The 144179-nt window shown below is 35.6% G+C and overlaps 1 protein-coding gene across 4 annotated transcripts; it reads right to left on the minus strand.

The window, feature by feature from the left end:
• Nucleotides 1-42665: 42665 nt before the first annotated feature.
• On the minus strand, nucleotides 42666-110997 carry IBTK (inhibitor of Bruton tyrosine kinase). Of its 4 annotated transcripts, none has more exons than XM_069489212.1 (29): nucleotides 110814-110997; nucleotides 104352-105041; nucleotides 100057-100153; nucleotides 98514-98638; nucleotides 94738-94848; nucleotides 93350-93520; nucleotides 91816-91933; nucleotides 91549-91729; nucleotides 89458-89581; nucleotides 87467-87644; nucleotides 85778-85952; nucleotides 84015-84617; nucleotides 83029-83115; nucleotides 82098-82180; nucleotides 81972-82009; nucleotides 81404-81500; nucleotides 76593-76694; nucleotides 74408-74525; nucleotides 72400-72460; nucleotides 71704-71825; nucleotides 69968-70080; nucleotides 65926-66029; nucleotides 64356-64519; nucleotides 62329-62421; nucleotides 61618-61758; nucleotides 55257-55406; nucleotides 46567-46638; nucleotides 45618-45750; nucleotides 42666-44476 (listed from the first exon to the last, which is right to left on the minus strand). In XM_069489212.1, the coding sequence occupies exons 2-29, from the start codon at nucleotides 104670-104672 to the stop codon at nucleotides 44330-44332; spliced, it is 4029 nt and encodes a 1342-aa protein (XP_069345313.1). In that variant the 5' UTR covers nucleotides 104673-105041; nucleotides 110814-110997; the 3' UTR covers nucleotides 42666-44329. The 4 variants fall into 4 exon arrangements, with proteins under 4 accessions (XP_069345313.1, XP_069345311.1, XP_069345312.1 ...); XM_069489210.1 differs by having other exon boundaries at nucleotides 65926-66074; XM_069489211.1 differs by having other exon boundaries at nucleotides 85778-85955; nucleotides 110814-110953.
• Between the last annotated feature and the right edge of the window lie 33182 nt (nucleotides 110998-144179).

The raw sequence follows: 144179 nt of genomic DNA on the forward strand, positions 1-144179 counted from the left end.
AGAAGGAGAAATTCTTAGAGGAACCAGGGTGGCGGAGTCAGAATTGAGCATTGGATGTGATTTTCTCCTATTAATGGAGCTCAAGCTTCTTTTTCACCACGGCTTGGTGGCTGCCCGAGGTAGCTCAGAGCTAAGAGCTGATGGTGTTCATCTCCATCTAGGCTGCGCTGTCAGTGTGACAAAACTGGAGTCACTGAGAAAATTTCACTGCAGCCTCCACTGACAGGAGACTCAAAGCAGTGTTCTGTCCTGCTTTACGAATCTGCTGTTTCCTCATGGCTTAACACAAATGTGTTTTAGTAAAACAGAAAATCAAATCTTTGTAAAATAATGAAACTACATGGCAGCACTTGATACTGCTCTATCACACTACACTTTGAGAATTTCAAACATGAGCTGAGTAATTATCCCTTATGGGAAAGGGGGCATGATTTGAAATGGTGATATTGCCTGGTCATTTAATTGATAAAGTCATGATATAAAAAGAAATGGCAAAATGCAGGAGAAAATTGAGTTGCAGAATATCCCAGGGGGTTGAAGAATAAAAGGGGGAAGGGTTCTGGGCTCTCTGTTGTTTTTCTTCCACATCCACAAGGGAGCATATTACTCTCATTGTGGCTACGCAGTGCCCATTCTCCCCTCTTTCTTACTAATAGAAACTTAATGTTGTTTAGGGGAAGCAGTGTGTCCAGACTAACTACACACACACACACACACACACACACACACACAATATTTTTTGACTTCCCTTGTAACTCCAGATGTCCATGTGACACAGTTGCAATCAATGAGATATAAGTTGTGCTTGGTAGCTGGGTTCCTGGGGAAGCTTGTTTAAAGGGAGGATATGTGGCTGGTCTGTGCCTCTTTCCCTTCGTCTTTTCCCCTCTTTATTAAAGATCCATGTTCAGAGACAGAGGAGCCATCTGACAATCATGAGGAAGAGTAAAGGGCGGCAGGGCAGAGACGGAGCTCCTGTACCAGCCCTGGCCTGCTGCCTCTGGGCTTCTTTTCTGATAAGAAAAACAAAGCCCTATGTGTTTCAGCCAGTGTTGCTCTGATCACTGGAGCCAAACACAATCTCTAACTAACACAATCATCTCTGTGAGGAACCTGAGGTTCCGCTCAACTGACCAAAGTCACACAGCTGATATGTAGCAGAGCCATGATTCACACTGTACCCATTAGGTGTGAGTTTACCCAACCCCTCCTCCCCATTCCCACCTGCTTGATTTCCACTGAGTTTTATTTCCGTATGTGCATATAAGTGTTGATCTATTAGTTCTAGTTTAATAGTGAGTACATGTGGTGTTTGTTTTTCCATTCTTGTGATACTTCATTTAGAAGAATGGTTTCCAATTCCATCCAGGTTGTTACAAAAGGCATTAATACCCCTTTTACAGCTGAGTAATATTCCATGGTATATGCATACCACATTTTATTAAGCCACTCATGTATTGATGGGCATTTGGGTTAATTCCATGTCTTTGCAATTGTGAATTGTGCTACAATAAACATTCTAGTACAAGTGTCTTTTTTATAAAATGATTTTTTTTCCTTTGGGTAAATTCCCAATAGTGGGATTGCTGGATCAAATGGTAAGTCTACTTTTAGTTCTTTGAGGTATCTCCATACTACTTTCCATAGAGGTTGTACTAATTTGCAGTCCCACCAATAGTGTGTAAGTGTTCCTTTCTCTCCGCATCCACACCAGCATCTGTTGCTTGGGGACTTTTTGATAAAAGCCATTTTCACTGGAGTTACGTGATATTTCACTGTGGTTTTGATTTGCATTTCCCTGATGATTAGAGATGTTGACCATTTTCTCATATATTTTTTGGCCATTAATCTATCCTCTTTTGGAAAACTTCTGTTCACATCTTTTGCCCACTTTTTAATGAAGTTGTTTGATTTTTTTTTCTTGATGTTTTGCTTGAGTTCTTTATAGATTCTGGTTATTTAGCCCTTTATTGGATGTATAGCATGCAAATATTTTTGCCCATTCTGTAGGTTGTCTGTTTGCTCTATTGATTGTTTCCTTGGCTGTGCAGAACCTTTTTAATTTGATCAGATCCCATTTACCCATTTATTTATTTTTGTTGTTGCTGTGTTTGCCTTTGGGATATTCTTCATAAATTCTTTGCCTAGACTAGTATCTATAAGACTTTTTCAACATTTTCTTCTAGAATTCTTATAGTTTTGTGCCTTAGGTTTAAGTCTGTTATCCATTGTGAATTTTTATGAGTGGTGAGAGGTGCAAAACTTTTTAATGCATTAAATATTTTCAAGATGATTTTTGAGGTGACATACAGTGAAAAATGGAGATACAATGAAACCATGAAACCAAAATAAAAATGAGATATTTTTTTAAATTACTGAATAATGAAGCTGGTAGGAGATATTAGTACCAGACAACCTAAACTGAGGAAACCTATGGCAGCTGAGTGCAAAACTGAATTTGAACTTTCTGGCAGGAAAAGCAAAAAACAAAAACAAGAATGTGGTGTGTTGCATTGAGCTCACTGTTAATAAATGCAATTCATAGTTTTCCAAGAGTTTGGTTTGAAAGCATTTATTAAATGTCAATTACATAGTAAGCTATTTTTAAGCTGCATGCAGAATCATAAGCCTGGGAATTTTGTTCAATGCAGAGGGGCCCTGGGCTCTACTAGTGACGTTAAATGGACACCACAGTTGTTGAGAACTACTGTACTAGGATGTGGAGATACAAAGAGGAATAGGACACAGAACCTGTTTTCTAGGAATTTCTAATCCCAAAGGAGGGAGATGAAAAAACTAAGCTGTATTGGTTGCAAACTATGTAATGGGCATGTTTATGTTATCAAACCTTACTAAATTCTCACCACACCCCTCAAGAGTAGGTGTTGTTAATAGTCCTATTTTACAAATAGGAAAACTAAAATCTTGAGAGGTTGATTGCATGGCCAGTGACACAAAGCTATTGATGGAGTCTAAAATTAATCTCAGAACCATTTGATGCTGTAACTCACACTCTTTCCATGTGAAGGTTTCCAAATATAAGAATAGCAATTAAACCCTTTCCTTAAACATCGAAAGAAGCATAATCCACAAAACATATGAGAGTAGAACTACTCCGACTGAAGTGGGGAGTCCACACTCTTGTCCTAATTTCTTCTCCCAAAGCCCCCTTCTATGAGGGGCAGGTCCTCAGAGACCACAGCTTGAAGGCCCTAGGGATGCTGGAAGCATAGTTTGGAGCCAGGGTGCCCAGTGATATCGCTCTCCAAACTCAGACTTGCCCGGCACCCGGAGCTGAGGTGATGGCTTGTGGATGGTCACAGTAGGGAGGGTTATAGATAATGTGGTGGGTTCCTCTTCAGCATCAGTTGAATCAACAGTATAGACTCCTTCTTTCTCACATGGCCATTCTTTCACTGATACACCTAAAAGCCAAGGACACACAGCTAAATTGTAAATCTTTGAAAGCATTAATTTGGAAAACTCAAGTTATATAATTTTCAGATAATCCAAAAGGGAGAAAGGTAAGTGCATGATTAGCATGTTCTGTTTAGAATTTGTGTTAATTTTTTTGTCCCAATTTATGTTTATTGGTCATTGACATAAACAAACATAACCTATACAAAAAATATCCCAAATCACTTATCACTTTGAAACAGTAAACTTGACGGACATTATCGCCTAGGACCCCTCCCCCCCTTCCTCTGCCTGGACCTGCAACAGCTTCCCTTTTCTTAGATTTCAACTTAGGTTCAACATCCATGAGTAGTATATCCAGAGGTAAACTGTCTGATAGAACAAAATATCGAATCTTATTTTCTCGAATACTCAGCATTTCTAGCTGCATAGGTTCTCTGTTCTTCAAGGTCATTTTCACAGCTTTAAGATGCGTATTCATGCTGACATCCACAGCTGTGATTGTTCCAGGGACTTATGTTCCATTCTTCAATTCAGTGGTTACAGTTTAATGACTCAATTGCATCAAAAATCTCACGAGCTTCACCCTAGCAGCGCCATCACCCTGAGGGTCTGTCTGATAGCGAACAGAATCCAATAACCAAGTATTAACCAACTGGAAGTATGAATAGCCAAAGAAAACCAGAATCTGTATTAATTTTTGGTGAGTACGGATGTTTTCAGGACATAGAAAGTGAAAGTGTCGATATTGGAAATACCAAGAGGATGCAGAAGAAGGTATCCTATGGTTGACTTAATGCAGTTCTGCATGTTAAAGATTCTAGGATTGTAGAAAAGCAGTGTTGACATTTTGGAGTAAAAACCAGAAAATCTGATTTGTCTTCTAGCTATATCACAGTTTCAAATGCTTGAGCATGCTGCAATAGGTTTTCCAGACTTCTGAGACATCATATGTGGAAAGGATGAATGAGGCCTGGAGATTTTGAGGCTAGGAGTTAACAGTTATGTCCCTCCACCACCAAAGACTCTTGGAGCACATTTTGTTTACCGATGGATTAGTGTATTCCAGATACATGAGGTTCTTCTACTCAGATCCTGGGTCTTGTATGATGCTATGAACTTCACAGAAGAAAGAAATCATAATCCAATTCCCTTATTTTAAACATTCTCTTGGGGATTCACATAGTCCTGGACAGAAATTGGGAGTTTAAAAAGCCTGCACATGGTGGCACTCTTCTTAATCTCACTCTGATAGAGGAAGAATAGCTTTAATCAAGTGTGTCCAGCCACACAAACCAAAATAACAGCAAGTCCCTGACTACTATTGGATTCCAGTCTGTGGCACTGTCAGGAGGGCAATCGCAGAAACCCCCGCCTATTTGCTGCTTGTGAAGAACAACCAATTACACAGGGATTGTGTTTGTCACAGACCATAGCCTTTAGTTCTGAGATCCTCTGGTGGTTTAGCTTATGAATCTCCAAAATTACTAAAAATGGCCATTTTTTAATATGGGGACTCTTAGTCTTTTTACACATTAGGTACCTCTGTTAGGAGAAGTGCCTGGTATGATGATGTAGTAGGAGGAATGCTCGAGTGTGAGACCTGAGATAGAGACTACCTAGGGAGCTATTGCAGCTGTTCAAAGAAAAATAATAAGGAATTTAATTAGGGCCATGAAATAAAAACAAGGGTGAGAAAGAGAGATAAAATAGAGATACTAGTGAATTTGGCATAAGAAAGGATCTTGATGGAGAGGAATTCTTAAGAATCCCTGGAACTCTAATACCTATACCATTGCAATAAATTATCAAAATTCAACAGAATAAAATGTTCTAAGGACAAATATATTTGTACTACTATCTATACATTTATGAATAACTAGAATTTTCAATGATAGGGAAATAGGTAAGTAAACTGTAGTGAGAATGAAGAATAACATTTAATGATCCTACTACGTGCCTGAAGTTGGGAAAACAAAACCTGTGTCATAGATCCCTTTCTGAGTTCCTGGACTGTCTCACCTCTCTACTATTGTTGAAGCCGAGCTTGCTGGGCCAGGCAGCATTTCCAGGAATCTGGGAAGGCTGTGAGTGTGAGGCATGATCCCAAAGGCTGGTCCAGAGCATCCAACCCCAAGCACCACTCCAGGGCGGCCAGGCATCAAGAGAGGCAGGGCTTGAGGATGTCAGGTTGACTAAGCTCAGGGGGAGAGTAGGAGGCACACCCTGAAGATAGGCCCTGGGGGGCTTTCATAGCGTACAGGAAAGAGTCCTGGATTTGAAGTCAAAAGACCAGAGTAACTTTACTAGCTGTATGATCTCAGGAAAATCATTTAAACTGAGCCTTTCTTTTCTCTTCTATAAAATTAAATTAATGGTGCCTTTACCATCTTTCAGAATTGTAACAACTGTGAGATACTAAAAATAAAAATAAAAATATTTAAATCTCTATGAAAATCCATAAATATCTATAAAACAATATATAAGATAATATTAAAATAATGCACTGAAGCCTTTTCTTGCCTATTACAGAGACTCCTAAACAGCACGGATAGGTCCTAGGTCACTATAATGTTCAGATTCTTCTCTTTCTCTTCTACGTTCAAAGCCTTACTGAAATATTTCACAATCCTCAAACTCAAAATGCCAAAACCTACCTTTAAGTCAGTCCCTTCTCCTATTTTCTCTTTCTTAATGAATCATATCACCATCTACCTAGTGTCACAAACCAGAAACTTGGGAGTCGTTTGGCTTCCCTCCCCAATTTACTGCTTAATTCTGTTGTTGCAAGTACTATTTGTGTCTCTCCCCATCATTACTGCCTTACCTCACTCATATCTTGCATCTTCTGACTGGTCTTCTTACCTCTGTCTAGCCCTCTCCCAGTATCCTGCCCTTGCTGTTGCAAGTAAGAGTTGTTGAAGGTTTAAGTCCAATCATGACACTCTCCTAAAATTCTTCAGTGGCTTGCCATGGTTCCCAGTACACACCCAATCCCTTCAGCAAAGCCCACTGAGCCCTTCATGGTGGTCCCTGCTCTCCTTCCCAGAGTCCTGTTCACTTATCTCTCCCTCTGCTCCAAAATCCAGACATACTGACCTGCAGTTCCGAAAAAGTGCCATCTCCTCATCTCTGGGTGTTGTCAGTGCTCTTCTGGGAATAACATTGCTATTTAGCTTACTCTCACAGGTCTTCAAGGCTCAGTTTAAATACCACATCTTCCAGCAAACCACCTCACGGCTCTCCAGTACACGCATAGACATGCACACACACACACACACACACACACACACACACACACAGGCCTTCATCTCCATGGCCATAGTCTTCCACCACACTTCCCATATTGTAGCTATTTCTTCTCTATCTGCTTTCTTCACCAGATGAGCTCCTTGAGGGCAAGTACTGAGACTTTCATTGTTTTCTGTCCAACAACTTATTCTGTGCCTGGCATAAAGGAGGGTTACTTCTGCCCCTGACCAGATGTTGAGTTGAGGAGACCCATCAGAAGGAATCTTCTTTTGGATGCCTGCCTAGACGGGAGAAGGGTCTCTTTAACTAGGCATGAACTTGAGGTCAGCCAGCAGATGGATAAAAAGAGTTCAACAGTTTAATCATAAGCCCTCTCTTATATTATGGCATTTTAAAGGAAAGTTAACCATCTGGTTATCCTTCAGATTCAAGCCTGAAGGGTAGCCACAGCAAGCAGAGGAGGGTTCCTTTTATTAGGCTAAAGGCCAAAAGAGAAGTCAATGGGAGAGTTTGTTCCCATGGCCCAGAGCTGAGCTGGCCCTTCAGGTAAGAGTGAAAAGTCTAAGGGAGTCAGAAGGTCCAAAGAGAGACCAAACCCTGTGGGGTCAGGCCCTTAACCCCTGCACTATCACAAGGAATAAAACCTTCTCCCAGATCTGCCAGGTGACAAAATACCTTTGCCCTTTGGGGTAACCCAATACCTTTGTTCTTGCCCTGGTGGGTAGGGGCAGAGGAAGAGAAGAGAAGCATCAAACACCTCCCTAAAAAGCCACTCCTTGTTTAACAAATGATAGAAACCTGCCTGACCATTATTCCTTCCTCAAAAACAATTATTATACACTCCTCATTGAAATAGTGATTGAAATAGAGTTGATATCTTGCTATGCTCAGGCGCTACATAGAAATCCTGGAAAATGTGCTCTGTCTACATGAGAGCTTGCTGTCTAAAAAGTCATCTCTACCCCACTGGTTGTTCTCTGCCCACCCTTTGACTCACATGTTCTTTGCCCACGTGAGTATCCTGGTATCAGAAGCAGCACAAAGATTCTGTAGAAAGTCAATGCCCTTTCTCCAATTTTACCTTAACAGAATGAGTAGATAACTTGCTTAGATGCAGCAAGAGATAAGCAGTGAGAGAAATTTGCTGAATTTTCTGGGCTGCAGCATGTGTTTCTTTTTCTTCATTATATTCTGAGCAGACAGAGAAATGGAGACAACACACCAATGCACACACACCCTTCAGTGAGCAAGTGCCACCCTTGCCATTCTCCTGGCTGCCAAAGATGAAACTAATGTTATCTGCAATCTGGTTTCCTATCAATATTTTAGCAGATTTTCAGCAGGCTGAAAATCTATAGCTCCATCAGTATTTCTGGCTTTCTTGGCTGTGGGCTTTATCCATCTTCATCTTAAAGAGGTGGTTCAGGGGAAGAAGGAAAAACGAAAAGAGGTAAAGATGCTCATATTACTTATTAAAAATAATCAGTTTTAAAACATTTTCATTTACAATAATTTGCTTGGGAAACACCCAAATCAGCTCCAATTATATTAAGGGATTAGGAAAGGAATCAAGGGTGATGAAAATGTGAGAATGTCGGCGATTTCTTTCTTTCTTTTTGTGTATATAAATATATAGATTTCTGCAATGAGCATATGTTTAGAATTGCCAGATTTGGCAAACAAAAATAGAGGATGTCCAGTTAAATTGGAATATCAGATAAACAATGAATATTTTTAAGTGTAAGGGGCATACGTATATCAAAAAGTTATTTATTTTTTATCTGATATTTAAATTTAACTGGACATCCTCTATTTTATTTGGCAGTCCTGTATGTATTAATTGTGATAATAAATATTTAAAAGGAAAAAAGGAATTAATAACATACAACACATACAAAATGCTAGCAGTGTCTCTCTCCAGATAATGGAATTTCTGCTTTTATTTTCATGAAACTTTCTGAAATTTCCAAATTTCTCGCCATAATTTTTATAATCAGAAATAAAGTGCAAATGCAATTTTAAAAAAGAATCTGTGTCTCGTCAGGCTACTATTTAGATAAGTTGTATCCACATAAAACCCATATATTTAGAAGATGTCTTCCTAGACGGTGGGCAGGACAAACCGGGCATGAGGATCTATAATTGTCATTCACAAACAAGCTGGAGAGGTAGTGTTTGATTTTACCCAGGAATTTGAGATGTGAAGGAACTTTTCTCTTATTAAGAAAAAACATACATATCCACCATGGAGCATTCCTGCAAATAAAGTACTGGAGCAGGGCACAGAAGGGAGCAGGAATTATCATTCAAAAGTGAAAAGGAGAATAGAAAGATTTTGAGTTTTTTAAATAACCAAAGCATGCAAATAAGAAAAAGTAAGAATTCAAATTCCTAATATATGAGTCATCAATTCTTGCATTTGAACTTGCTCTTTTTCTTAGTTTTTGCACATCCTTTTATTTTATTTTTTTAGTTTCAAATTTTATTTCCCTTTTATGTTTCTTTTTTATTTCAGAATATTACAGGGGGTACAAATGTTTTAGTTACATGAATTGCTTTTGTACAGTTTGAGTCAAAATTTTAAGTGTGTCCATCACCCAGGTAGTGTGCACTGTACCTGTTAGGTGTGAATTTACCCACCTTCCTCCCCCCCTCCCACCTGCTTGATTTATGAAGTCAAGAGATTTCCAGTTGCTGTCCTATGTTAGTGGTCAGTAAAGAAACAAAACAAAAATTTCATGTCCACAGGCAATGATCTTCCAGCTTTAATATTACAGACCAGAAAGCCATTGAGACTTTGCAAGTAAGCTTTTCAGAATCATGAATAATGAGTAAAATTGCTTTGTTAGTAATAAAAACCCAAAGTTAATTTTTTCATGACTTAACAAATAGCATCAAATAACTTTCATTAATACTCCACTGAAGTCACAATCAGACACCATATTTGTTTTGATTTATATTCATTTTTAAATTATTTTCACTTCATGGAATGAGTTGTTGAAATTTCTTGGTCTCTGTGGTTTTATAAATCACCTTAGGAAATGCTTCCTCACGAATTTGTTGGGATTCTTAGTAAGTTTACGTGATTAGCAACGATTAAATGTTATTAGGAACTTAACATGATAAATATTAAATATCCATTGTGGTAATTATTGGCTCTTATTCAGAGTCATTTTTGCAATGAGAGATACTGTGAAAGGTCTCTGGAGGAAAACAAAAATGTCAAAGACAAGCCTGCCTTTTAATACTAGCCTTGAGCTTGAACTTCAGGTCTTCACTGAACAGTTCCCCAAACCCACTTGGGTCCCCTAGTAGGAGGTCATGCATGGAGCAGAGCTTAGCAGAGAGTCCACAGGCAGCCTTGCAAGGGTTTTGTTTTGCTGTGGGCGGCTTCTTTGTTTACTTTGCTTTTTATTTTTTCTGCAGTCTAGGTTCACTATCCCAAGATAGGGCTTAACTGTGCACCATGCAGTGCAAATGAGAAGGAGGACACTCGCCGCCTGTGAATTTTCTTAGATGATGAGAAACTCACCTATGTTTCAAGGGTACAAGAGAAACAGCACTGTCTTATTAATAATGTAACAGTATGGCACTACTCCTGCTCCTCGCACTTCGAAAACCTTGTCTTTCTAAAGTTCAGAGTGCTAACCAAGGAGCCTGTTTACTCCTAGGTGCTGCAAACGGTGGAATTGCTCGGGCAGGTAGCATTGTCAGCAAGGAAACCAGCCAGCCAAAAGTGAAAGAAAGACAGAGATTATTTAATGACCTTTCAAAGGGGGTGATATGAACAAGAAACAGGAGCAAGCCATAAGAAAATATGAATTGAGCCTAACCATCCCTCAGAACTCACCCCACATCTTAAGCCAAGTTTGCCAGGGCTAAGTCAATTTAAGGAAACTGATTATCATAGTTCTTTCATTCAAAAAACAACTTATCACTTAGATCCAACCAGGAAGAATTAGGAGAAAATACTTTGAAAAGGAGATATTTCAAAATCTTTGTTCTTTGGGTCATATGACACCCACACATATTCTTTTTCAGTAGATGATTTTTTTTTTTTTTTTTTTTGAGACAGAGTCCCACTCTCTTGCCTGGGCTAGAGTGCCGTGGCATCAGCCTAGCTCACAGCAACCTCAAACTCCTGGACTCAAGCGATCCTCCTGCCTCAGCCTCCTGAGTAGCTGGGACTACAGGCATGTGCCACTATGCCAGGCTAATTTTTTGTATATATTTTTTTAGTTGTCCAGCTAATTTCTATTTTTTTTTTTAGTAGAGATGGGGTTTCACTCTTGCTCAGGCTGGTCTTGAACTCCTGAGCTCAAACGATCCACCCGCCTCAGCCTCCCAGAGAGCTAGGATTACAGGCATGAGCCACCACACCTGGCTGACACCCACTCATATTCTAATAATACCTTGAGAAGAACATGGTCAGAGAGGGCAGATGTCAGAGGAGGCAGAGGAAGAAACTTACTGAAACCCTGGATTCAGGTGCACAGCCAGTGCAGTTGGGCTGCCCCTCAACTCCCTATCCTACTTCCCTCTTCCTGCATATTCTAAGCAGGAGTCAAATCCAAGGTCACGATGTTCTGAGTTGTTCAGAATAAGGAATCCAGCTTATGTATTGCTTTCTTGAAAGGTGTTTTCAGGAAAACTTCTTCCCTTTTCAGCATTACTCACTTCCAGGATCCTGATATGTGACTCTGATTTATACTGATCACGAAATCAGAACCAGCTGAGAATCATGACATACAAAAACAATAAACTCCTGGGGGAAACTTGAGAAACAGGCAGTTTCCAAGAAGTTGTAGAATCAAAGCCCATTTTTAAGACATCCTGGAGACCCCAGAATAGATTTTCCCCCAGAAATATGTTATATCAGGCTACCACAGCCAACGGTGCTCATTACATAGTCGAAATAATGCTCCATAACAATATTCCAGGACCTCATCATCTTTGCTTCCGAGAAAACACATCACAAGTTTCAACAGTGTCAGGAACACAAACCTTCTCACTTTCCCCAGTTCAGTGGCAAGAGTTTCCCCCACCTACCACCTCCAACCCACTGAGACACAGGGGGACTCCTCTCAGTGTGCAGCAAACGCTGGAATGACAGGTGTGGAGGGCCCTGGATTCTGCAAGGCACGTAGTATCTTCAGGGTGGGGCTTGACTAAGGAGAAGCCTCCAGCAAAGGAGGAGGAGTACAAGAGACCCTCCAGATGTGAGGATTATAGAGACAGACCCCAGCGAAGAGGAGCAAACTGGGATTCTTCAGAAGTTGTCCCCATTGGGTCTGGTGGAGACAGGAAGAGGGCTTAGGTGGGGGTGGAAGGAGTGGAAGGAGCCAGGTGGGAAAGGGAAGGAGAGCCAGATGTGGAAGAGAGGTTTCAAGGACCGTTACTTCAGCAGGGCCTCCTTTGGAAGCCCAGGGAGGAAAGTACTCACAACTCACACCTAGGCCTCATACACTGCCTCGAACCCTGCTCTGAAGACCACATACATCCTAGACCTTCCTCAGCTTGGTGGGACATCCTGTCTCAGATACAGTCAGCATTTACCCTTTGGCTCAAGGACCAGAGTGGCTGGTGAGAGATGCTTCTACTTTTGAAGTTGACTAGATCCTGGTCAATTTGTAAGAACATATTCTAAAGCCAAACCCTTATGTCTCTGTGGCCAGGACAATGCAAGGATTTCTCCATTTCCCCCCCCCCCCCCCCCCAATTACTAAAGTCTCAGTGTGTGCTAAACTTACAATGTTCTGGGAGGAACAAGAATAAATCCTACTGGTGGTGGGGTGGAATTTTTGGTGACAACACACTTAATACAAGGTGATAAATATTATAGGAGCAGATGGAATCAAATGCTTTTGGACAGAGAGGAGGGAGGGTGGGACTCCTTCCATTCACAGGAAAAGGAGACCTAAAGCAGTGGTGAGCTGATCTGAAGCCTCTCGGGCAGCCATCGTGAGTGCAAACAAATACAGCACATTGGGGGTAGCACGGAAGTGTGTCCAGCTTGTCCTGTAGCCATCACAATCAAAGTAATCACAACTCCCCATTCGATTTGGATTCTTTGCCAACTAATTTAAACAAACTCACCCAGATGCCCATTCACTCTGCCTCTGAGCCGCGCAGTTCTCCCTCCGTCTCCCACCGGCCGGTCCGCAGCCAACATCATTCTCGGATCTCCGAGTGAGAGGAAGCCTGCTCTAGAGAGTGAGCAGGGGGCGGAGATGGGTGAGCCCTATCGGGCTGCGTCCTGACAACCCCACCTGCTCACCCTCCTTTTCTGATTGACCCTGATTTTACCACTTAGCTGGTGTGTGAATTGGGCAGATTATTTAACCTCTTTGTGGTTCAACTTCCTCATGTTTAAAATAGGGATGTACCAACCTGGCAGATTTATTATGAGGGCTAAACTATAAACTATAGAATACACAGAAACACATAGCACACTGCCTGGCAAAAAAGGGAAAAAAAAAAAAAAAAACGAGCACTGAATAAATGCAAACTGCTAATTCCATTTGCCCCTCCTCCCTAGGAGATGCCCCCGGGGAAAGAAACATGAGGGCCAATTTACTGTGATTCCCAGCTCCTCTGTCCCTCACAGCCCATTTTCCAGGGCCAGCAGTCGCCTCCTCTTTGGACCCCAGAGAGACATGCTGTTTATGAAATGACCAAGCAGGACTGGGTCCGCAAGCACTGAGATCCTGACCCCGGGAGAACTCTCCCTTGGACTGGGAGTCTCTAGGATGTTTAACCCATTTATTGCTACACGCTGCCACCTCAAGGCGATGCCCCTTGCAGGTTGCCATGCCCACTGGCCGAGCCTGAGGCATGGCTTTCTGTTCTGTGTCCCGGCCGGCAGGGCTGGCATTTCACCCCTCACCGTTTAACAAATGCAGCGAGGGGTGGGCTGGCACGGCCCAGGCTGTCTCTTGGCCAGACGCTGCCTCTGATGTCACTGCTGGAAAACTCTGCTCTGCCATGTCTAAATCCACACAGAAGTGGATGAAGCTGTTGGGATGGAGCAAGATGTGAAGATACTAGTTTGTGGAATATTTTCCCCTCTCCTTTCCCCACTTTCAAGCTGGCCTGATGGACTCAGGGGCGGCAGGTGGTGGCTCTGAGTGTGTTTTGGAGGATGGAGAAAGGGAGAGCTTGTATCATAGCAGCCCGCAAGTCTCTCTGGAGTTTGCTTTCTAAAAGTCTAAACTTTTAAGAAAACATACAGGGGTTTTGAATGAGGTGTAAGGAAGACGGTATGAAGCCAGGAGAAACAAAAGATGCACAGGCTTCCCTTTCCCTTTCTGACTTCCTTAAATTGGAAACAGAAACCTCAGGCAGGAGGAGAAGAAAAGAAAGAGGGAACAACGACTTTGTTGCCTATACAGGAATTAGTTTTCTATTGCTGCATACCAAATTACTACCAATTTAGCAGCTTAAAATACCATTTATTAGCTCCCAGTACTATAGATTCAGCATGTTCTATAGTTCTGTAGTTCACAGTTCTGTGGATCTATTTCTATGCGTCAGTGTGGCTGGGTTCTCTGTGCAGAGTATCACGAGGCTGAGATCAAGGTGTGAGCCAGGCTGAGTTCTTGTCTGCAGATGCTGGGGAGAAATCCGCTTCTAAGCTCATTCAGGTTGGCAGGACTCAGTCTCTGGAGGTTGCTGGACTGAGGCCACATTCCCTTGCTGGCTGTCAGGCCAGGGGTGCTCTCAGCTCCGAGAGGCCAAGGGCATTCCTTGCCAAATGGCCCATTCCACCTGTAAGCCAGCCACAGTGTGTTGAGTCCTTATGCTTTGAATTTCTGACTTGCTCTTCTGCAACCAATAGGAGACAACTTTCTGCTTTTAAAGGCTCATGTAATTAAGTCAGGCTCACCTGAGTAATCTCTCTAATTTAAGGTCTACTGATTTAGGACTTCAATTACACCTGCAAAATCCCTTCACAGTAGTAGCAAGATTATTGTTTGTTGGATAAGTGGGGGAAAAGTATGTGAGACCAGAAATCTTGAAGGCCATCATAGAGTTTTGCCTACTACAGTTCCAGAGCAAGGACCTGAGCCCTGCTTCTTGGCAGCACCCTCAAAGCCAAGGAAGGAATGGCTGGGTGATGTGCCCTAGGTCACAGGATCATACGGAGTCATGCATATGTTCCTGTATGCCCCAGGTCTGCATGAAACTAGCATGACAGTGTCAAGCTCCCAGTCCTGAAACCACCATGTGGAACTGGGCAATGGACATCTGAGCAGTGACCAGTGTGGACATCTGAATAGTAACCAGTAACCAGCAGTAATCATACTCCTAAAACTTGGTACTATGTCAAGGCTTAGAAATGCAGTCTGAAATTGAGTTATAGAAATTAATCACAGTGACATTTCTTGCACATCCAAGATAATAGAGAGAAGAGACCTTAGTATCTCCAACGCTAACTGCAGTACCTGTGTATTTCTTCATTTTTGAAAGAATGAGTGAATGAATAAATAAATAAAATAACAAAGGAATTGAAACTAGTATTAAAATTTGAAAAAGTTCACAAAAGCCACCATCTTCTTGAATCAATCTCTCTTTCAGGTAAAAGAAAAAAGTGGATTAAGACAGCTCTTAACGAAATGTGTTCAGTGAAAAGTTCCTGATTTAATCATGATAACTGGGGATATGGTAGATTCACAGTGTAAACAGTTCTGCAGGATGTTTTTACATCTTTTAAAATGCCACTGTACACTATTCTTTGAGTGGGATGCCATATGAAGCCTTTCCAAAATGTATTTGACTCAAAGGACCCCTTTTTCTAGGAATGTACCGGTAGGATGAGTTGAGTAATGCTGCGGTAATAAAATCACACACACACAAAAAAATTCTCAGCAGTTTATAACAACAATGCTTTATTTCTTATTCACTTTGCATGGCAGCTGCTAGTTGGCTATAGTTCTGTTCAGCATTTCTTCATTCTTGGATCAAGACTAAACAATCAATTCCCATCTCACTATTGCCATTCTCATGGAGGAGGAAAAGGAAAATGATAGAACCATGCAATGGTCTTAAAGCTTTTGCTGGAAGTGGCACCTAGCAGTCTGTGTGCCATTTCATTGGCTAAAGCAACTTGCAGGCCGGGCATGGTGGCTCACTCCTGTAATCCTAGCACTCTGGGAGGCCAAGGCGGGAGGACTGCTCGAGGTCAGGAGTTTGAGACCAGCCTGAGCAAGAGCGAGACCCCGTCTCTACTAAAAAATAGAAAGAAATTAACCAGACAAAAATAGAAAGAAATTAGCCAGGCATGGTGGTGCATGCCTATAGTTCCAGCTACTTGGGAGGCTGAGGCAGAAGGACTGCTTGAGCCCAAGAGTTTGAGGTTGCTGTGAGCTAGGCTAACGCCACAGCACTCTAGCCTGGGCAACAGAGCAAGACTCTGTCTCAAAAAAGAAAAAAAAAAAAAAAGAAAAAGAAATAAATAAAGCAACTTGCATGGCCAAGCCAGATGTAAATAGAGTGAAGATATATAAACCTCCCACAGAGAGCATTCAGAGGATCCAATTCTAGGAACACACCTTGAAACCCCACATTAGGGGCACAGAAGATGAAAATCTCTCTGGCTTGGGGCACCCTATGTTCCCCAGGGTTGAGGAAGGAGTGAGAACCACAGGGCAGTGCAAAATTACACCACGTACAAATCTTGGATTTCATCCCAAATCTGCTACACTTCCAATTTATGCTTTTCTTTCAATTTGAGAAACACAGTAAATAAAATAAAGATTGTATAATTATCCAAAATTTCACTTCTTTAGCTTAATATGCCTAAATAACCTTTAAAAAAAGAAAAACATTAAATCTTCCTTTATCTTCTGCCTAGAAGTTCTGATTGTCGGACATATCCAAGAGACAATAGAAACCTGCCTGCTTCTCACAGGAGAGAATAGGGTGTGTTTGGTTTTCTTTACGCTGTTTTGGGAAGCAGCTGCATGCGTGTGAGTTCACGTAAGCCGGCGATGCCCTGCTCTCTTCACAGCACTGGGCTCATCGTTCCTGACAGGGCTATGCACACTTCCCCACTTGGCCCTGCCAAAGTGTCACCGCAGATAGGTCTGGATGACTTGATGAGAAGCAAACGGTTTTGTCCAAATAACTACTTGACTCTGGGCTATCTCTGAACCAATAACAAAGCTGGAGAAAGGCTTCAAAATCCCAGTGATAGAGCATGGCATTCTCTTACTGGGAAAAAAAAAAGAAGAAGATTCAAGAGAAAAGGCCCAAATGCAAGGTTAATAATTGGGACATTCCCCCCCCCCCCACTTCTTGTCCTCCCCAACTGTATTTGTGCATACTGGGCAGGGGACAGAGGAAACTTACTCCGATTAAGAAAAACAAAATAAAAATAATGGGTATGCTAACTACTGATTGGCTAATTACTGATCCTAAACTTCACTGTCCTGGCTGCAATCTGAAAGCACATCAAACTTTTTACTAGTAATCCTAAAAATAACTTCAACCCATCAAGTCCAAATCAAATATTTCTGGAGTAAGGATCATTCAGTGAGCTCAGCTTCTTTAAAAAGTACCTTTATATTTGTGAGCTGAGGCTACTGACACATTCACTGCAATAAGAGAATCACTTTCAAAATCAGCTTTAAAAATCTGATTACAGCTACCTACCACTGTCCCCACCATTAAAAATGTTATGTTATACATTTATATAATACACATATATTTAATATACACATATATAACATATACAGTTATATAAGTTAAACTAAGATATATTTGGATCTTAAATTGTATATAATATATAAATTTTATATATAACATATATAATCATATACAACATATATAATCCTTATATACATTAATATATATAATTTTAAATCCAAATAACTACGCACTGATAGCTAGAGAGACCATGATTGAAATTTATTTGAACAAAACGTCTTTAAGGTAGTGTTAACTGATATTCTTTCAAAAACCCAGGAACTGGCCCAGTGACTATGTTTTATGAATGTGTGGTTTTACTCTCTCCTGGGCCATGTGTGTTAAACAACATAACTAATAAGTCTTATATTTTCATCTCTGCCCAAAGCTGCTTTGGTTCATGAACAATGGGATTGACCTGGATTTGACTTTACCTGAATAAAACTAATCCTTGTTCTCAGCCATGTGTTATCAGGATTTAAAACCAAATCTGCAGGTAGGTGTGATGGGCATGCTGGCTCTTCAGAAATGCACAGCTAAAGAGGATGCATACCAAAGAAGTCATATTTCAAGTCTCTTAAGTGGCTTCATGCAAAACAAGTTATTCTGTGCTGCCTAAAATGAGCTCAAACCCAGCAGAGTATTCATAAAACAACAACCCACACTCTTTCCTCCTCCACATGGTTTTCATAAAAGTCTAATTAACTTAAATTATTTTGTTAGTTAAAGCCCGTAATGGGGTTGTAATAGGAACCTCCCACTAACTTATAACTAAAAGTCATAGCTAATCATCTTGAAATATCACGCAGTTTCTCCAACTGATGCTTATTATAAAACCATCCGGAAAAATGAAATATGATATTTTATTCTTTATTAGGCTATTAAGAATATACTTTTTACTTATAACTTTGGATAAGTATAACAAAACATTTTTCCCACTTTTAACAAAGTTCTTCCAGCCGAAGAGCTAGAGGAAATGTAAGGAAAGAGGCTAAGCTAGTGTTCACAATGGCCATAAACGTGCGCTAACTTAGCTGCAGCATGTAGGGACTCTGTGTTCGAAAGAGATTCATATAAATGTCGTTGGCTTGTAAATATGTTAGGTGGAAAATTTTAAATTTCTCTTTTATTAAAACCAGCTTTAATAGAATCTGAATATGGTTTCTTAAACCTTAAACTGATAGCAAAAGAAATAGCTGCCATCCATCACCCTTCCAATCCCATTTAGGGACAGCAAAACTTCCAAAAAATTATAAGGCAGATCTTTATTTAGAGTTTGATAAACAAAAAATCTACTATAAAGAGTTTTGCGACTCCAAGAACATAAAAGGTCATTTTCCAAGAGCCTGATGAAGAAAATTTCTGTCCTGCAGAGGAGTAATGATTTAAAGGAATAACGTTTTCATCACACTCTTTTCCTAGGAAAGATCTAGGCAGATGGCACTTATTCATACTCAACTAAAAAAATAAATCAGAGACTTCTACGTCTTATTGTCACAAATTCACTGATCTACTCATGTTCTGTGTTCTTTCCTTTGACAAGGGAAGTGTCTCCATCCCCATAAAGTGTATCCCTTTATTCTCTGGAAACCGTCCCCTTGTACCTTTATAGGTACATTACGTTTGCAACTATTTCTTCTTTCCTACATCCCCTTTTTATTCTTCTCTGCTGGATCATTCTATCAGTGCTGCATATGTTATAATATATATATATATATATATATATATATATATATATATTAGTTTGTGTTGTCCATTCTCAAAAAACAAAATAGCAATAGGAAGGAAAGCAAACAACCCTAGATCCCACAGTAGCCTGGATACCTGACTCACTGGTATGTTCCGCATCATAGAAAAACTTCCGGAACGTGTATCTACTCACAGTCTTCACTTCCTAACCCTGTTTCATCCTCAGCCTACTCCTATCAGTCTTTCAGCCTGCCCTCCACTGACTGCTCTGACAGGGTCACTGACAAGCTGTACGTTGCATTTCCAAGGCCATCTGTCTGCTATCATGCTGCCCATGCCCCCGGCAACTGTCAAAGAAGGGGCTACTCCTTCCTTCCTGAAGCACTTTCCTCTTTGGGAGTCAATGACTCCATACTTTCCTCGTTTTCCTTCTATGTCTCTGCCATTTTCTTCTCCCTCTTTGTGTGCTTCTCTTCCTTGGCCTGATCTCTAAGGTTAGAATGCCTCAGGATTCAATCTTCCTTCTCCAGATTTTCTCTTTGGGTTATCTCATCCAATCCCATGGCTTCAAATACTATTTATGTGCTAATGACCCAGGAGTCATCAGTTAGGACTTTCATACTGCAAATAATGAAAACTCACACACTGTCTTAAATAACAAATGGGGTTTATTGGCTCACATAACTGAAAAGTTCAGAACCAAGGAAGTCCTGAAGTCTCACTGATGTCATCAGAGGATCAGTTTCCTTCTAACTCTCTGTCCTGGCTTTCATTTTATTACTTCATCCTGAACGTAATGTCCCTCGCATTGACAAAGTAGCTGCAGCAGTTCCAGACTTCACATCCACAAATCATGCCATCCAAAATGACAGAGACTGATTTATGGTGGCTTTCTCAGTGTTCTCAGAAGGGAAGGAAACATTCTTTTTTAGAGGATCCCAGAAAACAAGATTCTGCATGTCCCATTTGCCTGAATTTTTTGTAGACCTACTACTTATCCAATTCCTTTGGATAAAGTAATGCTGTGTGCAGAGTGGCTTAAATTCAGGTTACTTGAATCAATGACTATGATGGGGGACAAGAAGTATTATTCTGATTGAGATAAAACAATCAATATCCACACTAGACTCCATGTGAGGAATCAATTCCCTTTAAATAATATGGGTGCCATGCAATGGTGGTGGGAAAGAAGGGATAGTGGAGAGGTAACCACCATACTTATATATAATTTACAAAATTATGCCTTATTCCTTTTATCTCCTATGAGATCCAGACTTAAGTATCCAACTACCCACAGTCATTTTTCACATAACAATGTTTTAGTCAACAACAGACTACATATAGGACAGTGGTCCTATACGATTATAATATGGTATTTTTACTGTACCTTTTCTATGTTTAGATATACAAATATTTACAATTGTATCACAATTGCTTACAGAATTCAGTACAGTAACATGTACAAGTTTGTAGTCTGAGAACAATAGGTTATACCCTATAGCCTGGGCGTGTAGTGCACTATACCAATGAGGTTTGTGTAAGTATTCTCTATGATGTTGGCACAGTGACAAAATCACCTAATGATACATATCTCAGAATGTATTCCCACCATTAAGTGATGCATGACTATATTGGCATCTCCATGTGGCACAACCAAGCTAGAACTCTCTCTTACTCCTGTCTTCCCCTACTAAATCTAGTTTCTCTTCCAATATCCCCTTATCAGTAAGTGGTATCACTATTATCTTGCAAAGGCCAGAATTTAGAGATTACCTTTGACTTTTTGCTTTTCCTTACCCCATAATCTAATCCATCAACGAGTTCTATCGGTTCCACCCTCCAATTATATGTTAAACTATTCATTTCTCTGTCAGCCTCCATTATCACCCCCTAGGTCCAAGCCATCATTATCTCTTGTCTAAACAACTGCAATCACGATCATCTTCCTGATTCCTTTCTTGCCCTCCTATAATCCATTCTCTACACAACCTCCAGAGTGGTCTTTTTAAAACCCCAGATCATGTCATTTCCCTGCTTAAGTCTGGCTTCTTAGCTCCTTTAGATGAAAAACCTAACTCCTGACATGAAGGCTCTATACTACCTGGCTTATGTCCACCTCTCCATTATCATCTCATACCACTTCCCCCTTATTCTCTATATTCCAGACACAGAGTATTTTTCCCATCCTATGCATGATCAGTTTGGACTCACTGTTGAATTCTTGTTATTCCCAATTGCCCAGTCTGTGACCATCACTTCAGTCACTCATTATATTCTCCAGGCCCTTGACTATTCTCTGATCCACAAGTATATCAGCTGTTCCACCCACACTTCATTCCTGTCCATCCCGGATAAAAGTACACAACCATGCAAATTAGAGTCATCGTCAGATGTGATCTTTGGCCTTGACTATGCCCAACATACCATTTGACAGTTGTATTACCTGTCTCTGGGCAGATCTCCCCACCCCACATCCCTTCACCATTGTCATCAATCCTCTGTTCATCTCTCTTGCTTTTCAAACCAGAGACAAAATAAAAGCTTCCTTAGTCTAGTGCCCATGTAAACACAAAATAAAGTGTTTGTCCATCCACTTTTAATTCTTTCCATAATATCTCACAGAAAGAAGCCTTTTAGTTTGGATGATTTCTGCTTTCAGTACCAGAATGCTAAATTAAATGTGGTTTAAATAGCAAAGACGTATAAACTCACATAACAAGAAGACTGAAGTTTAAGGATGATGCAGTAGCTGATGTCATCGGGGCCTCTTTCCATTTTTCCACTCTACAGTCCTCACTGTGTTGGCCTTCATCTCCAGGCATCATGCTCTCACTCAAACATAGTCCTTGTCAAAGGGAAAACCCTCCCAGGGTCCATGGCCAGGATTAGATCACAGGCAATGTCATTGGTAAATGTTTAACAGTCTGCTCTCCATGAAAATGCAAATAACCCTCAATTATTTATGTCCAGATAAATAATTTTCTTTTTCTTTTAGTTCCAGACCTATTATTATATACACAATTGTCCTGTATATATTTACACATTGGTATCTTCCAAGCATCTCCAAATTATATAATCCATTATCGTTCCTCCAAAGCTACTGCCGTTGTATTGCTGGTGTTCATGACTGACATATCCAGACTAGATTATTGGCAGCCATAATATTAATACATTCTTCCATTGCCTCTACCCTCTCTCCAATGAAAACTTGGTATTGTAAATCTCCCTCCTAAATACCTCCCAAATCCTTATTCACTTCCTGGGCCCACATTCAAGAATCATGACCTCTTTCCATATATTCAGTATCTCTGAATGTTCTCTGTATCTCTAGATCCTCCCGCTCTTTAATATATCCTCCCCAATTTTTGTGGAGGACCCTTTTTATTATACATTTTGGCTCAAAATTATTTAGTTACTATAGTTGTCCAACAAGTGAAATTTATTCTGCTCTGATTTACACATGGACCTTCATTATCTGGACTCTAACAACTTGTCCACGCTCATCTTCTGTCTTCCCTTCCACCTCTCACCACTCTGACTTTACTCTCTCACCATATTAAACTATTTGTGCAGAACAGGCACATCATTCTCTCTCATGCCTCCATTCATTTCCACATTCTGTTATCTCTCTTTCAAATGTACTTTCCTCACTTATGTAACAAGAAAACTTTTCATCCTTAAAGTCTCAGTAAGCATCTTTGCCACTGTGAAGTCTTCTCTGAATACCTCAGAGAATAGGGATTTCTCCTGTACTCTGACCATACTTCACATATATCTTCATAAGAGAAATGTCTCACTGTGTTGTAATTCTTGGTTTGTAAACTTCTTTAGTATAGGAACAGCTTCATCTTGTTACACCCTATGGCTAGAAGAGTGCCTGGCACACACTAAGTGTTAAGTGCTTATTGAATAGCAAAATGAATGAATGTATTAATATTGAATCTCTAGGATAATAATTGGTGCTATTCTAAGGACAGTAGAGAGTGGTTTAGCAAAGTACTGCTATAATGAGTCCCAGATCAAGAACGCCTATCCCATAAAGATCAAATAACTCTACTCATCTCAGAGCCAGCCAGCCATCAGCATTTTGCCAACAATATGGTAAGATAGGTATAAATGTCTCTAGTACTCATACAATAAGCTATTGATAAACCACATAGTCTATTGATAAGTGGTCATTATTATGTACAATGGACAGCACATAACAACATATATTTTGAGAATAAAATCAGGTATCAGATGTGACAAAGACTTATAGAAACTAGTTAAGTCATTTCCTCTCCTCCATTCTAGGTTGAACTTAGGACAATTATGTTAGAATGTGTTTCTCTTATTCTTAATCCTTTATGTATCCATGCAAATTTCCAGTACAAAATTTCCATATTCTAGGTGTTTAGCTCATGATCCTGAAAGAACTGCAGATTCTCCATTACTGTGTCTTGGTTTTTGTAACAAAACATCAATCAGAGAACAGATTTGGAAAGAAATATTATTGATTCTGTTTGGTATGTTTTTCTGGAGATGCAAGGGTAAGATTGGTCTAGATGGCCATTGGATATAAGTCTTGAGCTTAAATTTATCAGTTTCTACTGCTATCTATAGTAAATGATGTCACTGAAAAAGTTCACAAATAGCTGGGTTTGGGTGAGATTTTGTCCCTATCATGCAGACTTTTTTCTCTTTCCTTGCATCCTAAAAAGAATTTCAGGCTAATCTTTCTAACTATAATCAAAATCCTTTTGTGTATAAACATTAATAATAACACAAAAAAGTTTTAATAATTGCCTATAAAGTGATGAATAGACTTTTTATGCAATTTTTCTCAAGAAGTACACATCAAAAATCATATAGTTATTAAATTCAGTCCTAACTAAACACAAAAATTGTGTTAAAATTATTTTGAACTCAGAAAGAATGGAAGTATGCATGTATTGACAGAATGAATAAAGAACAAGTGTTGAATCCTGGGCATTTTTGTGGAAACTAGGTTAATTTTGTAAAGCTGCATCAATTCATTCTTTTTTTTTATACTTCACATTTTTTTCTTTTTACTTTATCATTAGGAATCCTTTGAAATATTTTGGATTCCTCAGAAATGGGATAATTGAACAGTCATGTTATTTAAAACTTATTGATTGCTAATCTACTCGGTGAAAAGTGAATAGGATGACGAGCTACCATTTTGACTTGCTTTGCCTGGGACAGGATCATCTTAGAAAAGAGTCTCCATGTCTATTAGAGTTGAATTAAAATTAAATAGATGAAACGTGTTTTGAATTCTTAAGAGAGTTTTTTTAAATTACAGACACTTTGAAATAAATGAAATCTTAACAAAATTTTATTACAGTCCACTCTACACAAAGAAATAAGAAAAAAAAAAAAATAGCTCTGATCCTTCATCTTGTCTCTGCTCTGAATTCCCCCAAGGCTGAGAAAGAGTGATAAAATCTTCTCTTCTTTCTGACAGAACTATCCAAGATAAATATCCTACCATGGCAAAAGGAGGTACCATAGGATTTGTGCTCTGAGGTTTCCTTGCTAAGGGTAGAAGAGGGATTCAAGGGAAAAATTTGAAGAGAGGTAAGGAGAGAGAAGGAAGGCATTCCTCTAGAAGCTCATAAACTTACAGATGGAACCCCATAAACCCTACCACAACACATGGGGAAAAACTGCTCTGCCCAAAGTTATACAATATCCTCTCCTTTCTTCCCTGTGACGGAGAGATCTCACATATAATACTGTTTACTGGTGACAGTGCAAGGATGTGGGGTTAGAAAACAAGAGTGTACTAGATATCGCAATGTGCCTGAGTCCCGAGGCCTCATAGCTCCACACTCTGATGGTAGTTTCTTATTTTGTTTTCAAAAGAGAAGAGACAATTAAGATTATACCATTAAAACACTCACTGATTTAACCCTCTATGATGGACAGACAAGAGGTAGCAGTGGAAACAGAGAGAAAGGGACATCTTTGGGATATATTTTGGAAGTAGATTGACATATCTTGTGGTTGAAGGAATAGCAAATAAAAAAAGAACCAAGAATTACCCTGAGGTAATTTGATGGTGGATGCTACTGACTGGGACAGAGAAAAATGGTTAAGAAATAGGTTTGAAGGTAAGGAATGGAAATCAATAGTTTTGATTTGACCATGTTAACTTTGCAAAGTCTTTAGCAGTCCTCATAAATGCAGACCTCATAGGTTCCAGTGCTGCACTTAGGCTGATGTATTTCTCATCTCAGTAGAATGACGGCCACATTTACCCTGTCTCCTAAAGGGAAAGCCTAAGTGTAATTCCAGATCAGGCCTTCTCCTTCCTGCCAGCCATTCTCCTCCAATCAGTTCAAGCTTTCTACATTTCACCAATGTTATTACACCTACATTTTCATACCCAACCCACTTCTTCAATCCAATTCCCACTACTCTGTGACCCCGCCAATCATTGGGACCAAAAGAGTATGGTTGTGTAGCTGCTTCTGGGCGGTACCCATCACAGCACAAGACACAGCCCAAAAGATGATAAAGATTTGATGATCTGAAGTATGGTAGAATTGTTTAAGTTTCTTTTAAGTGTTTCTTTTTTGTATCCTTCCCCACACCCTAGTACCAGCATTATTATCTGCATACTCAATAATTATTAGGTGGTATATGCTTCACTGACAATTTCCTTGAACAGGGAAATGAGGAGGTGACAATAGATAATGTTGCCAAGGGCCCAGAAAATGTGTGGTTGCCCAGAGCTTCAGCTAAGACATCAAAACTAGTTCCAAAGCCTAAAAAATCTCAGGATTACCCAGTGAAGCCCAGTGTTTCCAGCCCAGTTTTATCTCATTTCTCCCTCTCAACATTATCATCATTCTATCTAGTACAGCATGGTATTCAGAGCAATTTCCTGTTCCAAGGACCATCAAAATGGATCTCCAGTGAATGCCAAAGTTCTATTATATGTATAATCAGCGTCCCTTACAGAATGAAAAGAGAAGAGGTGAGTATAAGTGATTAGAAACTGTTTAAATGTCTTCAGAAAAGGCTCTTGGGATAAAAGTGTCTCCATTGGTATTGACAAGGCAAATGAGACAGAGGGCATGGCAGAAAGGAAGACAGCAGTTACTCTAGTTAGAGGAAGTTCCTTGAGTTGAGGCAAAGCCAGTCAGCTTAGAAGCAGCCCATGATGAGGTGAGCACCAAGAGAAGAGGACACTTCTACAAAGCTGGTGTGGGCATTCCATGGTGGTCAACAGAGTCCATGGGCAGGAATTTGAATTTCGTGCCTGAGGTAACTAAGAAATTCTCAGTGCAAATTTGTCCAATTATAATTAACCCTATTGGGCCAGCCAGGGTCAGAAACACACTTCCATTCTCTTTTCCAGACCTCTTCTCCATATGAAGTTAATTTGTGTTGCACAACCCAGTCTTCTGGCTTAGACAGAAACATTTCGTTTTTTAGAAATTACCAAAAATATTTATAGCTTGACTAAGCTAATTTAAAACACACAACAAAAGCATGCCATGGCCTATGCTCTCTGGGCTGCAGCTGGAGGAATGGCTGTACATCTCCAAGCCCATGAAGACTTCAGGAACACTCTATTAAAAGCAACACTCTCCATTCATCAGGACTGTTGTGTAGATTACATAGGACTGCTTTTTTCATTAGGTAACTGTCTAGCATGGAGATGCAATTGTTTCCTGTCACGTTTCTTTAGAACCTAAACTTTCGAGGCATTTGGGCCTTGAGCAAGATCCTGAGCTCATCTCAGGATGAGGTATTTTGTATTCTGACCCAGTAAAATATTTTATAATCTGTTTCCTAATCCAGGAAAAGCTGAATCTTACCCTTGTATAAACCTAAAATTTGCCCTGAAAAACAAATGTGATTAAATAAAACAACTGGGAAAAGATTTCCTTTGTTCTACTGAGAAGATTCAACATTTTCCCCTGGGCCACAGCCAGCTTCGCCATCAAGAATTATAGCCAAGGTATGAAGGTGGCCATGCTCACCCCTGTGCACCTGAAACCAACACCACCATTTCTGTATCTTTTCCTAGCCCTTCAGTAGAAGCAGTGTTATTAGTATTAGCAGTATTACTAGATTCTTAATATCTAAGAGACACACAGAAATGTCCTCAAATCTCCAGAGAATATTAAGTTTATCAATTCCAGCTATACCAGACAAACTCTTATTTTTCTGATTTAACTAGTAATGTGTCTTCTGGAAAAACTATTTTGTCATAAATTAGAAAGTGCATAAAGGAGAAATCAAAATTTTTTTGCTCCAAAATGTACATGGAAAAAAGGTAAATGGAAGAGAGGAGGGAAAGGGAGACCCTTAAGAAATGGGAGCAACCACTAGTCACCTTTGTTCTGAAAACTTCTTCAAGCAGATGTTGATTTCACATTCTGCATTTGATATTGACAATGTGTCTCCTGATGAAAGGAAAGGGAACAAAATTACGAAGTCCAACACTGTCATCCCCAGAAAGCAATATGGGAAGCACCCTCTTAAAATAAGTGTCTGAGAAGCCTATGTAGTTTCACCCACACAATGACAATTTCCTTGTCATCCTCCTATTGTTCAACCACACTAAACTCCAGTAAAGCAAGTCTGGGATTCCAGCAAAGTGCAATGTTGTGATCCGTGACATTTAACAGAGGAGGAAGGGCCCTCTTCAGAAATGAGCCACTGGGCTGAGACTGGGCAGAAAATAGCCTTAAATGAGTCACACAATGTAAGACGGCACAAAAGATGATTCACCAGGTCTAAAGGAAAATAAATAGGAGTGAATGGCTGGTGTACCCAGGGAAACTCAATCCCAGTGGGCAGCATTTATTGGTCTGCAACACACTGAGCCCCGTCACCAAGCTGAGGGGATGAGGAGACGGTGCTGGAAGTGCTGTCACGGGGGGGGGGGGGGGGGGGGGGTGGTGAGGAGGCAGCTCCTTTTGCGGAGGTAGCACTGCAGTGGCTGCTTGTTTTCAGTGAAGGATCTTTGTGGCAGAGGGATACATCTGCACTAAATGCTCTGAAGTGTATGATGTGAAATGATTTATCCAGAAGGCTGCACAGCTGGCATCAGATAAAACATTTGGAATCATTTTAGCTGTACGTTACCTAGAGGCAGTAGTTATTCCCTCTCCGATGCTAAATTTAAACCATTCCTGTCATTTCAGACTCTCTAATGAAATCTGTTTCTCATAGGAAGTCTCTGCCTTGGAAATAGCATATGATCCCCTTGCAAAATGGAAGAGAATTTGAAGCATATAAATCACCTGTTCTCCCACCTCCCTCTCCCCATACATACACACACATATGCACACACACACACACACACACACACCTCTCTGCTAAGAAAAAAATTTCAGAGCAGGAGAAGGAATGCATGGAAGTGATAAAGACGTGCACTTCCCAAGACGAGAAAGGGGAGGGTTGCGGGGGCTGGTGTCTGCCAACAGCTCACAAGCAGCAGTGCTGACTGCAGACTGACTCATGCAAAAGCCCCAGAGGCATCGGTTTCCTCAGTCGCCCTTTAGAAGAGAAAACGTGATATTATAAATGTTCCCACAGAATCACGGTTTTACCAGATCCAAGGAAACCACACGCTTACCCCGCTGCTCACCATGCTGGAGTGTAAATAAGCTGATGCACCAGACATAGCTAAAAACCTAACAGAAAACATTCAACACACACACACACACACACACACACACACAGGATTCAAGATCCAATGGGAAAGTATACATAGTCTGACTGAGTGTATCCTCCTCTCTGCTTGAATATTAAAGTATGTTTTAAAATCTTTCAATATTTCTTGATATAATTTAAAAGCAAAATCAATATTGTGATATTACTATCCTTATCTCAACAATAGATTCCAAAACTATTTCAAGAAATTAAAAACCAAGTTTAAGCAGAACCCAGGAAGAATTCTAGTTGGAAGTCCAAACACAAATGCTCTTTGCTATTGGTAAATAGGGCCATTGCTCACATTGATTATGTTACTGAAAGTTCAGTACTTGTCTCTGAGGCTGAATCAGTGAGAACGAAGAACAAGGACAAGTGGTTTGAGGAAAAGGAAAGAGAAGTTTATTAATTTTTCAGCAAATGAGGAAGGCAGCAGATGAGTATCTTGAAAAACTGCTGTCCTGCCTTTAAGCAGAAATACAGGGCTTTTTAAAGGGGAGTTTCAGAGATTGGGTTTGGGTGCCAGCAACCAGCATCACATGTCATGGCTTTGGGCTATTGTTCTTTAACTATAGTTGGTGGTTTGGGTCAACCTTATCTCCAGTGAAGATGATCTTGTGACCTGCAGACAGTTCCACTGAGCCATCTCCTGTGGTTTAAGATACTAGAAAACAAAGAACAAAGAACATTTTTCTGTACCTTTCATTATTGGCCTTGGGCAGGAATGCAGGTTTCAAAGAGACAACTTGTAATACATTTTACCCTTTTTCAGACTTTTACCTCTTTTACATATTCCCCACTGTTAATTTTACCCTTCCACATCTATAGGAGAAGGGGAAACACAGTCATTGCGATACTTCCTGCTGAATTGGGTCGATGTTTTAGATGGAAGGTTTGTACCTATTTATGCCATTGCTCTTTCTGGTTTGAGTGTAATCAATTTGCCAATCATCGAAAGGGTGGGTCTGCACATGTTGGGTTCCCTGTGCAGCAGATCAGCTTTCTGCTTTTGGATTGTTTCAAGGACATAAAGGGCAGCTCTAAGTTATTTGTTGGATAGTTTGTTACCAACAGGGTCCCCTTAAATGAGATCCCACCAAATCCATGAAGACATTACACCCATAATGTGTGCATTCATGTAGATGCCTCATAAGGGGCCAAACCAAGGCTTCAGGTAGAAGAATGAGTCCATGAGAATTCCGTCTCCCCTTAGCTATGTCATCCCAAGTGTCAAAGCCCCAGCCTTTAGCTCTCTTTTTATCCTCATCAGTGTAGTGGGGTTTATATTGATCTAATCAGTGGTCCCCAACCTTTTTGGCACCAGGGACCGATTTCATGGAAGACAATTTTTCCACAGACCAGGGGTGGAGAGGATGGTTTGGGGATGATTCAAGCACATTACATGTATTGTGCACTTGATTTCTGTTATTATTACATTATAACATATAATGAAATAATTATACAACTCACCATAATGCAGAATCAGTGGGAGCCCTGAATTTGTTTTCCTGCAACTAGATGGTCCTGTCTGGGGGTAATGGGAGACAGTGACACCCAAAGTGTGCTGCTTATATCTGGTCCTCTCTGAGGAAGGTGGCAGATTAGCATCTCAAAAAACTGCCATCCCACCAGAAACACAGGGTTTTTTAAAGGGGTGTTTTCAGAGGTTGGGCTCTGGTGTGAGCAACCAGTGTCACAAGTCATGGCTTTGGGCTATTGTCATTTAAATGTAGTTGGTGGTTTTTGTCAACCCTATCTCCAGTGAAGATGATCTCATGATCTGCAAACAATTCTGTTGAGCCATCCCTGTGGTTTAAGATACTAGAAAACAAAGAAAAAAGAACATTTTTTGCCCTGTTGATTACTGGCCTTCGGCAGGAATGCAGGTTTTAATTCCCAAAAAGGATAGGGAGTTTCAAAGAGACAATTCATAATACATTTTGCCCTTTTTCATATCTTTATGTCTGTTACAATTATAATTCACAGTTACAAGACCACCATGTCTTGTAACCTCAGGGCCAAATATAAAACTAGGCATAACTCTTAAGAATATTCTTTTTCTAAAAAAAAAATATTTTCAGATCTCTTCTATTGACATAAAAAATAGTTTTGATTTTTCTCAGAGCAGTTTATAATACTAGCTGCCTCCAGAGGGTTTCCAGTGCTAGAGGTTTTAAGGCTGAGCTGTGCTTTCTACAGAGGGATCAGAGTAACTTAAAGTCCATCTGCGATGTGTGAGAGGGACTATGAGCTATTCGTTACGGCCTGGGGCCAGGGCCAGGTCCTTCTTTTCTAAGAATAGCCTATTTTAAAATAGAAAATGAAAAGTAATCAGAGAAGCTCAAAGAGTTTTGCATTTTTTAAGAAACTAACTTTGATGGCAATCCACTGAGATAAGGAACAGGTGCAAACAAGATTAGTATTTGAAGACAGCAGCACTACACAGGGAAGGGACCTGATCGCAGCACGGTATGCCCACGAGCACACTGCGTACAACTGAACACCTTTGTCCTGATAGCCAGTCCACGTGCCAAAAGCCTAGGTTTCTGCTGAAGCATCACTTCATGCTGTTACTCGACACACCTATTCAATATGTGAAACTAAATTCAGAATCATCTTCCTATTAAACTAGTGTATAAAATATCTGCTAATTGAAATCCTGGCCTTTATAGCCACTGCTGTCATTGTTAAAGTACAGTCATTGTGATATTTGCTACCATAGAATTATGTTCTAATGTAAACACCTGTATGAAATAAATGTCAAATTTAAAAGTCATAAGTTCAATTGAATAAGTGCATTTCTCACTAAAACTGTTACTCACAATTGCTTTAGGTTTTGTTATTCCAAGTGTCTAGTTTAACCGAGAGCGCACATTTAAATAATATCCCACACCAATCCAAGATTTTCAAGCAGTAGTCAGTAGCCAATGAAAATAGGCCTCCCTTTGGTGTGGAAAAATTGACTGTCAAATTGATTTTTATCTCTAGAAATGATATTAGGTGCTAGGAAAGCATCTGGGCTGCTCTGTAAATGTATGTGTCCTCTCCCAATAGATGTTTTTTGTGAGCAGAGCTTTCTGGTAACAGAAATAATATAATTAGCTCAGCTCTTTTGTATGTGAGGTGGAGGTTACCTTATATATTTAGTTTCCAATTGGGAGAAGAAACAGCTGAGAATAATAGGACTGCATCAAGGTGATTATGAAGACCAGAATGAATTCTTAAGCTTTTTTGGGCTCTGGTAACAGTGACAGAAGAACACTACTCCTATTCTCTCCCTGGTCTTACTTAGGAATTATCTCCTTCCCCTCCCTCCTCGTCATAGAATAAGTAAGGAGGATATGGATGACAAAAGTTTGGACACATTTCCTTCTGTAGACATGCACCTCACTGACACGCATTCAGTGCCAAGAGTGCGTACCCAGTACCTGACATTTCTAACATTCAAATGGGAATAGGAGTTTGAGTGACAGCTGTGTGGGGGCGGGCATAAAGAGCATGGAGCTGGGCAACTACAGGGCTATGGATATAGTTCTATATAAAAAATTCTTCTCAAGGAAGGAGTGGAAAGGAAGGGACTCTGAATAAGACAATCAGCATTTATCCACATGACCATTCACAATTACTGGAAACACTAAGTCAAGCTACTGGTCTGTAGTATCCTGGGGTGCAAGGAGGGACTAAAAACAAAAGTAAGTCACCTTTTTACTATCTTGGGAAGTTAGCAAGAGAGCTACTAGGTCAGGAAAAAAATTTAGGCCCCAATACTTCAATGTATTGGCATTGATTTGGGGGGTTACATTGAGATTATTTTAAAAGCTCTTCTTTCTTGTTCAAAGAAAAAGTAAGAATAGCATTTATAAAGCATATTGCCATTCATTAAATCCCCGTTCCCCAAAGAAATAGAATGACTCCAGTCAACATTTATTGTTTGATTCCATCTGAGTATAATCTTAACATTTCTTAGTAAATCAGTGTTTTAGTTCTATAAAAAGAAGTACAGATAATCCTCAACTCATGATGGGGTTACATCCTGATAAATATTGTAAGTTGAAAGTGCATTTAATATACTTAACCTACTGAACATCATAGCTTAGCCTAACCTACCTTAAAGGTGCTCAGAACACTTACATTAGCTTACAGTTTAACAAAACCATCTGGCAACACAATACACTGTAGAGTGTCATATGTTTAAGTCTCAGGATGGCTGATCAGGAGCTGAGGCTCCCTGCTGCTGCCCAGCATCCCACAGGAGAACATATCTCTAGCCCAGGAAAATATTAAAATTCAAAGTTCAATGTACAGTTTCTGCTGAATGTGTGTCATTTTTGCACCATCAGAAAGCTTGAAAAATTGTAAGTCAAATCATTATAAGTTGGCGATTTCTGTATAGTACTTTGTAGTCATTTCTTAATTGAAAACGTGTTTATGAGATGCAATGGTTAAAAAAAAAAGAGGTAAAAACGTAGGATTTCTTGGGAAAAATAAAGTGCCTATTTTCTCTCTGTGCTTTAACCTTTGCCTGATTTCCATTGTGTGCATTCACTAACCCTTTACCATAACATCTTTTGTGAGCTAGGGTCTGAACCAGTTCTAGAGATCTTGAGAGTCTGTACATTTTATCTGCCTCTGAAGCCTACATTGTAGGATTTGGTAATAAGTCATACTGACCAACATAGGATTTACTGGTTCAGATTCCCCCTTCTGAGAGTACTTGCTGCCAAAACTCCTTGAGTCTGCCTAATCCCAATATAAAAATATTGAAATAATTTTAAAATCAAACAAAAATCCCAGAACTGAGAAACATATTTGCTGAACTGAAAAATTCATTTGAGGTTCTCAATAGCAGAATGGATTAAGCAGAGGAAAGAATCAGTGAGCTCAAAGATAGGATATTGGAAAATACAATGTTAGAGAAGAAAAGAAAATGAAAAAGAATGCCGAATAACTACAAGATATAGAAAATTATCTTAAATAACAAATTTAAATATTATTGATGTTCAACAGAAAGCTGAGCATGAGCCAGAGGTGGGAAGTTTATTCAAAGAAGTAATAACAGAAAACTTTCCAAAACTTGAGAAAGATATAAATATCCAGGTACAAGAAGTTCAGATCATCAAACAGAATAAATATAAATAAAATTATCCCAAGGTATATAATAATCAAACTCTCAAAGGTCAAGGACAGAGATGGTCCTAAAAGCAGTAAGAGAAAGGAAGCAAATAACATATAAAGGAATTCCAATTCCTCTAGCAATAGACTTCTCAGTAGAAACTATACAGGCCAGGAAGGAGTGGGACAACATTTTCAAAGTGCTGAAGGAACAAAAAAAAATGCTGCCATCCAAGAATACTGTATCTTGCAAAGCTATCCTTCAACTGTGAAGGAGAAAGAGATGATGTCTTTCTCAGACAAATGAAAGTTGAGAGAATTAACCACACCAGACCTATCTTACAAGAAATGCTAAAGGGAGCTCTTCAATCTGAAAGAAAAGAACCCACTAATGTGAAAAAAATAAATATTTGGAGGTATAAAACCCACTGGTAAAAGTATACAAACTCAGGATATTCTAATATAGTAATTGTTGTATGCAGTCCATTCATACTCTAGTATGAAGACTAAAAGACAAATATATCAAAAACAATAATAGCTACAGCAACAGATAGGTAATAAAAAATACTTAAATTGACACAACAAAAACCCAAAATGTTACCAGGATGTAACTAAAGAGTAGAGGCTTTTAAAAATATTTTTTTCTGCTGTCTACCCTTTTCTTTGTGATCAAAGATATGTTTTCATCTGTTTAAAATAACTTTTTATATCTATAAGATTTTTTTTATAAATTTCATGATAAACACAAAGCAAAAATTTTTGATAGACTAAAAATAAACAGTAACAAATTAAAACACATTACCAGAGAAAAATCACTTAACCACAAGGTAAGACAAAATGAAAGAAAAAAGGGAGTTACAAAACAACCAGAAGACAAGTAAAAAATGGCAGCAGTAAGTCCTTACCTGTCAACAATATTAAATGTAAATAGACTAAATTCTCCAATTAAAAGACAGAGTGGCTGAATGGATAAAGAAATAAGACTAAACTATATGTTGCCTACAAGAAACCCACTTTACCAATAAAGACACATAGACTAAAAGTGAAAGGAGGGAAAATGGTATTCCATGCAAATGGAAACTGAAAAAGCAGAAGTAGCTATATGTATCTCAGATAAAATAGACTACAAGTCCAACACTGTAAAAGGAGACAAAGAAGGTCGGTCACTATATAATAATAAAGGGGTCAATCCAGCAAGAGGATTTAACAATTATAAATATCTATGCACCCAACGAAGGAGGACCCAAGTATATAAACTAAACATTAACAGATCTAAAGGAAGAAACAGACTGCAATATAGTAATATTAGGAGAATTCAATACCCTAGTTGCAGTAGTGGACAGATTATCCAGATAGAAAATCAAAAAGAGACATCTAAACTACACACTAGATCAAATGGGCCTAACTGACATTTATAGAACATTTCACTCAATTGCTGCAGAATACACATTTTTCTCATCAGCACATGGAACATTCTCTAGGACAGACTATAATTTAGGCCACAAAACAAGAATCAACAAATTCAAAAAATTTGAAATAACATCAAACATCTTTTCTGACCACAATGAATTGAAACTAGGAATCAGTAACAAGAGGAACATTGGAATCTACACAAATGCATGGAAATTTAACAACATGCTCCTGAATGATCAATGGGTCATGGAAAAAATTAAGGAGGAAATTTAAAAATTTCTTGAAACAGAAGAAAATAGAAATAAAATATACCAAAATTTATGGGATACAGAAAAAACAGTGCTAAGAGGGAAACTGATAGCAATACATATCTACATCAATAAAGGAGAAAGACTTTAAATTACCAACCTAATGATGGACCTCAAGGAATTAGAAAAGCAAAACGAAACCAACCCAAATTTAATAGAAAGAAAGAAATAATAAAGATCAGAGTAGAAATTAATGAAATTCAGACTAAAAAAAATACAAAGATCAACAAAACAAAAAGTTGATTTGCTGAAAAGGTAAACAAAATCAACAAGCCTTTCATTATACTACGAAAGTAAGAGAAAAGACCCAAATAAAAAAAAAATCAGAAATGAAAAAGGAGACAAAACAATTGATACCACAGAAATACATGCATCATTAGAGACTATTATAAACACCTATACACCAACATATTGGAAAACTTAGAAGAAACAGATAAATTCCTAGGCACATAAAACTTACCAAGATTGAATCTTGAAGAAATAAAAAAAACTTGAACAAGCCAATAACAATAACAAAGGAATAATAAAAAGTCTCCCATCAAAGAAAAGTCCAGGATCTTATACCTTCACCTCAATCCTACCAAGCATTTAAGAAAGAATACCAATTCTACTCAAACTCTTCAAAAAACTGAAGAGGAAGAAATGCTTCCAAACTCATTCTACAAGGCCAGCATCACCCTTACACCAAAACCCGACAAGGGCAAAACAAAAAAAGAAAACTATAGGCCAATCAACATCCCTATGAAAATAGATGAAGAAATCCTCAACAAAATACTACTAAATTCAATTCAACAACATATTAAAAAGATCATTCACCATGATGAAGTATTTATCCCAGGGATACAAGAATAGTTCAACATATACAAATTAGTAAATGTGATACATAAAATTAACATAATTAAGAATAAAAACCATATGATTAGTTTGATAGATGTCCAAAAAGCATTCAATAAAACTCAACATCCCTTTATGATAAAATCCTCAACAAACTGAGTATAGAAGAAACTTCATCTCCTTTGCTGGTGGGAATAGAGATGTGGGAACTTAGGCATCTAACAACTACTTTAACATAGACTATCAAGTAAAAACCCTGTTTCTGACCCCCTGCCTTATATGACACCTGGTGGCTCTGATTTCTGAATCTTTCTGGGGTTCTGTGAGGCCAGATCTGCTCCTTTCTCCTTAGTACTCCTATTACATTCTGTGGGCGCCTGCCTTGACTTTACGAAGTGATTTTCATTCATCCATACACATTCTGTCTTATACTCTGGTTCAATCTTAAAGACATTTTCTACTTTGATCAAAGGTAAAGCTGTATTTGCTTCTTGTCTTTCTGTTGTTTTGAGGTGATTTTCAAGAGGAGGCTGAAGATGTCTTTTCTTTGCTATCTTAAAACTGGAAATCCTAATGCACAACTAAATTGTGCCTCCAAAGTCTATACTAAGTGAAAAAAAGAAAAAGTTACATCGCCTCCAAATCTTTCTTTCGTTATTTCATGTGCAGAATAAGGGACTGGAGGTTTCTTTTTTCAGTTACCTTTTAAAAGGGTGTTTATTTGCCATTTCAAATGCCATCTATTTTTAAAGGAGCATATTTATTAGATTTTATCTTTTAGGCGCTCCAAATACAACCTAGGTTGAGCTCCACAGCTACAACACATTATAAACATTTTGAAAAATATTTGCATTATAAATTCATATTCACAAGAATTGTAAAATGTATCCACTTCATTTGCAAATTAAACTCAAACATAACTATACCAGGAATGGGATCTAAAAAGCACATACACACAATGTATAAAAGATGGGTGAAGGGAGAGATTATAAAACAGAATAATTACTTAGCAACTGATGGTTTATCTTGAATATTTGAAAATAAGGTTGGTCCTCTAATTTCTCCCATATCTTCTTAGTCTGAGCCATCTAATATTTATTTTCTAACAGACAATGTAGCTAAAAAAACTTATTTTCTTAACAGAATTTATAATTAAGATTAGTAAACTTAAGGGCACCCAAGGAAGTCTCAAAATCTTTTTAAGCTTTAATAAATATTTGAGATTTTTAAAAAAGAGTAAGCAATTTACAAATATCCTTTCACTATTAATGCAAAGCCCCTCTCCTCCATTTGATCATAAATTTAAGGCTTTTAAATTTGTATAGCAAATATTTTCCACTCTCTTCATTACCAACCCTCATTGTGCTACTAAAAATATCTCTATCTAGACTTTCAAGCTTGTGCATTATCTTCCCTTCTTTCACCTCAAAATATTCTACTTGCCATGCATCAGAATCAACAGGGGGGCTTGTTTAAACACAGATTGCTGGGTTTCTGATTCAGTAGAACTGGGGTGGAGATTTCTCACAAGTTCCCAGAGGACGTAAATGTTGCTAATCTGGGAACCAAACTTTGAGAACCACTGATTTATGGTTATCCTCGATTTCTTTACCTCAATTTAAGAAAAATAAGTAGCATTTCTTTCCTTCTCAACAAGTTTTACTTTGTACTCTTGGTTCCATCTTCATCCACATTCTGCCATTATTTTCTCTATGTTCAGCTTCTTCAATCTTTCTTTTTTTTTGAGACAGAGTCTCACTCTGTTGCCCAGGCTAGAGTGAGTGCCGTGGCGTCAGCCTAGCTCACAGCAACCTCAAACTCCTGAGCTCAAGGGATCCTACTGCCTCAGCCTCCCGAGTAGCTGGGACTACAGGCATGCGCCACCATGCCCGGCTAATTTTTTCTATATATATATTTAGCTGTCCATATAATTTCTATTTTTAGTAGAGATGGGGTCTCGCTCTTGCTCAGGCTGGTCTCGAACTCCTGAGCTCAAACGATCCGCCCACCTCGGCCTCCCAGAGTGCTAGGATTACAGGCGTGAGCCACCGCGCCCGGCCTAGCTTCTTCAATCTTTCTACACGCATGGACCTTCTAGATGCAAAGACCTCCATTCAAAAAAAAAAAAAGTACAGTAAGTGCCCCATCTAGCTACCATCTTATGTCTCTCATGCATCTATTCACTGCCAAATTTCTAAATAAAATATCCTTGAACCGAAACCTCTACATTCTCTTACTTCTCTCCATTAGTCAGATCATCTTTGAATCAAATAAAGTTCTAGCAGGAAACAGATGACACTCTCAACTTGGATAAAATGCATTCTTTATAAAAGCATGGGCAGGATGTAGGGAAACCACAATGGATACTACAGTAGCTGGGAACAATGGGAAATTCTTTGCCATTCTTAGGCCTGAATGGGTGAGGGGAAACGACATCATCAGAAGCTGAAGAGAGAGAGTGCTGTGTGGAGAGGACTACCTGATAGGAACAGTGATCTTTCCATAAGTATGGTTCATAGCAACATTATGGAGGTGGGAGACAAAAAAAAAAAAAATCTTCATTCTCTCCTGCCAATATGCTATGTTCTGCTACTTAGAGTGCTCCGAAATGGCTTAAACAACTAGATGCCAGAGGCAAAATGAGCTGACTGATAAAGTCCTAGAGTTCAACCACATAAGACAGAGTAGTGTGGGGAAGAATGGAGAAAGGATCTGAGAGGCAAATAGGAGATATCCAACTTGGTTACCTTTTTTGTTCCTTAGCATCTATTCTTGTTCTGTATATAGGTGACACATTTGCATTCTCCACACAAGAAACATACAAAGTCCTATGATATATGATTTCATAAGAGATTAGTATCAATTCATATGCTTCTCCTGTATATATGGAATATTCTCCAGGACAAACTGTATGTTAGACTATAAAATACAACTCAATAAATTTAAAAGGATTGAAACAATACAAAATATATTCTCCAAATTTAACAAAATTAAAAATCGACAAACGGGTATTTGGGGGATATTCCCAAATATTTGGAAATTAAACAATAGACTTTTAAGTGATCTCCATAGTTCAAAAAAATCAAAAGGAAATTAGAAAACATTTTGGACTGAATGAAAATAAAAACACAGGCATATAAAAATTTATGGGATGCAGCTAAAGTTGTGCTTAGTGGGAAATTTATAGCTCTAAACAGCCTATATTTGAAAAGAAAGATCTCAAATCAATGATCTAAGCTTTAATATCTAGAAAAAGAATGGCAAATCAAAACTAAATCAAGCAGAAAAAGGAAATAATAAAGATCAGAACTGATGAAAAAGAAAATAGAGAAAAATCAATGAACTTCAAAATTGACTCTTTGAATAGATCGACATTGATACATGATCAAGGAAAAAAAAGAAGAAAATACAGATTACTAAAATCAAGAATGAAAGTGGGAGGAACATCTCCACCAACCTTATGGAAATTAAAAGAATTACAATGAAATAATAGGAACAACTTTATGCCAACAAATCAGACAACTTAGATGAACTGGAAAAATTCCTAGAAAGACATAAATTATTGAAACTGATTAAAGAAGATATAGAAAACTTCAACTGACCTGTAACACATAAATATTAAAAGAATGGATTAAAAATCTTCCCACAAAGAAAAGACCATATCCAGATGACTTCACTGGTTAATTCTATCAAATAATTAAATAAGAAACCATATCAATCATTATAAACACAGAGAAGTATTTCTCAACTTATTCTAGAAGACCAGTATTGTACTGATACCAAAGTCAGAAAAGCTACCAAAAAAAAAAAAAAGAAACCAGTGACCAATATCCCTAATAAATATAGATGAAAAAATCCTCAACAACCAAAAATCAAATCCAGTAACTTGTTCTGAGATGCTGTTAATGGTCCATCACTTGACCTACCGGTAAATCACTGAACTCAATATTTTTTTTGTATTGTACACTTACCTGTTTATGTTACGGTTCAAAATTTCAAAAGATTTAACTACACATATACAGGAAAGAAAACAATGCCTAGTCTGTGTCCTCAAAGTATAAGTAATTTAATAAAAGACAAAGATTAATAGAGAAACAATGGCAGAATATGACAAGTACCCTAAAAGGCATCGTGTTACAAGGATATGAGAACATAGTTAATCTATGTATGCTGTTTTTACATTGTTTCATTTTTGAGAGGGTAGAGCGGCAGGGGGGGAACCAGAAAAACTTTATAAAGGAAATAGAATTTGGATTGCCTTAATCATGGATACGTAGAATTTCAAAAGTGAAAAGAAAAATTTCAGCAGAGATCGGCATAAGCAAAGCTTGAAGCATATTTGGGAGAAACATCAGGTCAAGTATGGCTCCACCACTGTATGTACAGATAAAAAGAAATCATTTGAACACCAATCTGAGAAAATATGAACTAACTCTAAGTGTAAAAGGAGTAACTTAAGTTTTCAGAGCAGGGTAGACATATGTTTGGGGAGTATTAGTTTGGAAACTAATTAATATAATGACAGAGGAAGGGACTAACATAGAGATTCTCAAACAATTTCTCAAACCTTTCAGGAGTTGGTGAGATCAAAATTGTTTTCATAGTAATACATATGTCATTTGTCTTTTTCAATCTCAATATCTCAAGTTTCAAGAGGCTATGTGACATGTGGCACTGCAACAGATTGAATGTAGAAGAGGATGAGAATTCAGGGGTCTTTTATTAATTCAGACAGTACAAAACTAAATCTGAAACAGATATATATTTTTGTATGTAAAACAATTTTTCCTTACTAATTTTTTAATAAAAGTTATTTCTCAAAAAATGTTATTCATATTAGCATGTGAGGGTTTATTATTTTTAAATGAATTAAATTTTAGAAGTTTATTTTAATTTTGAATGGTATTAAACATGGATAGATAAAATCCATACAAATAAAAGCTCTTTGGAGATCTCAGTAATTTTTAAGCATATAGAGGGGTCCTGAGACCAAAGAATTTGAGAATTTCCAGAAAGAAATAAGGACATAAAACATAGTAGTAATGGTAATAAGAATGAAATGGAAAAGATTAAATGAAAGGTAAGAGACAGAGTTGATAGAAATTGAATAACCAATAAATGTGGGGAAAATAGGGGAAAAGGCAGACAGGAATCCAAAAGTTCAGTGTGGGTGACTTGGGAGAATGACTGACTAAGATATAAGTAAATAAAAAAAAGATGAGTTTGGGGGTGGCAAGAATTCAGTTTCAACACAAATTAAATACTGGTCAGGCAACCATAGAGACAGCTAAAAAAATGAAATACATAAAGCCTGAGATACAGTTTTGTGGTTACGTGTACAGGAATGACCAAGTTTTGGTATCTTATGTAACAGAGCATCATCTCAAGCAAAAAGATATACAGGTATTACCATGAATATCTTGGATCACTTGCCCCCAGTTGCTTGGTCAAAGGTTGTTGCAGTTTGTTTTGAAAACAGTTCTTATACTGCCAACTCTGGAAGTTTTGGGGTTACATTTATTTTTAAGCAGTCTTTTATATTTTCTTAGGCTTGGTTAAAGTGCTATAGACAATTAGTAATTTCAGAGAGGCAATCTAGTGTAGTTATAGGGAAACCATATTAAAAAGATGACTTCATTCTCATTAGTCACTTTCTCTGGAGTTCACTTTCTTCAATTTATAAAACAAAGAGAATATAATCAATAAGCCTTCTTCAGATCTAAAATTCTATGAAACAGCTATCAACCCCCTTATCACGAACAAATAGATATACTCTAGCCTCCAAAAGAGTTATAGCCAACCAACTCAGATATTAATTAGCAATATCTTTTTCAACTGATAACATGTTGTTCTTGTATAAAGCAGAGGTTTCTTAAATTTATTTTAAAAAGCTCTTTAGGACTTGAAGAGGAGTCCTGAATCCTACTATTTTGTCAACAAATTTGACTTTACCTGACTGGTAGTCCTCTTGATTTTGCAAATTTTAAGCATATTCTGCCTCTGACACTCCCTCATCCCAATGCCCTACCCAATCATCACCATTCTAGGCTTAAGAGTTCGAAGAGTTCTTAAGTTTTAGTTAATCTTAAAGACCTCTCTATCCATTGACCTTTGAAATTGGCCGTTTTTAGTTTTTCTTCAATTCTATTGCGTCTTTCTTGAAGTTATGAGATTAGAGATGAATGAATCACTAGAGGCAGAATAATGTTATTTTTAAGGAAAAAACCCATAACCTTCCTGGGCTTTTTGGTAGCAATATATCAGGTTGCAATTTTAATGGAATAATTTATGAAGAAATACGGTACACAGCAGTACTTATCTTTCACTTTACTAGCAAAAGAGCTCCTTTTTGAACTCACAGACTCAGTCCGCCCTTACCCCTCCCCTTCACGACCCATCCAACAAATACCCATTAGGGTGCTTCCCAGGCAGCATGAGTACAGCAAGAAAATTATCACTTTATAGCATCTTTAAATATTATAGATGTCAATTTGCACAGAAAAATCAAAGCTTCAAATGAAATAAATCAATTACTTCAGAAGGCCTCTTTACTGCAATAAAACATTATAAAATTCATTTCTTCTCAATTTACTCAAACACACATAATATAAAACTTTTCACAGGTTCAAATTTGGAAAACTTCTCTTTTGTAAGCAGGCTTAAAATGAATACAGCATCAACTTAAACATATTAGTGTAGCATATCAGGAGGAATAATTAGTAATTCTTCCTATAATAGATATCAACATAGTACAAGATATCAAACACATTAGTAGTAATAGTAAAATGGATCAAGATTTTTTTTTTATTACACATTTGCTTACATGTCTGGTGCTTTGGGGTAGAGCTAAACCTGACATAATTGAGTCAGTTTCAGTCATGATTCCATCAACTGAATTATAGTCATGAATTGCCTAAACATTCTCCTAGGTTTATCTTCCAGAAACTAGAATATTAAGCTTCCCAATTTGTCTATGTACTAGAGCACATATATAACATTTGTTTTTAAAAAATTTAAACACTCAAAAAAAACCCAAACATCATACTTTACATAAAGAAAACAATTTTTGCACTAGATGTATAATACAGGCTCACAAAACTTCTGATTATACAACATTGTACAGGTAATCATAATCCAATCTTCTTCCTAACTATTCAATTCCTGTATGTATAATTAAGCATTTATTTTAGAAAATTTTAACACTGAGAAATTGATTCTCTTACAATTAGACTTTTATAAGATTCTCCTTCCCCACCAAAAAAAACAACCCACTAGGACTCCAAATCTTATAAAGAAACTGTTATCTTGGACTAAACAGTCCAGAATAATTAGTGTTCTTATTCCCTCTCCACTGTACTTCATTGCTTAATGCAAACTGAAGAATGGGCCGTCCAAATTGAATATGGTATTTAAGCAGGTCCAGCTTTAAATAGACCTAGAACACATTCACAGCCTGATGAAAAAAGCAACAAGAATGGAGACACAATTACTGTGTGGCAAATACAAAACTCTGGCCATTAAAGGATCAGAAGTAATGACTGCTCCTATTTTAAACTCATCAATGCCATATTAAAAAAGCAGAGTGACAACAGAGATTGGCAAAATCTTCTAAATTCTCAAATAAAAAAGTTACTTTTAATACACTGCACTTAAATTTTACAATTCACTCATATTTTTCTTTCTATGATTATTCAGAAAAATCAATTCTATTTAACCTTAGCCTAATAAGTTTTTCTTCTCATACATTTTTACATAAAAAGTTACTAAAATCACAATTCTGAGGAATTTTTTAATCATACAAGCTTAATCATATATGCTTAAACTGCATTAATTAGATCCTTCTTATTCTATCTAAACTGATCTGTTACCAAATCTGTAAGAACTCTTTCCACAGCTTTTCTTTATACTATTATAATAATCATAATTGTGAAAAATGCATCTCAACTCCATAGTGAACTGCATCCGTGCTTATTCCACATAGGTGCTGCCAGTGGTCCCTGTGGTGTCCTTTCAACAATGACAAACTCATCAGGGTTGCCAAGTGCTTCATAGAAAACCAGTAAATCTTGTATTGCACGTTCCTCAATCTGAAAAAAAGGAGGGGAAAAAAGAAGACTTCTTTACTCTTTTACTTATAAACTAAGCAGGAATATATTAGTTTTCCAATTTCCTTTTCCATGGATATAACACAGTGGAATTAAATCAGGTATTCTGCTATTTCCTTAGCAAGGAGAAAGCTTGAGGTCTAAGCTAAAATAATGAGATAACCATCCTCTCTTGAATTTGAATCTTAGCAGAAGGAAAAAGACACTGAAAATCGTTGCTAGAATCCATTCATTCGAATAGATTTATTCTGTGAAACACTTTCTGTTATTGTACAAGTACTCTCAGTCTTGCTTCTGAACTCTATAGTGCTACTGTGGGTCCTCTGTTTCCAAACCTGGTTCTCTGCTCTTTTAGCTAAATCTGTGGAATCTTAATAGCCCTCAAATAAATTCTCATTTCCTTAAGTTAGCCGGATTTGGTATCTGTTGCTTACAATCTTAGAACTCTTACTAATACAGAAGCCAAAGTGTAGACTAGATATTGCCAAATCGTCTAATAGTCACTTTTTTTTTTTTTTTTTTTGAGACAGAGTGTCACTTTGTTGCCCTGGCTAGAGTGAGTGCCGTGGCATCAGCCTAGCTCACAGCAACCTCAGACTCCTGGGCTTAAGCGATCCTACTGCCTCAGCCTCCCAAGTAGCTGGGACTACAGGCATGTGCCACCATGCCCGGCTAATTTTTTCTATATATATTTTAGTTGTCCATATAATTTGTTTCTATTTTTAGTAGAGACAGGGTCTCGCTCTTGCTCAGGCTGGTCTCGAACTCCTGACCTTGAGCGATCCACCCGCCTCGGCCTCCCAGAGCGCTAGGATTACAGGCGTGAGCCACTGCGCCCGGCCTCATAGTCACTTTTAAAATCTAAAAGAGTCCAAAGCATCACCAGAGCTAAAAATATAAGCTTTATAATAATTTATTAGTCATAAATTAATTATCCTGAATACCTTCAATTAATATTTAAATTGCTAGGTGCTTCAGTTTATTTTTACATGGCATTTACTTTTTTATTTGGTGGCTATAGGCACCTACCCAAAGCAAACAAAATACAATTTTCTTAAAATCTAAGAATGAAACGTAGTGTGAGTTCTTCCCTAAAGTAAACCCTAATAGGAAGGTTATTTACCTGAATCAGAGCCAAGGGTTTTTCTCGACTTCTGATAAGAGCTGCTTCCTGTTGTAGTTCTTCTTCTACAATAGATGCAAAAGTGACCGGGGCTACCACAGAAGGAGCAGTCATCGTGGAAGATAGCCAGGGACTGAAAGAATAATATCAAGTTTCACTCATCTTCCTAAATTTTTGCATGCAAAATTTCCTCTGAAATACTCTTTACCAATAACACTCTTTCGTAAGGCCACCTTTTTTTCCAGTGACCTACAATATAAGGGAACCTGGAAGCTCTTGCAGAGCTTACAGAATGATGAGGTGAGAAATAGAGAAAAGGAGAACTGATATTTTATTTGGCTCAGAGTTATAGAGAAAATTTTAGAAAATGTTAGAAAATGGGGGTAGAGCAAAAACAATACAACTAAACAGAAGGGTAATTAAACTCAAACTATGCAAAGGAGAGTATTCAGATAATTCATTCTACTCAACCCCATAAGTATTCCAGATTTCTTAACTAACTTTTCTTTCTTCCCTTCCTTCCTTTCCTTTCTCTCTTTCTCTCTCTCTCTCTCTCCTCACCCCTCCCCTCATCCTTCTTTCCTTCCTTCCTATCTATTTTGAGACAGTCTCACTCTGTTGCCCAGGCTAGAGTACCATGGCATCAGCCTAGCTCACAGCAACCTCAAACTACTGGGCTCAAGCAATCCTCCTGCCTCAGCCTCCTCACTAGCTGGTACTACAGGCGTGAGCCATCGCGCCTGGCTAATTTTTTCTATTTTTAGTAGAGATCGGGTCTCACTCTTGCTCAGGCTGGTCCCGGACTCCTGACGTCAAGAGATCCTCCCACCTTAGCCTCCCAGAATGCTAGGATTACAGGAATGAGCCATTGCATCCAGCCTTAACATTCTCTTTTAATGCTTAACAACAACTTAGCTTTGGAGGCCCACAATTAATCAATTAACCTTACTTGGGACTGTCTAGAAGTGGTAAATCTGAAACATGGTTGCCTTCTGGTCCTGGGGTACCACGAGCAGAGCATCTGCAAAACAAATGTCAAAGCTGGAGATTAAAGCTTCTATTACTGTTAGAAAAACTGCTTATTAATAGATATAGAGGAGGAACTATAAGCTCCTGACTCAGTAGACAAAGAGCACAATCAAGGTTACCTTTAAAATTGTAAATAAACAAAATAATCTTTAGATGTTTATAAAATCTTGTATACAAAATACCATGGAGGAAGATACTGCAAAATATGGTTTTTCTAATAATATATAACGTATACATAAACCAGACAAACCAAATATATAGAACCAGATAATTAGCCAAATTTTGTGGGCAACTATTAATAATAGACTTTGATAAGCTAGGGATTTTAGTTAGGACAGAAAGACAAAACATGACCTCTCTCTTCTAAGAGTTCAGAAGCTAGATGAGGAAACAACATAAAATGACATAGAAAACAATGCAAAAGAATTTAAGACAGTAACAAATTGAGTTACAGTGACTATAAGGACTACAAAAATCAAAATGTTTAATCATTTGAGAGGGCCTCATGGAGAAGCATTTGAGAAGACAATAATAAAGGAGTATATGATGAGATGGGTAGGAAGTATTTTAGTATGGGGAAAAATTTTAAAAGGTACTATAGAGACTTTCCTAATTGTGGAATTTTAGAGGTAGAAAGGTCCCTAGAGATTATCTAGATTAATCCAATAGCCTCCTTCAGAAACGAGCAAACTGAGGCCTAGATGGATTTAACAATACAAAGTCAGAGAGAATAAACGAACAGCCTAAAATACTGACTTCCTGATTCATTTGCTCACAGTTATAGAGCATGTGCCACGATTATGGTAGGTGCTAAAAATCAGCCTGATTAAAACTCAATCTCCTCCCCTCAGAAAATTTTGGTGCAAGAGATTTTTACAAATACTTAAAGTAATAATAAAACAATGTATGAGAGTACTGTAATTGATATCTATACTAATATGTATAAAGTAGTATGAATTCTTCTAGTAGTAGAAGAAATTAACATAATAACATTATTAACATAATATGGAGGGTGGTATATGCTGATAGTTTCACTGAGGAAATGACATTAAAGCTGAGGAGAGTGGCACTGAGATAGAATTTTGGTTGCACAAATATATGAACTACCAAAGATATTGATGACTTAAGTAAAGGCAGACTGTTCTGTTCAATAAACAAAGAATGACTGGATTCAGTGTAAGGAATAGATTTAAAATAAAAATAAAATTTAAAAGAAACAATAAGGCCAGAGTATAAAATACACTGAAAGCTAAAATGTTTAGACCTAATATGTGGGCAAACAAATTTACGAAGGGCCTAAGTACTTCATATATATAATCGCATTTAATCCTTGAAATTCCCTGTGAAAAAAGCATATTATTTCTATTATACAGATTAGGGAAAAAACTCAAAGAATATTATGTAAGCTACCTGATTCAAAAATTGGATAATAGAAAGATACCACCATCCAGGTCTTTTGATTCAGAGTACAGTGTTTTTTTCCATTATCAAATAGCTGCCTTTATTTTTACTGTTCCCCCTTAGTCTGGAATACATGTCACTGCAAATGTCTTTTCGTTCTTTAAGAATTGGCTCAAGTATCACCTGCTCGCTCCTCCTATAGAACTTCAATCACTATTATAAGGTATCACACACTATTACTATTGTTTATACAACTGTCTTAACTATTAAACTAGTCTCTCAGGGTACAGGACTGTGTTTCATTCATCTTTTTATCTCAATGTCCAGCAGAATACCTGAAACATAGTTGTTTATGAAAAAGTAATTACAGAATAAATGATTGAAACAGAAATTCAAAGGCTTTTTTTTTTTATTTTTTTAGTATGTGATAAAGAAAAGCAAAGTTTTGGGGTTTTGTTTTGTTTTTTTTTTTAGTTCCTTATTCCTTTAAATTATTGATAACTTATTCTTCCACATCCAGGTACTAAATACAAAATAAAGTGAGAATAGGTCTAGTTATAGGGTTCTAAGTTTTAATGAAGTTCTATGGCTTGAAATTTGTTGAATCTTTACCTAACCTATGACACCCAAAATAAGAGAAATTCCCAGGGTAAAGTAGAAGATGACCTCAGGCCAGGAGAAAAATGAAGTCAAGGAAATGAACAAGAAGGCTTTTGGGATAGACTTGTTATGAGATGATAAGAATCTACATGAGAACAACTTTAAAATAAAGGGAAAAAAATCTACATTTTGATAGAACAGATAATCATTTTAGACAGAGACTAAATGTAAAGTCCTTTGGTTAAGTCCCCTTAAAAATGGTCTTAAAGTCAGTCCAAGGCTAGAGATTAGAAGCCTTCTAAGGCATTAATACATAACATAGAATAAATACAGATAATGACTTCAATGGTGCTCCAAAATCATCCTGGTGTTCTAGAATCAACTAAACTGTTTTGATTGACACTTTCAAAGAAAAGCAAAAATATTGTAGAACCAATTACTTAATTGCTAAGTAATAGGCATACTATCTCATTTAATCCTAGCAATACCCTGGTATTCAAAAATGTTATATCACTGGTTCACAAAACTGAATATTAAGACTAAAGTGTCTTATACAGATAGGCCTTGTTAAATCAAAGCGAAGATGCCAAAGTTTAACAACTTATGTACATAGCATTTTATAATTTATTTAATAGTTTCATATACACTATCTGATATAAGCCTATAGTAAACCTGTGTGATAGATATTACTACTCTCTCACTTCTCGTATGATGAAACTGAGGTACAGAAAGGTTCAGAAAAGGCTATGATATTAGAATGAAACTCAAATCTGTTTCATAAAACTATACTTCCAAAACTCTTTCCACTAATGGTTTTTCAATAGACAATTATAAATTTATCCTAACAACTTCAAAGTCCATCAAAATTTCACCTTAAAATGAAGCAAATTTATTAAATAAAATAGAGCTATGATGAAACAAATATCAAAAACATGCTGAGTTTTCAAAATAATAAATATAGCATCGTTAAGCTTTAGATATTAACAACACAGAAACAGACAGACATCTCAGGAGAATCTGCATAAAACTTTGCATCATGAAAAGGTTAACTAAAATCTTCTTTTAAAGACTTGTTTAAAAAAAAGACTTGTTCAAACTGAACAATATTAATATTGTCAAATTTAGACTTTAAGAGGACTAAATTACTTTTTTTGCTCATACAGTTGGGCTTTTTAAAAAAGAAATTTGTAATAGCTTAATTAAAGATTTTTATATAAGATTATAATCACAGAATGATTTTTGTCTCACAAGTAGTTTTTTTTACTAATTAAAAACACAAGCTCACATATCCAGAATTACATAAGGGGGCATTTAAGTGAAAGGAAAATGAAAGAAAACACATGAAATTAAAAAAAAAAAATGTAAGAAACAATAAACAAATATTGCACAAATCCCTCTTTTACACTTTAACACCCTCAAATGACATTGTCATTCTTGCCCTAGCCAAAAAAAAAAAAAAAATTTCTACAATTAAAGCAAGAATTATGATTTGTGGAATTTTCTGAGATGAGCCCCCATACCCCTGCCATACTAACCCCCAAAGGATCATAAGTGCTCCTATCTTCTTGTTTTAACTCCCACTGTTTCCTCTGTTTAAACTGTCCCTTCTCCTCTCTTATTTCTCCTTTTAAAACTCCCACCCTATGTTCAAAAGCTTGTGACAATGAAAAGGATTAATAATTAAGTGGCCTATTTTTTCTAATATTTACATGGTCATAAACATGATGATGAAATATTTAGAACTGAATACTCAAAGTGCTTATGAACTAAACCAGCTCAAGCCCTTCTTCCTCAATGAGGTCTTCCTGACAACTCTAGCCCATTGTCATTTTCCCTTCTCTGAAACTCATTTGGCATTTAATCATATGTTGCCTTGTGACCTCTTTATTACTGTTATATTGTATTGTAATTTCATTCTTTTCTGTCATTTAAGTTTCATGTGTGCATATTTGTTACCAACTAGATTTCAAACACATTAAAGTATATTCTTCTTTTATATATACCCAACAGAGGCCAGTATCAGGTGTCCCATAATTTGCTGCATTAATGTTTTACTTTTGTCTGTAACATTTTATATTTCCTTTTTAAAAAAACCTTATTTCTGATTACATATTTTCTATGCTTAAATAAAAACTGAAACTCATTATGTTTTTTTCCTCAGAATCACCGTAAGTGATACCCACAGGAATTTAAAACATAGCTATTTAAGAGCCCTGATGTTATAGCACACTCTAGTGATCAATTATGAAACTACAGCTCCTTAATATTTTAAGAGTTCTGTAAGTTATTTATCCAAATAAAATTTTACAATTCCAACAGATATTAATATTTAAAATGCAAAAATATTACAAAAATTATCTTAATTTTCTTATCTTCAAATTTATATATATATATGGTATGCAACATAACTCACTACATTAGCAACAAATTTTACTTGAAACAGCTACAGTTTTAATTCATTTATTCATTCAGTCATTCACCAGTGCACTAAGCATCTACTATATGCTAGGAACCATTCTGAACATTGGTGAAACAATGATGAGTAAAGAGAGATATCTTCCTTGCTCTCATTGAACAGAGTTAAATACATAGACATGAAAATACTTGTACAAACATTAAAGAATCACACTAACAATAATTACAATTGTGGAAAAGTACAATGAAGGAAAAGATCTATGAGAACATGTAACAGGAAAACTGCTCCAGTAAGGTAAATCAGACTTCTCTAAAGAATATGACTGAATAGAAACTGAAAGAAGAGTCAGAGTCAATTAGTCAAAGTTAGTAAGGAAGTAGAAAGAAGTGCATTTGAGAACTAAGAGAAGCCCAAGATGGCTAGAACACAGAGATCGTGTTACAAAATAAAGCTAAAGAAGGTTGGCAAGAACAAGATATGCCTTGAAGGTCATATCAAAACTTCTAGCTTTTAATCTAAAAACAGTAAACCCTGTATTTTAAAAAGAATACACTGGCTCAATATATTTGAGTAAAAGAAGAAAGGCTATAACAAGTCCAGTCAGGAGGACTCAAGTGAAAGAACACAGCACTCGGCATGAGGGTGATGGCATTGTAGATAAAGTTTGGATTTGAGAAATATTTAAGAGATAAACTGGAATGCCCTACTGATAGACTATTAGTAAGGAAGATGGAGGTGTTAAAGACTTGAAAATGCTATTTATTGAAGAAGAAAATTCATTAAGAATGGGCTGTTTTATGTTTTGTTTATATTTTTGTTTGATTTTGGTTTGATGAGATTGGTATGAGGAAAACATTAAGTTTGGTTTTGGACATAAAGTTTGAGGTGTTTCTGAACATTCAAATAGGATGGAAAGGTCAGGTAGACAGTTAAATATCTAAGTCTAAAGCTTAGATGATAATTGCGGGCAGAAGATATAAATTTTGAATCTCTAGTATACATTTGATAACTGAACATATGCTCATAAAATGGAAAGTGTAGAAAGAATATAAAGTGAAATGAGAAAATGACCTGTAACTGAAGTCATATAAAAAGTCCATGGTGTTGGCAATATGAAGGTTACTGCTGAACTTAGCCTGGAGTATTTCAGTTTAGTAATGGTGCTGGAAGCCAGAATGTATTAAGAAGTGAGTGGGAGTTAACAGCTCTTTTGAGAAATCTGGCTGTGAAGGGGGTAAAGAATTGGTAATGATAAGGCAATGGCTAGAAGAAAGTATGCACCAGACCACATGAGAGACCTGAGCACATTCAAAACCAGATGGGAAGAACCTAGTTAAAAGGAAAAAGCTGAATAAATACAAGAAAGGAAAGGAACAATTAATAGTTTAAGGCTTCTAAAGTGGGAATGGTTAAGATAATAGCACTGGTATTGACCTAAGAAAGGAGAGATAACTTTTCTATTAAAAAACAAGAAAGGATAAGATGAATGTAAGTAGAGGCATATTTGTGTGTCTCACAGTAGGAAAACAAAGAAGTTACATGTATTTCTATTTAAAAACATGATCTATAGGATATCATTTATTATACAACTAATAGAACCAATGATATTCTTATATTTTTTCTTATATCAAAAGGACCATATTCAGTTTTTTAAAATATAAATATTGTGGAAAAATGAAACTGCGGTCATTACAGGGATATCAAGTACCCAATTTTTTAAAAAGAATTTTTTTAATTTTTAAAAATGTAAAAGATTTTCATTTAATTAAAAAAAATTTGACCGGGATTAAAAAACCCTACTAATGAGAGAAATGTAATAGTGACTATTTCAAAACATTTATTATAATTATGCATATTATGTATGTCTTAATGGAATATACATATAAAACATATACGTATTACGTAAGACTATATGTTTGTATGTGTAAAAATGGCACTCAAATGTAGTAGGATATAAACATCATTTTTACTGTGAGAATTTAACAACCCTAGAAGATTACCTGTCACTTAGGAATGGAATAAATAACCTTACCTCAACATCTTTTAAGAAAATAACTTATAAGACACTAGGTAGTTTTAAATTGTTTCAGTTCAGTAGTTTTCAGTTTACCATAAAATGTCCAACAAACATTTGTCAGTATTTCATTTTTTTTTCCGAAATACATTTTTGAAGCTAATTTAAAAAGTGTATATTCAAATGCTTTTAATACATTGAAGATTATCAGCATATTAACTTCTGTTGTCAGGTGTATTCATTTTAATAATTCAAGAATAAAGCTTCTTCTACCATCTCTTAAATGAAGAGTAATCCTAGAGAATGCCAAGAGGGTTTGATTAAAAAAAAATTATTTTTAACTACTTACTTAATTCAGTCAGGATTTCTTAGTATTAGATAATTAAAACAAAATGTAGAAATAAACCGTTGAGTCTAATAAACTTTTTCTTCATAATGCTGTATATGCTTCTATTTAATTACTTGTTTAAAGTTTTTCTTTTCTTTTAGACTGTAAATTCTATGTAGGTAGGGGCTATGTTCATTTTGTTCACCACTATAACTCTATTACTTAGCATAATGTCCAATGTAAAGCAGATAATCAATAAATATTTGTTTGCTAATTTTAAAACTACAAATGTCTTACATTGCACCTAATTTTATATTGATTAGCCTATCATAAACATTAAAATTTTATGTATAAATTAATATGTAAAAAGGCTTAATCTGTTTCTTATGTTAGAGCTCCATTTAAGATTTTTATTTTAAAATAGCATTTCACTGTTAAATGTGTTTGAAAAATTAGGGAGGTGGATCAGAGGACTTAAGATCCTTTCTAGTCTCCGATTTTCTGTATTATATGAAAATGGCTCAAGAACTTTGCTCTTAAACATACGTGTTGGTAATAAGGAAGCCAATTACAGTACCAACAATAAAAATACGTATAAACATTTCACCTAAACCAGTAGTTTCCAAACAATTGTCAGAAGACTCTGACAGTTCCTCAGAGTTGCTTACAAGGCAAATGAGGTGAGGTTAAACTAGCAAATTTCCCAGTCCCTTCTCTTTTAGTCAGAGAAGTTTATGTTATCTGTTTGATACAATGGAATTGGACATAACATGCCATTTTTATTAATAAAAAAGGGTTTAGGAGAAAAGAAAAAGGTTTGACAGTGAGTAAAATAAAGGGTTTATCATTACATAAAACAGAACATCAGCCCGGTCATAAATGTATTTTTAATCACATTTTTGTTTTGTCTAAAACATTCTAGGGAGTAATATCTTTGGGAGTTGTCGTATTATCAGATATAAGAAAAAAATCTCCATTTAGTTAAACAACTTGAAATATTTTTTTTCTTCCAACATGGGCCCATCTAATGCCCCAAGAATGTTCCCTTTTGAACAACAATTAAGAGAATTTATACACCATGCTGGTGAAGCTATTTTGTTTTTAAATATTGCTTTTAAATTAGGGATAGATTTTCATGTTTCATGGAGGCATTTAAAATAGGAAACATCTGTTTAAAATACATTGAACTTTAAAACGCAGTCTCAAAAAAACAGCCAGAGAAACAACTAGAATACCCAAAAGTCTGTTGACAGATATATAGATAAATAAATTGTGGTAAACCCACACAATGAAATACTATTTAGCAATAAAATGGAATCAACTGATACACATCACAACATGAATGAATCTCGAAATAATTTTGCTGAGTAAAAGATTTTAAAAACAGTATATAACTGTATGATTCCGTTGATGTAAAACTTTAAAATATACACCCTATACTGACAGAAGCAGATTAGTATTCGCTTGCTGAGGGGCGGGGGCGGGGGTTCAGGGTAGGGGGCTGGATACAAAGGCAAGGGAGGAAGAGACTACAAAGAAGCACTGAGGAAACTTCTGAGAATGAAGATTATGTTCACTATCTTGAATGTGGTGATGGTTTCATGGGTGTATACATATGCCAAAACTTCGCAATGTATACTTCAAATATATGAAGTTTATTTTAAACCAATTATACCTCAATAACTGCTTCAATAAAAAAGAGAGGAAGGGAATAAACATGTTAATTTTAATTATGAATGTAAAAGAATATATAAAAATCTGACTCAAATCTTTAAAGATTATTTCAGACATAAAACTACTATAGACTATTTTAAGGTAGGAAATGTATTAGTTTTAAGTTTAGTTTATTACCTTACAACTTTTGGAGTCTGAGAACTTTCAATTCCTTTAAAACACACTTTTTTGACATGATCTCCTGAACTATGACCAGTCACAGACTTTTTTTCTTCTACTAAAAAATCACGGAATGACTTGGATGATACTGAATGTAGAGAAGATGCCCTGCAACAGAAAGCAAGCATAGAGCATGTTAAAATATCCATTTTGTAAAACGACATTCCTAGAAGTTATAAGGGAACAATAATGTGTAACATTGAGAATGTATAACAAAAATTTTACAATGATATTATATAATTACAGTTTCCACTGTGATGTCAGATTCTTGCTGTCAATTGTGAAATAATCAAAACTATGCCGTAAGAAAAAGCAATCAATTGAAACCAACTCGAGATAACCTAGATGTTGAAATCAGCAATATTAAAATAGCTATTGAAACTATGCCACAGATAACAACAATAAAAGAAATGTTCAGAATGAATTAAAGAATAAGTAAGCTCAGCAAAGAAAAAGAAGCTATAAAAAATAAAATGGAAATCAATAATTTTTATCATAATATTTAAAAAACAAAATTCATTGAACGAACTGAAGAGTCAGTTCATTTTTTGAATATGAAGAACAGGGAGAAGAAAAGATTGATTGAAAAAAAAAAAAATAAGCCAGCCATAGTGACTTATGGGATAATATCAAAAGGTCTATCATATGTATAATTGTCATCCCAGACGCAGAGGGAGATATGGGAAACAAAAATAATTAAACAAATAATGGCCAAAAATTCTCCAAATTTGGTGGAAGACATCAATTTAAAGATTCAAGAATTTTGGCAAACCCCAAAGAAGATAAATAAAAAGAAAACCATACTTAGGCACATCATAAACAAACAGCTAAAAACCAAAGATCCTGAAAGCACCCACAGAAATACAACAAATAAAAACAACTAGCTTGTTACTAGAAACAATGAAGGCCAAGAGACAATGGAAAGACATTTTTAATGTGATGAAAGGGGGAAATAAATGACAATCCAGAATTCTGTGCCCATGTGAGTAAGCATGGAAAAGGATCCTCTCCAAGTCAAGCCCTGAAATAACTACAGCCCTGGCTGAACCTTGATTGCAGCATTGTGGAAAATCTTGAGCCACAGGCAGCCAGCTATGATTCCTGACCCAAAGAAATTATGAAATAAAAAATGCTGGTTGTTTCAAGCTGCTGTTTAGGGATAATTTGTTATGAAGCAATAGATAATACAAGATCTAGAGGAATTAAAAAGGTAATAAGGAAATATAAACAACTTTATGCAAATAAATTTGACAATTTATGTGGAATGGACAAATACCTAAGAAAAAAAAAATTACCAGAGATAACAGAAAATCTATATATACCTATGCCTATTTTTAAACATTGAATTAATCTCACTAGTTTTTCTGAATTATAAAAATCAACATAGAAGATAAGGGGGTTTCCAATAAAAAAAAGACAAACTTTATATGGAAATACAAAGAACCTAGAGATTAGCCAAAGCACTCTTTAAAAAAACAAAACAAAAAAACCCACAAAGTTGTAAGAAGACAAAACGAATCACAGTAATCAAGACAGTGTGCCATGGTTTGAATGTTTGTTCCCTCCAAAACTCATGTTGAAATTTAATTGCGATGTGATGGTATTGGGAGGCAGGACTTTTCAGAGGTGTTTAGGTTCTGAGGGCTCCGCATGAAGCGATTAACACCATTATCAGTGGGAGTGGGGTGGCCCCCTCTTGCTCTCTCTCACCCTTCTGCCACACGACACCTTCTACCATGTTATAATGCAGCAAAAAGGCCCCTGCCAGATGCCACCGTGATATTGAACATCCCAGCCTCCAGAACTAGCCAATAAATTTCTGTTCATTATAAATTACCCAGTCTGTGTTATTCTGCTTACAGCCACACAAAACGAACTAAAACAGTGTGACCCTGGCATAAGGACTGAGAAACAGAATAAGTTCTATTGTTCTTTCCACTGACTATGCCATAATTTGAAACAGTGTTTTATTTCCCACAACTTGACTTTCCTAACTCATGGGCTTTAGCTATTTTCCATTTTAACTGCCACAGAAACTTTATGGAGAAGCATTTGTAGACATTTGTATCTACACAAAAATTAACCAGGATTTTGTTCTTCAGCTAAAGCAGCCCTAAAATTTTGCTTTAAAAAATAAAATCTCTAGCTCTAAAAAGTTAAATAACTAAAATTATTTTATATAAGTTAGCTCTAAATGGAATTTGGAAGAACTTACATTCAAACATCAAGCCAGGCCACAAAGACTATGCGTTCTTCCACTCAGGATGACTGGTAAGAAATGTTCTATTATTTCTCCAACTAAAATATCTGATATTGAAAAGTGGCCAAATACCATATACACTTGCTGTTTTCACATTAAATTTAAAATTCAACTGGTTAGAATTTCATTTTAATGGAAAAACCAGTTATCTTTAATATTTTCCATTGCCACACCCAACTGCAGGCAGCACTACAACTATATACTGGGAACTATATAAACCAGGTGAGTGATTTTGTGAATAGACTAGTGAAAATCCTACCACAAACACAAGCAGATTTAGAGAGCTAATTTGTGACTTGCTAATGAATTGCACATTAACCATAATATTGTCATAAACATAGTAAAAAAAAATCTGCTAAAGAAATAAAATCTCATTGGATGATTCTTCAGACGATGAAGATGTATCTCTACGTATTAAAAAATTTATAGATAAATCACCACAGTCATGAATACATTCTGTAAATATAATCTGTAAATCTGATTAAAATGTTAATTTCAGATTAATTTACTTTTTCAAGGCAGAGCAAAGTTTAAATTTTTTTAAACCAATATGTATAAGGGATGTTCTCAGGAAAATAATCAATTCCATTTTTACTTCAAGCATATATTGTATATATTTATATCCTATGTGTATCTGATTAAAAATCAAGTGATATATTGAATAATGTGGTTACCTCATAATTTTAAAATTACACAAAGCAATATATGACATTGTATTCACTCAATAATTAATATTATATCTAGAGCTCAATTTTAAATACCTTATAGCCTTGTAAGAATTTAAGAAAGAAAATTATTCAACAAGGTTATTTATACTAAACATGTATCAAAGTTCCTAAATACTGAACATTAACTATTTTATGTAAATGTGTTCTTTAAATTCTACAAATGTTTCTGATCTATGCCATTAACTTAGAATAAAATTCCTATGACCTAAAAAATTATATGTATATATTTCACATATATATTTATTTTAAATATAGATATATATTCATATGGCATATTTATACATATCATATATATTTTACAAAGCTCACTGTTTAATGAGTGCAAATAAAAGCAGTACACATATGCAAAAGAAGTTCACAGAAATGAAAAGATCCTTAAGATAACAAAAATATAGTCATGCATCATTTCACTGTGCTTCACAAGTACTATGTTTTCACAAATTGAAGGTTTGTGGCAATCCTGCATCAAGCAAATCTATTAGCACCATTTTTCCAACAGCATGTAAATATATACCTCACCAGCAAAAAATTAAAAGGCTGCTCTTTAGAGAAACTGACAGACTAAGGAGACCAACAAGCAAAGATACGGAGATAACAGACATAGAGAATGAGGGTCTCCAAAGGATACAGCTAGGTCATTCCACAGTTATACCTATCAGTAGACCTGTTTCACACAGGCACACAGAACTTCCAGTTAGAACTTAAAAACAAAATAATCTATCAATAAATCAATAAAGTAAAACATGATAAAATAAAACATATAGAGAGAAGAATGAATAAAACAAGAATGTAAGTCAATAGCTATTTTTAACTTTCTATAAGTATGATTTTTTTTTTTTTTTTTTTTTTGCTGCTTGGCTCCTTTTGTTCAAAATTATATTGGTGAGATTTATCCACTTTGTTGTATTTAGCCATAATTTGTGCTTTTTTAATCACCCTGTAGTATTCTACCAAAAAATAAACTGTAATTTACCCATTTACTGCTGATACTTAGGTTGTTTCCCATTTTGGCTATTACAAATAATGATGATATGCATATTCTTATACATGTTGCCTGGCATACATGTGCATATATTTCTCTGGGTATATACTAAAGAGTGAAAATGTTTAGAGTACAGAGATCTTCAAATATAAGAATGTTAAATAGAATATTTAAAAAGGTACCATCAACAAACAAGAAAAAACTCTTGACAATTAAAGATTTTAATAATTTAAAAAAGTTGGGGAAATGTTCCAGAAAGTAGAACAGGAAGACATATATGTGGACAATACAAGACAAAAAGAAAATTAGAGAAGTCCAGGAGGACCAATATCTGAGTAATGTGAACTGTAAACAGTGAAGAGAAAAAAAATATCAAAGTAATAGTACATAATATTTTCCTAAAACTTAAAAGACATTCTTCCACTCCCAATTAAAGGAACCCAAGTACCCAGCACAATGTATCAAAAAAGACTTACTTCATGATACATTACTGTGAAATTTCAGAACACCAGGGATAAAGAAAAGACCCTATAAGCTTCTGGGGGGAGGGAGAGGAAAGGTGGGAGTAACAGGAGGTAACTTAAAAAGAATCAAGAATTAAATAGTATTCAATTTCTCAAAAGCAACAAGAAAAAAAGGGGGGGAGGGGGAATAAATTCTCCAAATGATTTCCAATTTAGAATCCTGTTCCAATCTAACTATCAGTCAAGAATAAAGGAGAGAATTTCATAGATATAAGAACTCCAAAAATATATGTTCTATGTACCTTTAATCAGAAAACTACTGAAGTTGTGCTACCTCAAAACAAGGAGTAAACCAAGAAAATAGAAAAACACAGAATCTAGGAAACTGGGAATCAAACAATGGAGGGAAGAGAAGAAAATTTCTAAGATGACAAGGAAAGTACCAAGATGACAGATATTCAGTAGGCCTGGAAAAGACCCAGTTTAGACCACAGAATAATGTATGGCACTAAGGAAGATACCTCCAAGAAAACATGTGAAACTTCTTTTGTTCATTTACTTTTTGCTTTTAAATATGGAAACTGATTGATGGCATGGTTAAAACTATATTACTAAACCCAAAGCTTCCTCACATGCTTATTAGTTAATTCTTCCAAAGTACAACATATTTAGTATTTTGACAGCTATTCCAAGAACTCTTTCTCTCTCTTGGTCTTTCCATACTTTTGTTTAAGGACAGCACAACTCAGTGTTGCAACAGTTACACCATAAACCCTACAAGGGCAATGGCCAAATCTGTCTTGTTTATTGCCTTATCATCAGAACCTAGCACAGTCCTTTACATAAAGAAGGTGGTTAACAAACACTGATAAATTTAAAAATTCTGCTAAGCCCATTCTCTCAAGTTTTACCCTCTTTTCATTTTTACTTGGGTTTTTGCACATCTTGTTTTACTTTCTTTTCAGTGACCATGCTTTGGATCTACAGGTGGCCCTGACAGACACTGATTTAGTTCCAATAGTAGCACTTGGAATAAAACTAGTTAACCACTTTCTTCAAAATTTACATTTTAATTGAGAAAAATATTCTCTCTTACAAAGAGAACAATGTGGCATTAGAAACATTGAAGGGATTTCCCCAAACCAAGGGTACATGCCAAGATCCTCCCAAATCCTTGTGAAAGAAGAGGGTTTTACTGATCACTTCCCTGCACTACAAAGCATCCGCTGGTTTCCAGATATTATGATATAAATTATTACAAAGAAAAAGGAAGGATGAAAGGGAAGCAGGAAGTACAACCTATTTGACACATCTCAAAACTGTAATCTGACCTCTTTGGATATTATTCCTATTAATGCTGCCACTATGGGTAAATTCCAATGGCGTAAAATTGTATGACACAATGTTAAGTAAATAGCACTGTTTAAACGAGTAACAATAACAAGCTATGATTATAATCATGTAAAGATATTTATGATACTTATAGAAGGACCAAGAAATTAGGGTAACATAAAGAAATTAGTTTTCTTTTATCAAATTTATCTATATTTTATTTCTCACAAGAAAATTTAAAAAATTCCTTTAAATCACTTTAGCAAGAGAAGCTAATTAGAACACCAAGAAGAAATTATATCCACATATGAAAAATATTTCCATATTTGAAAACCATGATGTATATGTCAAAACATCCCATATTAAAATAAGACAAACAAGCAAAAAAATATTCTTTTGTTTCTCAAGTTCTAATTTAACTTAAAAGCAAGGGGTGGGGGGATGAAATACTTGAAAAGACTTTAGAAACATGGGGGGGGACTCAAAAGCCAAGAACTACCTTAAAAGCTAATGTACATATCTATACTAATTTTAATAACAAAACGGAGCATACCATGCATTCACTGGTTTGGGTGCTTTTGAAGGAGTGGTTAAAACTGTTTCCATGCTATTCATTCCTGAATTTTCTTTGGTAGTCAATGCAATCATTTTTCGTTGCTTCTGAGAAAGTTTAACTCCATGCGAAATCATTTTGCTAGAAATGAAATCAATTAGTTTTCCTGGTTTCTTTTGAGAAAGTTTAATTCAATGAGAAATCATTTTGTTAGAAATTAAATTAAACCAATTAGCATTAATTTTTGATTAATAAAGGTTACAGATAATAATGTTTACTATTTATTTGATGTAATTTTACTAGTAGTGGATCAAAATTCTCACAAGTTTCAAAAGTGATAATATCAGTTTATACTAACAATGATTAATAACTGTATGAACCATCCAACATATCATACTTTTCAAGGGGAACTCGTATCACAAGTCTTAAATCTTTGGTTTTTCTTTAGAAATAGTCCACAATGATCATTTTAGAGGCAAGTTTTTGGCTGTAATACTGTATTCCACAACTGGTGTATCAACTCAATGCTATCTTTAGCACATACTTAAGAATTAATATCAGGGAGGCTAAATTAACAAGAAAAGAACTTATGATTAACTATAATATCAAATGCAGAAAAATAATAGGAAAGATCCAAAAGGTCTTTCTAATTCTTAGGACAGAAATACTACACAAAATGATCTTTTCTTTTTTATGATTGTTTTAACCAACCCTAAATTTGACTTTGGTGTAGCTCCACGTTTTTGTCTACTTTCTTCTATTTCCATGATGGTTCTGAGATCCACAACAGGAGGACTGACAGGACTAAAAGACACAAAAAGTTACTTTATAAAGCATTCATCTACCTATAAAGCCCAACTTCCAAACTTCACTGAAACTGCAAATTATATTTCAGACTGATAATTAGAGTATAATTTAGGTTATTTTGTCAGTTATAGCCAACCTTATAAACGATACTTTGAAAAAAAGTTATTTTTACATATATATACATAAATAACAACTAAAATGCATCCAAAGTAATAAGGTTAAGTGATAAAACTGAAATTCTTATATAAAAGAAAAAAAAAGTCAAACAATAGAAAGACTCTTAAGTTATCTAAATCAGGTAGAAGAACTCACCAAAGTTCTAATTAAATTCTTATCCTTTAGGATGAATGAAGCTTGGAAATTATATTCTTTTCTTTCTATTTTTAACAAACAAAATCCTCGCTACTGTCTAATATTAACAAAAACAGACATTTAATAGAAAAACTTGGGGATGCTCAACAATATTGGAGACCCACCAGAGTTGTAAAGAATGAGAAAAAAATTCTACAATCTTCAGAAATAGATGAGTTCTGATCTAAATGAAATCTATGATATAGCTAAAAATAAGTTATATCATTACATATTAAAGGGGTAACCTGTTTCCTTTATTTTCTTTTGCGAAAAAGAAATTCTACCTCTTATTCTCACTAGGCAATACATCAGAATGAATGTAGAAACATTTGTCTATTTGTTAATATTGAGAACATTTATTTCATATTGCTGCGCACTTTGTCAATGGTATGGCACTGAAATAGACAACCTATACTGTTGACTTTATACCAAGCTATTCTTAAAACATGTTTAACAAAATATTATAACATTAGCAATAAGAAGAAGCTTCTAGATGTTCCCACAAATTAAGTATGCTCCTATTTATTTAGAAAGGTAAAAAAAAATATTGAAACTAATTTCTGAACTACTTTTATTTCATTGAGACAGAGTCTTGCTCTGTCACCTGGGCTAGAGTACAGTGGCATCATCATTGCTCACTCCAACCTCAAACTCCTAGGCTCAAGCGATTCTCCTGCCTCAGCCTCCCAAGTTGTTGGGACTACAGGCACACACCACTACATCTGGCTAATCTTTCTATTTTTTCGTATAGACAAGGTCTTCTTGCTCCGGCTGGTCTCCAACTCCTGGCCTCAAGCAATCTTCTGCCTTGGCCTCCCAGAGAGCTAAGATTATAGGCATGAGCTACTATTGCACCTGGCCTGAACTACTATTAGACCATGAAGCAATGTAAACTAGAACATCATGATCTTTGTTGTAACTGTGCAAACTATAGTGTATTTCAAAAGAATTACACAAATGGTCCAGCTGATTATATATTTAATAAGTCAATTAACAATTTTAGCCTGTTAGCAACGACAGTAGGCATATACAGATGAAGCACAAGTGCAATAAGCACTTTGAAAGAATATTGCATTCTAATTATATCTAACTCCTTCATTTGACTTTTCTAAGCAAAATAATGTATAAAATATAGGCAAATTAAAAGGATAACATAACAACGTTAAACAAATAGCCTCTGAAAATTCATCATAAATAACAATACATTTTGTGAGATTTTAAATACTCCTTACTGTGCTATAAAGATAACACAAGTCTGTGAATGACAAAATGGTCTTCCTGAGTAGGATTTTAACCAATATATATTATCAAACAAAAAAACTGCTGATATTAAGTCTATATATATGTATATTACAGTACTTGCTACTATTCACTGATCATAATACAAAGGAAACTAAATTTTGCTTGGGGGGAAAAGCCTATTTATTATAGATGGTTAGCAATTTATATATGAAGTTAGGTACTTTTTTGTGTACTAGAAATTTATATTAATATTTTTTAAATGTGCTTCATTAAAAATTTGACTAAAAATTAATGATATCTTTCAGAAAAACAGGTACAGAACAAAATGAAAATCATACCTGAAAGAGCCAGCAACCCAATTGGAAGAGTTGGTAGTATCAATTTTGTTACTGGGAATGAGCTGTGGAGCAGATATTTTAAGTATTGGTGACTTTTCCCAGGGTTTTAAATCTTCCTTAGAATATGCAGGAGGTATACCATTAACATATGGTTTAACTTTACCCTAGGGAGGGGGAAAAAACATTAAAAAATGTTAACAATAGCAGGCACCTAGTATAGCAACTAAAATATAGTTAGTACTTAATAAATATTAGTTACGTTATACTGAAGAGTAAAATCTTATGACAATTAATCATCTAGCATTTTCAATTCATGTTCTTTTACATTTTTGTGCCTTAACCAATTCTCAAACCACATCACTGACTACAATCCAATTATGTGAAAATAAGTTTTAGGGAAACAAGCTTGCATACTAAATCCCTATTTATACAAATAGTAAACAAAAATATTAATAAATAAAAATTGTACAAATAAGACATGAAACAATAACTTTAAAATTAACATCCATGACTTTAGTATAAAACAACATGGAAGTTTGGTATAAATATTATATACAATTTATTCTGAATGTAATTTAAAGTAATTGAATAAAACTAAAGTCAAACAACACAGACATTTCAAAAGGAATCCTAAAACTATTGCTATTTTAATAGGTCAAAGAAGTTATTAAAATGGTATTTCCACTTCCAGGATAAATTCTTCTATTATTGCAAGACATTCACAACATGCCTTTGACCTTTCTTTAAACCTCAATTGTCTTCCTGACCAGCCTTAGAGTGAGTATGAATTGCCCCCAAACTTCTACTCTATATTTAAAACACACACACAAACACACACACACACACACACACACACACACACACACACACACGAATCACCCCTGAGGCCTCTAAGAAGGGTAAATTTCTATTGTCTCATGAATTCCAAAAGCTTCAATGTTTTCTGGATATATAGGGGTTAGAGAAAAATGACTCTATCTCTGTTGAGTTAGACATTTTCCTTCCCAATAAACAACTGTGTAATAAAATTTTAAGGGATATCTAAAAAATGCCCTTTCCAGAATTGACCACACTAGGAATCCTGCAGCTTAATGTCAATTGTGCTAGACTAAGAGAAGAACTCAATCATTCTAGTTTGTTTTGCTCTAGTTAATACCCTGGAGGAAACAGACTGCAAAATTTGAAATTATGCTTATTTTCAAAATCATTTTCCTTGACAATTTTTAACTGGTGTCAACCAACATTTCACAAAATAAATTTCAATAATTTGCTATAAATATGTTTTTCAATATGTCTATGCAGTTTTACATCAATTTTATATTTTAGTTGTAGAAAGTAGATGAGAAATAACATCACAAAGGGCTCAAAACTGCAATTAAAACCTCTAAAACTAGAAATGTTACACAAATTTGAGAAAACTAACACTACATATATTGTGTGATTAGTTATGCTTTCTTACATAACAAACAGGACAGTGTTTTAAAATTAGAGCAAAAACAAGGAAAAACAAGAGAAATTGTCTGTAGACTTAAAAATAGAAGGTAAAGAAGCAGTACTTTAAAAAGCAAACCTCAATCTTATCTGAATGAAATCCTGTTGTAAAATCAGGGGACTGTAAATCTCTAGGACTACCCAGTCCTGCATAGCTTCCTTCTGAGTCTGATGTCAAGAGTTCTGGAAGAGATTCCACAGAATTGGTCTTATCAGACTTTAATAATCCTAAAATATGAAATTAAAAAAATATATTTAAACACATATGCATTACATTCAGTGCACCAAATAGAGAGCTGCCATTTATCCAGGTTTGATAACATTTAAATTATATTCACTGCATCAAAATCTTAATGATTGAAGGTAACTGGAGAAAGAAATCAGTTTAAGTGAAAAATTAAAATGAAGCACACTCAAAACTACAGTTTTATTCATTACAATTACACACCAATTATGCAGAGAACCTGAGGAAGATAGTTCTTTGGGCTCTACTATAAAGTGGTTGAGAACTGTAGTTTGTCCCCATAAAAAATACAGGAAGGCAAAATTAATAAACTTCAGAACTTCCCCCTTTCTCTTTCTCATTTGTCTCCCTGTAGAGGTCTCTGCACCCATACAAAGGGAGATTCCATTCTGTGTGGGAGGAAGCATTGTGGCTTTCTGCCTCTCATATAGCCAGTAGGCTGGCCCAGCAGCAGAGGCTCCTGCAGAAGCTGATTGTGGACTATTTGAGGATTTTCTCCCTTGCAAAAAATCTCTGGCAACTGAGAGTTATTTTTAATCAGCTTGACATGCAAGAGGGCTGTCATGAAATGGATTAATATATACCATTTCTTCTCTTAGGCAAGCTAAATGCCTGCCTCCATACCACAGCTGGTATCTAGGTTCATTAGCATAGCAGAGTCATTTCAAATATAAACAGTATAAACTAAACTTTTGCTTAGTTTCAGGTGTTTGTTTTCATACATTTTAAATTTACTCGAATCTAGATGAAGTATCAAAATATATTTTAAAATAAAGACATCTGAGTTCTAACTAAAAGTTGTATAATTGATTTAAAAATAAATAAAACACCATCTCTCACACACTAAGTGTTGTTCTCTTTAAAGTCAATCACTTTGACATGGTGATATATGTTTTTTTTGCTGTTATCATTGCTAATATATAGTTTGGAAAGAACATTCAAACATTTTTTTCCCATATAACCTTTTGAATATTTTTAACACTGGCAAATTTTCATCTAAGAAAATACATTTAATATTGGAACACTCTCAAAAGTCAATTAGAAATAAATCTAGAAAATAAAGAAGATGATTAAAGTGACCAACAATTATTTTTGGTTGAAAACAGTTTCACAGAATGTCATCTAACTTTAAGGATCAATACATATGTTAAGCCTTTATATACTGTCTTTGATGAAATTTGTCTCACAATCAAATTTCCTTCCATAATAGGTCTTTTTAACCCTGATTAAATTTAACCTTTTAATCATTATCAAAGAAAAAATAGTACATCAGGAGAATATGGAATTGGAAATGATCGAGTAAATTTTATTCCTTTTTGTCACAAATTCAAATCACTTTAAATTTTCTGTGCTTGTTTCCTCAGGTTTAAAGTAAGGAACAAAAATTATTTCATTACTAATATCTCTTCCAGCTCTGAAATGCTAAGATTCTAACACATGTGCTAATAATAACATTATTAGTATCCACTAACATTATTATTAACAATTACATTATTAACATCTGCATTTTCCCTAAGTTGTTTAGGTAACTGGAAAATCATTAGTTTCATGACCATCCATTTATTCATTCTTCCATCAATCCACCCATACCTCCTTCTAAGGACTAGAGGGAACTCATGTACACAGAAAACACAAAGTTTGAAAAGGTCCTAAGATGTCTTTCCTATTTACTAGGTCTCCTGATTCCTATCTTCAGTGTTCATAAATCAATTTTATATATAGCATCTATCCTTTTTATGTATTTTGTGTTATCTAAAACACCTATTCTTGACATTATTTATTCCCTTGAGCTTCAGTGAACATGTCAAGTACCTCATTTGTAGTATCTCATTAAACAATAACAAAATTCCCTCTTTGCCCTGAATAACAGCTATTTTTTTCAAAGGGACACAAAACAATGTACTCTTCTATTTTTCAAAGTTGCTTGTATATGGCTGACTATGAAAGTATTGTAAATAGAAATGGTACCAGGTTATGTCTTACTGCTACAGACAAGAAACACCTACCATTTCTGAAAGCCATACTGCAGTTTCATTATTTTATAGTCATATTTCGTGTTTTATCTGAAGAAACTATTAAAAACTTACAGTTTAAATCTAGATCAGACACATCTAGAATGCAAGATAGTCTATAATACAACTGGCTTGAACTTTTGGAAAAAAAATACAAAACAAAAAGGTATGGGGGATACTATTCTAATTAAGAGACTAAAGAGATGTTAATAAGCAAACGCAATGAATGTCAATCTTGATAGAATACTAGATTTTTTTAAGGTTAAAGCAAAAAAGACTGCAAAAACATTTTCAAACAATTAGGGAAATCAGGATATAGAATGTAATACTATATAACATTAATTAATGTCAATTATCTTAGGTGTGATAATGGTACTATGGTTGTGAACATTCTTATTCTTAGGAGACTCATATTAAAGTATTTAGGCCGGGCGCGGTGGCTCACGCCTGTAATCCTAGCACTCTGGGAGGCCGAGGCGGGTGGATTGCTCAAGGTCAGGAGTTCGAGACCAGCCTGAGCGAGACCCCGTCTCTACTAAAAATAGAAAGACATTATATGGACAACTAAAAATCTATATAGAAAAAATTAGCCGGGCATGGTGGCGCATGCCTGTAGTCCCAGCTACTCGGGAGGCTGAGGCAGTAGGATCGCTTAAGCTGAGGAGTCTGAGGTTGCTGTGAGCTAAGCTGACGCCACGGCACTCACTCTAGCCTTGGCAACAAAGTGAGACGCTGTCTCAACAAAAAAAAAAAAAAAAAAAGTATTTAGGGGAAAAGTATCACGTCCACAACTTATTCTCAGTGGATTAGTAAAAAAAAAATAAAGTCTCTCTATATTAATATACATACACACATACATACATGTATGTGGTGTGCGTGTGCGTGTGTGTGTGTGTGTGTGTGTGTAGAATGCTTGGAAGGCGAAGGGGAGACAGCAAGCAACAGAGAGCCTGAAAGAAAAAGCAAATGTTGTAAGAGGTTAATGATAAATCTGAATAAAGAGTATTTATAGGTGTTCATGACATTTTTCTTTCATCTTTTCGGTAAAGATGTTCAAAATAAAAAATTAGGAAAAAATTTTAGAAAAACTACATAACCTTTACTTTCAAACAGGTTCGCATAATGCCTTGTAAAATGTTTTATATTTTACTACTAGAGTATAACCTTCTTATACACGTGAATGGCATCTTGCTTGGAGCACTGACATATTTGAACTGAATCAACAAAATAATAGTATCTCTGTCATGTTTTACCAACCTCTAACCCTCTAAGCCATTGAACAGAGTGGTCTTTCTAAAAACATAAATCTTAACCAGTCCTATTTTAAAAATTCCTCAACAGCAACACATAACCTTTAGAATAATATATAAATTCCTTAGTTGGGCCTATAAGAGCCTTCAAAATCTGACCCTATTGAACCTATCCTCCGATCTGCACACACCCTATGTGGCTAAAATATAGCCATGCTGAACTACATGAACAAAAAATGTGCAATGCTTTCTATTACCTCCAGGTTTGGGAAAACACTGCCCTCTTTGTTTAGTACAACCATCTACAACCTTTTCTTGGCTAATTTTTCTTTATTCTTCATGATCCAGCTCAGTATTACTTTCCTCTAAAAGGTCTTCCTTGATCTTCTCAGACTAGTTGGAGTGTCTCTTTTGTGCTCCCAGAGGATACTTCAATTAGAGTACTTATCATAACACACTATCATTTTCTGTAGCCTACGTAAGGACTATTTTCTATTTTGGTAGCCTCAGCAGATGGCATATGATAGTATGTAATACATGTTAAATGAATTAGATGATGAATAGAGACACCAAACATAAGAACTGGAAATACATGCTGAAATACTTTTCACTAACCTGTAGATGGCGGACTCTGAATAATATCTGAAAGGTTATAACCTCCAGAACTATCTGAACGTTTACGTGGCTTCTTTTTTGCTTTTGTTTTTGCCTTTTTGAACATAGTTTCCCTAGGAAAAAAATAAACGTAAAAGTCATTTTTTTAAATAAATTTAGAATTGAAAAATAGTACTATGCTTTTTAATAAACAGAATATAGTATTTTGGTCAAACAGAAACCATGTAAGGAAATGCATGCTCTAGTCACATTTATCTATGTAAGACCTGGGCAAATTATTTAAATTTCTCTAGGCCTCAGTGTGATACTATTATTTGTTCTAACCGTAGCATTTTTCTGTGAAAGTTAAAAACAAGATGGTACAGAGGAAAATACTTTGAAAAGTAAACTACTGTACACATTTATATATAAGCTATTACAAACTATGATTTTGAACTAGAAATATTTATTGCTAATTTTTAAAGCATTTCAGAGAATAATGCTTAATTCCCTGAATAAAGTATTATTAATCAGGAAAAGGAAAATAAAATACCAATATACTAATGGAGGCCACAACCGTCTTATTAATATTTTACCTAAAATTATAGACTTAATTATATATTTTGTCCAGTTACATAGGCCAGCTGTGAATAATATTACAACATGAGTTATTCATATCAATGTTAATAATTTTACTACAATTTTTGATATAATAAAATGTCATACATCTAAAAACTTCAAGATTCACAAACAATATCAAACACTAAAGAAGGGGTTAAAAAAAGAACATCTCTGGAACACAAGAGTAGTTTTTCAGTGAGGTACAGTTGGTTATATACAGTAAATGAAAATAACCTGAGCATCAAAAGATTTCACTTTAACAGGTTATTTACCAAGTAGAAGGAAAGTAATTCTGTAACCAGTTGATAAACTTACAATGCTGGTTAGAGAGTCTATGCAGTGCTTGTCAAATTGTTAGCCCACTGTAGGGGGATTATATAGAAACTGGGATATTTTGTTAGAGGACCCCCAAATGTCAATCACTGTAGGTCACAGTTTTTGATATAGATAAGTTCTCTAAAAAGGAATAGTACTTCATCTGTGTCAGGTACCCTCCTCTCTGGAGTGTTCCTGGTTTAACCTCTCCAAAGGCAAATCTTGTCTTCTGCCAAGATAGAGAAGGGGCAATCACTTGATTGAATGGGGTTTAGGAAGGGATCAGGAATCTAATGCTCCTGAAGTCTAAGCACTCACCCTAGTCTTCATAAACCTGGTACCATTAAATTCTTAAGCATTTCCAGAATTGTTTTAGCTTTTTCTGTTTTAAGTCATCACCACTCAGCAACCACCTTCTAACTTCCAAAACTCTTAACACTTCCTGCCTATTGCTTAGGACTTTACTGTTCTCTCTGGTCTAATGCAATACACCTTTTTTTATTTCTTTATTGTAATCTTGGCAGAGTTTGGGAAGGAAGCTAACATAAATGCACTTAGTTAACCCAACATGTTTAACCTGAAGTCTACGTTCTTTTTATATTTATATTTTAAATTTGTCAGATCTGTAAATAATTATATTTACTTCATATTATACTAAGGCTAAGAATGAACATAAATACCTACTACTTATGTCAGAATTTCTCAATTTCTTCTTCCAATATCAATACAAAAGAATACAAAAGTGTCAAGTGTCCAAGATGGGGGAAGGGAGGGAGAAAAGATGGAAGAAAAGGAAGAAAAGAAATAAAATCTGAGCTTACGAATAATTTTGTTCTACATTTATTTCTTCTTTCAAAAAGATATCTCCATCTTCTACTTCCAAATAGCTAATATCTGGTCCATCTTGATATGGTGTAATGACTCTTCTATCCATGGCTGGAATCTGTAGAATTAAAGATGTTATTTAAAAAAAAAAAAAAAAAAAAAAAATTTGTAAAGATTTAAAAAAATGTAAAATATTCCATTTGTTTTAATATATGGTGATATTAACTAGAAAAAGTCTAAAATGCCCAATAACTTCCAAAATATACAAGGGGGAGAAATTTGATTAGATTCATTAAAGAATTTATTCTATAAAACTGTCAAAAAAAAGAAACTTGAAAAAAAGCTCCACTTTATTATTAAATACATGTTAATCCATTTCTTAGGGATCATGTGAATCCATGTTTTTGCACTGTCCTGACTTTTAGTAAATAATGAAAGACTGAAGCTTTCAGTAACTTTTATTTATAAAGGAATTAAAGTAGATGATAATTTTATCATTAGGTCTATTCAAGTTTGATTATCATACTTATCTGTGGGATCTATAAAGAAATCCTATGTCCTCATTTTAAAAAGATCCTAATGTATTACAATTCATTAGAAAACTATTCCATTGGGAAGTCTCATCTAAAATACTGCTTAAGACGGTAACGTTATAGCCATCGAAATCTTCACTGAAAAAACATAAACCTTACCATTTTTCGATAAAATATAGAAAGATCCTTCAAAACACCATCACTTAAAACATCAAGAGACCTAAAATAGAGGATACAAAATTCTATCTTAAGACTCAAGTGACTTAACACCTGTCAAGATTTTCAAATATACAGACATTTCATGTTGCCAAATAAGTAACACAGCTATTTTTTAAGCATTATATATACTAGCTGCTACAAATTATTTTTGGAAATTGGTGTGTGTAGTTATTGTATTTTTCATATTTCAAATAAACAGCAAACATATTAGACAAATATTTTGAATAAAACTCAAGGTTATGAATAAGTGTACAAAGAATCTTTTCCATCATCATGAAATAGCAAGTATTTATTTCCCATATAATCTTTAACTATACAAGGAATACTACATTAATAAAAAATGGTCTAAGTATCAGAATATCTGAATTCTATCTAGAATTATCACTGCTACCAATTACAAGCATGACCTTGAACAACTTACTTTACTTCTTTGGGCCTTAAAATCTACATGTGTAAAATGAGGTTTGGACTAGATTAGCTGTATTCAAGACAGATTTCAAGGATCTTTCCGGTTCCAAAGTGGTACTTTAAGACATCAGTGAAAATTTAAATCAAAGTTTATATTCTAAAATATATTTTAAATTATTTCTATAACTAATACAAAACAACCTGCATATTCAAATCTGTACCATACCAGTTTTCAACACTTTGGGGATAAGTGATGCATTAACTTGCCATGCTAAGTGAATTTTGGTCTGCCCTCCTTTTCCTAACATCTCTATGCATACTTATTTACACTTCTAGCAAACACATACCTGATTAAGAATGGTTAAGTTTGTAGAAATCTTCATTTTAATACAAGTTGTGCATGTCTACTCATGTAAAATTATGCAGGTAGAGACACTGTCACAGCAGGTGCTATCTTTAATTAAATGGCTCAGCTGACATACTTGTCACAACATAACAGTTGAACAATAGTAGTGTGACACATCATTTTCCAATATCACATTTTAGACAGAGTTGGTACTTGTTTTACTTTTTGATTGATTTTATCTGACAAATTAAATGAGCTTAATTTGGCAATACAGGGTCATAAAACTGCTATGAATAGAATTACTAATGGAATGTGAGCAATGAAATTAAACTTAGTCTGAAAATCTAGCCTGGTTTTGACAGTAAATTATCAAAGGTATTTTAAAATGACATTGTCTAATATCTCATAACATTAATTTTCATTTAAAAGCATTTTTCACAAAATAACAAAGCTTTAAAGTACAAAGGAATTTTCTTTAAATTGAACCTAACTGGCATTAAGAATCTTGTTAGTGATTCACCTCCAAAAAATAGAACACTTTATTTCAATCACATTTTAGAATTAGTTTAAAGATCATCTTGACTTGGAAAGGGTAAGTTATCAAAAAACTGTAACCATTTATAACAATTATACAGATCGAGATTTTCTCAATTCTTTCCAAAGAAATAAAAAAGTTTCCTGGGTTTTCTCATCTGTAATACAAGGATATTAACAGAATCTACTTCATAAAGCTTTCATGAAAGTTAACTGAATTAATCTATGTAACACTCTTAGAATACTGCCTAGCACACAGTAAGCATTAAGTATTAGTTATAATTATTATTACTGAGATAAAATACAAAAATGAACTGGATGATAAAGGCTTAAACTGAAAACTGACACCAAGAACTCTAATATCAAAATTTCTGTTTTCATCGTTTTCACCATTAACTCTATACTGAATAAATATTTTGACCATCTATCAAAAAATAAATGTGTAAATTTACTTAATTTAAAAAAATCAGTGCTAAAAACATTTCAAAAGTTTCCAAGATCCCTCTAATTCTAAAATGTCTCTGACTCCTAAATCACTAGCATTTATCAAATTCTTTCCAGCCAAGTAAAACATTGTTATTCACTTTTAAATTACCACCATATCTGCTATTATATATAAATACCTGTATTTGCAACACATAACATATGCACCTGACCTACCTTGCTTCAAGTAAAGCTGCCATATTCAGTCCTATAAACTGTAAACAAGACAGTTTCAATTGTTCAGCATTATACATTGCTGCAAATTCCAGTAGCATAGCAGCATTCTTAAGGGTTACTAAAAAGTAAGAAAAGATTTACAAAATTAGATGAAAGGCACGTTACCACAGCAAATGAAATATAGTTGTTTCTAAAGTTTTAGGAAACTTCTAGAACATCTAAAGCATCTCTAATAAGAAAAACTGAAGGTATTTTCTTGCCAAAAATTAACATACTGGGGCAAATATAGAACTCTTCTATCCCAATATGCCAAAATAATTTCAAAAGATTGGTTATGAGGAAAAATAAGCTCACAAATATTTTAAGCAGAACAAAAAAAAGGGCATTAGTGTCACCTAAAAGCAAATATACAAGAATTGGTAATCTTCCACCTAACATTTTCTGAATATTTTTAACTTTCATAGATGAACAACTTTCCTTTTAATATTTATATATAGCACAGACTAGCTATTCTCTCTTCTGTAAAACTAAAATGATATTCTTGAGACTAAGAAAAATTGATGAAATAATTCTATAAAATATATTAATGTTGACTAATCTATCAGAATTTATGTGTATGTATTTATATATAAATAAATGATATCATTATTCATGCCAGTGCACAATCTGTTATACTCCACAAAAAATTCTGGATTTAGTTATAATGCAACCCTAGTAATTTTACATATTAAGTTTCCTGTTTTGCTAGAGACCCTCTCAGAATGTTCTACCTACTTAGCAAGTAACTTTAGCTTCCCCAACACCTCCACTCTTTTTCTCACTTAAAGTCTCAGCCAATAAAGGAAGACAACTGTTTTCTACAACTCGCTTCTTTCATTTTTTTTTTTTCTTTCTCCCCTGTAACTGTCAAAAGTTGCAAGTATAGTCAATGATGGTCTCTACTCACTCCTGACTAACTAAAATTTCAACTAATGATGAACACCAAGTCTCACATCTCACAAAAATGATAGAACTGGATCATACAAAAACTACTTCAGAGTTGTTCAGTTGGGAACAAGTATCCACACAAATTGCCTACTAATCAGAGACCAAACTTGTATGGAGGAAGCCTCCTTTTCTAGGTTCTAGGAACATCAAGGAATTCATAAATCAGGGGACCTATGCAGCCAGAGCCAAGAAAGAATATCCAAGGAAAGTCAACTGAACAAGTGAAAATATCATCTATACGTATATTTTATACCTATTTTATGCTGTCATTTATTTTAATATATTTTTATTTTCTCATTTCAAAGGAGATTAGGGCCTTTGTTCTCTTTTTGCTAACCAAGAAGGTAGTCCACAGTGTTCAAGAAAAGTGAGAAATAAGACACCAAAGCTAAGTACAAATTAGAATACAAATACAAGAAATTAGGAAAATTTGACAGGGATTCTCGTCACACTTCCTGAAATATTAATAGCAATGAAGCAGAACCTAAGATTAGAAAAGCCAAAAAACTTTCGCATCAGCCTAAGGAAACTGAATCTTTATTCTAGAGTAAGCAATTAAAAATATTTAAAGAGGGGGAATACATAGTTACTTCCTAGAGAGATTAAAGAAAGAGAAGTATAAAGGAGAAAAAGCATTTAAAAAGACTACTGTGAAACTACACAGAAGGTATAGATAATAGTGACTTCAGCTAGCCCTAGTGACAGTGAGAATCAAAAGATGGGGGAAATGTGACCATAGTTAAGATGAATCAGTTCTGAAAGTATTTGGGTAAAAGAGACAAAATAACAAGAAATAATTTTGGATTTCAAAGCTGAGTGTTCAGGAGGGCAGCCATGTAATTATCTGAAATAATAAAAAGAGGAAAAAAAATAAGAGTCTGAGAAAAAAGAGATGTGCTTTGTTCAGATATATTAATGAGAAAATTACATAAAAGTTTCCAAATAAATTTGACACCATCTTTATTATTTAATGATATTGCCATAAAAATTAACATCATATTTCAATATGATACATATTTCTGAGATAAGACTGTGCTTACAAATGATGGCATGTAATAATTTAAATGTTTCAGCATTTTTCATGGTACAAAAAAAGGTGTATTTTACCATAAATGGCATCATAAAGTCAATAAAATACAGTAATCCTGGATCAACCTGAAAATATACTAATTAGTAATTCTAATTCAAAATTACTCACATTTTTCAGTTAATGCTACTTCACAAATCTCTTTCAATCGAGTTATGAGAAGTTGATCAGCCACCACAAGAACACTACAAATAAAATCCACATTTTGAGATTCTAAAATAAAAAAAAGAAAACAAGTATCACTCATTACTTTGTAAACATTACACCTAGGAAAAAAATTGAAGTAACGAAGACACTAGCAAAGAGAGAATTATGATTAGTTTTTAAATGTATTGGAATAACTATGATAAACAGTAAATATTTCTACCTTTCAGGTAGAAAGCTGAAAAAAATACACCAAATGCCTTGGCTCACACTAAGACCATAAAAATGTCCAACTTGAGTTGATCATTTCAGTCTAGAAGGCTACTAGAATGTCTGGCTTGTTTACAATCTCCCATGTTGTTGGAGAAACATTTCTCAACTAATGAACAGAGGGGAAAATCAAATCTCACCATTACACTAAATGCCCCCGAGCCACTGACAAAATAACAACATAAATAGAAAGAAAAAATTAACAACATAGGAAGAGAAGAAAGGGAAAAAAGCGTCTCAGAAGAAAAAAATCTGAAGTAGAAGATAGTTTCAAAAATGAGGAAAAGATGAAGTCACTGAGAATGACAGATTAAGAACTTCTGAAAAATCCTCTCCTCCATAAGAATAATGACAGTTGAAAATTGTCCTAATGAACTTTTTCAGAACTCTGAAAATCAGCCAAAGGCTTGCAATAATCTGGGGAGTGTTTACTTAAGAAAAGTGGCTGAATCTTGGTAACAGTGAGATTTGAGACATTGTAGCCTTTCCTATTTAGATCCTCCTCTCCCTTGCTCCACAAAAGTATTGAAAACCAACAGTTCTACAATCACAATGAATCACAGTGGCAGCCTACTAGCCACTGGAGGAGACAGAACAGTTGTAGAGAAACATTATCAAAGAACTGTCATTACCTGACTTGTCTGGCAGGTCCCTGGAAATCCCACTAGAATGGCTTATCTTTATTTGACCTGACTCAAAGTTTGCCCAGTGAGAACAGCCTTTTCCCTGGGGGGGCATTTATGGAAAAAATAAGAAGTAAAGAGACTGAATTAGTGACCAAAAAAACTTCCCACAAAGAAAAGTCTGGGACCAGATGGCTTAATTGGTGAATTTAACTGAACATTTAAAGAAGAATTAACACAATTCTTCATAAACTCTACAAAAAGTGGAAGATGAGGAACACTACTCTATATAATGAGGCCAATATTATTATACCATTAATAAAACCAGACAAAGACATCACAGAAAAATTAAAACCAATATCCCTTATAATTATAGATGCAAAAATCCTCAACCAAATGCTAACAAACAATCCACTGGCATATAAAAAGGAATTATACAACATGACCAAATGGAATATGCCCAGAATGAAAGGATGATTCAACATATGAAAATCAGTTGATGTAACACACAAAAATAGAATAAGGGACAAAAAACATATGATCATCTCAAGAGATACCGAAAAGCAACTGACAAAATCCATACCCCTTTCATGATTAATAAACACTCAATAAACTAGAAATGGAAAGAATCTTCCTCAACCTAATAAATGGCAACTACAAAAGACCCACGGCTAACATCATAATTAATGATGAAAGACTGAATGCTTTCCTCCTATGATCAGGAACAAGACAAAGATGACCACTCTCACCACTTCTATTCAACAAAGTACTAGAGATTCTTCTAGTCAGGGCAATTAGGTAAGAAAAAGAAATAAAGGACATCCAGATGGAAAGGAGTAAGTAAAACCATCTCTATTTGCAGATGACATGATCTTGCATATAGAAAATCCTAAATTCAGCAAGGTTGCAGAATACAAGATCAACATACAAAAATCAATTATAATTCTAAACACTAGCAAAGAACAGTCCAAAAATACAATTAAGAGAATATTTCCATTTAAAGGAGCATAAAATATTCTTAAGAATAATTTTACCAAAGAAAGTACAAGTCTTGTACACTGAAAACTACAAAAATCATTGAAAGAAATTAAAGACAAATAAATAAAAAGATACCCTATGTATATCAATAAGACTTTATATTAAATATTAAAATGGCAATAATCCCCAAATTGACCTACAGAGTCAATGCCATCCTATTAAAATCCCAGCTGCCTTTTTCGTAAAAATTGGCAAACTAGTTCTAAAATTCATTTTAAAATGCAAGAGATCCAAAATGACCAAAACAATCTTGAAATATAAGAACATAGTAGGACGACTCACATTTCCCAATTTCACAAATTACTATACAGCAATGGAAATCAAGATAGTGCTGTAGTGGCAAAAAGAGACATACAGACCAATGGGATAGAGCTGAGAATATAGAAAAAAACCTTATAATTATTGTCAATTGATTTTTGACAGAGGTGCCAAAACAACTCAACAGGGAAATAAAAGTCTTTTCAACAAATAGTGCTGAAACAATAGGATATACACATGCAAAAGAATGAAGTTGGACCCTTTCCTCACAGCATATACAAAATTTAACTCAAAGAGAAGGATGGTTACCCGGGGTTGGAGTATGTGAAAAATGGAGTATGGAAATATTGGTCAAAGTGTACAAATGTGCAGTTCTAAGATGAGTAAGTTCTGGAGACCTCATATACAGTATGGTTATGGTAGTTAATAATAATGTACTGTATACTTGAGATTTGCTACTAGATACTTGAGATTTGCTAAAAGTAGATTCTAAGTATTCTAATTACAAAAAAAATAAAACTATGTGAGGTGATAGATATGTTAATTAGCTTGATTGTGGTAATCATTTCACAATGTATATCAAACCCCACATTGTACATCTTGACTATATACAATTTTTCTTTGTCAATTATACCTCAGTAAAGCTGGGGGAAAAATTAACTCAAAATGGATCAAAGACCTAAATATGAGAAATAAAACTATAAAACTCAGAAGAAAACAGGGGGTAATCATCATGACCTTGGATTTGGCAATGAATTCTCAAACGGGACACCAAAAACATGAGCAACATATAAAAATAGGTAATTTGGACTTGATCAAAATTAAACACTTCTGTGTTTTAAAGAACACTATCAAGAAAATGAAAATGACTCAGAGAAAATATTTGCAAATCATATATCTGACAAGGGACCAGTATCCAGAATATATAAAGAACTCTTACAACACAATAAAATGGCAAATAATTTAAATAAAAATGCCCAAAGGATGTATTTTTCCAAAGATAAACAAATGGCCAGAAAACACATGAAAAGATGCTAAACATCATTAATCATTAGAGAAATACAAATCAAAACCACATGTTATATAACTTCACACTCACTAGGATAGCTATAACAAAAAAGGCTGACATTAACAAGTGTTGACAAAAATGTGAAGAAACTAAAACCCTCATTCATACATAGCTGATGGAAAAGTTAAATGGTACAGCCACTCTGCAGTTTGGCAATTCCTAAAACGTTACACAAAGAGTTACCATATGACCCAACATTTCTACTACTAGGTATATGCTCAAGAGAAATGAAAACATATGCCCACACATAAACTTGGGCATAACCACTCACAGCAGCATTATTCATCACAGCCAAAAAGAGAAAACAATCCAAACATCCACCAACTGACGAATGTATAAATAAAATGTGGTATATCCACACAATGGATATGATTTGGCAATAAAAAATAATGAAGTGCTGGTACATGCTACAACATAGATGAACCTTCACAACATTACGGTAAATCAAGGAAGTTAGACACAAAAGGCCACATGTTGTTTGATTCTTTTTATATGAAATGTCTAGAATAGGTAAATCCATAAAGACGGAAAGCAGATTAGGGGTTGCCAGGGGCTGGGGATAAGGAAGAATTGCAAGTGTCTACTAATGAATGCAGGGGTTTTTTTGGGGGGGGGGGGTGATGAAAATATTCTAGAATTATATAGTGTTGATAATTGCACAAATTTGCAAATATACTAAAAAACCACTTAATTGTATGCTTTAAAAGTGTTAAGTTTTATGGTGTGAATAATATCTCAATTTAAAAAAAGAATACGAGTACAGAAAAAAAAAAAAACAATGTCTCGGCTTACTCCCAAATACACAAAAGCTTAAACACTATCTCCTTTACAAAGGATTTCCCCAGGCAGACTCAGAGGCTAGTTTCTCAAAAATGTATCTACTTTTTAAAGGATTACTCTGTTAAATTATACTTGCTTTCTTGTATGTTTGTCTTCTCCACTAGATTGTGACTTCCTTGAGAATAGAGTAAGGTCTATTCATTTTTTTAATCCACAATACATAGCTGGAGTTAAAAAACTAATGGTTAAATGAATACCACAGAAAACTCAGCACCACTCCAATGACGAAAGAGGACATCTGGTAACTAAAACCTGGTGTTTTGCTTGACATAGTAAATAAATGCACTTTTTTCATAAATTTTGGTTCAATTCTTAGCCTATTTCTTTTATTTCAGATATGTTATAATGAAGGGGAAAAGTAGGCAAGAAAAAACTTATATAGAATATTTGTCACAACTATACTCCCTGTTGTCAATTCATTAATCTCAATCGCAAAAGTAGCTGGAAATGGAACTGCTAAATCAAATCTCAACCATTACATGTACTTCTTAAAGAGTTCATTTTCACAAGGGTAATGAAAACTTTCTTTTTCTGGTCCTTTACTGTTAATAATCACCCCTATTGATTATTCTAAATTAAGCCTCTATTGACAGCTTATTTCAAGTAGAAATGAAGATTCGTGTTGTTTTATCATTATTTCATAACATCTGAAATATCTAAAATGTCCTAACTCTTAATACCTTTTATCACCACAGCTTCATCAGTATAGAGGTAGTCCAAAATAACTTTTAATATGTCAGAATGTATTGGCATTTCCAGAGCTGCACAACTGGAAGCCTAAATAAAGTAAGATAACATAAAGTAAAATAATTCATTTTAAACAATAAAATACTATTAAGTTCTAATTTAAGTTACTGGTACAAAAAATTTTGAACAAGAAGTCACATCAAATACAAAAGAACATAAAACTTATAAAACACAAAGCTAAAATAACTATATATTTAATTTTAAAACATAACATAAAAAAAGGAACAAAGAAAATTTCAGAAAACAAGAATCACATTAGTATTCCTACTATATTTCTAAATAATAATAGAAAAGTTTAAGTAGATTTTACAAATAATTTTAAATTCTAAATGTTGCTATTTTCCAGTAGGCTTAAGCATAAATAAAGTATAATATTAGTACAAATGAAAAACTGAGTTAAAGTATCATCAATTTCCAATTTTGAACTTTTGTAGTATATAATTTCCCCAAAATATAAAAAAGTGTAGTTACCAGCCTAGGTGCTTTTTACTTATATCTTACCTCAATCCATGAGCTACTCAGCATACTATGAAAATATTCTAAAAGAAAAAAAAAGTTCAAAGCAATTAAGAATAGTGAAACAATACTAAGACAAATAAATCACTAGTTAACAAAAAGTGTACCTACCAAGTCTAGCACAAAGAACACATTTATGACAAGGAAATTCCTTTCCATCCACTGATTTCATGGTCACATCACACAGAAATGAACTGCAAGAAAAATATTTAATTGAACCAAGAGCAATTTCTTTACATATTTAGTAAATAGGAAAATTTGTTATAAGATTTGGCTTAACTTTAGATTTTCTCTTAAAGGTGGCAGAGAACAAGCAACTTGCAGGAATATGTACAAATAAATATTTCCAATTCCTTCCACCTCAGGGAAGATAATAAGGGCTTCACAATAAAGACAATACTTGAAAAAGTGAGCACAGAGAAATATTCAGAAAAGTCTTTTTTCTAATTTTCCTTTTTTTATTCTAGGCGAAGTAATAACATAATAATATCATAGTGACGTCATATTTAAAGCTCTTTAGTTCACTTATTCACCTATTTTGTGCCAGGCACAGTCTAGACATGGCCACAGTTTCTCTTTCTCCAAAACTTTTCACCTACATAGACAGTACAAATATCTAAAAACAAAACTTTTAATAACATATTTAAAATAGTATACTTATTATCAAAAAAAATTTATACTACAGGAAATAATCACAATGATGAAGATGCATAATTAATTTGGTTTGGGGATTAACATTAATAACATTTTCTAATTATAACAAGACACAAAATACAGGCAAGAAAAAATAAAAACTAAAAGTTCCTACTTTTATTACAAAGTAATAAGAAAGAAATGTACTCCTTCAATGTCTTACTCAGAAGTTAGTATTTTATCCACTTACCTCAACAGCTCCCCAACATTTCCAGAAATGAAGAAGACTAGAAACGGTAAGGGGATATCTACCTACACATTTTGGTTCACATGTCTGTAAGAAGAGTTCTATTTCCATTTATGTGCCAAAAGGTAGAGATGAAAAATTTATCTTCCTTTCCTAACTTACCATTTTTTCTGATTTAGCTTCAGTTTATTACCAGTTTTCTTAGCAATAACATTAATTTTTTCATTTTCGAATCTGACTCCATCTAACCTATGAAGAATAGATAAAAATTAACAATTAGTGGATATATTTCCCTGCCAAAATAAACAGGCAAGCATACAACAAAAAGCCAACAAATTAGCTTACATCTAAACAAAACTGTATCTCCTAGAAAACTATCTAAACAAACCCCACTCGGAGATAAACAAATACCATACTTGTTCTTCAATTTAATTAGAATTCAAAAATATATTAAAAATCATTATTGACAAAAAACAAATTAAAGCCATGATACAAAGTCCTTCATTGTTTTTAAATAGAAAACATGACATACACTCCTCCTCTGCTCCCATTTCAAAAGTAAGGTTATACTGCCACAAGCAACATATTAATAAATATCTTAAAAAGAGAGAATTCCAAAGACTCTGATTTATAATGTGACAGATACTGGCACTTTACATATGCTATATGACAAAACTATCCTAACAATATGAGGTAAACATTATCCCTTCCATTTCATATACTGAGAAACTAAGGTTCAAAGAAACTAACAAATTTGTCCCAGCCTGTGACAAGAGAGCTGACACATAACATATAAGTCTTTCTAACTCCAAAGTTCTTTCCAGCACATACCACCTGCCACTCCAGATCCCTGTCTTACACACACAACACACATCATAGATAGTGCTACCCCACTAACGCCTTTCCTATCCTTTAATTTCCAGGGAGTGCCACAGAAATAGCTCTGCCAGAAAATGAAGGAAGGATATATCAGTGTACCACCCCCAAAAAAAGAGAGCAAGGGAGGATGGGAAGGGAGGAGGGAGGATGGGAAGGGAGGAGGGAGAGCGGGAAGGAAAGAAAAACAAAGAAGGAAAAAAAGTAGGGGGGGAATTTTTAAAAGGAGGACTTAATAAGGTATAGGAACAGATATAAAGGAGGAATCGTACCTACTACTCAAATTACTGAAGCCAAATTTCTTTGCAACATTTTGCAACATTCTTACAGGATCATCTTCCCCAACACTTTTTCCTTTCTTACAAGATTTAGGTTTACTTTTCTGCCTTTCACTAATAGTATGAGCTTGATTACTCTTGTTAACTTCAAATGTTGATTTCTTATTATCATCTTCACAGCAATTCATTTTATTCAAATGAGAATTCAGAGTGCTCTGATATTCTTCTGGTTTTTTGTTTACGTGTATTCTTGGTTTGAAGCCATGAGTTAAAAAGTCACAAGTATCTGTGTATATAAATTGTAAAAGGTATTCAAACAAGTCAGGATGAACCTTCTCTACCACAAAGAGATGGCATCCTGTAGAATCTTCATCCTTCCGGTAAACATCTGTAAATTCTATAGCAGTACCATCTGAAAGAAACAACTTCTGAAAAAAGTCAGAACGTACTGCCAAAATATATTTATGTGCAGGGAAGATTCTATTTCCAACTTGAAATGTCACATCATGGATACTGTCCATTTCATCCGTTTCCCTCAACAGTTTGCCAAACTCTTCAAAAAAGGATGATGATGACACAGATGGAATTTCATAAAGGCTAGAAACAAAACAAAAATAATTTATATTTTCAAAAAAAATAGAAAAAAAAGTATACCTAGCCAATTCTCCTTTTAAAATACAATACTTTATTATTTATAAAACTTAGAAAATTTGGTATTTCCTAAAATATAAAATACTCCAAAGTCTTAGATACTATATCATCCTTTTCCTATTTGTTTTTTTCTCTCAAACTAAAACGATAAGAAGTTTTCCTTTAAAAGAAATGTTCTCTATTTCTACAAGGAAATGCCAGAAAAATATAAATTCAAATGGCTGTTTCATAGAAATTTTTTAAATAATTAAAAATATAACTAAAAACATTCAAAAAATGCACAGTTCTCAACCTCTTCCTCTTTTGTATCTTTTACAAGTGAAGAAAAACATACAGAGGACTGGGCAAATACTTCAGGTCCCAGACGTCAGCATAGGTCAGACACTCAAATAAAGATAAATACTCAATCAGTCCATAACCCTTGTTCTTTCAGTACTGTGGGAATTCAATTATTAATATAGTTTCCCAACTAACATTTCACCAATCTGAACAGGGGGACCAAACCTCCTGGTTTGCCTTGGATGGAGGGGTTTCCTAGGAGATGAGACTTTCAGTGCTAAAACTTGGGCAGACCTGGGCAAACCAGGATGGATGATTTCTTTACTTCTAGACCTTCTTCCCTCTTCAACAGTACCCTTGATGTTTACTATAACCTGATATCTCTCTAATAAGATGACTTAGGCGATTTGCACTGGGATTTATACTACCCTAGAGACCACCTCTTCTGTCACTTCTCATCACATTCAAGGGTCAAATATTTTTGCCAATTGTGGAAGAAATATTTATAATACATTTTTCAGAATCTGAGAACACAGAGTACATCATAAAGACCAATTTTGTGGATGCATATATATTTATATATATTTTATATATACATTTTCAATATTTTCAATAAATTTCAGTTTACAAACTAAAGGGAACCCGTATAATTCCCAGTATAACAAATTCTACCTTTGGATTATCCTGGTAACATGATTATATGTCTAAGAATCTCTATGGGACTTGGCAATAGCTCTTCAATTACACTTCTACAGGAGCTACTGAAAACAACAGAAAACCCACTGATTGCTCCTTCTAAAAATGAAATTTAATATATATAAGTATACCTTGTTTTAGGATCTGACTGCAGGATTGCAAAGTTGCATCCACTTGGATCTGTGCTGACACTAACAGCTCTATGGGCAAAAGTAAGTTTTTCAAGTCGAATTCTTTCATATACACTATTTATATCAGAGACACAAGACACATCTGATGAGGAATTATGAAGGTTTGATAAAATATCTGCTAAAGAGAAAAAAAATATCATTAACCATGGCTTTATAGAAACTATTAAAATGATCTGAGAATAAGTAGAATAGAAAAACAATTGGAAAAATAGGAAAACATCTTTTATGTATATTAAGTCCCTTTGTAGAACTACATCCTCTCTTTCTTCAGTACAACATTTTGCATGAAATTTATTTGTTGTATTATATAGGAAATTTTTGGTGAATCCATTCTCAATTCATGATTTTATCCCTTCCAACAAACACATCCTCCTTACTGCAACCAGTTACCTTTCTAAAAAGCAAATCTAGTGTCATACTAGCTTTTAAAATTCCTCAACTCATATTAAAAATATATAAATTTAGTATCTTCATAATCTTGTTTATTTGCTTCCTCCCTTCCTCTTCCCCTTTTCTTGCATTTATTCAGAAAATATCTGAGTAACTATACTATACTACTGTGATACACTGGTCATCAGTCTATTAATACAGTAGTGAACAACATAAACATGTCCCTACCATTATGGAAGACAGAATTCTGCAGGAAACCCACACATTAAATGATTATATCATTACAAGTCAAATCACAGCTATAAAAGCAAAGTATATACTGTTTCCACATAGACAAGAAATGTGCATATAAAGAAATGATTCTGGCCGTAGTCTGAAAAAATGTAAATAAAGAATAGATACAAAGAGGCCATTTAAGGAGTTACTTTAAGTTCAGAAAAAGAAAAAAGATGATACAGATTGAGGTTGTAGCAATGAATATGGAGAAAAGTAGAAAGATGTAAGAAACATTTAGACAGAAGTAACAAAACTTGGTGACTAACTGAATGTACAGGGTGAGGGAATCTGGGCGTCAGAGATAACCATTTACTAAAATAGAAAGCACCAAGAAGCACTTGTGGGAGCATGAGATCATGGATTTAATTTCAGATCACTAAACATGACTAAGACATACTTCCAAGGACTTCCAATATTTGCAAGTCAAACTTGAATTCTGGTTACTCTCTCACATTTACTCTGTATCAGTCTTAAGTGGCTTTACTAATCTTCCCCTGACACTTGGTTATTCCAATTTCTATGCTCTCAAGAAACTTAGTAAGTTCATATTAGCATTTGTCTCTGCGAATTTTAAATATTTACATACATGTTTATTGTCCCTACAAGCTTTGGAATGCCTGAGAACAGAGGCCCATCTTATATATTTTTGTAACATTAAAACCTCGCCCTATATCTGGCACATAGTAAATATATCTTAAATGTTTACAGACTTCAATAATCTATAAAGAAATAAAAGACATACAACAAATCAATAAATTATCCAAAAATCATTCCTTTGTGGCTTTATGATTTTGAAGAATAGTTTATAATTTTCTAAGTAATAGAAAATTATAATAGGAGCTAGGCATTAAACAAAGTAATCACAAAGATAAATACATAAATACATAAGGGTAAAACCTAATAATATTTGTTAAAGGTTAATTAAAAGGTACTTTTATGTGCCATCCACAAATATAAACTGACCTTTCTTTTCAGAACTCTTTCTTTTTTCTTCAAACCATTTCCCTCTAAATCCTTCTCCATCCTGTGTGACAAACAGAATTTCATTTCTACTTAAAGCAATATCAGAAATGAAGACCTGACGTGGATAGGCCCATCGGCACTGCTTCAGAGAACTGCTGGCTGATCTCCAGCAAAAAACCTAAAATAAATACAAATCACATTAAAATATAAAGCAATGTAGCATTTGAACCAAAATCGGAAATTAAGAGACAAAACTGTCAAAATACAAGCTCTAATTGGTAAGTTTCACTGTCCATTCTTCCACAGAAAAAGACAGAATCTATAAAAGTCAAGATGATTCTAAAGAAATAAGTCTTTCAGAAAAGTACATTAAGCAAACATGAAGCATTAAAAATTATTTCAAAGACACTTCTTTTAAGGAGAAGTAATTTTCAGTGTTATTAAATTTGGATGTCAGGCTTGTTGCAGTGCCATATATTTATAAGAAAAATGAGTATCACCCTATGAAATTCCAAACTTTACTCTCAGGGAAAAAAAACAGATATATGCATAACCCAATTATGTAACTAAAACAAAATCTTAGAGATAGAAAAATTGTAATAGAGTTCAATGGTTCCAAATGGTTCTGCAAACCTCAGAGTTCCTAAGAAGTGGCTTGAGGACTATTGCTAAAGGATAAGAAGGTAAGACGAGGTGTTAGGCTTCCAAATCCAGCTTCATCCAGAGCAGCAACTCTTTTACCTGTTTCATATATCAGTATTCCAAGTACAATTTCATTTGAAAATTTAGAACTGCTGATTTTTAAAAGTCCAACTCCCTCATAATCAAGTTAAGAAAACTAAAGTACAAAATGTTATCTGCCAAGATCACTGAAAACTTATTTATACACACAGAAAAAGACTATACTGATGGAAACTGATTCCTTCAGAGCTTGCTTTTCTCAGTGAGACTATTTTGCAGGAAGTAAATAACCAGAAGTATAAACTATACCCATGGATATTAATATAAGTGAAAACACATCCCAAAGTCAAATATAAGTTTTTTATATTTAATTCTTTCACATAATCCCATTCCCTTATTTTCTTCCATTAGTACAAATTAGAGCTCTAACTCTTAAAACTAATTCCCCCTATAAATATTATCAACTGCAGAATTTATGCCCGTAATGAACCAGTAGGTAGAGCTTTAAAATTAATTTTCCAATTTCTAAAATGTCAAGTTTTACAGCACCTATAAACCTCGAAAATCATTCTTTTATTTTATAAGCAAAACTAGTAAGCTGTTTTTCTAGCTGCAGTGTATAAGTTTTTCAGTGTTACTAATGTATAATATATTTTTAAAGTTAAATATTTTATATGTTATATGGTAAGTATATATTTAAATACATAATTTTAAAATAGATTTCAAATTAATTATTTTAGAGAAATATACTGATATGTTAGCACAAGGAGCCAAAATGAGAACTCTACTCAAAAGAAATAAGAGATCTTTATATACTAGTGATCTAGAAGTAAACTATCTTTTATCTGTAATGTGAATAGTTATAATCTCTAAATATAGATAATGTATACATTTGTATGAAACAAAATCTGAAAAAAATTTCCAATTATGCATCAAATTTATAATATTGCCTGCTTAATCTTTACTGTCAGAATAGTTACACTTTTCTATGCAATTCAATATCATTTATCAGTACTCAGTATATATACCAAATAACTCAACAAAATCCCTTATTTATTTTCATTTTAAGCACAATAAATGCAATTTTAAATTACAATTTAACAAATCAATACTGTACAATATTAGATTCAATGTTGTCATACTTTATCTGAAATAGAAGCTCCATACTAATTAGTACTGCATGTCAAAAATAAGTAACAAAGTCAATAGGTCATCACTAACATAGCAATGTATTTTCACATTATCAGGTCTCCCATAGCTATAAACTGGGAATAAGACTACTATACACCTTTACATAGATATATACTCACCCTTCCAGCTCCATCCATTGCAAGAATGCAGATATTTTGACCCCCATTTTCTTTCAAATGTTCAGGATCAACTTTGTATTCCATACAACCACCAGACACAAGAACCTTTTTCAAGTTTAGTTGTCTAGATGACAAAAAAAAAAAAAATCCTAGATTAGTATGTTCTCTAAAATACACATGTTAAACTTTAAAGAAATTACTATTCAAAAAATAATCTGTAGGTAATTATTGTGAAAGGTGAAGTAAACTGATTTGGTCTTTGGTATCCCTAGTCCTTTCATTCTCTAAGTTTCCCCCACAAAGTGGCTGTTTTTTTCTATGGAGAGTCCTTTCCTCTCAAACATCTTTACCCACACAAACATACACATTAAATACCTAAAGCCTTGCTTGCTAATGCACACATTCATTCTGGATTTTAAATAACTGGTAAGGCTCTAAGCTCCTAAGTGTATTTGCATATTAACAGAAAAGATAAGTTTTAAACCTAAAAATTAAACAGAAATGCTCAATTTCAAATATAACCAATCTTAAATAGATACAGCTACCATGAAAGTCACCTCTACAGCTATTTGATAATTCACCCATTAGCCACACATTTCATTCTATCTGTACATCTGATGTGCATAGCATTGTGTAAAACCTGCCTACTCCTACTCCAATGATTATCCTCCCTTTCAAATAGTTTGCCTGCATTAAAGAAAAAAATACTCTTCAAAATTACTATATTGTAACTTAATCGGTAACAGAAGGATTTTCTTAGTGAAAACTTGGATATAACTCATATTTATGTGCTCTAATGTTATAAGGGCAAATTTTACAAATGTTAACTAAAAATATAACCTAACAGCTCACAAATTACCTCAAGCTGAGGAAAAAACCTATTTAGTCAGTTCTAAGAAACATGCATGTTTACATTTTCTTGTTTCTGTAACTGAAATATACCTACTAATGAAGTCAAAAGTAACTTTCCAGTTGTCATACAGAGAAGATAAGTTGTGAAAAATTGATGTTTGACATTTTCTGCTCAGGTAACTTCATGGATGGTAGCTGTTTATTAAGTTACCATCTCTTTTACATCAGTAAAAGCACATTTTATTTCATTCAAATTTAAATTGCAAATTGCTTTCCAAGTTAGATGGCTATTTTCTAAAATTCCTCCACATAACTGTTTCCACTAGTTGAACAATACTCTTTCAAAATCATTTGTATTGTGCAAAGACCTATTTCTGTACTTGTATTTATTAGTATAATTATATAACGAAATAGTATATAAACTAATGAAACATTAGTCTGAAAAACTTCTATAAAAGTGGAATACTTTGGAATGACAACAAATATGAGCAGCAAAAAACTGCTATCCAATCAGATATGGATTAATCAACTACAAAAGACGGAAAATGTAATAAAAATATAGGATTCTGTACTACATGTCACAATTGTTTTTAAGCAATTGCTCACTAAATCATTCAAAATGAAATCACAGGTGACACATTATGAGTATGGTTTATACAAAAAGACAAAGAACTCCAATTGGCAGATCCATCCATACTTAAAACTTTATGATCCTCCACTCTGACTTTTTGGTTAGCCAATTAATTGCTAGTTTACTGCATCCTACTCTAACGTGCTTTCAGATAACAAAAGGCTACACAAAGATAAAAAATATGACAGTTAGATATAAACAGAGTCTGGAGAGAAGGTTAAAATAAAGAAATAATTTCTTTTTTAAAAATATATACACACATAAACCAGGATGATAATGTCACCAACCAAGAATTATGACTAATCTAGTTCTGTGCACCCAAAGCATAAAAAAGAAGAAAAAAAAACCCATATAATAGGCCATATTGAACCACAGGCTAAAAACATTATTCAGAAATACTATTTTACAAATTACAAAGAAATTTTACATATATTCACTGAATCCTTGCCAAAAGACAAAGATCAAAGACAAAAATTACTGACATTTTCCCCCAATTTTTTCCATTTGACATTTACAGAGCATAACACAAAGTTGATACTCAGATTTTTGCTGGGAAAGTTAAAATACTATTAAAGTTATGTTTCTTTCACAGAAACACACACACATACTTAGAAGCCATCTTCTTGCACTGATAATCTGCAAGTAAGTAAATATCACCCCTTGTGGTAACACACACTGTGGCTCCATCACTTGCAGCAACCAAAGACAGTGCGATGTCCTTATGATGAAGGGCAGAGACTTGACGAGGAGCAGTTACACACTTTTCTCCATTAGGATCTAGTAAATAACCTAAAAAAATCACACAAATAAATCACAAAATATCTGTTTTAAGAGTCCAATTTATTTTCTAGATATTTTCATCAAAGATTTCTTACCTAGCTGTCCACCATTTAGTCCCAGGGTGTAAACGGCTTCTCTAGTCCATAGAACTGTATGAAATCTGCCTGCTGCTACTCCTATGATTGTTCTTCCTTTCAGGTATTTTGCCTGCATCTATTCAAAAAGGCAAATAAGACTGCAGTTTACTATGTATCTATGACCTAGTACAATTTTCAAAGATCCATTAGACTAGTACGTCAGTGCAACACAAAATGTAGCCACTTTCAGTCTGCAGTTTTAACATACAGAAAATTGACAGGTATAAACACCAAATCATTAAAATTTGGCTATTCATTTTTTTCTAATGAGCAATATGCACAACAGGCATTCTAATTCTTATTACAAAACACAACACTTTTAAATTTGATATATCCAGGGTCTCTCAACAGTGGCACTATTGACATTTTGGGCCAGATAATTCTTGGTTGTGAGAGATTGCCTTGTGCACTACACGATGCTTAACAGAATCTCTGGACTGTACCCACTAGCTGTCAGTAGCACCACCACCCACCTCCAGTTTTAACAACTAAAATGTCTCCAGACCTTGCCAAATGATCCCTGAGGGTCAAAACTGGCCCCAGTTGAGAATATCAGAAATGTCCATATCAACCCAGAGCTCCAAGGGTAGCCACATGATGAGAATTAAAATGGGAATAAAATCTATTTGCCATTCCTAAAGAAGTCTATAGCATAATTAAATATTCACAAATTCCCCAGCTGGTTGCAGAAAATGGATATTCTAAAAAAGTACCAGATTGGAGACTACCCCAAATTATTTTGGGGTAACTCCTAGTAGTCATCCAGAATACAAAGGTGTTGGATTTAAATGCTTAATAAAAAAATAACAATCATTTTAAATCTAAAGGATTAAACCAATAAAGAGATTTCATATCTAAAATACAAAATTTTATGACCTGAAAACACATTTGTTATAGGCGATGATTCTGATAACATTAATTTAGAGCACCAACCCAGTTCTTTGTACTAGGTCCCTGAAGTAGGGGAAAGGGCACCTTCTGGTGGTGGCTGTGAGGAGGAGAGAAAGTAGAACAAAAAATGGCGCCTTTTGAAGCCATGTCCCTTCACATCAACTGGTGATGACATCTGTGCAGAGGCAGATTTAATGAAGCAAATAAAATTTACGTTTTTGGGTGCCTCACTTGGATTAGTCCCTTTTGCATTGATAAATTTCATATTTTTTCTTAAGGAGGGCCTAAAACCTATTTAAGTTTCAAACCAAAAATATCTGGACCTCCCAATGCTTATGGATACTTAAAAGTTGAATGTAGGACAGTTTGGTGGGTAAGCTCCCGAGTGCCTAATTTCCCCAAGTGCTTTCTTTCTTACTCCAAATAAACACTAATGTGCACTATACTTAATTTCTCCTCTGGAAAATAAAGAAAATATATATCATTGAAGATGAAGTTAAATAATGTAAGTAAAATAAGTAGCTTTGTCAATACATTACATCTTTTTGTCCACGTAGGTTTTATAGCAAATAGTCTCATTATTTATAAAAGAGAAGTTTACCTGTCTGGGTACATTACAACTGGAAGGTGGAGGAATAATTCCTAACTGATGAAAAATATTTAGACCAAATGTATAAACACATCCATCTTCAGTTAATACAACAGTATGATCCTTAGCGGCTGCCACTTGGGAACAATTATGTCCACTCAGTCCTTCCACAAGCCTAGGAATCTACAAAGTAAAATTAACTTTAGTATATTAACTATTTATATAGAAATGCAAATAGAATCTGAGGATACTACACCCAAAATGGCATGACTGATATATGGCTGTATTTATCATAGGTAAATTATACATTTCAGCAAAGGACAGATGAGTTTAAAAGGACCTCGTCACTGGTTTACGTGCAAAATATGTAAGCCCAGTAAGACATTTCAATGAAATTATTCAACAAATGCTTTTTGACCCCTTACCATATACCAAGTGCAAATTTGTCTGGTATGAATAAAGGGAGCTCTTCAAAGTATTGATTGGTATATTGAGGGGGGAAAAAAAATCAACTCTTTCCTTCAGTTAGTAACCAAACATACAATATTACATTCTTTTGAAGTCATCTGTCCTGGGTTCAAATCTTTCTTCTGCTACTTGCTAGCTATTTGATCTCAATTAAATTTCTTAACTTCTCTGTACCTCATTTTCCTCATCAGAAAATAAAGCAAGCAATCTATATGATTGCTATTACTAGTATTATCATCATGCATAAAATGAAGATAATAATGCCTTTACCTCACAGGGGTGTTGTGAGGCTTAAGTTAAAGTAATGATTATGTATGAAAAGCATAAACAATGCCTGGAATACAATAAACCCTCAAAACTAGAAGCTATTATTATAGCTTTCCCTCCTTTTTAAAGTAACCTTTAATAGATGATATATATACCAGATGTCCCCTCAAAAAAAAAAAAATCAGAAAAATAACCTAGTGAGCCAATTTCTGATAGGTAATAAACTAAGTTTCTCCCAATTAGCACTAAATTTCATTAGCATGAAAATCAATTTTGTGACTATACAATCAAAATATTGGCTCAATTTTTAGACCATAGATACTTTAACGAGAAGTTAAATAAAAACCTGACTGTTTCAAGAAAAGAGTTTTACAGTCTGCCTCTTTAAATTTCAACTCTAGAAATATTGTAAAGCTTATGTATATACTCTCCTGACTCAATATTTGCTGTAAGCAAAATATTATTTTTCTTTAAAACTTTACACTGTATCTAAATCCTTAATTTGTACACAATATACCAGGAAAGTAATAGTTTTTTTTAAATCTATTCTCAATAGGTGTATTATTTTCTCCTTACAGTTGGGAAAAAAATTTATTTAACTTAAGCTTCCTGTTTATCAAAGTTTTACTTAAGTTATCCAAACAATACAATGGTATTTCAATTACCAAGCATGTCTGTTCATCTCCATGACCTAATCGACCTCCAGGACCATGACCACAGGTATAAACCTGCCCTTTCTGAGACAGAAACACTGAGTGAAATTTACAAAGCACCACCTAAGGGAAAACAAGGAAATATTATTAAACTTCTCTAAGTAACCTTTATTTTATAAAAAACAAATAATGTTAATTGTTTAAACTGGATAATGCATAAGGGGGATTCATTAGATTATTCTCTCAATACATATTTTCTGTAATAAAAATAAAAAGTACCTATGTTTTATTTTAAAATTATATCCAAAAACATTAACATATGGAAAAAGAACAAAAAAGGAATTAAGCATGTATTACCTACAGAAGGGATTAAACAAAGAAAAATGAAAATTTTAAGTCTTCAATTATAAATAGTAGCAGCCAGTTGTTTTCCCATTTCATGAAATATCAAACAGCAAGAATTGAACACAGTGCAATATGAAGCATAAAGATTACCAAATAGTGATGTATGTTATTAATAAAAATAGTAGAAACACCTTAAGAGTATTTTTAAAAAACAACAATGCCATTTACACATAGGGGTTGAAGGGCAGTATGTTCTTGTTTTATCTAACTTATCTGTAATAACGTTACATGGCCTTATATCATTTTATATTTATTTTCAAGTTCTCTCTTTCCTACCTCCTTTCTCCTTATCTGCCTCATTGCCAACACCTTCTCTGCCTCCTAACACACAAACTTATGTATTCATATACTCTAGAAGACAAAGATACCGAAGCAATAGAAGTGCATTAGCAGAAGGCAGTAACAGAAAATCATCAGCACTTTTAGACATGTACATACTTCCATATCTAACCCTTGAGCCACATTTTGCTATTTTCTATGAATTTAATAAGCATTACACTCACTTTACCTTAATACTATTTAAAAATTCTTTTTTCTTACTTGTAAAAATTATTTTCATTTATATTTCTTATGTCATCTATAAATATTTCTAACTTAGGATTATAAAAAGATGAGTAAGAAATACAGAATTCCTAGAATAATTTGCCAGAAAGTCAAGGTCCTTCAGAAAATAAGAAAATCATAACCTGAACAACAAGTTCTAAATATTTACACACATCCTTACACAACTCAGAGTTCTGTAAACACAATGAAACTATGAAAAAAAGCAATGCAAAGATCATTATCTCATTTAGCTGTACCACAAATACCTGAAAAGAAGTCTAAAATTAAAACCCAAATTTATTTTTTAAACTTATCATTTGTCAGGAAAAAAAATCACTTTAAAAAGTCAAAATAATATATTTTGTTCAATTTTTCATTCAGTATTAGAATGCTATTCTACAATTTCTGATTTCTACTACTAAACCACCAGTGATACCAGACAGTTCAAGTCCTCCAACTTTAAAACCTCTAAATTTTTAAATGAGACAACTGAGCATGTTTTTTTTACCTTAATTCTCTGAAATATATAATGTTAATATTCACAATCTATGTCTCATGGTAGTTAATTCATTTGGTACCATACCACAGAATCAGCTGTTTTTCAGTGACTAAGCGGGCATCTTCCCTGTGCTCCGACTCCAATCAATCATTACTAGCTGCTAATGGGTAGATTACCATTTTAAGAAGAATTCTGAGGAATTGCTCAAGCTTAGTTTAAAAAGAAATTTTTACCAGCAATAGTCCAAAGGCTTTGGACTAATGGGAGCAACACATATATTTGCTGTCCCTGCTCTAATTGCTCACTATCTTGCTCACCTCCCTCACATTCACTAAAGATTCGGACACCAGTCTTTTAATTCCTGCTCATCCCGAGTCCTTTTGTTATCTTAAGTTCCTTCCAGGTCTGTGTACATGGCCCACCAGAATCCTAGCTTTCATGACACCATTCTACTGCCTACTTCTCTAGTCACTTTTCATTCCTATATGGGCTTCTGTTCCTGACCTCCCAAAATTTAATATTCTCTAGAGTTTAATAGTTCCATTTCAGTTTTTCTTAAATTCCTCACTATGATCCATTAGGTTGTGACTTTCAGTTTAAAAAACAGTGTTCTCTGGAGCCCTAAATATGATGGCCATATAATTTATAATCCAAATATTTTTGAGAATGAAAAGAGATATTAACAGTTACACCAGGAAAATAATCACAAACCAGAACTGTCCTAGGCAAACCAGGCATATGTAGTCAAAATAGACCTAAAAATTGAGAGTTCAATCTCAGAACTGAGCTAAGTGTTTGTTATGAATATCATATCTGAAAATTAGGTGAAAGTTGAGAAGAGCCAGTACTGTATGAATAAAACACTCTAACCTCATATTCTGGGTCAAAAGTAGCTTTAGCAACTTCAAAATGCAGAAAGAATACAACGAAGAAGTTGCACGAAACATAAGCTGAAATGGTAATTTAAAAAGATTTTAAAAGGCCTTACATTCCAAACCAACAGAGTCTGGATTTTATCCAAAGGTGAATTAGCAGGAAAAGACATAATTAGCTTGGCTTTTTTAAGACAATAATTCTAGAGAAGAATATTAACAGGGGTTGAAAATGCAGCCAAGGAGCCAAGTTAGGACATCCTGTTGTCACTGTCCAAGAAAGAACTTGAAAAAGACATGACAGCTAGGTTCATGAGACAGAGATGAACTCAATAGACATACTGTGAGGTATAATCTTCAGGATTTAGAAACTGAGATTTACAGCATTAAAAATTAAAGAAGAGTGGCAAAAATAACACTTCAGACATGTTAAATTTAAACACTTTGAAAGAATGTCCAGAGAACAATTGAAATGAAACTTAAGAGAAAGGCTGAGGCTAGAGGTAATAAATTATACATATACACACACAATGTTATAAAGAAAGAGTGTCAACAGTAGCAGAATCTATGAAAGTAGAAGATATCATCCAGTATAAGGATATAAGACCAAAGACCAAACCTTTACAATTATATCAATTAAAATTCTACAATTTCTTACATTTAAGAACTCAAGCTCAAGTTCACGAACTAGCATCACACATGCTTAGAGTACCTAAGAGCAAATTGCTGAACCCCACTTCCCCCAAAAATTGCCTGTCTCTGTAGGTGATGAAATTTTAGTTCTATCTACTGCCCAAGAACTGTGACTTAAATTTTTAATTATTTATTGCTTGTCCATGTGAAAACATTTAGAATGGCCGGCAGTCTGTTCTACCTCGAGTGAAACATCCTACAGCCTGACTAGACTGCTGGGTAGCCAACTTCACATCTGATTGAACACATTCTCTTCATGATAAATAGCTTGGAAAATAAAAACTTGATTGTGCTACCAAAAAAATGCAGAAAGTGTGTTGTTTTCTAAATTAAAATTATTTTGTTTTACTACCACCAAAATAAAACAAAAAGTACCTCAGGTTCAGATTCACTTATCAAAAATAACAATGAGCTTCAAAAAACAAATTCACTTGAGAAACAACTTAAAGAATTCTAATTTTTGTTAAATAGAAACAAAAGCTAGAAAATTAATAGCAGCTCTACCTTCTTAAAATTAAATTAATATTTGTATTTTATAATTTCTAACACTGCTTGCACAAACATCTCACATTTTTAGGGTGTTTTATGCAGTCTAAATATGATTAAGGCTAACAGAATCTAAAATAAAATTACTAAAGTTCTGTTGATTGATTAGCTAATTAAATATGCTATTTGTACCTCAAACAAAGTTAACATAATCCAAATGAAAAGCTGAACTATCAAATACAAAAGTGCTTTTTAATCTCTAAAAGTATGCAGATTATACTTCCAAATACCTGCTTTATATAAACTCCACTCCTGGAGAACAGATCCACCAACTCTGGATGATGTTTGCTATTCTGGCTTCCATGACCCAAGGTAAAGTTTGTATTATCACCCCAAGTGTAGACATCTGTGGGATCTACAATAAAAATTTGTCTTTATATTCTTTTATATCTTAAAACAATTATCAGCTTAATTCCACTATAGATATGTTCCACTAATCAGGCTTACCTAAAAAATGACTCTTTACAGAAACTAACTTAACCACCATATTTAGAAGCCAAAACTCTTTTAAAATCATGAATCTATTAATATATTAGATAATTTAAGAAATAGAAATCAGAAAATCCAAATCATAGTACAGGTATGTCTCAATGTAAGCAATCAAACATCTGTTCCTTGTTTCTTTAGCAGCTAAAGTTTAACTGCCAAATAAGTAAAAACACCACCTGCCGTATCTACTTAGTTTCCATTAAAATAATATACAGTTATTTTAAATGTAAGATGTTATTAATCCACACATACAAAAAGATTCTAAATAAAGCAAACGTGATGCTGTTTCTACAGAAACATTAATTTTCAATAGTTTGTTAAGGTAATATCTCATTAAACTGGGACACAACTTAGTCACAGCTAAGTTCATGATATAAACCTTCATTTTTATTTTGTAAGACTGATAAAGTCTTAGAATGAAATCACAATTGTTACTGTGCAATGCAGTGCCCAAGGTAGAAACAAAAATGAAATGTGCCCTAACTTAGCTTGCTCACCAGTTAAATGCAAACTATACAGTGCCCCATTTAAATCTCTTCTCCTTTTCTGCCAATTCACACTTCAGTGAAATTAGAAAGCATGGATAAAAGAATAATCATTTCCATTCCTTTTTCCTTCTATTCAAATGCTGATGTTACTTTCTGGATGGATATCGATTACTTTATAGTAGTTACAATTCTAACTGCCTTCCCATTTTAGCTTTTATTTTTACTCTTACAGACATAAATATGGATTGAAAATTAAAAATACAAAATAAAACAAACTGTCCTGAATATAAAACTAAAAATATCGGCCGGGCGCGGTGGCTCACGCCTGTAATCCTAGCACTCTGGGAGGCCGAGGTGGGCGGATCGTTTGAGCTCAGGAGTTCGAGACCAGCCTGAGCAAGAGCGAGACCCCATCTCTACTAAAAATAGAAAGAAATTATATGGACAGCTAAAAAATATATACAGAAAAAATTAGCCGGGCATGGTGGTGCATGCCTGTAGTCCCAGCTACTCGGGAGGCTGAGACAGGAGGATCGCTTGAGCCCAGGAGTTTGAGGTTGCTGTGAGCTAGGCTGACGCCACGGCACTCACTCTAGCCTGGGCAACAGAGTGAGACTCTGTCTCAAAAAAAAAAAAAAAAAAAAAACTAAAAATATCATCCAACAAATACCAAAGTAAAAGTTCTTTGCAGCTATCCACATACAAATAAATCTTCCTGCTATTTTAATAAGAATAAAATTTCATTAAAATTTTCTAAGCTGTACCTTAATGGAATACATTTGTGAAATTTTCTTACCAGTATTCTTGAATACTACATGAGTTGGTCTATCCTTCATTACAAGATCCAAAGCTGACAAACCTTCTCTATCTTGAATATACAGGCTAACACCATGCTAAAAAGAGAAAAAAAAATGCATCATCAATTTACCCATAATCACTAAAAGTCAGATGATCAAGCCCATAAATACACTGAAAAAAAATAAACATTTAATAACAAGCATTTCTCATACTCTTCACACTTTCTCTCACACACAGAAGAGAACAACTAAGAGAAATCAAATACCCAATTCTTGGTGGAATGAGGCAGGACCAGATAATGTGAAAAAATAAGTAGCATTTTAAATAAAAATTAACTAGATGTGAAAGTTTTCCATAGTAAGGCAGGTCTGATTGCCTACAAGGCCCTAACTACATCTGTATCTGTAAACACATACACTTTTTGCATTTAAAGAGCCATACTCTGTATGTATCTTTACACATAATAGCTATAAAGATTTCAAGGCAATAGTAGTATAATATTTATATTAGGATTTACTCTTTATTATGTGATCATCTGTGTCCATCTCTTTTTGCCTTGAATGCTATTACTGATATTAGACAATTACATTCTTTTATTTCCATTTATGTGAAATATATTTTATCTTTCTACTTAAATTTTTATAGCATTGTTTGTAATCTCTTATAAATCACATATTGATTATATCTAAAAGAATTCTGAATATATGTGTATATGAGTGTTTTAAGTAGGAATTTAAAGTAATTTGTAATTTTTAATATCCACAATTCAAATTCAAACATGCCTTAGCACATCCCATCTCTACTCGCATACTTTTCTGTCTTCTTCCAGTCTTTACACATAACTGGGGGAGGGTGTGGGAGGGAGGGGAAGCAATGTTCAATTCAGATTATTGTTATGTCATTATAGTTGTTTAAACATAAAATCTATTTCTTTTCAAGAATAACTTTTAATGTTTGCTGTTTGATAAGACTTTCAACATTTATTTAGACTTATCTATTTTAACTGGTACAAGTCATCACTGCCTATCTACATATACAGTTTACTTGGGTAGCTATAGGCTGAAATGAACCATGAAGTTTTTAAATTCTAGCAGTTACATGCTAGAATACTCTGTCTGGGTTACTTAAGAAAGAGGAATCTCCTCTTGCCTCATGGGATTCCTAATAAACTAAAACCAATTTTAACCTCATTTTGTTTAAGATGGTTATAACACCTCATTTCACAGGGGCTATCAAAACATAGTCAAGTTAGTGAGCTAACAAGTAAAACAAAAATCAGAAGTGATCATCTGGTCAGGCGTGGTGGTAGGCCACCTGTAATCCTCACATTCTGGGAGCCCAAAGTGGGAGGATTGCTTAAGCTCAGGAGTTCGAGACCAGCCTGAGCAAGAGCAAGACCCCATCTCTACCAAAAATGGAAAAAAATTAGCCAGATGTGGTGGCATGTGTCTGGTAGTCCCAGCTACTTGGGAGGCTGAGGCAGGATTGCTTGAGCCCAGGAGTTTGAGGTTGCAGTGAGCTATAATGATGCCACTGCTCACTACCCAGGCAAGGGGAGGTAGAGGGGGACAGAGGAAGACTCTGTCTCAAAAAAAAAAAAAAAAAGTGATTCCCTAAGATCTTAATAAATTTAAAATTGTACACTGCCTACTATTTTTTAAAAAGTTAGATATAATAATATCCATGTGAGAAGCCCTGAGCTTGGCCTTCATAAGAGTAAAAAGGATAGATTCTGGGGCAGAGTGATCCAAGATATGAATTTGACAAATGAAAACCTAGAAACTTAGATCCATGGAGAGTTTAATTTGCCCTGAATTTTAATATATCAAATGGGCCTTATTAAAAGTACATACATCTGCATCATCCTAAGCAGCCAACTGCATAAGGGACTAGGGACTTTTTTTTTTTTTTGTCTTTAGACCTCCCTAGTGGACTCTGACACTTTCTAATATGTTTACCTTAAACTCTTAAGGTAGTAGGACCCCTGTACGGCCTATACAGCTTATTTAAAGATCAACTCTTTGTACATCCCCAACATAGTAGGTAAATTCATTAACTTAATAACTAGCATCTAATGACACATCAGGCTTCTAAGCCTGAGCATTTTGTACTAATGCTCTGTAAGGAGCAGATGGACTTTACACACAGCTTTTCCACTACAAAACACTGCTAACACTATTGGAAATGTCTGTCAAGAAATACAGAAAACTGTTTTTGTTTGATTGACTGTCTTCCTCAAAAGCATAGTATAAGATAAAGACATGCATGGAGGTCATTTCCTTGGGAAGAGATTCTAGGAAGAAGTAGTAAGGGACCAGGGAAGTAAATCAAGGAAAGAGGAAAAACCATACAAGGATGTGTTATCAAGTGGCATACTAAGGAGACTTGTGTATGATCTTGCCAGGACATTCTGGGAGCCTTATGCAATAAATCACAGAATAATTAACTGTCTAATCAAGGAATTAAAGATAGAAGTATTTACCACAGGCTCCCATTCTCCATTAGCCAAGAGTTGCTCTACAAGGGCTTGACCCTCTTGTATAATACTTTCAGTTGATCATGCATGAATGTAAAGCCCAGGGCTATAAAATAAGAGACATGTAATATATGCCAGAAACAGGTGCAGATTACACCGACACAAAGCTGCTAGAAGCCTATGCACAACTGGACATTATAGTTATGGGTGGAATAACAGGTGAGACCAAGATGACATGAAGTGGTTCAGCAGAGTATCTGATACACTGATCTTTCCAAACTGGTTATGAGCTAAATTGAATGAGTTTATGCCCATACACTGCCAAGAAAGTCATGATCAAAAGAAATATCCTAAGACTATAAAATTTACAGTGGGGTAAAACAGGAATGTATTCTACTCTCCTTCTTCCAAGCCTGGTCTTTAAACCTTTGATGGTATGGTACTTTTGGATAAACTGGCTAGATACCCTCCCTACCAGCTTTTGCTTCACTGATACTCCCTGGGGGTTGAGGGGAATGAGAAAAGTACTATTATTATTCTCTTTTTATAAATAAAACTGAAGTTCAAGATTCAGTCGTTTGTCCAAGATGATTCAGTAAGTAATAGACCTAGATAGTTTAGTTTCAAGAAAGAATATATAACGAAAATTATTTTGATCAGTAAATGGTACTACATAAAAGCCACTATATAAATCATTTTTAAGTCAAAATGAGATAAAGACACTGAAGGTAAGCTTCCTAATTTGACTACAAGTTCCTAGAGGAAAGAAACTGTTTTGTTCTTTTCTGGGTCCTCAACAACATGACAAAAAAGAAAATTGTTAAATTCAAAACTCATAGTCATGAGTTATAAAATTTACATTCACTACTGAAATGACATTAGGGTATACCTTAAAACACTTCATTATTTGGCTATTCAGTACAACAAATCTAATCTATTGGATGGGAAATCTCATATTGATTAAGCTGACTTTAATCATCAATTTCTGTAGAACTCTAAATACTTTACCCTAGCTAAAGAAGAAATGAATATACTACTCATAAATACAGTCCCTAAGTGATGTTCAAAAACTAATGCCCTTTTAAAGCAGTTAATAATATAGTAACTTAAGAATAAACCATTTATTAAAAAATACCGTTAAAAAATTTTTAATTGAGATGCCATTGGACTGGGGCAGCTCTAGCACTTTAAGTTTCTACATAAGCAAACAGAAGCCAGCTCAACATAAAAAGTAAGATGACACTAGAGGCTTTATCAATCAGAAACCACCAACTAACCTCTAACCGGGATATTTCCACTCTAACCAATCAAATATATTTTCTTTGTCTTACCTCTGTGTCAGCCTATAAAAGCTTGCTGCCCAGGGTGCTAAGGCAGAGCTCTCTAAACCCCTTCCAGTTCTTAGTGTTGCCCAATTTATGAAACATTCTTTGCTCAAATAAATTGCTCAAATTGCTCAAATAAAAATGTTAAATTTATTTTGTCTAAAGTTGTTCTTTTAACAATATATAGGACTGATTAAATGACAAAATGTCTGGGACTTACTTCAAAATAATATATGTACAAATTATTGGCCAATAGTTCACTGTATATGGTAAGCTTTGATATATGTTTAAAATTTTACATCATAAAAAGGTTAAATAAAAAGAATATATGGAATTTTAATTCCAAAGATGAGTTACAGTAGTAAAAGACAGCAAACAAGTGACAAGAACAAATGCAAATCTTTTCTGGAAAGTATGTGGGGTGAATGAATAAGATTAAGAAAAACATATGCCTGACTAAATAACAGGTTTAAATAAACAAATGACACTTACCTTTAATAGAGACCAAACACAATCAATATGTCCATAAAAAATGCTTCGGTGCAATGCTGTCCATCCTGACTCCTTGTCTTTCACCAACAAATCCACTCCTTTTTCAATAAGCCAATCTAACACTCCTTTCTTTCCACAGGAGGAAACAAGGTGTAGGGCATTCCTGCCAAAGGCATCCTTGATAGTTGTAGCATTGTAACAATGACTGGAAAGAAAGGCCTTAATCTGGTTTTCACTCCCCTTCGTTACCACAGAAAGGACATCCAAAGCATGCTTCAGGGATTGACATTTTGATGTGCAGTCAGGGATGAGAGAATTCATCCTAATTGTTTTTATACTGCTTACTTCTTCAGAATACTCAGTCAAGATTAATTTTTAAAAATGAAAAAGCCAGGACAAAAAGGTGCTATTTAGGAAGAATTACAGAGAATAAATGACCTTTTTAGGATTATAATTTAAATCCTTATGACAACAGTATAAAACTAATATCTTTATTCAATTTTTTGGCACTTAAATCAAAAAAATTATAAATAGTTCTATAAAGTTCATATCAAATACAAGCTCTTCATTTTAAAAAAGTTCCACAGTTTTTAAATTATTCCTGGAGTCAAGCACCAAGGGGGAGTGAGGAGGGGAACTCCCCCTCCACACTGTCCGATCCTTTTAAATATCCATAATTGCAAGGGTGACCTGTAAGAGAAGGAGAAAGGAAGAGAAAGTGAAAATACAAAAGTACTCTCCTCAAGTACTTTACAATACAATAACCTCCATATTTAAGTGCCTTTAATTCCTATTTTAAAAAAAAAAAGTCTTATCATTTTTTCATGTTTATGGTATCTGTATCAGTCATCCTTACCTCCATTTTTCCACTCTCATGTTGAAGCTTAACCTTTGTTTTTTGTAATGTGGAGTAGACCTCTTTCCTTCTGCCCCTTCATTCCTTCTCTCCTGTAGTTTTACACTCTACTAGCTATGTCTCCACAAGCTATAAACACACTAAAATCTATCATTTTTATAAGAATCCTATCCCAAACCTTTACCCCCAAAACTATATTATCATCACCACCACCACCACAACAGCAATAAGCAACACTTTCATCAGTTATTCAGCTTTTACTAAGTGCCAGGCACTGTGCTATTATTCTCTCTGCCTGGAAGGTGCTTCACCATAGGAGGAGACGATAATTAAACAACAGGTATTAAAAGATATTGTACTTACTTTATACCTTATACCAAATAATTTCTAGATTGTTCAAAGGCAAATAAAACAATTGAAACTATAAAAGTACTAGATGAAAACAACAGGAGAATCTTTCATAATCACATGGTACAAAAGGCCTTTCTAAGCATGATCTGAAATCCAAAAGTCATAAAAGATTAATAAGTTAAATATAATTTAAAAACTACATAAAAAATTTTAAAGACAAAAAAAGAGAAAAATCTTCCTTAATTTATAGTCTCTACAAAGCTTTCTTAATATATAGTCTTTGGGAGCAGAGAAAAATCATTATAAGGAGACCATTCAGAAGATCATATATGAGTTTACTATACATATAAAGGAAAGGGAAAGTTCTGTGTACAAGACATAGATATGAAATATTCCAAATCTGTATTTTCCACTCCCATTTCAAACCACACTAAGAGTCATAAGTCTTAGACCTAATGTTTTCTGTTCTTAACTATTCTGATATCTCCACTGGGAAATAACAACACTGAACTAGATAATTCCTAATCCCTTCTAGCTCCAGGTCTGTTTCTACGCCATGCATTTTATAATTTGATGTAGTCCTTATAAAAATTATCCCCACTGGGCATGGTGGCTCACACTTATAATCCCAACACTTTGGGAAGCCGAGGACAGAAGACAACTTGAGGCCAGAAATTCAAAACCAGTCTGGGCAACCCTTGCAAGACTCCATATTTCTATGAAAAGAAGAAAGACAAAATTAGCCAGGCATGGTGACACATGCCCATAGTCCTAGCTGCTCAGGAAGGTGAGGCAGAAGGATTGCTTGAGCCCAGGAGTTGGAGGCCACAGTGAGCTATGATCATGCCACTGTACTCCAGCCTGGGCAACAAAGAGAGATCTTCTCTCGCCAAAAAAAAAAAAAAAATTCTCCCTTAAAATGTTGATTTGAAACCCCCCCCAAAAAGAAAAACTAACAAAAAAGTGGAAATTGGTGGCAAAAAGAAAAAGGCATCAATGCCTCAAGTAGTTTAAAATATTAAAAATGGAAAACATGATACAGTAGTCCCCCATTATCTGCAGTTTTGTTTTCTGTGGTTTCAGTTACCCACAGTCAACCACAGTGCAAAAATAATATATTAAATGAAAAATTCCAGAAATAAACAATTCATAAGTTTTAAACTGTGTGCCATTCTGAATAGTGTGATAAAATCTTGGTCCCATCCTACTCCATCCTGCCAGGGATGTGAATTATTCATTTGTCCAGCATATCCACACTGCACACCCACCTGCCCATTAGTCACTTAGTAGCCATGTAGGTGTTAACAAATCAAAAAACATATATAGGGTTCAGTATATCAGAATTTTCAGGCATCCACTGGGTGTCTTGGAACGTCTCATGGGAGGATGGGAGGCGGCACTGCATTTGGCAAAATGGTCACATGTAGTTAATTTCATTCTTTAGAGGCTCTAAAATCCTACCATCTTTGTGTTTTCAGTCTATGCGTAATACACTGAAAGGAACTATTTTTTAGTGAACCACTCCAACCTTACATGAAAGAATTAAAGTAGAAGAGAATTTCTTCATGTATTAGCATGTATAATTTAAACACTGAAGGGGGGAAAGAATATTAAATATAAAAGTCATACTATCATATATAGAAACACACACAGAATACACATAAATATGGAAGTGATTAAGAGGTAGGGTTTCTTAAAGTTTTACATATTTGGATTTAAATATAGCAATGCCGGCTGTTACCAGTTATGTAATTCTAAAAAATTACATAATTTCTCCAAGTTCTCATTTCTTCATTTTAAAACAGAGATAATACCACCAACCTTACAGGGTTACTGTAAGGATAAATGAAACAGCCTGGCATGGTGCCTGGCACTAAATATGCATTTAACAAATAGTAGTTTTCATTGCTATCATTTCTTTATTAACAAAAATGTACTAAATTTTAATCCCCAAATTCATGTTTGAGCATCAATATCACTGCTAATTGCATACTTCTCCAAGAAAACCACCCTTCACTGAAGTTCCTAGTGATCTCCAAATTATCAAATACTTTTAGATATTCTCAATTCTTATCTTGTTTTCTCTATTTTTCTGTCTTTAACACCACATTCTCTTGAGGAGTCTCGAAAGGGATCCTGAAAGGGCAAGAAGTCACTCAGGGAAGCATATAAGCATGGCATCTCTCTCTCTTACCAATTCTTCCTAGGGCACCATCCCTTCCCCTGACTTTCAAATGCTGCGCTTCTCAATGTTCTACCCTCAGTCCTCTTTTTCTCCTACTTCATATTCTCCCTGGATTCTTAGCTAGTTTTACAACTATTGATTGAACAAAATGTATTATCTATTACACAGTCTCTATCATCAAAGGGTCACAGTTGGTAAAAGAGACTGATTTTATGTTAATAAGTAACAAAAACATATGATTATAAACCTATGTTTAAGATAAAACAAATGACATATAGGAATGGGGAGTGGAAAAGAGAGGTATAGGGAAGACTTTCTAAACAAGATGTATAAACTAAGATTTAAAATATGAGTATTGTATGTATTTGCCTGATAAATTCAGGGTAGGAGCCATTCAATGCAGAGAGCATAGTAAAATATAAAAGCATGAGAATCATTTTGGTCCATTCTGAGAATTCCAAATAATTCACAAGACAGTAAGGAGGTCTAAAATATACACAAGGATGGACCAGATTTTGGACAGTCTTTTGTGCCCCGGGCAATTGAGAGACATATTCAGGATCTTGAATTAATAAGACATGGCAATAACTCCCAGGTTTCTGGTTCGGATGACAGTGCAGCTAGGAAGAAGAGAAAGGGCTAAAACTTTGGAAAACAGAAAAGCGAAACAAACCTAAGCAAAGAAACAAAAATTATAGTGAAAATTTTTATTTTATAAATGATAAATATGAAGTGTTGATGGGAAATTGAGTTGGAAGAATGTAGGTAGCTACAGGCAATTGTTCAACCCTGAAGACTGGCCCACGACAAAGGTTTTAGCCAAAGTTTAGCCATGAACAACGACTCACAATCCTTCTTCTTATCCTAGGTTAAGAGCTCAGTTAACTCCCTAAAACACGAATCTGACAATGGTATTTTCTAACATACCCAAGACCAAAATGAACCAATATCCATGTCTCACAGGTTAGAAATAGCCTTTCAACTTCAGGAAGAGGTTACAGGTAGGCCTACAGATTCATGCAGCATATAAAGTTCAGACTTTGAATTCAGAACACCTGAACTAGTAATCCAGGTACACCAGGTAACTGGCTAAGTTACCCTGGGCGTACCACTTAATTTCTCTGTGTTTCAATTCTCTCATTTGTAAAAAGGGTATAACAACTATCTCCTAACTTTTTCTGAATATTAAATGAGACAATTCATTCATAGGGTAAGTACCCAAGAAAAATTTAGGAAAAAGAGGAGAAAGAGACATATTGGTAAAAAGGTAAAAAAAAAAAAATGTATTAAATAGAGTCCTTTCTGCTTAGAATGCTTTTCACCCAAATCTTTAGTCATAAGAATTGAGTTCCTACCCTACTATCTAAAAAAACCCTGGGCAAATCACTTAAGCTCCCTAATTCTCAATTTTTTCATCTGCAAAAATGACAATAATCTGCCTCATAGTGTATACCTTGCCTATACGTAAAGATTATAGGCTCCTAAGGGAGGTGAGAGCAGAGAATGCTACACTTCTTCATATTTCTCATAAAATATAATATGTACTTAAGTAGGTTTAGTGCTCTCTGAACCCAAAATACCCTCCCTATAAAATTGTTTCTATGTTAAAGAAACTGTTATAAACTATAAATTATAGTGACTTATAAAGAATCTTAAAAATTCTTTAAGTCCTAAAAATAGTTTACAATTTTAAAACACAAGCACTTACTATAGAAAATTGATAAATTAGCTTTATATTTTATTCTAATGTTTTCTCAAATATTTTGTGGGTACAAGATATAGAAACTTCAGCTCAATACTTTATCAGTGCAATACCCACTTTTAAAATAGAGAAATTGTCCAAATTGTATGGGGCAAGCATATCTTTAGATGTGGAAAAGAATTACTGCCCTATTTATGATAGTAAGCTAATTCTGTATTATTTATAATAATTAACCAAGTAATACAGAGCTCCTTTCTTTAATAGGTACATTCATTTATGGTCTATTGAACTGTATAGTCCAGAAGTATTATGAGAGTTAAAAAATATAGTAAGTTCTTTACTTGGAATTTATATACGAAAAGTCCTTAACACAAATTATTTTTTAAAAAATAATGGAACACAGTCATTTTAAAACATTTCTTGAAGTAAACTGTGGTGTAACTAAAGTTTCTGCAAATATCTGTAACAAAATTTTTTCTAGAAAACAGTTCCTTCCATCCTCACCTACCTTACTTCAGTTTCTAAAACAAATAAAAATCAAAGAATTCAAAATAGAAAAAGGAGGAAAATGATAAAGGGGCCATGGTAAGTCTTTGAAGTTGCAACACATTATGGGCATTGAAACACTACCACTCAAAAAAGTCACATCCTTTCACTATTTCTGATAAATTTCAAATGCCCCACTTCAGGGCAGAATTGAAAAAAAGGTGCTACATCAATCGCTGGCTAACACACACTGAAGTTTTATGAATTACATTGGAAAACAGGAGTCAAGGATGGCCTGGGTGTTCTCTCTCTCTCTCTCTCTCTCTCTCCCCCTTCTCTCTCCCCACCGCCTAACACGTCCCCCCAAAAAGAACCAGTTCTCTTTTTACAAAGTAGTCAATTTCCACTTCCGAGTTTACGACCTGCTTCCCGACAGTCAGTATCCCCAGCGTGGACTCAAACTTGTGACTCCACGAAGGGGATAAGGGTCATGAGCGCCTGTACGAATGGCTTCAAATCCAAGACTCGAAGGGAAGTGACACCAGACAACTATCAGAACTAGGAATGCAATATGGTTGGAGGGCGTGTCTTGCGGGACTGCAACGTAGCAAGTCGCCTGAACACGCCATTCATTAGCTGAGGGGGGCGGTAGGGAGGCGGCAGCAGGGATCCAGGCCACTTGGCTCGCCCCGCGCCTCCTCACGCGAAGCCTGGCAGCCTCCGCGCAGCAGGGTCCCCTCCCCATGGTCTACCAGAGCTACTGGCATCCGCAGTCACCAGCACCCTCCGGAAGGCGGGTGCTCTCTCACCGCCCCCAGGCTAAAGGGACGCGTTCGTCTCTACCCGCTCCGCACGGTCGGGCAACGCCGGGCCCTCCCTCACCAGTCGCTAGATGAAACTGCGCCGGTGGTCTCCGCGAGGCCGATACACAGTCGCGCAAGGACTCATCCTCAGTGAAGACAACTGGAGAAACCGAAAGGCGCCAGCGGGGGGCTGGTCCCCAGACCCGGGTCAGCTCAGGAGGCGGCTGCAGCTACAGCCACGACTACCGGCATCGGGATGGGGGCAGGGAGAAAGACCCAGAGCGGGCGGGTACGCAGGAATAAGGCGGGTGTTGATTGGCTGGAGCTCGTGTATGCTTTATGACCATTGGCTGGTACCAGCCCAGAAGGCCTCGCGTGGCAGCACCTCAGCTGTGGCCTTGCCCTGGCTCCCCAGAGGAACTTGACCTCGCCGGCCTTGGGGCCGCTGGCTCAGGTCAGGGGCGGGGAAAGGCTGCAGCCGGGGACTCTAGGCCAACAGCGATAATGGAACTGTCCCCTTTGGGGACAGCCGTCTCCCAGGTAGAAATGTCTCTTGGCAGCTGGAGACTCGGAAGGGAGGATAAATCCAGGGTAGGGAAGATAGAGGAGGGCTGGAGACCTGGCTGGATGCCGGCTTAGACACTTGGTCACCAAGCGTCAGAAACTAAATGCATAGGCATCTTGCACAAAAAAGTTTCCTCCCGTAGCCCTTGTAGTGGGGTCACTGGAAGGCCAAAGGCGTCGTCGGGAGACCCAGCCTCGCCCCTCTCTGGCTCGCCATACACCCGGATTATCCGGGAGTCACTCCCTTGGTCAGAAGGCGTCACTGCCTTTTTAGATCGCCACCGTGGGATCAGCTGCCACCCTGGTCACGCCACTCAGTGCCTGACACCAAGCCTTTTCCACTTTAACTCTGAATCTAAAGGCCATTTAAAAAGTGGTCGAGTGAAAAATATTAGGGAGGAAAGTAGCCAATAATCAATAATAGGCATACCGAATAGGTAACACACTGCTACTGAATGCCTAATACAGTAGGCACTCAGAAAATATTTGTTCAAGGAGGGGTAGTGTGACTCGGAACAAACAGCACTAGGAGTCAGGAGTTGGCCTTACAGCTCTGCCACGTTGTGAATTTTGCAAGCCAGTTTGTCTCTCTTATCTATAAAATGAAAGAGTAGCATTAGATATCTTCTTAGGGCCAATACAACTTTACTCTCTTTGTAGCATTCTTTGAGAGAGGGTAGGTTACTAGCCCAAAGCCACAAAGCTGGTTAGTGAAGGAGTAGGAGCCTAACTAGTACCCAACCCCACTGCTGTCCTTCACAATACAACGTTTTGTTTCTTTGCTCTTTATTCTAAGTGCCCTACTTCCTACAAAACTAAACCAGTGTGTGAGGTAAGAATTGAGTGATTTTGAAAATAAACTACATATGATTACTTTCATATTCATGAACAAAGAAACCAATAATGGCAAATAAAGCTAATAATGTAAATAAATGCGTTGACCTGAGTTCAGATCTTTTATCTGTCTCTTACTTGTATCTGGGAAAGTTAATTGGCTTTTCTGAAGCCTCAATTTCCTCCTTTCCTAAGCAGCTGAAATATTCCAAGCAGTTGTTCATTCGTTTAAAAATTATCAGGTCTCAGGCACTGGAGTAAGTACTTGGGGATCCAATATTGAACAAAAATACATGTGGAGAAAAATACAGATAGACCCAGATAATTCCAAACATAAGAATAAATTGCACCTTTTACAATTATTACAAAGAATACTATGATAGATTTAATCTGACTTTTAAAAGAAGTGGCACTTGAACTAAAATCTGAAAAATGAATAGGAGGTAACTAGATGAAGCAGGTAAGAAAGAACATTCCAGGCTAAAGGATATAGAATTGCTCCCTTTTTCCCTGAAATATTAAGTGCCTGCAAGGTGCCTGGTTATTTGCAGGACAGAATATTGAAATAAATAGGAAGTAGTACAAATGAAATACAATTAAATGAAAAATATAGATGTGGTTAGGGGAGAAAGAAATCAAAATTAGCTATTTTGTTTGGTTTTAAAAAAAATTGTTTGAACATGAAAGAGAATGGATTGAAATATATAAATAACACTGATTATTTCTGTGGTAGGATCATGGGTGATTCTTAATTTCTATCATTTTGAATTTTGTGATTTTCATTGTAATAATTAAATGTTACTTGAATGATTAAAAAATCAAAGTTTGGAAAAAAAATTGACTAGAATTTCTAAAGTAGGCTTAGAGAAAAAAATAAAACTAGGGATGGCTTTAGAAGATTGCAGTGATGGGGGAGGGGAAGTAAAAAAACAAACAGTACAGGCATCAGGAATGGAGAACTGCAGAAATATTTTTAAGCCACACAGCACCTGTAATAAACTCCCTAAATGCCATTTTTCCAATCTAAATTAATAGCACTCTTATTTGTAATGCTACCTCATCATTATGTCTATTTTGCAGTCTTTCAGGTTGTATAGGGGTAAGGAATGACAGTGCTGCCCCTACTTCACTTGGTGGCAGAAAAGAAAATACTAGAACTTGTATAGAAACCCAAACTTGATTAGGTTCAGTAAGAATGGTTATTACAGGAAGGTCAGCAGTGCAACTTGCCTAGAAATTACTGGAACCTTATTTTTTGGCCTTATTCTCTTCTACTCCATGCTGTTTTCCACACAAGAACACTGGCCAGCCACAATTTTCTGTCACACACCTTAGCTTTACCATTAGGGAAGATAGCACTGAGCCCTCTGTCTCCAGCACAAAAATTCCAGGGACCTGATGGACTCACATTGGCTTGGACTAGGTAAGGAGTCAAGGATATCATGATTGACAACCTCTATCAAAGTCATAATTGAAGCAAAGTGAAGAGTGGTTCCCCTAAAGAAGGCAGAGTGTGACACCAAAAAAAAAAAAAAAAAGAAAAGCCACAATAGAGTGTTTCTGTACTCTTGAATCTGGGGGGATATGGTCCCCCTGCATTCTTCCTAAAGAACAATTATCCTTCAAATTCTAACTTAACAGGGGGCCACCTCCTCACAAATCTGAAGCCTTTCCTGATGGCTTCTTCTAACAATTATTCCCTTTATACTGATTCTGTAACTTATTCATATTATGTATCACACTGTTTTATATTTAGATTTGTTAGTTTTATAAGAGTTCTGGAGGCAAGCTTCCTGGATATAAAATTTTACTCCTCTTCTTACTTAGCCATGAAACTTCAGGCAAGTTACATAATCCCTCTCTAGGCCTAGTTTTCTCATCTCTAAAATAGGGTTGATAGTACTTCCTTTTTAAAACTCTCAAGAGGTTTAAATGAGATTATATATGTGTACAGCTCTTAGCATTTAGTTGACTTAACCTGAACTCTTCTGGATAAATATGTTTCCAATTTTGAAGGGTGGGATGGGGAGACGAGGAATGAGCCACAAGGTGGCAGTGTTTGAATATAACTTTAAAATTGTATACACTGAAAAGCACAATCTACCAACAAATTTTGGAAATTCAAGTAAAATACTGGGGGAAATTCAAGGCAAATTCAAAGCCTACATGTAATAACCAAAACTTTGTGAGAAATCAAACCTATAAACTTGGCAGTCTTAGCATACCGTTATAATCAGAACATTGAACTCCCCAAACTGTACCCTTGACTGTAACTGAAAATCTATCATCTTCCTTTCTCAGTCCACCTTACTTAGAATTGCTTGTATTCCTCCTCTGCCTAGCTAAGTAGTTAAATCTGTCTTTTATCACCATTGGAAAGAAAGAAATGAAAGGATGAAAGAAAGAAAGAAGGAGAGAGGGAGGAAGGAAGAAGAAAGAAAGAAAGAAAAAAAGAAAAAGAGTGGGTTTGATACACATTGGAGCCTCCTGTTCATGCCAAAAATCCCTAGAACTGACAAAAAATATATATACTTAAAATAATTAAACTCATAAGTGCTTTGGAAAACAGGAAGCTTAGCCATTGATGGTCCAGAACCTATGAAGATTCCTTGAAAAATGGAGGCCGGATTGGAAGAAAGGAGTAACAGTCCCAAACAAGAAGTTAGGACTGCTACAAAGGTAGTTGGCAGCACCAGGAGTGTTCTCCATCTAGTGGTGATAAGAAGGAATCCAGACTGAGCCTCAGTTGGAGTATCACACCAAGAGCAGGTGAGCCAATTGAAGCTTCTTCATCCCCCATTCCACAACAGCACCAGGGATATCTGTCTCTATGTAGAATATAGGACTTAAGATTTAATAAATAGGACAGTGCCCATGTGGTTGGTGAAACCTGTAATAATCAGGAAACCCCTACACTCAGAACATTAGCCACTAATTCTTCCTGTTTAGCATCATGGCCGTACCCTTTTCCCATACCCCTGAAGAAAGACAGGTATTCAGGAAGTGGTAGTAGGTCTTTTCCCTCTCCCCAGGGAAAGCGTGCAATGAAGACAGCCTCCTCTATAAACAATTAAAAAAAAAGAACCTCAAATACATAGATGAGCACAAAACCAATAATTACCAAATATTTGAGGAAATCCAACAGCCTGAGAGACATAAACTTACAGATCCAAGAAGCTCAGCAAACCTCAGGAAGAATAAATACAAAGATTATTTTACCTTGAAAAAATCATAGCCAAATTCCTGAAAACCAAAGATAAGGAGAAACCTGAAAGCATAGAGAGAAAAATAGCATATTACATAAAGGGAATAATGTTTTAAATCACCACAGATTTCACATCATAAACTTTGAAAACAAGATGACAGGTCAATATCTTTAAAGAGCTAAATAGAAAAACTGTCAACCCAGAAGATATCTCCAGAGAAACAAAAACTAAGAGAGTTAGTCACCATCAAAACTGCCTCATAAGAAATGCTAAAGAAAGTTCTTTAGCCTGAAGGGAATGCTTCCAGATGGAAACTCAAAATTTCAAGAAGAAAGGAATGACATGAAAAATGAAACTATTCGAGGAAATACAGTTGGTCTGGTCTTTATTATTCACAGATTCCATATATGTGAATTCACATAACCACTAAAATTTATTTATAACCCCCAAATTAACACTCAGAATGCTTTCACAGCCATTCAGGGACATATGCAGAACAGCAGGAACTTTGACTCACCCAGTGCACACATTCCCAGCAAAAGGTTGAGCAGGGTAATGCTCTGGCTTCTTGTTTTAGCTCTCATACTCTAAACAATTGTCTTTTCATGGTCTCTTTAGTGCCATGCATGGTTTTTGCATTTTTGTGCTTTGTGTTGGTGATTTCACTGTTTAAAGTGGCCTTCAAGCATAGTGGTGAAGTGCTGTCTAATGTTCCCAAACATACAAAATGATAATTTTTTTTAAGAAAAGGACCAAAGTATATGTTTTCTAAAAGAGACTCACTTTAAATATAAAGAAGCAGATAGATTGAAGGTAAAGGATGGAAAAATATATACTACAAGCATAATAAAGCTGGAGTATCTATTATAATAGCAGAAAAATGGACTTTGAGACAAAAAGTATCACCAGAGATAAAGCAATATTTGATAATAATAAAAAGGTCAGTTTTTCAGGAAGAAATAATGTGTATATACCTAATCATAAATATTTATGTTCCTGGTAACAGAATTTCAAAACACATGAAGTAAAAATCAACTGAACTATCTTTTGTATGCTAATGATATGAAAGAAATCAACTGAACTAAAAGGAGAAACAGACAATTCCATGATCATAGCAGGATATTTTAACACTCCTCTCTCAGCAATAAATACAGCAACTAAACAAAAAAATCAGGAAGCCCATAAGTGATTTGAACAATACTATCAACCACCTTGACCTCTGTGATGGTTAACTCGACTAGGCCACAGGGTGCCCAGAAATTTGGTCAAACATTATTCTGGGTGTGTCTGTGAAGGTGTTTCTGGGTGCAATTAATATTTGCATTGGTGGTCCAAGTAAAACAGACTGCTTTCCCTAATTTGGATGGGCCCCATCCAGTCAGTTAAAGGCCTGAATAGAACAACAAGGCTGAGTAACAGGGAACTCCTCTGTTTGATTGCCTTATTCCTGGGACATCAGATTTTTTTCCTGCCTTCAGGCTAAAATGTAAACATGGGCTCTTCCTGGATCTTCAGCCTACTGGCTTTCATACTGGTACTGTACCATCAGTTCTCCTGCTTCTCGGGCCTTTGGACCAGGATTGGAACTACACATTGGCTCTCCTGGGTCTCCAGCTTAGTGACTGCAGATCTTGGACCTATCAGCCTCCATAATCACATGGACCAATTCCTTATAATAAACCTCTCTATATATAAGTACATATCTGTTTCTCTAATAAAACCTCATTGGTGTTTGTGGATCACCACAATCAAAAACTGCAGAACACATATTCTTTTCAAGGGCACCTGATACACTGAGGAAGATAGACCATATTCTGGATCTTAAAACAAGTCTTAATAAATTTTAAAAGACAAGAATTATACAGAGTATGTTGTCTGATCAAAATGGAACTAAAAAATTAAGAAAAATAAGATCTAGGAAAACTCCAAATATTTGTAAATAAATAAGATATTTAAAATAATCTATTTTTCAAAGAAGAAATCACAAAGGAAGTTAGATGGTATTTCACACTGAATGACAATAGAAATACAACATATCAAAGTTTGTATGATGTAGCTAAAACAGTGCTTATTCAGAAATTTATAATTATAAATGCTTATGTTAGTAAAGAAGGAAGGTCTAAAATCAATAATCAAAGCTTCCAAATTAAAAAACTAGAAAAGGAAGAGCAAAGTAAGCCCAAAGTAGATAGAAGGAAGGAAATAAGATAGCAGAAATTAATTAAATAGAATATAGAAAAACAATAGAGAAAATTAGCAAAGCTAAAAGTTGTGCCTTGAAAAGATCAAAAAAAAGTGTTAAACTTCTTGCTAAAATTAGTTATCAAAGAAAGAAAGAAAGAATGAAAGAAAGATTGAGAACGGTCAAGAATTTCAAGAGCCTGAGATTATACCATACTAGCAAAGCAAACAAGTTACTCTGCTACAATTTCATGGAATCTGTCAGACTAAATAGGATTCCTGGGTCAGGGACAAGGACTTTATTACTCATGGCATAACAAGCAGCAAGAGCTTCACATCTGCATCAGTTCCTTTTGGCCCTGAAATCCCATGAGAATGACACAGAGGGGCCCAGGTAGGCATTATAAATATAGTGAGTTGGCATCTCTGTTAAGGAACTCCAAGCTTAGGGAAGCTTAACCTTGCATAACAGACTGCAAGCAAACCTGCCTGACTTTTACCCCTGAGGTAGAAATTATCTTTATTATACCAGAAAGTAAACAAATCTGCCCTCTGCTCTAGAAGGAGCTATTGTCACTATTTACCAAAGGTATTTGATATACAAACATCTTGAAAAGACAGTCCAGAACAAAGCCTGGCAGTGCCTCTGCTCACAAGATGTGCAGAAACATGAAGAGAACCATAGATAATTGTTTTCCAACAAGAGCACCAATTACCAATATCAGGAATGAAAGAGTGGTTATCACTACAGATCCTACATACATTAGAACAAAAATAGGAGAACATTGTTAAGAACATTAGGTTAAAAAATCAGAATAGTGGTTGCCTTTGAGGAGTTGGGGATAGGGATTGACTGGAAAGGGGAATGATGGAACTTTCTGAGGTTGTAGAAATATTCCATGTCTTGATGGGGGTGTAGGTTACATAGGTATATGCATTTGTCATAACTCTACAAATGTATGCAAAATTTGTGCATTTCCTTGTAAATTTTTACCTTAAAAATTGTAAATTTTACCTTAAAAGAAAAAAAAATGGTAAACAGTGTAAACTTTGGTAATGATTTTTACACCGATGTGTTTAGGGGTAAATGTGTTTAGGCATAAATTGATACCTGCAATTTACTATGAAATGCATCAAGAAATTTAAGATGGATAAAGGAATGAATAGATGAGTAGATGTGTGATAAAGAATAGTAAAAATGTTAATGGTATAATCTTGGTGGATACACGGTTTTTCACAATAATATTCTTCGAAGATTATGGTATGTTTTAAAATATCAAAATAAAAACTTGAAAGAAAAAGAAAAAAGAAACCCACGTACAGTCAAGTATCACTTAACAATAGGGATATGTTCTGAGAAATGTGTCTTTAGGCAATTTTGTTATGTGAGCATCATAAAGTGTACTTACACAAACCTAGTTGTTACATGGTATAGCCTATTGTTCCTAGGCTACAAACCTGTATAACATGTCACTGTACTGAATACTGTGGGCAATTGTAACACTGTGGTAAGTGTTTGTGTAACTAAAGATATCTAAACATGGAAAAGGTACAGTAAAAATATGATTGTAATCTTATGGGACCATAATTGTATATGTGGTCTGTCATTGACCAAAACATTGTTATACAGTGCATAACTGTAAATCAATTACAATGTGTAGCCCTATGATTTGGACACATAAACTGTAAAAAATATATATGTTATGAGATACTAGGGGAAATCTGAACACTGGTTATTTGTTAATTGTTTTTAGGCCTGTGTAGGAGAAGCTGTGTCCCTGGGCCCCATAGTTCCTCGCCTTTACCAGTTTAGTGCATTCTACCCAGAATTTAGCTGCCAATCCCTGCATTTGTTGGCCTGAAGATTTTCTTGGTCTTCTTTGCCTACTCATGTGGCTTTCTGCAAGTGCTAAGGGTTAATACTTGCCAGAAGCAGCCCTCTGCAAGTCTCACTTACAACCTTCTTTATTCTGTCTCACTTCCCTCTCTTCCCCGACTTCCCCACTGGTGTTTCCTTCTCTCAGACAGACTATTTGCACTCAAATCTTTGTTAGTTTCAGCTTCTGAAGGAAACCAAGAAATGACATTGAGATAATGACATTTTAATTATGTTAAAAAAAGACTTCTTAATTGTTGGAGGTACATACTGAAATATTTACAGATAAAATTAGATTGTCTGGGATTTGTTTCAAAATACAAATGTTGGTGGGGACAGTGGATGGAGGTATAGATTTAAAAAAATGACAGAATGATAATTATTGAAGCTCAATGATAGACATAGTTGTTCATTATATGCTTCTGTCTACTTTGCATATGTCAGAAATTGTATTGCAAATGACCTGGAGGAATTAACAATGATAAAAGGAGATCTGTTAAGAGGCTTGGGCAAAAACTATTGCCTAGGCATTGCCAGGCATACTCACTTGAGGAAGACAGTAGTTTAAAATGTCTACAATGACCAAAGAATTTACACAGGAAAATTCATAGCTACTGTATTTGTAATAGCCAAAAACTGGAAACAACCAGAATATCCTTCAGTGGGTGAATGCATAAATAAGCTATGGTATATCTGCACCATGAAATGCTACTTAGCAATGAAAAGGAGCTCATTTTCTTACACACAACATCAAGAGCAATATGTTGAGTGAAAAAAAATCCAATCTCAAGAAATCACATGATTCCATTTATATAGCATTCTTGAAATGAAAAAAGTATAGAGATGGAGATAGATTAATGGTTGCCAGTGGTTAGGGAAGGGAAGAGGTAGGTATGACTATAAAGGAGTAGCATGAAGGAGATAATTGTGTTGACAGACCCACGCAGTAGCTTGATTGTAGGCGGTGGTTATACAAATCTACGCAATGGCATAGCACTGTGCACACAGACACATACCCACACACGTATACACACACATACACATACAAAATGAGTGCATCTAAAAGTGGTGAAATCTAAATGAGGTCAATGATTTGTACCAATGTCAATGCCCATCTTTTGAATTTGCATTGTATGTAAGATGTAACCCTTGAGGGAAACTGGGTGAAGGATACAAGGAACTTCTCTAAACTATTTTTGCAACTTCTTGGGAATCCAGAATTATTTCAAAATAAAAAAGTTTTTAAAAAGTAAAGAAATAGAATTAATTTTTTAATAAGAGGACATCCAGATTCAATTGAGTCCCATATCCAGTGCTGACAGTACAAAAGTGCAAGCTGCCTTTCCTCTATCCAGCAGCAGGAGCAGAACTGTCTTTGCTTGAAGCCTAGTAGCCTAATCATTATAGGGCATGAACCCTCTAAACCTGATCATAAAGCCCGCTTGTAGATTTTATAAGTTTCCCAACATCTTAATAAATTCCTTCTCTGCTTGAACTAGACAATGTGCATTCTGTTGTTTGCAGCTTTGAGTGCAGGCTGATTTTTATTCTGATAGTTTCTATTGCCTGTCTTTGTCTCCTGAGGGATTTGGGAGAGTGCTAAGTAAAGCTAAAATATCTCTCTACACACTGAAGCCACCGATGAAATTGGTATCAAGCTAGAAATTAATAAATGGATCTTCAATATGCCTCCAGACTTTCTTTGTTGTAAGCCTGATACAGCTGCTTGGTTATCTCTACAAGCAGAGAGAACTGGAGTCTATGCTACCTTATAATTATTGATGGTCCTCACTTTCTCAGGTTTTTTGTTGTTCTGGAATCTCTAGGAAACCAGAACTCTTATGTATACTTCTGTGTCCAGAATATGGATTTTTCTTTGATACCTCACTATAATGGTACACAGCACTGTCTTCCCTTAAATCCCCAAATAGCGGCCCATACTTGTTCTTAGATGGAAGGAAGACTGTTCGTAGAGACCTGTCCTGATGCTAAGTCAGTTTCAATAAGGGCTCTGAAAGGGGGATGTTGAAGAGGGCTTCACAGTTACCCTATATTGTAAGAAGATCAGGAGTGGACAAGAGGACAGGCAAAGGACAGTGAAGAAAGCAGGAGAAAAGAATGAAAAATATAGTTCAGTGAAAAGGAATAAGATTTGTAGAAATTATTTTGGCCTAAGTAAAAGAAGAAGGAAGAAGGAATCTTTAAGGACCTCACAGTCAGTGTTTCCCCTATTACCCTTACTGTGGCTTTGTATTAAATGTGTATGTGTGTAGGAATCCCCATTGGTATTGGGACTTTATACCTAATCCATTCACTTAGAATATGAAGAAATTAATTTACAAAGTTTACAAAAGCAGAACCATATGAACAACTTCAATTGAATGGAATTTTATGTTTGGTCCAAACTAGAAATGGCCAGTTATATTATACATCTTTCCCTTGATCCCAGTTTTATATTTGTGATTAAAATGTATGATAGCTAAATAAGCATTTTGTAAATTATTACATAATTGCCCAATGGGGCTGCCCCACAATGGAGATGGTAGAGGGAATTGTCGGAGGTATGTACACATGCTACAACTTGCACAACAGTTTCTCCTTCATAGTTTGGTCACTGTTCCTTCTCTATCTTCAAAAATTACTACCATTGAATATTAATTTTTTTTGAGACAGTGTTTCACTCTGTTGTCCAAAGTGGAGTGCAGTGGCAGGATCACAGCTCCCTGCAATTTCCAACTCCTGAGCTCGGGCAATCTTCCTGCCTCAGCCTCCCAAGTAGCTGGGACTACAGGCACACATCACCACACCTATTTTTTAAATTTTTTGTAAAGATGAGGTCTTGCTCTGTTGCTCAGGCTGGTCTCGAACTGGGCTCTGCCGATCCTCCCGCCTTGGACTCCCAAAGTGCTGGAATTACAGGCATGACCCACCACACTCAGCCTTGGATATTAATATTTTTGACAGAAAACAAAAACAAAAATCTCAAGGAAGTTGGGGTTAGCTCTGGGTCTGCCGAGGGTCACCATTAATTATCATTCCCTATTTTTCTTTCATACTTTCCAGTTTGGAATCTACTTTAACATCCTTTGTTTCCCATTATGATTTTGATTCACCATAATACCTGAGAAAGAGGTAGGGACTCAAATTATTATCAAAAATTTTAAAATGAAAAAGATGAAGCTTAAAGAGGTTACGAGACTTGTTCAAGGTCACAAGCAGTAAAAAGATCCCCCATCTCCCACATCAGAAACAGAGTAAGCCTCCTGCCCTCTCTAATACTAATACATTAACTGAGAGAAAAGAGAGCCCTGGGGAATTTTCTTTAATCACCCCACATTAGTTGAGTAGCACAGATTGCCTTCTACTTCTTTTCAAATCCCATTGCACTTGCCATCTGCAAAATTCACTTGAGCTCTTCCTCATATTTTTCTTTGTCTTGCTTTTAAAGAGTTTAGTAAGTGAATGGGTGAATGGTGTGTGTGTGTGTGTGTGTGTGTGTGTATGTGTGTAATTCCCTATTTGTATAGTACAAACATTAGAAACACGAATCTAGACTTGTATTCGCACGAAATTTAGCATAGTATCATGCTTATAAATAAATTAATTTTTATTTGAATTTAATTAGATTAATGATAATCAGCATGGAAAATACTGATTTTGGCCCTAAGATAAGATAGAGAAAAGGAAAATTTTAGTGACAGTAGGCCAGGTACTTTCTTGCCTGTTGAGAGCATCAACATCATTTTAACCATTCTTTTGTCAACACTTAATTCCTTTGTCTTTCCTGTTGTACTTGCCCACCTCAACCATAGCCCTGGGTCAACCTAAAAGTCAGCCTTCTTCCCTCCTTACGTTGGTTAGTCTAGAGACAAGGTTACAGGCAACAGAAAGATTAGCTTACACTTGCTTAAATGATAAAGTGTGTTTGGATTGAAAAGTCCATAGGTAAAACTCAATGAGGCTTGATCTTGCAGCTCAAATGATGTGAGCAAGAGCAAGTTTCTTTTTGGCTTTCTACTCTGCCTTCCCTCAGGCTTGGTTTCATTTTCAGGCAAGGCCCTGATGATCACAAGATGCCTGCTAGCAAATCCTTCTGCAATTACACCCAGCAGAGAAGAGCAAAAATTCCACCCAGTGTTCACAGTAAAAGTCCTAGGTAATGTGTCCACCATTTAACCAATTCCTTTGGCCAGGTAAGTGGGATAAACTGATATGTTTAAACTCTCTTTTGTGTTGCACATTGGACCTGGAAATGAAATTAATTTCTCTAGAATCACATGGACCCCCAAATGGAAATTAGTAGCTACTGGAAAAAAGAATATAGGTACTATAGATATGGTTAACACATGTCCTCTATATTCCTGTATCTCAGTGATAGGTGCTAATAGAAAAAAAACCAACCATGTGGAATTCACCAATGAAAATTCATGATCTCCAATGTCTGCGGGATTCCTATTACATTAATTATTCTCCTTTTTCACTTTTCACTCTCTTCTAGATGCTTTTCCTCAGTTTATTAACTTGATCAAGTATCTCTCTCTTCGTAAATATGAAAAAAATTAACTGAAACCAATGCCATTTAATTACTGCCCCATTTATTTCCTCACACAGCCAAGCACTTGAAGTCTATATACAGTTGTAAACCATGATAAAGTGAGACAAAAACAAGGTCACTGTGCACCCTACAAAACATTAAACATCCCCCTCCCAGCTAATTTAAGTGACTGGTGCTTCTTTACCAATCCTTCCTCTAGTCTGCCCTTCCTATAGAGAAGCTTTATCGAGATACCCAGTCATGGAATTGCCCTCACTTTTTGGTAGCAAGCCCCCATTTCCTTCAACTCTCCCCAAGATTATCCAGTAGGTCAAAGCCTATAAATAGGTTTTTTCTAATGCCTTCTTACTGAAACACCCCTCAGTTCCTCATTATGCATGTTCTCCTCACCTACAATAAGCAATAAAACCAACTTGTTCAAATAAAGGTGTGTTCCTGGTGGTCTTTGGCTGGAAGGTGTTGGCAATGAATTACTGTATTCATTGAAGTAGTCATTGAAGTCTATTAAAGTATCCTTCATCTCTCTTCTGAATTATTCCAACATCCTCGAAATGGTTTTCCCTGTCCCCAGTCTTATTTCCTCCCAATCAATATCTCAGAGTCCTTGCCAGAATGATCTTTCTGAAACTCAGATCTTATTGTGTCACTCCCTGCCTGCATATTCCAAAGAATAAAGTCCAGATATATTAGCCTGGCTTGTGACATCCTCCTTGATCAGTTCCCAAACCTCCTGTCTTATCAGTCACTGCTACCTGCCAAACTCCAGTTCTGTGCACCAGCCTTGAAGAACTTCCTTGCAGCTCTTCCAGAGCATTTTTCTGAACTCTGGAATGTCCTTTGGACCTCTCCTGATATCTAGAAGTAGTTTTCATCTAGCTAACTTCTACTTATTCTTAAAGACTTGGCTCAAGCTTTTCTGAAAAGCCTTCTTGAATATTCCCAGGGTAACTATTAATAGTTTGTGTGTATTTCTCTCATAGTATATATCACACTGCACTATATTTACTTGTTTTCCCTATGAAGTTCCGACTTCTTGAGGTTCAGAACCTTGTCTGTGTATCCTGATATTCTCTGGCAGTGGACCTCACTCAAGGTTCTTCTCCTGGTGTGTTTAGAAATGGAAACTGTGGGGTGTGTAGCTCTTCTGGTATGCCTAAAAATGGAAGTGGGGGGCAGTTATCATGCTCAGGGATTGAGGACTGCTTTATGGATGAGGTCTAGAGATAATAAATATCTTGCAATATACTGGACAGCCCTGCACAAAAATTATTTTAAGGAATTAAGCCAGGTTGGTGCCTTACGCCTGTAATCTCAATAACTCAGGAGGCTGAGGCAACAGGATTGCTTCAGGACAGGAATTTGAGGCTGCAGTGAGCTATGACTGCACCACTGCACTCCAGCCTGGGCAACAGAGCAACACCCAGTCTATTTAAAAAAGTATATTAAATATCTCACCCAAAATGCCAATAGCACATCCATTGAGAAGCACCATAGGTTCTCAATAAGTGTTTGCTTAGGAATGAAATGAATAAATGAACATAAATGAATAAGTAAAATAAAGTAAAAATGAAAGACTAGATTAATGAATAAGTGAAGGAGGGAAATCATCATGTGCACTGTATTTGGAGAGGCACCATGGGAATTTCATGCTTTGACAACTTAAAATGTTGTCCTGTTCATATTCTCTACCCTTGTCCCCTGGGGCTGTGAGTGTAAGCTGCAACCTGAATTGAAAGAACCAATTAAAGCTGCAGTGCCCAACGCCGGGGCTGCGGATGGATACCGGTGCAGTCCATGGCCCAGTAGGAACCAGGCCGCACAGCAAGAGGTGAAAGGCAGGAGAGCAAGCGAGGCTTCATCTGTATTTACAGCTGCTCCCCATCACTCGACATCTCCCCACAACCCCCACCCCCACCCTCACCCCCACCCCGGGGTCTGTGGAAAAATTGTCTTTCATGAAACCGGTCCCTGGCACCAAAAACGTTGGGGACCACTGAAAAAGATTCACATGAAGATATCTGGGGTGGGGGAAAATCAGGCTATCTAGATGTGAGAGGGGAGGCATTTCTTTAAGGCTTTCCAGACCATTTGGTCCATGACATTTACCTCACCTTTTTCAAGACAAGACCTTCTAGTTCTGACTTGAATTTTATATTCAACCATTTAACCTAAGGCCCATTATTTGCAGTTTATTGTTGCTGCAAATTAAAATCCACAGGGAGCAGACATGCACTATGGTTTTATTTGCCAGTGTAAGTGCACAGTGACTCACATCCTCCCTTCAGGGGAATCTTCGCTAGGTAAAACTTTTCCAGGGCTCAACTTTTCCTGGAACAACTTGGTCATTATAGACATAGGCACTGAATCAAAAGCTAATTGAATCAAAACTGTAGATAATTTAATCTGGAATTCTAGACCCATTTAGTGCATAAATAATTGACACCAAGTGTCTTTTATGCAAGGATGCCAACTGTTTCTGGATCCCACTGCAATCATTTCCTGTTTTAAAGGCAGTGTTTTAAACTACTTCAATCTGTTCACCTACCCAATGACATAGAGATTTTAATGTAATACCAACCCATAAATGTTATTCATAGCTGATGAGCTTGATCTAAACTATTTGAAAAGATAAGCAGCACTCTTATAAAAGTTTTAAATTTTTTTATTCATAATTTTCATGGAAATATTTTTCTAAACTTTTAATTTCACTAGAGAAAATACCAGTAAAGTCTTTTCATAAGGATGATCATGAAGGACTTCTGTTCATCTTTAATAAATGCAGGCCCAGCATATCTCCAACTCCAGGTGTTTTAGTTCCTCATCTCCTATTTAAAAGAAGAATTAAGAAACCCACCTCCTTTTCTTTACCATTCTCTGGAGACCTATCAAACTGGTAAACTACTTCATAGTGATCTAGTAATGGCAGCTAATGGCTAGTATGAGGTGCTGAAATAGTCTTTTAGCAATAATGCCTTGATTCACCAAATCCACTGGTAAATCCAGTGGCAGAAATGTTTTCAGGCACTCATAGTAGTTCAAGAGAGAGAGATTTGAGAATTGAATGAATCTAAAGCAAGCACTGCCTGTAGTTCTTCAATTTTTATTAATGCTGTGGAAGATGTTTCCATAAAAAGATCAGCTCCTCAGATCTTACTTTGCAGGAAGCTGCTATCTTTACCTATAAGCAAAGCTAATCAGGACTGGCTGAATAGATATAAGATGTACATTGAATTCAATTAAACATATCTATTGAGCACATTACATATGTAGGCACTCTGATAGCCACTGCAGAGGATTTAAAAAAAAGCAATTTAAAATCCAGTATGGGGAATAGGATAGATACATAACTATCACTGATAGTAAAGTGAGATACTGACATACAAGAGAGACAATGGAATTGTGGAGCTTCAAAAGAGAGAGATAACAATCAGTTGAGAGGATCAGAGAAAACTTCCCCATGTGAAGGAATTGAGGCTGAATAGGAACACCTGAAAACAATCCATTATTTCTATGATTGCTAATGTAGAGAATTTATAGAAGACTTTGAAATGGACCAAAAAAGATTACTTATGACTTCAGTGGAAAATTAGGTGAATTAGCTGATTCTATGGGGTCACTGGGCCTTTCCTTGTCTTTGAGATATTTTACCACTCTGCAAATTGTAGATAACGGATAACAATGTAAATAACTCTTATTCATAGAAATGAAAATTAATTTTGTCAGGTGGAATTACAACTGATTTCCCTACCTGCATTCCTGTAATGAGCAAGTTTTTAAAAATCTATTTATAAATTCATTTTTTTACTACCATTATATATGTGGTATTTTGAATTCTCCTATGGATCGGCTGTTGCATCTTACCGCTTCCCTCATTAATCAATGAGCTATATAAAATCTTTAATGTGGTTAATTTTGTATATGTATGAGAGTCATGTTATATCTTATTTTCAGAATTATTCTTGGCTGGGCAAGGTGGCTCACACCTGTAATCACAGCACTTTGGGAGGCGCAGGCAGGGGGATCCTTACGCCCAGGAGTTCTAGGTTATAGTGAGCTATGATCATGCCACTGCTTTCCAGTCTGGGTGGCAGAGTGAGACTCCACCTCTGAAAAAAAATTATTCTTTAAGACTAACACATTTCATCTACATATAATTCTTGAGTAACTATTTATTTATATATCTTTTCCAATTTTCCCTTTCATGTATTTTAATATACACCTAAAGCTGTATAGTATGTATGAGAATTGAAGTTGGAAGCAAAGGATGAGAGTAAGAAGTTTCCTTTTAAAGATGCTGACACTCCTAGAACCTTTCCTACCTAGTAGTAAACCAAGGATGATTGAAAGAGAAGTTTTAAATCTGGATACTGTTCTTTAGTCCTTGGTTTCTATATGAAAATGAAGCTTTTACTTGAAAAATATATATATTATATATAGAATGTGTAAGTATTTTATATTTATATTTCATGTAACACAAGTATTTTATATTTATTAATATCTTTATATATAAATATAAATATATATATACACACAGATATATGTATAGCTTTATCTACCTATTTATTTATAAACATCCCATTAGGATATGAGTCTCATTTGTCCTTTGAAGACCTCTCCTCTATTCCAGAACCCTCATTGCTGAGGGTCACCACATTCCAAGTGGAGAAGATCTTTGATGTTTTAGTCTATAGTTGCAGCCTTGGCATTGTTCATGATGTCATGTGATCTGTCAGTACTAGTCCTTTGCTGTTCTCCCATTGATACTAGATGAGGTTACGGAATCTTCTGATCCAGCCCCTTGGCAAGCCTTACATACACCTTCCCTCAGAGGACTGTCTGCCGGCCGTCTGGTCCCTCCCTACTCCCTGTGTTCAGCCCAGACAATTCAGGCAGATTCCCTGTGCCACACAGCCCTAGTGCCCAGCTTCTCAGCTTCACTGAGCTCTCTCCTCGCAGAGGCATGATGTCCAAGCAGCCTCAGGTCTCTTTCCTGGTAGAACCATAATGTCTGTCATTCCTAGTTCCTGCCAATGTACCTTCCTCTCACCCCTGTCCATAACACACAAGAATCATTCTGTCCCTATTTTTGAATCTAGTTATATTGCTTCTACAGACCTGGGTTCTAGACCATGGAGATACAAATGTCTGTTTATGTTCATCCCTTTCAGTTACCTTCTCTTTAGTACCTGAAGGATAAAAATGCCTGTGAAAATAAGAACTATAATACAAGAGATAATTGGTACCTTAGAGTTCTCAGAGTTTGAGTTTATCTCATAAGATGGAATATGCTTTTGTCTCTTAATTGTGTTCACAAAACCCATGGAATTTTAATGAGAAGTCTAGATATTCTGTAAATAGTGTTTGGACCTCATAGACATACTTTTGTTGTTGTTGTTTTGAAGTGGGGCAAGGACATGAAGTCCAACCCCCAACATCTATGCCTGCTCTATGTGTGTGACATTGACAAGAGCAGAGGCCAGACATGAGCAGACAGTGTCCAAGAGGAGGGTGCTCTCATGTATGGCTGCTCTCTTGTCTTACTATCGGATCTCATTATTCTATGTAAGAGCCGCACACAGTAGTGTCTTACCGGTTACTAGAAAGCTCAAGAATTAAAGAGAAACCAAAATAACATAGAAAGAAGGCTTTAAAACAAAAAGAAACAAAACTATATCCCCAGGAAAACTCAGAGTTAATGTCTACTCAAAAATGAGGGAAAAAGAGAGAGATGCCAAAACAAGTTATATATTACTGTAATTGAATCTCTGTGTATGATTTCGTTAAGTTTTCTTTTTTTTTCTTTTTTTTTCAGCCAGACTTAAGGTTACAAGATAGCACAACTTTACATCCTATCATGTTCTGGTTATATAATTATAAAATAATTAAACTGCCTTCATAAAATTATATGAAAATTAAATGATTACATTTTAGAAATGGGCCTCTTAATCCTTTTCAGTTTCTAACCCGTAATAAAGTTGGCACTACTAGAGAAGGTTGGAAGTGAGACATAAATGAGCCTTGCTTGGCGTTCTTCCACAAAAATTCCCGCTGTGGAAGATTGGCCCTTTCAAATAACACCAAGTACTAAAGTGGTGTTTAATTTAAAAATCTTTAACCAACAAAGATCCCAACAACCACTTAAACTTCACTGCATGTCAATTCTAACTACCAATTATGAAATCACTACTAATGCCATCAATAAAATGGGAGCCTTTAACTTCAGGGGAAGGGGAGGGCACTGAAACCATAGAGATCAAGAGATCACGATCCTGGTTTTGAAAGGAAAATTCTGTAGTAGTTTAGCTGAAATTAAAAACAGGTGTGGAGTCCTTGCTAACTACAATTCTTTGGCCAGGTGTATCTCATTCAGTCACTCATTTTCTAATTAACATGGTAAAAGCATAGTATCCTAAAATCTACCATCCTGAAAAATCATGTTTATTTTCATACCTTGATGATGAAAATATTATGACAAAAGAAACCCTCTCATAAGCATCATGGAACCATGAGAGGAAGATCAATTTATTGAAGGAAAAATTTTCAGGTGACGGATAGAATTGGGAAATTAGAGATTTGACCCTTTGACTCAGCAGATATGTGATATCTCAGCAGACATCATATGGGGTCTGAAAGTCATTCCTTTAATTACTTCCTGTTATTCAAAGCATCATAGACTTGCCCAGCATGTTTTACATTTCAATTCATTTTCACATCTGTGAGTTTATCCACAAGATCATGACAGAAAGAAAGAATGCACAACAGGAAGAAATCCTGAGAAACATCAGAGGAAGAGGCCTCTGAGGTCGACATAGTAAGAATCCACCTCTGTCCCCAGCCGGGAAGCAGGCCATGATTGACACAGGCAGAAAGGATCAGCCTGCGAGTGCCTGTACAGGAGGAGAGCCCCGCCAGGAAAGGCAGGAGTGCTTTGGAAACAGAGCAGCTGGTAAGTAGGGACAGGCCAGAGACCTGATTTTGGAAGTTATTTCACAGTCAAAGCAAAGCCAGCCTCAACTGTAAGTTAGAGCTTAGCCTTTGAAAGGGCAAGCTGATATGGGGAACCATGAATCATTTAAATTAGATAGTAGTTTCTGATTTGGTTATGATTTTTTAAAGTTTTGTTTCCTTTCCATATACATAGGGGAAGAAAACAAAACTTTAAAAATTCATAGCCAAGTGGCTATGGGCTAACAGTGGGCCAACGTCTAAAACTATGGTTATCATTCTCATAGATGTATGTCTCTTTAATAAATATAATTGAATACCTTTAATAAATATAATTGAATATCTTTAATAAATATAATTGAATACCTTTGTTTTTCCATATCCATATATTTAACATCATTTAGGTGAGGAGAGTTGGGAAAAGAGAGGAGTGTTATAGTTTAAGTGACATGATCATTTCTGTTTTCTTAGATTATTAACGTTTTCCTAATCTCAGCAATATCAGTGTTTTATTTTAGTGTGACAGACAGAAGTCAGTAGCAAGGAAAAGTCCAAAGTTAAAATACCAAGGCAGTAATTCCTCTGGATATTGGAAGGGTTTTTATCATTTTTAGCTCTCCACAAAACAAATTAAAGCTTAAAACTCTCTTATCCAGGTGTAGTGGTGTGCACCTGTAGTCCCAGCTACTGGGGAGGCTGAGGCAGGAGGCTCGCTTGAGCCCAGGAGTTTGAGGCTGCCGTGAGCTATGATGAGGCCACTGCATTCCAGCCTGGGTGACAGAGCAAGGCCCTGTCTCAAAAAAAAAAAGCTTAAAACTCTCAGTGACACCAAAATGAGACCCAGGATTGGATTATCCCCATAGAAGGTAAAACAAAACTAAAATTAAACCTAGAAATTCCAAAGCAGACCCTAATAGCAAGATTTTGTTTTCTGTGCTCATTTAAGCAATCTCTAGATGACACAGAGCTTTTTTATGTATCTGTCACTAGATGGCACTATATAAACACCTTTATTTTCACTTTTCGCATCTTCCCAAAGGTCAGGAAAGAGGCAAAATATTAGGTAAGGCAATCCATTGAGTCTTTTTGAAATTCCTACTGTTTATTAATTTAACTAAACCTTTAATTTTAAGCCTAAACATCTTGTAACCAATTTGCCAATATCTTAATTCTCTATCAGCAAGTACAGTTCCACTGACAGGAGATGGCTCAAAGGCAGCTTTCTTTAGGCTTGTTATTTGACAGATAGGAAACTGAATAATAAGAAGGCAAGAAAATTGATAATATTTGAGAGGGAAGACAGTAAAAAGAGATATATTTAAAAGAAAATGTATAATCTTGAATTTTCTATGGTTTCCATTAAAACTGCCGGTGCCTCAGAAGATTGTCAGTTTAATGTTCTATCAGTAGTACCATAATTTATTCTTTTGTTACACCATGAAGATTGAGGACAAAAAAGGCCCATGCTAGCAGGCGGCACAAGAGGAGATTATATATGCAAATAATTCCGTAGCTCTTGTACCAGGAGAGGGTTTGTCTTGTAATAGTTCTTTTAAGTCACACACAGAAATCTTTGGTCTCCAAAAAGCAAAATTGTGAGGTTAAAAAGAAGAGGGAGAAAGGAAGAGAATATTTGAAACGGTATGCAAAGCTATGGTAAAAAGAAGATGGATGATAATTGCAGCATCTGTGATTTTTTTTTTTTTTTAAGAGCCAAGAATGGAGGGGATGAGGGGGTGGGTAAGGAATGAAAAGCAGTTTGGAGAAGCAAGGGTAAGTGTATTCAAGCCCGGGGAATTGAGGACATCTGGTCATATCCAGACAAAATGTTGTCTGTGTGACTGGTATCGGGCAGGCAGGTCGGCTGCTTCTCAACTCCCCTTCCCAAGGACAGGGGGCTATTTTCTACATAGTTTGGTGCTGTATGCTGCTTTCTGCCCCCAGGAAATGAGAAGACACTGAGGGAGAATTTTAGAGACTTCAGAGAGCCTTAATGGACTACCACATCCCTGCAGCTGGCAGTCCTACCAGGCTAGTGAGTTTGGGGAAGACCATAGGGATGGACGAGTTGGAATACTCAGGTAGGGGTGGGCATGGAGGAGAGCTGGTTTAAATGAGTTCTCTTCTTCCAGCACACAGTCATTCAGTAAACTTTTTCCTCTTCCTCTGTATTTTAGCTTACAAACATTAGCTCCTCTCTGAAAAGGTCACCCTGCTATTCAGACAGAATTTGTGACTCTCAGCAGCTAGGAATACCTTGGAACCGAAGAGAACCTCTAAAGAGGTTCTAAATCTAAATCTAAATCTAAATCTAAAGATTAACCTCTAAATTTTTTTTAATGACAATAAGAAAACACAACATTTCTCTTTGATTCATAACCTTAATAAATTCCAAGGTGTTCCAACGGTACTGTTATATTAGAAAAGAGTTTCATATTCGTTTGAATTACTTTAGGAAAGAAATGCCCTATTCCACCACTAAAAGTTATGGAAAAATCTATAGTGGAACATTTTTTACTCTGACTAATGAAGAAAGAACCTAATAAGGATTGCTGAATTTGGGAGATTCGGGAGTTATGTTTACACCCACAATAAAATGTTAGGCTACTATATCAGAAAAGCCTTGGTTCATTTATTTTGACACAAGTATATGAGATAATTTAGTTTCCTTGGTAAATGATCTGTAGACTCTTCAAAGTGTTGTTAGCTAAAATATTATTAATGTGAATTCACTCAACACTTCATAATTTTGCAGAGAAATGAGACGTGAACGCTGCATTTTATGGTAGCTAGAGCTGGAGGAGAGGAGCAGAGAGAGGAACAAGGATGAACAGTGTGGGTGAATTTATGGGATTTTAGAATAAGAGACCAGGAGGCACCAGCAACTGGAAAAAGAAGTCATGAAATTAGGATTTTGCTATTGTGGGGGTGGAAAGTGGTGGTACCTTTGCTCACTCATCATGAAGGTCACAGCCGACACGCCACATTCTTTTAACAAAAGACAGGTTAACAAGAGAAAGGCATAACAGATTTTTTTAATCAAAGTTTTAGGTGACACAGGAAGCTTCAGAAATGAAGACTCAAGGACACAGGGACAGCTGTCTGTTTTTATACTTAGGTTCTATGGAGAACGAACAGCTGTGTAGAACCGTGATTGGACAAAAGGGTGTGATCTAATGGAAATAGACTGAGAGGGGAAACCCAGCAAGGCCTGTCTGTTCAGATTCTTCTTGGCCTCTGTGTGTAGCGTAACTTCCTCCTGGGTGTGGGGCAGACCCCTCTGAAATGAGGGTCTTCACGGGAGAAGGGAGAGAGTGACCATTCTAGGTTTTCTAGCTTGCTTTGGGGGAGAGGGGTTCTAGTTTTTATGTCCCACCTTGGAGAAGAGAAATTCTGGTTTCTCTGACTCACTTCAGAGAAGAAAGAGGAGCGGGAGACAGGAGGGCAGGAAAGGGTCAGAGGGAGACTTTGATTTTGAGGCCGCTTCTGAAGCCTTTCAATCTCCTTTAGTTGTAAGTACTCAGCACCATACTTTGGGGTATTGTTTTCTGAGCCCCAACGCTATCCATTATCATTCAGTTTAAGCTTGAAAAATAAACTCTGTGGTGAATAAACATTCTGGAATAGGTACTAAAGTGTCAACAGCCTGCTTAGCTAAATTCCTGTTAGCGATGTGAAGAAGGCTTTCGGGTAACAAAATATTGATATATTGACTCTAATTACAAAAAAAAGTATAGCCACAGTCCAACTCCAAAGGAGCACATTGCTGCAGAGTCCCTGGGTAATGTTTTGTGGGAGTAAAATTTTGAAGGAGAAAAATTCAAGATTGGAACGAGTCACTCTACCCCCCCAACGTCAACCGTTCTGCTAGAGCTGGAGGTGCCAGGTGTCTGTTTTGTTCTGCTTCTGTGGAAGAGCTCTTGCTTCTCCACCTGAGCACCTTCTCTCCCCGCCTTTCTGGGATTCTCCTTTGTTTGTTCTCCCACACTGCTATTCCATAAAGTCAGCCCTGGGCCCTCCAAGACACTAAGCTTCCCCCAGCCCAGAACAATAGCATCATCCTCTGAATCCCACTGCCCTTTATCTGAAGTACTTTCGTGTTCTGTAGCTTACTTCATGACGCTTTGCATATACTGCTTTATCTTTTATTGAAATATAAGTTCCTTGCAGGCAGTGACTTTGCCAAAATTATCTCCTCGGGTAACAGATGTGCAAATATATTTAAATCACTTAATCTTTATACAGCTCTAGGAATAATGTTCCGCATGAACTGTGGGCACATTACTGGGATTTTCCCAATCACTCTATGTAATCTAGTCCACATGTGCTAAATTCATTCATGTAATGATTGTTCCCAATGTCCTCATCCATTAGTATATCATTAAGTTTATGCCGGGCACCGTCTCTAACATAATTATACTCCCATCCCCCTCCCAGGCTGCATTAGGGGAGCCTGCTCTGTGTCCCAGAGCTAGACTGACCAATTGTCCCAGTTTGTGCAGAACTGCAGGTTTTCCCAGGATGTGAAATTTTTAGAGCTAAAATGGGGACAGTGCTAGGTAAACTGGGAGGGTTGGGCACCCTAACACTGCTCCCCAAATCCCCCTGAGTGTCCTTCTGTTAGAGCCCTTAGAAACATGGTGATGGTGTCATCTTTGACTTTCTTGTTTGTATCTCTCACTAGACCGTGTTTCTTATCTCTCTACGGCCCTAAGCATCTAGCACGGTGCCTAGTACTTAACCAGTACTCTATAAATATCTGTTGACTGCATAAAGAATGAAGAAATATATGTATGAAGAAGTAGAGAGCAACAACAATTTTCCCTCTTATCCTTTCTGTGCCTCAATCCCGTTGTAGAGAGTTTTCAGAAACATGAGGCAATAGGAAGAAAGCAGGGTGTCAGCTGCAGCCCAGAGGTTCATGGATAACTTTGGCACCCTCTTCAGAAGGAAGAGGCTCAAGGAGCATAACAGAACAGCTCCACTCCCTCTCATCTAGCGCAACACAAGTGTTTTCCCTTTTAAGAAGGCTCTTTTCACCCTCCTCCCACTCTGGACAGAGTCAGTTGCTTCACATTCTGGGCAGAGAAGACAGACTTCATAGCATCTGTCTTCTCTGCTATGCTGAGGGCATCTTGAACTATCTGTATCTTATTCATTTTTGGATCACAAGAAGCTAGCATTGTATTTGGTCCACAGCAGGCGCTCGATAAAGGAATAAAAAAGAATGTTGGAAGCAGAGGCAAATTCATTCACAAGTGTTCCATAAGACAGATACAGAAATGAAGGGGAGCTAGATTTAAGGGGGAGATGCTCATATTGGCAACTTAGATTGAGTTAACATTCTGCTTTCATTATTTTATTTAATCCTCACCACAAACCTCTTATGGTATGAATTATTCTCATTTTATAAAGGAGGAAGTTAAAGATCAGAGAGATTAAACAATTGCCCCAAATCACGTAGTTTATAAGGGGCATAGACCAGTCTGGCTTCATATTCCATTTCATCTGACTCAGTTTAATCCAGGGGTAGAGGTTTTTGACTTGGACAGTAATAGTAACACATACGAAGAGAGCAGGAGTTTGGAAAACTGGCTCCAAGGATACACTAGAGGTAGAGAGGGATGTGGGAAGGAAATACTGAGAAGGGTATTATTAATATTATTGTTAAAAGAGCTTGTAGAACAACCCACCCCCAAAGTTCCCTTTGGAATATGACAAGTACACATGACTTCCTTAAAGCTCTCACTTACTCAAATACTATAGATTTTGAAATTTGTAGGAGGATAAGCCAACGGACAGGCCTGCACCTAGTTTTCTTTTTATATTTATTAGTGAAATGTGGGTGAATATGATTATGTGATCTTTAGGTACTCAGGAGAAAAAAATTCTAGTCCTGAAACACACCCGAAATCCAAAACCCTGACGGAACTCCACTCGTGAAAAGGAGAACCCTTAAGAGAAAAGAAAGTTTGGAAAGGATCCTAGGGCTGAAAGCCTTATACATTTTAACAGAAAGTATATGTGTATGTGTGTGTATGTTGGGGGGAGGGTGTTCATGTTAAATTTTAATTATATTATAATTAAATGTACAAAGAAATATAGCTTCTTTACTTCCTATACCTGAAGTGGGAGGAAGGTGAAAGAACAAGAGATACTTTTTTTTAAAAAATTGTGCTAAAATACACATTAATATCTTACTCATTTTTAGGTGCATAGTTCACTAGCAGAACAACAGACACTTTTAACTTGCCAATTAAAATAAATTCTGTATTAAACAGTTGTGTTCAGGTAAATATTTTGTCAATTCAAGGGTCAACTCCCTATTGGGGACATTCCTCTCCTTTTTATTTCTCTACTCAAGATAGTGTTTGTAGGGGAAAGTACTCTTGGCAACGCAGACACTGAGCATTCATAAATTATTTTCTGCTGGTCTTTGTTGTCTGGTGGATAGTCTGAAGTGGTCTCTGGACTAGTGTCCACTGAAGTATAACTGGAAAGTCCATTGTGCCTGCCTGGTTGTTTCCACCAGCATCTCCCTCAAAGCTCCATCCTAAGAGTTGCACATCCAGCTTCTGAGCATCTTCCTCTGAGAGGGGAGAGACTTTTTGTTTGTTTTCTTTTTCTCCAAAGGACTTCCTCTGTATTATGTCCCTCTTTTTCCAATAGCTCTAGGCACAATGGCTCAGACTTAATGGTGGATGAGTTATCTTCTCCACACCTTGAAAGAAACTCTGATTTGAGGCTGCCAGGTACAGCTCTTGGTATGGGAGCTTTGTTGTAACACAGAAATGGGAATTACTGAGGACCATCCAAAATATTATCCTTCTTATACATATATATAAATAAAACTTTGAAACTGGCAACCTTGGATCAATGCCTATATAACATTTCTACTAGATCTCATCTAAATCTAATCTTAAAAGCAAAAAAAGAGTAGAAAACCAAGTTTTTTCAGAAAACAGATTGAAGGAAAACAGTTCAATTATTTATATATTTAATGAGTCTTTTCTATGTGTTTGCCATGCATCTTGTTGGTTATATGTCCAAGAATTGATTTAGGAAATGGGAGAAACCCAAAAGTGGGTTATGTCTCCAAACACACACACACACACACACACACACACACACACACACGCACATGATTTTGTTTGAAATAACATTCGATTCTCCTACTTTTGACCTTGTTTTAATCAGAGAAACAATGGAAGCCCATAATTAAGTCTATAGTTTTTGATTGAGTACCATAAACTACATGTTCTTTATTTCTATAAAAAAAACTTTTGAGAGATGAAAGAAACATCTTACTCATTAGTCTGTAGAATAATTTTGGAAGTTTTGCTCATTTCAGAAACAATATTCAATTATATTTTGAGTCTCTGCCTTTAGAAATTTCCAGGAAAGTTTTCTCTGTCTGTGCCATCATTATGTTCTAAGGTTTTTAGAAATTATTAGCTTTCTATACTTGATAATTACATATTGGGATATACTACATTAAGTATCTTAAGAATAAAAGCTTTCTCAATGTTTAATATCCACTTTTGACACTTTTTTCTTATTTTCTGGAATGAAATAATGTGAATGAAAGATAGCTATCAATTTAATTAAAACTGCAATATGACTGAGTTTTTTATATTGAGATTAGTTGGACATGGATATCTCAGGCATAGCTATTTAATTTTCATTAATATTAGGACAAGAAAAATTTTTATAAACAACATTCATATTTCTGGTTTTCTGGAAGTCTTTTAATATGGAAAAGGAAGGATATCAAAAGATGATGGAAAGAAGATGATTTCTAACAGAAAGAATCCATCTATAAAGGACTGAAAGTACAAAGACATGGCTAACCCCAGCTGTACCAACCCACGCTGGATGGAACAAATGTTAACTCGGACATACTTAAGTTTATGCATTTTTCCTGGTTGCTGTCATTTTCTCTGCCGATAAGATGGTTAACATATCATTTTTATTTAACCCAAGCTTGTTCTATCCCTATTCAAGTAGCAGTATCAGTCAGGTAAGGAACTGGGCAGTGTAGCTTTCTAAGAACCGTGTAGATTTTTGCAGTAGCTGCTTGTCAATTTCAAACTAACCTGACCAAAGAACTTTAGTTTTCCTTTACCCCCTCCCATTCTCTCCTGACCCTAGTCACTTTACAATATACCACAGAAAAGATGGTAAAGTCTCTGATCCTTTTCAAATCTATTTTAGGCTCATGGATCAATACATACTGAATACCAACTTTGAGAAACTACAGAGACCTTTACCTTCTTTTACATTTTTCCAAATATTGATCTTTCTTCATTTCCTACACTCAGGGACTGTGTGGGATGGAGAGAAGGCAGCAAGAGAAGTGGTCTTATGGGGTTAAGATAAAATGAAAAATAAACCCCCTGGCTGATAGAACATGAAGGGAGAGTGCCTGCAACAGTAGGCATAAAGAGTGTTGCCATCCAGAATTGAGGGAATTTCTATGATCCAAAGACCCTTTGGGACATATGATTATGTTGTATGTGCCCTAGTAAAATTGTGAAAGAAGAAAATTTAGGCAATGATAATAGCTAAGATTTATTGAATACTTCCTATGTATCAGGCACTTTCTAACAGGTTTTACTAAATATTCACAATTCCATCCTGAGGGAGGTACTATCATTATTCCTGTTTTACAGGTAAGGAAAATGAGACATAGTAGGGAAAATTGTTAAAATCATGCAGCCAGTAAATGGTGGAGTACTTATATTCATTGAAACATTTAATAATACACAATTCTTTAATCCACATATATCTATATATGCACATGCTTACACACACACATAGATATGTAAGGATACCCTCAAATAATAAAACTAAATCTGAACAAGGAAATATACTCATGAAGGAAATGTTTTGTTGGGAAGCAGGACAAGAAGGAAGGGAGTTTTTACCCCTCAAATCATTGAATGGCATCCCATTCAACAAAGAACAATACAGTCACCCCTTGGTATTGCCAGGGGGATTGGTTCTAGGACACACCCTCCCAGACCAAAATCCACAGACACTTAATTCCCTTATAGAAAATGGCTTAGCATTTGCATATAACCCATGTACATCCTCCCATATACTTTAATCTCTAAATTACTTATGATACCTAATACAATGTAAATGCTATGAAAATAGTTCTTATACTGTATTTTAAAATTTCTATTATTTTCATTTGTTATATTGTCATTTTTTATTGTGGTTTTTTTTTTCAAATATTTTCCATCTGTTGGTTGAATCAAAGGATATGGAATCCAGGGATATGGAGGGCCAACTGTATTAGGCCAGTGAAGCAAAGCATCATTCCTGAAAGGGAAGAAAAACAAATTTGAGGATTCAAGGAAAACAGCAAAGATGGGAATCTTTCCAAGAAAGCTGAGAATAGCGTTTGGTTTTTGGTCAATTCATTTGTGCCTCATTGATATTCAACATTGCTGGATTGTATTACTTGCTTTCTTCACTCACATCAGGTTGTTATTGGAGCTGGGTTTTCCCTCCCATTTGTTCATGCCTCAGTACGGCTCCCAGATTGAGACCGTCATGGAGGGATGTATTGTAAAGGAGCATTAGAAGAATGAGAAAGGTAGTAAGGCCATTGGAAGATCTTGCTCTGCCCAAAATAAGACAATTATAGAAAGAAATAAGATGGTGATCGCTAGCAAAGAATTTAGGTTCCCTTTCCCTTAACAAGAGCAGAAAGCATTCTCATGACTGTCCAGGTTCCTCTTGTTAATGGCTTCCCGACAGGTGATGAGTGAACAGATAACACTCAGAGAAATGGAGCAAGACCTTCTAGAGAGGAAAGAGGATGATCCCATAGACCAAGAGCTAAGAGGAAATTCTTGATTACTTTCAAGATTCATTACATGAAGGAGAGTTCCAGAAAGCCCTGGAAAGTTGAATATAAAAGTGATTACAAACCAAGATCTGCCACAGCTTCTCAGGAAGACAAACAATGTGTTGGGGATTGTGACTGAAGTGAATGGAATCTACAGACAGACGTTTCTCAGGAATCCCTGGGACTTCTATGGAGAAGAATCTCTGTATTTGATAGATATACTATGCAGAATTTTCTATTAATTAAAACTTTTAATATAAATCTGTAGCAAGAATTTGAAATATTTCTTAGTTCTGGGGAAGGGGAAGGGCAGGGAGGGAATTACAACACTGGATAATACTATATGAAATTTATTACCCACAGGGCATTTATAAAAGATTGATTACAAGGATGATTGCCCCACCCATGTTAATGATTTCCCTATTTTTTTTTACTAAGTATGTTTCTAGCTATTAAATCAATGTGATATTTCAGTATAGGCTTTGACAGTTTTTGAAGTTCTTCCTTTGTGTTAAATGCAGATCAACCATTAGTCTCTCTCTCTTGGTATTTTTAACCTAATACAAAGTTATATCATTCAATAACTAACAGATTTTTTTCTGGTAACCTTTTATCCCTTTGACAGAATAGCAAGGTGGTAAGTTGTTAACATAATAAATAGTTATATTTGCATTTATATGGAGACTACTTTGAAGTTATACACAAATGATTTGGGTTCCAAAAGTTCACATTTGGATAAGCTGATTGAAATTTGGTATGATTGCAGGTATAAAAATATGGTTAGAATTTAGTGCTTTTAAAAATATGCTCCCATGGAAACACTGGTGTCCCACAAGGAATTCTTACAGAAAACTACAAGAGAGTAATGCTATTTCCCCAATATTCAGGGTAATATAATTCATGGATATCATTTTTTTTGTTTTAAGGATGTTCCCCATCTATTAATATTTTCTCTAAATAAAAGGACGTTTGAAAGCTTATTGTGACCTAAATGCTTTGTATATATCATATTATTTAATCTTTGCAAGGATCATATTTGATAGATAGGAAAACTCTAATGACTTATTTTCCCCTGGCTACTCAAATACTAGGTGGTAGAGCTAGTATGGTAAATTCAAAACATGTCCACAAATGCTTTCTCATTTCTCCCACTGACAATCTACATCCCTTTACCTTTGAAACTGAGCTGGCCTTAATGACTCACTTGTAATTGATAGAATCCAATGGAAGTGACATTTTGTGATTTCTGAGACTAGATTAGAAAAGGCCATGTAGCTTCCACCTGGCTCTTTTGTGATGCTTGCTCTAGTAGAAACCAACTGACATGTAAGAAATCTGACCATCCTGAGACCTTCATGCTAGAGAGGCCATATGTAGGCACTCTGGTCAACAGCCCAGCATCAACTGTCAGTGAGTGTGCCAATTAAAAATCCAGTACAACAGCACAACCAAGCCTCAGATGCCTGCAGCTCCATGTCTTCTGAAACTGCATGAGAGACAACAAGTGAGAACTACCTGATTATGGTTTTATATCACTAAGTGCTGGGATAATTACTGTTGCAATAGTAACGACCAGAACAGTCAGTAATAGAACCTGGATCTGTTGGACTCTACACCTCGTCTTAAGCTATACATTTCACTACTTCCATAAATCTTTGATACTATTACTACTTTTCCATAATAAAATCTAGTGTGAGATTCAATTTAGTATTCAAGTTTAGCATACCTATAGTTCTTTGGGTTGTACAAAAATTTCCCTGAATTCTATTCTGTTTGGCTCTTAACAAACCAGAGAATCACTATTTTATTAATACAAATAATGGTCAAGTTCTCATTCACTTAACCAACTATATTGAGTACCTACTATATGTTAGGCAATGTAAAAACTCCTATGGACACAAAAATGAATAAACAAGCTTCATCACCTTGTCAATAATAGAGGACTAGGAGAAAATGGGGGAAGATGCACATGTAAATAAAAGGACAACAAAATAAGAGGAAAGCACAAAAGAGATGCTGGTTGAGCAAAGTTCAAAAGTTTAGTTTCTCAGGTAGTTGGAGGAAGGAGAGGAGAATGGAGAAGGCAAGGGACTCCCTGGGCTAGTTAACCTACAGTACTAACCTCAAGTTCTTAGTCCAAGACCCTCATGCACTGAGGAGCCAGAGGGAGGAGGGTAGAGAGAAGAACCCAAAGGGTGAATGCTAAGATGACCCTCCTGGAAAAACAGCTCGGGAGAGATGTTGGGCTTGAGAGAATCAGGAGGTAGGTGCCCAGATGTTATTCTGCCAGGAGAATTTTTAAGTTAAAGAATGCTTGTATTCAGTCTACCGGACATTAACTTCAGGTAAACACATTTTCTCTCTTTTTTTTTTCCCCTATAAAATCATGATAATGGTTCTTGCTCTTAAACCGATTTGTGTTTTCAGAGTAATGAGTGAGGTAATGTCTAGAAAGATCCCTGATTTCCTTGCTAGGAAAAAAAAAAATGCTTTAGGGAGGGAAGTTATCATTATTCCAGCAGTATTGGTCTACAGTTTAAGAAAAATAAAATCTTTCTATCTTTGTTTAAGCAGTGTGGTCTACTCAAGGGAGCTATTTTGAAGATATTGTATTTCTTGCTCAATGAGGTAGCAAGGAATGTTTTCTCATAGGCTTGTCTCTTGCTCACATCCTTCATTTAGCCACCCACAAGGAAAAACTGCCCTGTTTATTTATTTAGTTAGTGAGTTGGTAATTTTGTACCCATTTTTATTTTCTTACCTTTTTTTTTTTGTTTCTGCCCAGTCTCCTTTTGTTTTGGAAACTGTCTCTTTTGGGAACAGTGAAGGCTGTCAATCACATGCTTATCAATTCTGCTAGAGGTGAGCCTATGGCTCAGATCAGGCTGGCCAATAAGAGTACCGCACTTCCCCTCAAATACAGTGATTAGTCCAAGGACAGGTATGTGAGCCACGTGTTGCCAGTACTTTTCAAGGATTAACATGGATGATTGGGGAGAGAACATTATTTATGCATTAGAGGTCCTAAATTATAAGGACTACGTATGCCGAGTGCTGTCAGGAGTCATTTTCTCCATCATATAGGCACAGCCAGCCTACAAAACAAAACCAACACACACAAACACACACACACACAAAAAGCAGAATTAACAGATGAATATACGCCGACAACGATTCCTGAAACCTTCATTTAAGCACCTGGTTCTATACTACCAAGTTTTGGACTTTTATATTAAATAAGCCAATACATTTCTTCTTTTTTTTTTTTTTTTCTTTCTGGCTTAAGATAGTCTGAATTAGATTTCTGTCACTTCCAACCAAGGGTCCTGGCTAATTAAATTCATTCTTGTATGTGGTGTCATAATTCTGGAAACAACTTTCACCATCCATATGATATACCACCTCATTACCTTCCTTCCAAACCC

Source organism: Eulemur rufifrons, chromosome 15, assembly GCF_041146395.1.
Source record: "Eulemur rufifrons isolate Redbay chromosome 15, OSU_ERuf_1, whole genome shotgun sequence".
In the NCBI taxonomy this organism is placed as follows: Eukaryota; Metazoa; Chordata; class Mammalia; order Primates; family Lemuridae; genus Eulemur; species Eulemur rufifrons.

Bases quoted from the DNA above. Each gene is read 5' to 3' on its own strand.
- IBTK (XM_069489209.1), bottom strand. From the start codon at position 104,672: ATGAATTCTCTCATCCCTGACTGCACATCAAAATGTCAATCCCTGAAG. The intron at 71,826-72,399 runs GTAAGGTTTATG...TTAATTCTACAG, and splicing joins CTATATTTTATCGAAAAATG to ATTCCAGCCATGGATAGAAG. The intron at 66,075-69,967 runs GTTAGTGAAAAG...TTCATATTTTAG, and splicing joins TCAGAGTCCGCCATCTACAG to GATTATTAAAGTCTGATAAG.